Below are 133,973 nucleotides of genomic sequence, written 5' to 3' on the forward strand. Positions count from 1 at the left end.
TCTGTCTTAATGTCGGTAGGTAGGGAGTTGAACAGCTTTGCACCCATATATGAAGGCTTTCTCTTCAAATAATGCTGAATGGTGTTCTGGTAGTGTAAAAATCTCTGCTGCTCGACGAGTGTTGTAAGAATGTAAATCAATGCCTCTGGTCAAGCCATTTTCATGAGCATACATTACTGTTTCTAAGATGTACAATGAAACCACAGTGAGGATTGACAGCTCAACAAAAGATGTTCTACAACTGTCTCTAGGCTGCAGGCCTGCCAGTATCCTGATACATTTTTTCTGTATAGTCAAGGGTAAGTTGGCTACACTTGATTTTCCCCAAACAGTGAGACCATATCGGAGGTGTGCTTCAAAAGAGTGCATAGTATGCAGTAATTGCAACTGTGACATCACTTAATCGATTTTATTCGACGAACAACATAAAGTCCAGAGCTTATTTGCTACAGAGGTTGTCCACATGAGGTGTCCATTTCATTCCATTGTCCATTACGATCCCAGATACTTGGCTTCTTCCACAGTGTCAATGTTTTGGCAATGGTCCCAAAATCGTTCTTTCCTCTTCCAAAGACCAGTTGTTGCGTCTTGGCTTCATTGACTACCAAGTTGTTACTATGGCAATACTGAACAGCCATGTTCGTTGCTGTGTATGAAGAGACTTCCCAGCAATTCATGATGTTTATTACCTAAAAGTAGAACCGTATCATCTGCATACATAATGGTTTTTTTAAAATTCTTCCAAGTAACCCGGGAGATCGTTAGTAAAAAGAACAAATAAGACAGGCCCCAGAACTGAACCTTGGGGTACGCCACTTGGTATTAGTAAAGGGCTAGATCTTATTGAACGGGACGTTCCTCTGTCTGTGCACACCAAGTCAACCACCTGTTTGCCTATCTGTCAGATAACTTTTAAACCATCTTGCTGCTGTTCCAAAAATCCCAAATGCTTCCAGCTTCTTAAGGAGTTGGTTGTGGTCAAGACAATCGAAAGCTTTGGTGAAGTCTAATAGTAACTGCAGTTGTTGAGTTGCCAGCTTCAAGTTGATCCACAATAAACTCCACCAAACTAGTAATAGCAGTTTGTTGTGGATCGGCCCTTTATAAAACCATGTTGATGATTTGTAAGCATTGCCATGTTTCTACAACATGGTTCATGAGGCGAGAGAGTACTGCTTTTTCAAACACCTTAGAAAACGTTGAAATCAGGGAAAATAGGGCGGTAATTGCTTGCCTCTGTGGTAATGCCATGTTTGAAAAGAGGTATTACTTTGGCCAATTTTAGTCTAGTTGGGAACTTTCCTTCTTCAAATGACTTATTAATAAGTTGGGTTAGTGGTCCAGCAAGTCCTCCACTGCACACCCTTTATTAGCTTTGAAGACACTTCATCAATTCCAGATGATGTTTTTGGTTTTAAAAGGAGGAAATTACCATTTTTCACTTCTTCTACTGTGGAATGATTAAGTGTCAGAGGTGGAGCACCGTAGTTGTGTGTAATTTGTAGTGAAGCATTGTCTTGGATTTGTAGCCAAAGCATTTTTAGCTGCAGTGGTGAATGTTAAATTAAAATAATCTGCAATGGTTTTTTGGGTCAGTGATTTTTCTCTCTATCTGGAATTATAAGTTGCTTTGGATTTTGGTGTGTTTTTGCTTTCCTTTCACCATTCACTATTTCCCATAAGGTCTTGGTCTTGTTATCAGAGCGAGGCAATTTGGGAAGATATTTCTTTACGCCTTAATTCTTTAAGCCTTAAATCATAAGCTTTCTTTTTGCAGGCGGTTTGTTGCTTATGCTCTAAATTTCCAGTAGTGTTGTAGAGTGTCTGGGCTCTTTGGAAGTCCTTCCTCAGTCTCTCTGCCTCTTCATCTGTAATTTTTATTCTTCTTTTTTTTCTTCACTCTTGATCGTTTTAGAGGACAGACATGGCTTATTATCATAGTTACTGTGTTACTGAAAAGGTTGTAGGCAGAGTCAATATCTGGGGCTTCAAGTACATCATCCCATGATTCCTGACCTAACCTTGCCTTAATTGCTAACAAATTATTTTCGGAGAAAATTTCGCCTTACAGAAACGGGTGTTCTTGTTTTTCAAATTGTTGGCAAACTACTTTACAGAACTGAGCTGTGTGGTCAGAGATACCTACATCTAGCACTTGAACAGATATCTTCATCTCTTCCAAGTTGGTGCAAACACAGTCGATAGATGTCTGTGATGTTGGTGTTATTCGCGTAGGAGGAAGTGACATTCTGGTCATATTGTGGCTTCTCAACATTTCTTCAAGCTTGATGCCATCCCGTTCAGGAATTAGACAGTTAATATTTATGTCCCCCATAACTACGACTGGGCAACTCCATGTTGGTATCACTTCCAGAGCTTGTGAAATTATTTCAAGGGATTCTTCCAAATTACCTTTGTTTCTGTAAGTGCCAACTATATAGATACGTTGTTTTTGTATTTTTACTACCGTCATGATTATTTCACAGACCATTTCCACACTTATGTCTTCAATAGAAACAGGTTCAACGAATGTTTTTAAAGAATCTTTACAGAAAATCGCAACCCCACCTTTTATGTGATGTAGTCGACTGAATTTTGTAATTAAGGTGTAATTAAGGAGGTTAGTATTGTGTAGACTGGTTTTTCTTTAATCCATGTTCTGTTTAAAATTAGCAAGTCAGGTTCTGTCATTTGCAAGAGATGGTTTACTATGTCTATTTTATTTTTAAGTCTATCAACATTCTGGTGCAGTATAGTCAAGTTTGTCTTTCTGGTAGCAACTTTGCCAGAGGTTACGTTCTCTTCAGTCTGTGGCAGACACGTACTAAAAAGAAGAAGTGTTGTTATTGGTGGTTTCTTGAACATACTATTAGCCTTAAATGTTTCAATGTTTCTGTTGTAAAATTCTTCTATTGTTTCTGATGGTTCTAATTTTGTTTGCAGTGAAGGGTGGCCCTTTCTTCAAGGAGAATGTCCCTTTGTTTAAAGATAATAAGTTGCTCTCGACAGTTTTAGTTTCTAAGTCCCACCTTGTCCAAACCAAGTATGTTTGATGTCTGAGGGTTTTTAAAAGATGAAATGGGCTGGCTATTGATTTGATTGGCAACAAATTTAGCAGTTTGAAGGGATATACTCATATGGTTTGTTTGTTTTTCTTTATTTTTTCTTATAGTATTGGATGAGCTCCTGTTGACAAATAATTTTGAAGTGAACTCTCTGGATCTTGAAGCTGTTTGTGTTGGAATCATCGCACTTTGAGTGCTCTGTTCATGAAGGATTGGTGTGTATGGAAAAGTAGACCTGCTGTTGAGCTGATCATTTAGGCTTTTTAATTGTTATTTCCATGTTGTCTTGTCTAGATTTCATTTCGGCCAACTCTAATATAATGTTTGGCAGACTTTGAAATTTTGTTTCCATTGTGTAAAACTTGTTGTAGTTTGAGTCTCATTTTCTCTATGGTTGTTTTAGTTTTGAGTTGCTCACTTTCTTTTAGGTATAACTCTTTGTTTAACTGGGAATTTTGTGTTTCAAGGTATTTAATTCTGGTGATTTGATCTGCATTGAGTTTTTTCTTGTTGTTTATCGTGGTCTTCAAAGATTTTTTGAATTTCCTTATTCTTGTGCTTTTCTTTTTTGTATAATACTTTGTAAGTCTGATAACTCTTGAGTCAAGGCTTCAATCCTACTAAGATATTTGTCTTCTCTACTGGTAAATTCTTCGATCCTTGCTTCACTGCTTGCCAGATGGCATTGAGCACATGCCAACTTGTTTTCCAGAACAGCTAGATGCTCTTTTAATAGCTTATTCTCTTCAAGCAGTGCCGAACCTATTTTAGCAGCCATCGCCAGCTTATCACCTTCATTTGCATTCTGTTGTAGGAGATTGTTATCCACAAGGCTGTTTTCCAAAGTTTTAATGGAACTATTGAGAATTTCATTTTCCAGACTATTTGAGTTAACAGATGTGCTTAGAGAAAAACTGTCATTACTTACATCACCTAAATGGTCAGCTAGGATGTTTTCTGTGTTAAAAACGAGGGCTGGGTTTGCTCTGTAAGTGGGAAGCATTTTGCATTGATTGCATTTCCATGTAGTATGGCCAGCCTTCAATAGTTTCCTCAGATCACCATTTGAAAGTCCAGCGCATTTTGCATGGAACCAAAGTTTACAGTGTCCTGTGCAAGCTACTGAAGAGTACTTGACTCCTATACTGCATACACCACATGGATTCTTAGACATAATGCAATACAGAAGAAAAAGTTGGCTCAAATTGGGGTTAAGTATGATATAGAATAGGTCAAAGATAAAAATTGGGCAGCTTTGGCAGGTTCCAGTAGTTAATTTAATAAAAAAGGTAAAAAAACTGACAGTTCTTTATATCCTTTATATCCAGTCCTTTATATCCACATAGAGTTCATGTTATGAAATATATTTTATATTTTACTCTATATAATTTTCAATTGTTGCCTATTTATATTTATATGAAAATTAAGAGTAAAAAACAAATACACAAATAGAATGTTTTTGAAAATATTTAAAATTTGTTTACAGATAAAATATGAAAAAGTTTGACAAACAACATACAAACAGATAGACACTGAACAAGAAAGTTTGTTTTAAAAAATACACACAAACATATACAAGAAAGTTTGTTTTAAAAATACACACAAACATATAGACCCTGTAGTATTGTCTTTGAAGGTCAATGCTGATCACTGATTTTATCTACAGTCAATGTATAGCCCAACTTGACAAATGAGGCAGTGTCAATGATGTTTACTTAATAGCTTGTCCATAATTAAGAAAACTTTATATAACTTTGAAGAGTTTGAAGCATAGCCTTGCGTTGAGATTTTAAGTATTGTAAAATAGGGTTCTATTGAATTTGTTTTTGCTGCATTGTTTGTGGTAAGAACATATTAGTCAATACACAATTATATTATAATCCTTAGTCAAAATATATAATTCTTATTTTATTGTAAATGCTTGACACCATTTGTGTACTTTTTATGTAGTACTAACATGGATAATGATATTTTAATTCAGTATTTCAATTAAATTATTTTAGTATGTGACTCATTTCTTATAAAATTTTGTTATTGCCAAAATAAATTACTTCTGATTCTGATTCTGACCCTCTAGAAGCTTGAAATCTTGTGTGAAACTCTGTCTCTGCAACCTCTACATCGCTATTGAAAATTATAAACATTGGTTTATTTGGAGGTTTATATTCTGGTGTTCAAATAGTAATTCTGGTTACTTATGGGTAACCATATTGACAACAAGGAAAACACAGAATACACAAAGTAATAAACATAATTAGTACTTTTATTAATACATGTTATGAAGATACTTTGTTGGATTGGTTGGTTTCTTACAAATCTTAAACATTTCAGCTTGACCAGCTAAGTACAAAAATTCTGTTGTTTTTCAACTTATAGTTCAGAACTGGATAACGACATGATAATACGCAATTTACTCCTTGACATAGTAAAAACTCTTATATACAAGTGCTTACTTCTAGGATAGTGCCTTTAAAACAGAGCGAATACCTTCTAGCATCTGGAAACCAAATTTTTGTCACTGTATAATGCAGTTTTTATTGATGTGACAACGTCTTAAATTAGGTTGCGGCTCGGAGTCACTCATGAAAAAGTGTAACGCCCGGTAACGTTACGATGCCCGTCCAGTGGGTCCGCCGCACGGGATAAAGCAGATAACTGTGGGTCCGCCGCACGGGATAAAGCAGATAACTATGTTTATTTGTGAAAATGTGGAGTGCTTAGATTCGTCATTTACAACTACAACAATAAAGGTAAATAATTGTACACTGATATTTCATTATCGTAAACTATGATTGATTGATTGACACAAAAGTTGAGAAAACTGAGTTTATAGGTTATGTCATACTATTGACAAATGTTGATAGTGTTAAGTAAATTATTAGTTTAAATCACTCTGCAATCAATCGTAATTCAGTCGATTGAGAAGAAACAGCGCGTATTGCTAGTCAAACACGCGCGGAGTTAGAATTTAACTGTGTTTAGCAAGAATTTCAAATTCCAATTTTAGTAAATGTTTTATTCAACTTTACCATTTACAATAACAAATTTTAATTAATTTCAAATTATGTACAATGTTTTAGTAAACAAAATATATTTCTATAGTTAAAATTTGTGCAATTCTTATTTTCATTCAATTCCTTGTTCCTATTGTGCAATTTAATAATATTCATATCAATAAATATTCTACCGAGAAAAAGACGTTGTCACGTAAAATCTTCGCCCATAAAACCGACTTTACAGGCAACCATAATTTTTTTATTTATTTACATAGTTTTGCAGAATTCAGAGTCTACTATAGTGTTCGAGAAAATGTTACTTTCATTTATTCATTGTAAATTTTCGGTTGTGCCCTTAAAACATATTCATATATAAAATTACGGACTACAGAGTTTGATTGGATGACCATATTGTGTAGTATTTTCCATTAGTTGAAGCAGATTTTTATATTTGTGTGTATACATCTTTATACACAATACCTTTCCAATTCGTTAACTTGTGTTGAAAACTAATTTGAAACTCCACTCTAATACCTCTGCATCAAAATTGAAAATGATAAACATCGATCCACAGGGAGTCGGCTAGAATGTTGTCCGCAGTGGAGCCTTCCACACTGATTCAAAGTCTTGCATGCGTTTAATTTTGTTTATTTTTATATTTATTAATAAAGGCAACTTATAATACCAACAGTCAGTATAATGTTATTTTTATTATTGTTAAACTAACTTTAAAAAATATGACAACACTGTGCATTCAATTTTTCTAACAAAATCCTTACAAGTATAATGAAATTACCTCTAAACACATTCTTGAGATACCAAAGTAAGATGTACAAATACAAACAAGACAATCTGAGACTATAATATAAGATAATTCTGCAAAATGGACCTCAAAATCCAGGGAATGGAGTTGTTATAAGGTTAGAGTAGGAAATGCTGAGCCTCAGACATGACCACAAGAAAGCTCTTGAGCATAAATCATTCGGATATTGAACACAACCAATCTGATATCTCAAACCAGAATACAAGCTAATTCTGTTAAATAGATCTCAAAATCTAGAGGAATTATTTTGCTTCTTCTAGAATAAGAATTCTTTCAAGAATAAATGGGTGAAGCTGGTACCTACCTATTTCACTACTTTATTGTACAGTTTATATTCTGAGTGTACTTTAGGTAGTCTATTTATGATTAGACTTCCATCAGAATACAATTTCTGCTTACAATAAATTAATTTTGTTCTTTATATAAAAGCAACATTTTTAATCATCAACTTTGTTACAAGTATTATGTGGTCATTTTTGACCATTTATATTCTTTAAAATAAAACATCTTCAAACTCAAGGACGTAGCCAGCAAGGGGGTTCTAGAGGTCCGGACCTCCCTCAAACATTTTCAATTACTTTTTTAGTAAAAAATGTTTATTTTTTAAATAATTCAGTATTACTGACATGTACTGCTGAAAGATTGTTCTCAACAAAGAAATTTTGTCAATAACTGTTTAAAGACAAAATGGGGCCTTACTCTCTGCCCACTATGGGAAAATATCAGTTGTTTGGGTCCCTCAAAATTTTTTCATGGCTACCTACGTTCTTGTTCAAACTGTATTTTTTATAATGGAAACACATCCATTTTCAACAAACTATTGATTCTTAATGCAAGCACACCAAAAATAAATTATGTAGACACAAATACTTCATCATTTATTATGGATATTAAAAATTAGTACGGTAACAATATAAACTGGTTTAAGTTGAGAATAAACAATGATGTCATTAGGAGGAAGACAAAGGGGTAGCACCCTTCCCCAAAAGCCCTAATATGAATCTCTTTAATCAGATTCACCCACCCAACCAAGTATGAGAGACACCACTGAGAATAACTAATGTGAAATAATAACAAAGATAAATATGTGTGTGTGTGTGTGTGTGTGTGTGTGTGTGTGTGTGTGTGTGTGTGTGTGTGTGTGTGTGTGTGTGTGTGTGTGTGTGTGTGTGTGTGTGTGTGTTACACATACAAAACAAACAAATTAATAGAATAACAACTCAATTGGTAACATACAATAAATTATATAGTAAAATGTTGACATAACCAATAATTAATAACAATTTTAAGCATCAAAATAACAATACTGAACAAATACATAAATAGGTAACAACTACAGTGATAATAATTACTATTATAAGCCAACTAGTAAAGCCTTTAGCGTGTGAGTATGAGTAGACAATAGACAATCAGGTAAAGAGTTTCCAACTCGTGCATCCTTAATATAGCAACATTGGCAGCAAAAGAAGTGGAAACACTCAGTTTAATGAAGAGGACATGGGATTTCGTACCAATTGTGCACCTTAAAGGTAAAATACTTCCCAGAAGCAGTCCTCTTGTATGTTCATCAAACAAAACAGAAACTGCATATACTAAACTGAGCTAAATGTCTAGATCCCAATAATGGAAGGCCCAGAAGAGAAGTCGTCTTCTGAATGGGAACTTCTAGGAATCTGTAGCCCAGTCTCATACCCGCCAATTGTAGAAAATGTCTCTGGACACTCTTGATGTCTTCCTTTGGGCACATCTGATGAGGATATCTCACCACACTGCAATATTCAAAGTAGGGTCTTATGATGGATCAGTAGAGGATCTTTAGAATATGGAGATCTGTGAATGAAACCTTCAGCCTATAAATTAGACCAAGACTTCTAAGGCTTCTTCCGCTGCAGATGTTGTACACATGAGTTTCCCAGCAAAGCTCTATGAATGTCACACCAAAATCTCTCACTTCCTCAACTCTCATCAGGGCAGTGTTTGGATTAAATAAAAGAATATTAAGGGATTGGCTGTGCGATGCAAACTGATACACAAACACTTGTCCACGTTCAAAGACATACAAGTACTAGTTTCAGTGCGGTACACCATCGGTGATTGATTTGATTTTAATACTTAAGAATTTTGTAAGTATTATTAACATTGGCCAAAAATATAATTAGTATATTATATTTTAAGCATTATTTATGATTGGTATAATTGATTTGTAGTATATTAGTATATTTTTAAGTGTATATAGTTATATTATATTTGCATCCATCACTATGTTATATGCATCACAACAAAAATATTCTTATACGTTTGGTTTGGTTTCGTCGAAAAATTAAACAATCTCTATAATAGTTCAACTAAAATGCCACATGCTAAGGAAACAATCAACAACTATAGCTTGTGGTATAATGTTTATTTTTATATATGTATTAAGTAATAAATACAGTCAAGTAACGTTATGAGCTGTAAGTGCTTTCGCAAGCAAAACGAAGAGCAATCATTTTTACAACTGTATTCTTATTAATGCCCAGAACTGCATCAATCCGTTGTACAGAAGTTTTCACGTTTTTTTGTACAGAAGCTCAAGAAGTTTTCACGTGGCAAAAAAAAGTGGTCAGGTGTATAAAAGGTCTGGGGGATAGAGATTCATGTCGAACTATATTTCCTGAGCTTAAAATACTCACATTACCTAGTCTATTTATCTTCTACAGTCTCACCCATGTCAAGGAAAACTTAAATAGTTTTGTTTCAAGAGGTTCAATCCACTGTTACAATACCAGAGGTCAAGATCTATTGGATGTAAGATATGCTAGACTGAGTAAAACCCAAAAGTCTTTTAGCTTTGTTTGTATAAAACTTTTTAATAAATTGCCCTTGAATATTAGAAATCTTCCAATTAACGCTTTTAAAACAAAAATTAAAAATTGGCTGATTAATCAAGCATTTTATAGTGTAGCTGAATTTGAAAATGGGAATTTCTATTCTATAAAATTTTAATCCAATATATTATGTAAATATGTGTTTTTTACTTGAATCTTTGTATTTATTTGTGTGTTTAATTTATTTATAGGTTTTATTCATTTATATGATTTTAACTTATTACACTTATTGTTATACATTTTAAATGTAGATTTACCATGTCTTATTCACTTTTGTTGACTATAGATGTATTCTATTTGACCCGAAAAATTGGCTGATTAGTCAAGCATTTTCTAGTGTAGCTGAATTTGAAAATGGGAATTTCTATTCTATAAAATTTTAATCCAAGATATTATGTAAATATGTGTTTTTTACTTGAATCTTTGTATTTATGTGTGTGTTTAATTTATTTATAGGTTTTATTCATTTATATGTTTTTAACTTATTACACTTATTGTTATACACTTTAAATGTAGATTTACCATGTCTTATTCACTTTTGTTGACTACAAATCTATTCTATTTGACCTATATAATTTGACATGTAACCTTTAATATCTAAGATTAAGGAAGGCTACACTAAGTCTTACAAGTTTGACTATGTCTATTGCAATTATTGTTGATTAATGACAATAAACATATTTCATTTCATTTCATACCGTAATACGGGGTGAATAGGGACAGTTTTTAAAGTTATTTAACAATATTTTAACATCCAAATGACATCTGACATAACTCACATGGTTAATAGTTGGTACCGGTACTAATGTCTAGGCATTTAATCACACCCCTCTCCTTTCTCAATCAGTAATACCGATTTTTATATTTATTTTATTAATACTGTCCCTATTCACCCCAGGGTTGGGGTCAATAGGGACACCTATTTATTTTACATTAAAATGCCTATTGGGTGTTACTACGGAGTGTATAGGGACACTTATTATGTTTTTTTTTATTCCATTTTAGTTATTAAACATGATTAGATATTCTGTTAACCATTATTTTGTAAACATATTGTCATAAATAAGCATAAATGATTTTGAAAATCGTTGCAAAGTACAAAGTTTTTATTTGTAAAGTAACAAAGTTTTACAGTAGGCTACTTACATTTCAATGGTTTTTAAATAGGCCTATATAAAATAATAAAATTTATGAAGTTACACTTTTTACATTTGTTTTGGCCTACTTTACGGGGTCGGATTCAAAAATATACCGTCCCCTCTGTGAGTGTGGCGGTTTTAAAACTGCCAAAACGTCATCCTTGTTAAATGGGAACTCATCAGGCACATTGGGAAAATAAAAAAAATATTGTCACATTTACTGGACTGCCGAAGGAATGTCCCAATAAATTCTGCATCTTCGATTCCTAAAACCTTCCCAATAAAAACCTTTACCCCCTTATCATACGTAAATCTCACTTTCACCCAGTCTCCTTCACTGATGCACTCCGCTAAATCTTCAGAACGCTCTTCATCGCTCTTTTCCATATCAAAACCTTCTTCATTAGAATCATAATTAGAAAATTCTTGATTGTCTGGTACATCTTCGTTTTCAGATCTTTCATTTTCTGTTTCTTCCTCGTCAGGGTCATCAAAATCTGCAAGAGTGACGCTGCGGCCAGCCGGAAAGTTCAGTTTCTTTTTTCGGCCTACTGCCTAAAAGAAGTAGAGCGAAATTATCTCCAAAAGTAATCAATGACTATTTTGATGAGTTGAAGGACACTGTTACAGATGTTCCTCCCGATATGATAATCAATTATGATGAGACTGCGTTGTCCGACGACCCAGGCCGTCGCAAACTAATTTTTAAAAGGGGTTGTAAATACCCTGAGCGAGTTATGAACGAAAGTAAGAGCAATGTGTCTGTGATGTTTGCTGCCACTGCTTCTGGCAAAATGCTGGCTCCTTACATAATTTATAAAGCCACTAACTTGTACGATTTATGGTACCAAGGTGGACCTCCAGGATGCTTTTACAACCGCACCAAGTCAGGTTGGATTGACGGAAACACATTTTTAGATTGGTTTCAGAGAGTTGTCATCCCGTACTGTCGCAGATCAAATGGGAAAAAAGTTGTAATAGGTGACAACCTAAGTTCACATTTGTCACCGGTTGTTATTCGGCTAAGTGAACAAAACAACATACAGTTTGTTTTTCTGCCGGCTAATTCAACCCATTTGACGCAGCCCCTGGATATAGCACTGTTCGGTCCCATGAAAAAATGCTGGCGTAATTTTATGGAAGAAGCAAAATTACATGAAAGGAATAGCAATGCCTTTGATAAGAGATATTTTCCATCTCATGTGAGGAAAGCCCTACAAAAACTAGAGCCTAACTTACAGAAAGACATCATTGCAGGTTTTGACAAGGCAGGAATTTTTCCTCTTAACCGAAAACGTGTGTTGGACCGGCTGCCCCCTGAGCTGTGTGAGGATGAAGATGTTGATGGCAGTCAGGCTAATAGCAGCACTAGTGTAAATGACAGTTTAACAACTTTCTTGAAAGAGATGCGTTATGGTGATGGGAGTGAAAATATTTCATAATTCTGTCCATTCTTTGGGACAGAATGGCCTTGTGTCTTGATAAAAACCCATCAGCCCAGTCTGCACCAGGAAAGTTATTTTTAAATTTAGATACATTCTTCCCTTCTCTATCCAAATGATACTTAACAAAACACCGGACATCAAATGTACTCAGAGGATAACCCCATTCACCACACTTAGATAGGCTAGCACTGATTTCTTGCTCTAACTTTTGAGTCCAACGCGGTCTGTCCCCCTTTCTTTTTAAAAGTCAACTTTCGTCCACTTCTTGCTTTTTTTGCGTATCGGTGCAGCGCTGATTTTGAGATTTTAAACTGCTCTTCAGCTTTTCTAATAGACATGCCTTTTGCCACGGCATCTAGTGCTCGTTTTATGGCTTCTTCATCAACAGGGCGGTGATGTTTGGCCCTCGGATCTCTTTTATAAGTCCTCGGCATCTGAAATCAAACGACACAGATTAGGCTAAGTCTTAAAAATATACTTTAAGACTGCATAAATATCATTATAAAAACATCTAATAAGCAATTTCTTTCATTGAAGGTAACCTACGCAACAAACTATTTTATGTTAGATCACTTGGCTTTGACCACAAACAATGTCCCCATTCACCCCTTTTTTTCTTCGAAGTACGCTTTTTTTTGTTTTAAAATTTGTAACATGATAAATTATTATCCTATTTCTACTTATATTACGTTATTTTACTCACCTTGAGGTATTTAAAAAGGCTAGATTATTCTTGTTTCATAGAAACATCAACTTGGTTCACACCACAACAAACTTTTGAGGTAATGACAAATTCCTAAAAATTCAACAAAACACAGAAGTTATAAACATAGAGTAATAAATGTCAACAAAGTTTTTTTCAGACACGTTTTCGTAGGGTATGTTATGGCTTAACTATTGACACTTTGTTTACCACTATTTGATAAAAAACATGTATGTAACAAAATAAAACAAAACTTTTTCCGTTTTTGTCCCTAATCACCTCGGCGTCCCTATTCACCCCGTAATACGGTACAACCATGGTAACGGCGTAGAGGCAGGCTCGTACTCACACCGGTTTTCGGACAATTTTACAGGGGCTCGGGCCAGCCCAGCCACACTTGAACGGGGGTGGGTGGCGGTTGATGGCGTGACCTGGCCGAATATCTTTTCCGGGGCCCCCCAAAGCTGAGTACAGCCCTGCGTAGAGGTACACCAGGTCCTATCTTCTGATAATATATATATATATATATATATATATATATATATATATATATATATATATATATATATATACGCTTAATAATACAGGGACGATAAATGCATTACATGAATACGGGGCCCGATACAAATGTTATAAACGCACCAATTGTTTATAAACCTACTAAACAGTCACAGCAAGTCATGAAAAGAGCTGTTAAATAATGGTCAACAAGCGGGAACAATAGCACAGAACACTAGAATATACAGTACGGGTGTAGCGTACACGTTAGTGAACAAAGACTGAGCTGGACAGTGACGGGCGGATGTGGTGACGGCAACACTGTACGATTTACCCGAAGCTGGTTGGCTGCTGTCAACCGGTGGTCTCCATCCACTCACCAGTCCCAGTCCTATTTTGAAATCAATTCAATTATATCCACCAACAGTCTAACTCTAGGTTACGACGCACGCTACTACTGTTAGGGGGGGTGGAGGTACCCTGTTTAAAAGTTTCGGTTATCGAATCTGGAGAGGAAACTATTCCTAGCGCTGCAATGCGGCTCGCGGGATTATACCTTTTCTTGGCTGCTGGTTAGGGTGCGTCACAGTCATTTTAGAATGTGAAGTGTGCCCTTGTCTACTCTTAAAGAAACCATCACCGCAGCGTTTTCGTGGCCGTTTATCGGCGACTGGGCTTCCTCCTGGGCTGTGGTATTTATATAAAAACAAAGCAGTAGAAACATAAATAGGCTCTGTTATTAGAACGTGACCATAACGATACTGTTAATCTGTTATTATATCGTCAAATTTATTCTTGTAGTCTCTTTGTATATATAAAATATCGAGCTGTGCAATAATTCCACATATATGTTACGAATTCCTCTATGGAAGTTAAAACTTCAATCAGCTGTAATACTTGACATTAACTGATGTCAGTGTGTATTTTTTGAACATAGCGACCCACAAAATTGCTTCTGCTGTTGTGTTGTTATAATGGAGTGTGACTGGAAAAGTGTATGAAAATAATTTTAAAATGTCAATGTTTGTGAAAGATCCATGTGGTTTTATTTGTATAACACTTACTTACGTTGCTGTATTCTACGCTGATTACGTTATAATAAGATGGGTGATCATGCAGACAATGCAAGACAGGTAAATAAACATCGGCATACATTTTATATTATGCTTTCTGTTTATAGTCTGAAACTTAATTTATGATTGATTGGTTATTTTGATAATCGTTGTTTCTATTTTTGGTGAAGGCATGAATTTGACATTATAAATAGGTATTGTATTGTAGCTATACATAAAAACATTAAAATTCATTAATAATCTCCTATCTAAACCTCATCATAAAATTTCTACAAACAAGTGTTATTTCTGAGTTATGCCTAGTTTTCTACATTTTCCCTAAATAGTGTAATTTTTTAGTATACAAGAAGAATCTCACACATCACAATTTAAAAAACATAAATTTAACAATAAACTTAAAAAACAACAAAACTAACTATGGTGTATATTAGGTAGACTGTATCAAAGAAAACTTACAATATTTATAACTTGCCCAGTTTGATATCAATGAGTAACCGCTTTTGTGAAATGGAAGAAAGAATTCTTCTTATATGGATTACCAGGAGCCAAACCCACATGTTGAAGCCACTTAAACAATTCTTGTCACATATAGTGAGAAATATCTCACATATTTTCCTCATATTCTTTGCCATTTTCAAAGTCTGAAAATATTAGTTATTTCTTGCTGTTTATTGTTTATATTAAAATTACTATAACTAGGCTAATAAGTTAAAATCTTACGCTAAGTTAAATAAATTGTAATATTGAATTATTTCTTCGGATAAAAACAATCGAACCATTCGATAATAGCAATCCAATAACGAGTGTAGGTCGCTTATTTAAGTCTACCCTACCTGCCTACTTTGAACAAACTACCATCATTTATCTACACAAATCTTTAATAACAAACTTAATCTCAACTGCTTTAGGCTGCAGTTCTGTATCGGGCCTCAAAAATATCTAATAAAATATTGAACTAATATGACTGCTACATTGAATGTGCTAAAACATTTTATTTAGTAATAAATGTTACTTAATAAAATAATATTATCACAATAGGCAGACAGAGTACGGTAAGCTGACCCAGTTTTTATATCACTTATTACAATCATCGATACTTTATATATCAAATAACAGAACTATCAATCGATTACAAAATATCTAAAATACTGGTACTTTGGGATTATACCGACCACACCAGTATGAAGAACACAAAAATAGAAATTTATAGAAACAAACATGATAGAACGAAAAAAACAACTCTTCAATTACAAAATTACAAACTTACAAGCATTTCCAGGTATTGTGATCGGTATTGTTGTCGCTGTTATCTTATCTTTCTCGAGAATCCTGATTACGGCAGGCCGCGCGGCATCACGTGATTTGCACGGTACATCATTGCCTTTCCATTACAATTCAATTTATATTTCTGATTAGCCCCTCTAGAATTTGATATTTTACTGATAGGTACTATCTCGAGGGATGTTTTTCTTTCGTCGACATCAGCGCGGGGCAGCACCGAAGGTGCTGTCGAAGCCCACGCTGATGGCCGGAGGCACTCGCATTTTGGGTGGCGGAATGTGATCAAGAATAAAAACAAGTTTTGAGTGTTTTTTTAATAAAAAGTTTAGTTTGGTAAATGTTTGTTTTTGTTGAATTTTTGTGTTTGGAGAAATGTAGAGGTAAAACACGGAAGTACAACAAAGCGATGCACCAGCTGAACGGGCGGCGAGACTCTGCAATCACGTTATCTACTAGACGCTCGACTTTGACCTCTGTCTGAGGATGGGGAGGTGTTTGCGATAAGACAATTCCTGTTTTATATTGACGAAATATTGTTCTACGCTAATCTAGTAATCAGTAGAAACGAAATGTGAAATAACGATTCATGTCTGGGTGTGGTCGGTATAATCCCAAAGTACCAAAATACTAAATTAAAGTCACATGACCTATTAAAATTAAAAACATTTGACCTATAGATATTCATAATTAATAATTGCCAGCTGTTTTTATTTTACCGATTTTTTAAATATATTTGTCTTATGAACAATAAATTAAATCACTATATTAACCCTGGATCTGTAAAATATCTAGTGACTAGTTGCTTAAAAATCTATCTCCAATGTTAATTGTAAAGAAAAACTTTCTTATCACCCGACACAATTAATCAACAGATGTATGGTTGAAGACAACTTTCCCTCCTGTTTAAAGATTGCAAAGTGTATCCATTGCACAAATAAAGTTCCAAAGAGATAGTCCAAAACTATCGGCCCATTTCCTTACTACCGAAGGTTTTTGAAAGGGTAATACTTAATAGATTCATTGGGCACTTAACACGGAATGATTTCCTAGTAAAAAGGCAACATGGCTTCTTATCAGGTAGATCTCTAAATACAGCACTTGCAGACCTTGTAGAGTTCATTGCGAATAATCTAGATATTGGAAGTACTGTTTCTAGTGTATTTTTAGATCTTAGTAAGGCGTTTGACTGTCTTGGACATGATTTAATTTTATCTAAATTAGAAGCCTTGGGGGTGCATGGTGTGGCACAAAATGGTTTTGCAGCTATTTTTCTAACCGAAGCCAACTCATTGAACTAAAGGAAACCACAAATGGAGAAACGAGAACAGTTAAATCTGAGAGGACACCTGTGGAAAGAGGTTTCCCTCAAGGGTCTGTCCTAGGTAGGACCAGTCATGTTTATGCCTTCACCCTTGACCTTCCAAATATGTTCAAGACTATAGTTACACTGTAATGTTTGCTGATGACACAGTTTGCTGATTTATGATAGTGCCACAAAGCAACTAAAAATCAAAAGTTTTATATCTGTTAACATGGCACAAGAATAATGTCATAAAAATGACTTTGTTTTCAACGAAACTAAGATCAAACAACTTATACTGGCAAGAAAGAAAGACGAGGTTTCACTATTGCCAAACTTACAGCAAGTCTATACAACAAAAAATCTGGGTGTAATTATAGATGAATGCTTGTCATGGACCACCCACGTGGAGTTGTTATGTAGCTCAGCTTTGTATGCAATTCGAAGAAATAGTTTCCTGTCAAGACAGTTAAAAAGTTGCATACTATGCAAATTTTGAAAGTCCTGTAAGATGGAATTTTGGTTTCGGGAGGCACATCAGAAGAGAATCTCCAGAGAGTTTTAGTCCTACAAAAGCTTTCTGTAGCCTAAGGATACCAGCTGGGCTGAAGTGATATATATAAAACAAAATGAGAGAAATGCAAAACCTACAAAAATTTTACATCATTATAATACTAGATTTAAAAGAAATGTCCCTCAGCACAAACTAGAATTTTTCAAAAAAAGAACTGATTTTATGGGCCATAAATGTTTAACAAAACTACCAACAAAAATAATAAATGAACAAAATCTTATTAAAATGAAAAAAGAGTTAAAAATATATTTGATAAATCTGGCTCTGTACTCCCTTGATGAGTTTTGGGAGGGAAGGTTTAATGGTTTATTGATTGGGAATGCCTGGTATGTAATTTTAGTATTTCATGTATATAAGCTTCTGGATTGTTTATTTCTTATTACATTGTATAATTTTAATTTTAAATGACATATAGATTAATTAGTATATTGTAGAAAACTTATTGACACTATTCATGTACACGCTGTACTATGTACGAATAAAGAATTTTTGAATCTTGAATCTTGAAGAGAGTCGTGCAAGGATGCATTCAGGGAATGGGAAATACTCAAGTACTCTCCATCTATATAATTGAAGCAATTATGTATGCTGTAGAAGAGAATCTACAGAGATTTATCCACATCCATCAATGTAATACAAGGCACTATCATCAGTTTATCCTATCTACACATCGCCTAGCACATTCTACAGAGATAGCCGTCCTATGCTGGAACAAAGTTTTTCAATACCCTACCAACAACTCTAAAGAGGAATCAGAAAGACTCGTTCCATGACAAATCTTTTTACGCCATTGATGAATTTTTGTACAGAAATTATGAAACTGTTAATATTTAACATTGTATGTTTTTGTTTAAATATTGTTTTAAGTTAATATGATGCACTTTCTAAAATTGATGTTTATGAAACAAAAACTTCTGATTCTGATAAGCGACTAGTCACTAGTCTTGCAGTCATCTTTTTAATCAAAATTTTCCTGTCAAAAATCAGATTTTAGAAGGAGAAATTGTATCTCAGATTAATTGGGATGTTTCACAATTTAATGCAATGTATTTTAATTGAATAATAATGTGTAATAAGTATACAGTGAAATTATAGAGTTGCAATACAAAAGATTGGTTTGCCATTTTACGAGCCCACTTCAACAGAATGCAAAATATAATCCGATTTTGACTTCTATTTTTGATGTGGGAAATTTCGTTTGGGAATAAAGTTGGCATTCAGAATTTCTTCCTCGACAAGAGCATCTGCTTTAAACATCTGTTTATTACTTTCTGGTCCAAAGAAGACATCCATTGCAAATAAATGGTTAGCGAAATTTCTGTAATGTCAAATGACTAGTTCTGACTATTCGCTAGTATTTTTTAATATTTTATTTTATTACAAAGTTGTAATTGTATAAAGGGACATCAAACTTTTCATCATGAAATTTGTCATCAAGTGGTATATAATAGTGAAAGTTTCAAAATGTAATACCATATTGAAAATCTCTACCATATTGAATGTGAATACGTGGTTTCTTGTAAACCTGCAAAATGTTACTATTTCCCTAAAAAATAAAATAAAATAGGTTTTGAAGAGTGGAAATTTTGATGTTTTGCATGAAAAACCTTTTTGAGAACATTTATGTAACAAAACATGTATGTTTAGAAGAACAACAAAAAAACTGTTTCTATTTTTTTATAAGGCTATACTTTGGAATTTTTTGTTTACTTTCCTTTGTTGGTGGCACCTTCTGCACTTCTGACGAAAATGGAAAAAACCCTTGAGTTTGTACCTAAATTAAAGTTCAAATCACTTGAGAGCTTGTTAACTTTTTATATTTATATAAACTATAAAAAAATAGTAGATAGTGACCAAAAATGGTCTCCTTCTCCCTGATATCACATCCTTATGGGAGGCAGAAAAGAAGAACATCATTATGACATATTATTTTCACAGTAAGTCAAATAAAGCCTGTTCTTTCTAATAATGAAGTTTCTTTAAGTCCCTGGTAAGAAAAACTTCCAAAAATAGTGGCCTCTGGTTAATAGCTATACATCTACAAAACTGTTACACAAAACATCTATAGGTCTCTTAATTAAACAGATTAAAATTCGTAAATTGTTTTCTGGGATACAAATACAGTTTTAAAGAAATTAAAAATGGATCTTAACCAGATAACTTTACTTCTATTCTGTATATGATAGACATTCGGTTAAGTATTGTGCTTATATATTTTTTATTGTTCCAATGGACATTAAAATATCGTCTTGGATACCTTTACTTACAAACTTCTGTGTCGCTTCTTAAAATGAATTATTAATCTTATTTCCATTTTGTAGTTGGTTATGTTGTCATTGTTATTTAATTGTGTTTAATATCAAATTGTTAATTATAAGCGTATCATAAAATATAATGGTATAATAAAATGGAGTTACCGTTGGAATGGTAATAAATAAATATCCATTATACAAAGTTTTATAGGTAATTATAAAGCGAAATAAGTACTATGGCAACTATAACAAAAAAAAAACTATATTATATCAACAACAACAAAAAGAGATTCTAGCTTTCTAGTGATCAATAATAAGCTGATAGCATACAATAGGTTAAGAGCATGAGAACAACAATATTTATACAATAAATGAACTATGTTATGCAAAGAACCAAGTTTTAGATGCAACACTATTACCCAGGCTCTGTACATGTAAAATAGCACTGTAATTCATAGCATGATGCCTTCACTCGAAAAGCTCACAGAATTTTGTATGGGTAGAACAGCTGAAGTTTACACAACCCAAAAGAAAGGAGGAGTCGATTAAATAATTGATAAGTTTGAACAGGAACAGGTTATCCTGAATATTCCTTCTCATCTCAAAAAAGTCCAAGCACAAGGCAAACACCTGGTCAGCCGTATGCACATCATGGAACCTGTAACCCTTCTTACACCCACCAATATGAAAAGACTTGTTCTGTACACACTGGAGTTCCTGCTTAAGGTAGCTCTGATTGGGGGACCATGCCACAGAAGAATACTTATAGAGCAGTGGACGAACATGGGCACAGTGGGATCATTGGTGTAACAGGAAAAACAAGTCAGCATCCCAAGAGTCCTAAAAGCCTTAGTAGAGACATCAGGGTATTGACATAAATTACACAGACGTGATGTTAACAAAAACATTGAAAATAAAAGTGTGATTCTTGAGGTAGTCCCAAAGTGACAGCAAACTCATCAGATACATGGCTATGTATGTATATGCTGGCTAGCAAATGTGATCACAAGTGTTCTCTTACCAAAGTATCTTCTCATCCATGCCAGAAGTGACCCTTCGATACCACAGGCGTTCAATTATAAAATTGGAATATTATGGTTGACTTCGTCAAACGTTTTACTAAAATCCCAGTATATAACGTCCAACTGCTTACGCTCAGTGAAAACTTTGATTATGTAATGATATAGGATGACTAGATTCATAGTCATAGATCTGCCAATGTAGAAACCATGCTGCTTTGTAGAAATTAGAATGGAAGAGAAGGTATAATTTTATTGAAAATGATTTTCTTGAACAACTTGGCAAGTGCAGATTGAATTACCACTAGTCTGGATTTGTTGTATCGTTGTTGGCTCCGTACTTAGATACAACATACCCAACCTTAAGAACTCTGGGGAAAATACCAGTCTGCAGGGAAGCATTAACCCATATAGTAGTAATCGCTTGAACCTCCGGCAACTTTTGTGTTTCCGTAATAGCATCGTCCAAAACTTCAGACGAAGTGTTACCCGCTCGAGTTTTCATCTATTCTAGTACACTTACACGATCCATATGCCACTGGTTTGACAAGAATTTGGTAGTTACAGTGACATATTTCTTTTTTTCTACAGCTGATTATGACATCACACACACATATGCATGCACATGCGCACACATGTTTAATGTGTTTTTGCCATGCAAAATTCATTGAATTTTTTTTTTGTTATGCACGATCCCTCAGCTTTGAATTAACTTTAAAAATAATGAGTCAGCAATCAATATAGATTCCATAAAAAAGGTGTTTTTATAACTTTTACATGAAAATCCAATAGTGTGAGCGTAGCGAAGTAGTTGGTGAAGCTACCAAAATGTGGTGAGATCATTAAGCTCTGTTCCAGCCTGATACCTTGGTTATCTCTGTCCAATCAGTGTAACTTTAAGATTAAACAGAAAAGTTGTTCTGCATATAAAACAATCAATACTTGATTGACACAGCACAATCTTTGTACGTCTCAGAGAAAAATCTAAAACCCTGGAGCAAATTAAACAATCAAACTCAATGCCATAGCATTTCTTTTCTGTATGTAAAGTATTGTTATGTAAATTAGAATCCACTAGCTTAAAATAAGTATCTGTTGCAGCCTGTGGGCACCATTTCACGTGGTGCTATTCAACACAGTGATCTTCATGCTGTCTTTGTCACATTTGCGAGCAATGTGCTCAGACCCTGGTGCTGTTCCTCTCCCTCAAAACCGCATGGATTTTTCTGACATACATTCAGGTAAATTTTATTTAGTCTAGTTAAGTAAACAAAAACTTACTAGAATATATATGATGAATGATACATTCTTTAAAATTACTGACTTTAACAAACAACTGCAAAATGTCAATGTTTTCACAGCAATACTATCGATTCAACCTTATGTACCCTCTCATTAGGGATGACTTTAAGCTTACTTATTAATCATTGATGTTAATTTATGTTAAATTATAACATGACTGATTAGCCTGGTTTAATAAAAATACAGACCTTTCAAAACATGTATCCCAAAGACAATTTTTTTTTTTAATATCACAAAATTTCCTGGCCGCTCCTACACTATTTTAACTCAGTACCTCTTGTATCATATGCTCCGATATTAGCCATTAGGCTACATTCTAGATTTAAGATTTTTATTTGTCCTTAAACATTTAACAGTAAATGCAATAGACATCGTCAAAATTGTTAACGTAAATACATGTTTAAAATTACTACTAGTAGTAAAGTAACTAATTTTAGTAACTTAAAATTTAGGTTCGCTGGTGATGTCAAGTTATTTGAATACTGAAATTAAATTAAAACCTATAATTATTTATAAAATAAAAATAATAACATTTTTTATTTAAACGCAACACGTACAGGCTAAACAAACACATAGAGACATACTAATTAAAAACTTTATTTACTAATATCACAGTTTAAATAATCAGCAATGGAATAAAATGCTTCTGCTTTCAACCATTTACTCAAAGTGAGTTTTAATGCTTACTGTTCAAGCTGCTTCTGGCAATTTATTAAACAATTTTATTTTTATATTTAAATTACTACTACTACTTTTATGAGGTCTGATAGACAATACATTTTAGGTCAATGTTTATTCCTCATACAATTGTGTATATCCTGCCTAAAAGTGCAACTCTGCAGCTCATCTTTCACATTTACTAAACATGTATATATATATATATATATGTGTAATGGTAGCACATTCACCCGGCAAGTGAGAGATCCGGGTTCGACTCCCGGCGGAGCAAGTAATTTTTGCGATTCAATGTTTATTGAAATTATATATATATATATATATATGTACAAACAAGGAGGGGTCATTATTTGGAGCTTCTTAAACAGTGGTAAACAGGTCTGTCTTTGAGGTATATTTTCCATTATACGTAGCACTTTTTTCTGTTTTACAAATACTATGCTAGAGCTTCTACTATTACCCCACAGAATAATACCGTAGAGCAAGTGTGAATGAAAAAATACATATTATGCGGATAATAACATATCTTTACATACACAGTGTTTCACATGGGAATGCACCTGACGAGATATAGAGATTAACATCAGTGTTTGGTGCTAGTACTGTCTGCAGTCTGTGATTGCAGAGCTTGCAGACAGACGGCACTCTCTGATATTGAAACGATGTAGCATTGGATATCCTGCTTCTAAAAGATGATTGGTGTGACCTCACCTCTTGTCAGTCATTGTGACCAAAAGTGGACGTACGTAAACAGGAAGACGTACAACAGAATACACTGTTACGTAACGTTTACCATTACGTTTATACCACGTATTCGATTAATAATCAACTTGGGCAGTCTCTGACCATCTGTACAGCCACGCAAGTACAGTTTAGAACGGCTTTTTGCCGACTGCTATGGATGATGGGTTCAAATAATCATCAGTTGGTTTGAACCATTTTTGAACCTGTTGGACGATAGCTTCAAGGATCAAGAATATATCCACAACAAAATGACTACTACTTTCATGTAAAAGATATTTGCTGTTAGTCAGGTAGATGAAGACCTCAAATTTCAGAGGTCAAACATACGACAGCTTCAGATGGAATAACTTTTGTTGTTTCTGAGCTTAAAGTTGAAGATGATGGTTACTCCACTTATATACTACATACAATTATTGCCTTAGTTTTTGAAAATTATTAAAAAGTAAATAATATAGCATAAATAACATTACTATTTATTTTATCATACACTCGAGCATTTATAATTCATATTCACACAAGAGTTGTTTGGGTATTCATTTTTTGCATCAATTTCTGTAATGAATCATTACGGGACTTACTTGTAGACCATTTACCGGAATATCTGATTCCGATTGCAGTTTGTATAGGTTTTAGCTAAGTAATTAGCCCATGTTATCTACGGACAACTTCAACTACTTAATTAATAACAGCACAAGTGGGGAAATAGTTTTGGAGAATCAATTCAACAGTGGATAGGAATGGAAATGTTATGTTGTCATGTCAGTCATTTACTGAGAAAGAAATGGGTCAAACTGGAAGATGATATTCTTTCATTCAGTCTTATTACAATCAGGGCAGATGATCTGATATACCCCTTCTATGAAGTGTATATGAAATAAGGAAATAAGATCCGACTTTGTCTATAACCGCTTCTAAGTGTTCACACTACATGTTAGTGTCAACTCCAAGGGTGTGAAGATTCTCACAAATGTGTTAATATTGTAATCTAGTAACCATCTCAGTTCCCAGAACTGTAATAATGGTTTTATTATCTTAAGAATATTACATTTTTACAATAACAATCTACAATAATAATCTATTGAGAACAGTTGTTTAGACATAATAATATACCTAAATATTGCTTAAATATTATGCATTTAGTGTTAATTCAGATGAACATAGTTTTAAACCATCGTTAAACGTACCGTTATGATTTTTTAACTATGACTTTGAAACCTGTGCAGGAGGGTAAGTTTTCTAATGGGTTGAATATTGTAAAATATTACTTATACAATTGATAGGCATTTAAAAATTATAAACCTTCTAATAGTATTAAATTTGTAAACTCCTTATCAAGTGTTTAGTGCAAAATTATCGCTAAATCAACAATTGCTTAAACTAATGATGTTTTCAATTTTTTTATAAAATAAATGTAATAATATTTAGTCAACACAAGAGATTGCCCATTTCATTTACCCTTACTGATAGTCTAATTATAGTCAAATAATTTTCTACAACATATTCCATTACACAAATATCATATAACTTGTAAGTAATCTAAATAAATAAAAATGAAATGTTTTTCACTTGACACATCTGGTCCAATTTGGATTTTTTAATTTTGTAATGTTTGTAATAATGCAAATCAGGTTTTATGGAAAGAAAAACTAGGAAAGTTAAAAATATTTGTCGGTTCTACAGTTTCCGAACAGAAATTTAAAATAATTAATGTTCTTCGTTTTGAACTTCTTCGTCACCAACTGTTTTGAATCTCTTCGGACAGAAAGTGAATCCAGATTCACATGAGGTGAGTTAAATGGAGCTGAACTCAATATTCACATTGAATCATCCCTTCCCACTACAACTGCGTTATGTGTACTGGTACTTGTTTAGTTTTATGTATGTTTTGTAGACAAAGTGTCTATTGAAATTGTCCTCATGTTAGAACTTGACAGAAAATTTTACAAAATAACTTCTGACCCCCAGAGACCAAAACCACCCTCAGTTCCAGGTTTTGTATACAGGGCATGTAAAATGTCTGGAAACATCTTTCTATTTTTTTAATCTTGGTAGATAAAATTTGCAAATTTTGCAGAATGTTACGTGGCTCTTAACTACTTTTTATGCAATAATCATAGCACACCTACATTGGGTAACTGCTCATAGAATGACATGGAAACCTATATATATATAATTTTATAAATTTTATTTTTTTTTTAATAAAATTGATATATAGAAAAGGAGATTTCCTGACTGATTGATTCATCAACTCATAGTATAATTATATATATTTATATATCAAACGTTTACATCAATATTTTAGAGAACATAGAGTAAGCGTAATAGAAGCAGCACTTTATATTTAAACCTTCTTTGCAATTGTTGTAGAGCTCAGAGTGTATCTAAATAAGAGAATTTGAAATTTTAGTACAAATATACTTTTAACTGTAAATTTGAGCAAATATTAAGTATGCAGTGCTTGATCAGTACTCTGAAGCTTATAGGTATTGATCAAGCAGTACTGTCAAAGACATAACAGCTATCTAACTTTTACCACAGATTTAAAGATTGTTATAAAACCCACCTAAGTTATATTTTTGACAGAGGTAGACTTCTGAAACCTGTGTATTGTTATATACATATTTTCTTGAACGGAGAAACAAGGCAACCTCAACTATAGCACCAGAAATATCTCTGGCTGGAAGTAAAACAAAGCAAACCTAACTATGTCACCAAACACACTTTGGATAAGAGTAAATAACAATGGCTATAAGTATACACTTTTTGACATAGTTTTGATTGGGGCAATAAGACAAACTGACATTAGCGTCATAAATATAATTAATGTGAACCAGAATTGCTCATACACATGCAAAGCATAAAATAATATATATTAGCGATTTCGCTTAACATATGAAGTTGGTATCCATGAACACAGTGTGTATGGGGAGTTATCCTAAACCATGTCTCTAACACAAATGTTTTTTTTTTTTTTAGTATATATCAACAAATAATTTAAATTGGTAAATATTTCAATATTTTCACTTTTAATTCTTTTACATGAATTTTACTTTTTTTATTGTTAAATAGATTTTTTATTTCGTTGCTGACAAATTATGAGTAATTTATTATACCTGCAAAAATTGTAATAAAAGTATATGTTTAAATGGAAAGAATTACTATACAGTTCAATATTAACAAGTTCATTGTAATGTAGTGACATTTATTAAATAAGTTTAAAACATAACCACACCACATTAGGGGACGAGCACATAAATTGATTCGTTCTTCTTAAATTTACTCCCTTTTTTATTTCTGCACGAATCACAAATCTTCATATTCGGTAGAAGGTGTTTACATCGTGAACAGGGACAGAGATAAATGTCAATGTTGTGGTTCTTCCTCATGGAAGACCGGTACTGAACGACTGGTTGCGTCTTCTTACATTCCTGGCACTCACACTCCCCTAGTGTTGGCCACGTGTAGTGACACATCGGACAGTTGTTTATAGCCGATCGTTTGCCACTGCAGTACCTGGACGTCGCCCTTCTCATCGACTTTCTCCTATTAAATTTCTCTATAAAGTCCTGCGTTATGCTCTTATTTCTGAAACAGATTTTTGGCTGTTGGTTATGGTATTTCAAACAAAAATGTATTACCACTGGTCCTTCCCTCTTACAGCTTTGGCACGATTGGTGAGGCAGCTCTTTTTCCAGGGTCAGACACAAAGCGCAGACGTCAACGACAGGGATGTCCTCCTCACACGACGGACAAACCCTCTTCTGCGGAAATCTCATATGTGACAGCGTGCTCGCTAATTTTCTTTCCCCAAAAGGCCTATCTTCAATTTTGAATGCGTGTTCATAATTTTCAGTGTCAAGGAAGTTTTCTTCTATTTCATCGCTGAGAACTATATCATTTACGGAGGATTTATCACTTGCGGCGTTGTGTAAGTGTGTTTCTAACTGTCTTGCTCGTTGCATTGTCAGTATGGATGATTTCTTTTTGAAAATGTGTTTGAAACTGCGAAACACGTATGTGATTGGGGTGAATATTTTGAATAAAATTTCATTTTTGCTCACCATAGCTGGTAGTCTGGGAATTATGTGTAGAAACCCAGGCCTGTTAGGCCTGAGATCCAGTTTTTTACGTGAAATTTTCATTTGTTGGAATAAATTTACTGGAAATTTTCAACATCATCTTGTCAAAAATCTTAGCAACAGAGTTAATTGTTGCACTTTTTGATAAATGGAAAAAGTTATAAGTAAATAAATCAATAAAAATCAGTGTTCATAATATATGTTTTCTTATTATAATTTAGTTCAAGCATTTTATGATCAATCATAAATGCCATCAATAACTAACAGGATATCAAGAGAATAAAATAAATAAATGAAATATTTAGATTATTTATATCATTTTGGAACCGAATCAGAAAAGTAAAGATTGGAACTTCGTTTTAATTTGTCATCAGTTGCAAACATTTGCTTAATTTGTCACACTCAGTGATTTTGGCAAAGGTTTAATAGTGGAATACGTTAAAAAGAATCGTTTTGTGTTTTAATTATATTGTTGTTTTAATGGTTAATTAGTTGTTTACTTATTTAATAGTGAATAAATTAATAACAACATATTTTCAGACATTAACTCACTGTGAGAAAGATTGCATTAAAAATATTACTAGTATGCTTAATATTACAAATAACTATGTATTAAAAATAAATAAAATTAAATTGCATATTAATTATCCAAAGATACTTGCATTAAATTATTAATTGCTGGACGAAAAAGTAACAAATTTTGGCGGAGGGGTATTTACCCCATCCTGCATGAACTAAAGTCACCCGTGTCTTTTTGTAAACGGCTACAGAAGCATTTTGTCAAACCGGCTGATGATGTATCTCTTCACTCCCATGGTCGCTTCAACTGAAACTGTTTCAGAAAATTCTTCACCCCTGCATACAACCTTTACAACACAAATTCATGACTCGAGAAGACAGTCTGTCCACAACTCCTCGTATAATAAACAAAAATGTCGAGTGTGCCACAAAGACAGATATGTCACTCACCATGTGTTAAAATATTGCGCACATGTGCAATTCCATACTTCCTGGCCAGCTTCAAACATTTCTCAAAGACTGTGACTAATTTCAGTTTTATCAAATGGATATTGCCTATATGTCAAAGTTTAGTTTGGACCTCATAATTTGAAGTATATAAGGTTTTATTAACTAATGATCCATTAAAGAAATTGTAATTATTCCCATGGTTCCCATAAGATTAGTCTCAGTGGTCACATTATATATTCTTAAATTTTGGATTATACCTTCTGGGCCCGTATACAGTCTTATCTAAATTCATACAACTAACGTCCAGATTTATTGTAGAGATTGAAATAACGCATTTTTGTCTTATAACGGTTTTTAATGCGCCCTTTCCATGTTTGAGTTCTCCAAAATTTTTAAAAAATGAAGTTTTTTTTACTAATAACCACTTGGTTCAAAAATAGAGCCCATGTATAGACATGCTAAACATTAGAAGTACCAGGTTTGTTTTGAGGCATTTTGCTTAATTTTATACCAATATGATTGTATCTCTGTTATTATGTTTATCGCCAGATTAATAAGTATTTTAAGTTCTTAAGTACAGTGTAAGACATTTATTTCTAAATTTTTTACACAAAATTTATAATAGGAATTTTTGTATTTTAAAAATAATAACATTACTATAAATTATTGTTATCCAAAATTACTCAGTTCAATTCTTAATTTTAAATAAAGATTTATTTTTTTCATAATACGTAAACTTTTTCATTTTACTAATAGAATAAACTGAATAAAGTTGTGTTTTCTTTTTAAAAACACTGGTCATTGTTAATTATAAATTCAGACATTTTGTACAATAATTACACATTTAAAAAAATGTACAATTTACAAATCTATTTGAATGTTGTAATGTATTTTCTTAAATCTCTCTTTGTAATACTGTACAAACATTGGATTAAAATTTAGTAAGTTTGTGCTACCTCATGGCATTAAAGTATGTTCATAACATTTTTAAAATTAGAAAAGTATACCTTTTTTAATTTCCTAAAGATACAAAGTTAATCAGAATTTAATGGGAAAAGCAAACAATGAATTCTTTTGCTAAGTAATCAATTTGAAAAGTAAAACCTATTTCTGTCTATAAAAAGTCTAAGGCAAGTTGTGGAAGACTATTAAAATATTATTTCTCATAACAGGCAGATCAAACTTACTAAAATTATCCAACACAGTTTTAGATTGAAGTTTCAAATCTGTAAGAAACTAGTTTTTTTGCTTTATCAAAATGCTCAGAGATGCCAAAATGTTGGGCTGAGAATGTCTCTCTAAGACCGTAGCTGATGTATCACTGCATACTGGTGTAGATCATATGTTATTTTATTTATGTTGGGGAGGAAGTTCAGCAAAAAATATAAGAAATAAAATTGTGTCTAAATATATAATTTTAATGTTAACATAATATTGTATTAAATTGAGGAAACAAGCTGCAGAAAAACATTAAAATATAAGTAAGTTATTATAGTAAAACGTGTTTAATAGGTTTGACCAGAAACATTGGAATATTATTCTAATCCATTTTTACTTAGCGATAACATTCATTTTTTATATATTTTAGTCACTTGGGCCAGGAAGATAATTTTAATTATATTATCACATTTTTTCAGTACCATGTGCCTATAATTAGGCTCTTGGCTTGGACTAGGTCTGTTTGGAACATTAACAAAATAAGGTAGGAGTACGCCATATCACATGCCCCGTCTTGCTCTTGAGCGGAAGCGTGTCTACGATGGGAATGGCACTGTCAGCCATGCTGCTGCCCGTTTGCTCACAATGGATGAGTGGCAAACTCGATGGGAGACAGAGAGTCGAGGACGTTGGTCTTTTAGGCTCTTAGGTGATCTGAGGGGAAAGAGAGCATGGAGAGGTAGACTTCTACCTTACCCAGTTTCTCACTGGGCACGGTTGTTTCAGCTTCTACCTTAACAGAATGGGGAAGATCCCGAGTCCGGAATGCCAGTACGGGGATTCGGATTTGGATGATGCCCTGCACACCTTCTTGAAATGTAGAAGGTGGGAAACGGAGAGAAGGGAGCTGGAGGCAGCTATCGGGCGTGTTTCGCCGGAGACCCTTATAGAAGAGATGTTGCCCAGTCCCGAATCGTGGAGCGCTGTCACTGCGTTCTGCAAGAGGGTGCTAAGGCAAAAAAGAAGAGAGCAGCTATAAATCACCAGAATAGCTCATGTCGGTGGATTTTAGAATGAAGTAATGCCCATTGGGCGAACGATAGCACCCTCTTGAAGTAGTTGCAAAGATGCGTTCCCGAGAGGGTTTCCAATGCCTGGACCGGTAGGTTTTAAGTGGGTGAGAGTCCCACACACTAGGGCGAACATCTGTCCCTGACGGTGCATAATGCATTTTCCTATTGTAAAAAAAAAAAAAAGGCTGCGCTGCAACATATCAGGTTGCACGCAAAATTCTCATTCTAATTAATTTCTTTCTTGAGATGTACTATAGATAGACAGGCAGTGGTACAGAAAATACATTTTTACATCCTCCCAACAGACTATAGAGAAATTGTGCCAGTTTATTGAGTGATTCATTAACGCTCAGTCCAATCCCACGGAGTGTCACGGGCCACTATTATTGAACTAGGTGTTGCCTATAAAAAATGAAGCTTCCTGAAAAATGTCAAGCCTATACGTCAATTTGCTCTTGAGATATTATGTGGACTGACTGACAAACTGAAATGAAATTTTTCCAGCACCTAGAGTGAGATAGACTTTGCTTATGCTCAGCCAATAATCATGCACCACATTTGCTGCCACATGACCTGTACTGACTAAGCCGACATCTCTGACTTCCACTTTCATTATTAATGAGTTATCAAACTTCCTAAACTCTCTATTAAAAATCTGACCAAAAGGTTTTAGAGACATTATCTGATCGAGACAGATTTGTCGTAACATGATTTATATCTGTCGGATAAGTTACATTATTAAGTTTTCTTTTTCATTTTTTGAGTGCTATATAAAGTTTTCTCTTTAAGGACTAAAACTCACTATTTTATCTCTCTAGCAACCCTTTTTAACAGGATTTGAATTGTTCAGAAAGCACTTTTTAAATCTGTTTGAAATTATAAAATAATATTTTTAAAACTGAAAACGTTATGAATGCTTTATATTCCTAGTGATTATTTTCGAAGCTTTGACAAAACTGTGAAATGGTACTCATATCACAGCTGTGGTGGGGAGAGTTAATTCATTGCTAATGTTGAGTTTAGTTCCACCTTGCACTTAGTACATCGTCTTGAGATCTGACATTGTGACAGACGACTAGGAATCTGGAGTCTACTCAGTTTGAAGGGATTGACCAAGACCGAACAGTACAGTACCTTTGCCATACTACTTAGTAATTTTGTTTTCCTTCTGAGGGGGAAAAATGACTGTCCCCGCACTTAGTCCTGAAAGGACCTTTGCGCCTCCTTTACTTATATTTATGTCCTCAAAATCGGAGACTTTTACACAAGCCAATCAGATTTGAGGGCTCCTGTTCTCTGATATCCCTGGGACTGAGGAGATTTACCCCAAGAAATGTTTCCTAATTGTAGTTATAGCAGGACAACTTAGCTATTGATTCTTCTGCTTCTCCGCAGAGTCTACATTCATCAGTTTGGCTAAGACCCACCTTCATAAGATATTTTCTAATATGGCAATGTCCTGTCAGCATCCCTACAATCATTCTTATATCCTACTTATTATGATCTAGGAGGGATGCCCTATCTCTCCCTTTAGCATAAGGAGAGATAAACATACTTAGTACTTGCCCTGAATTCAATATTCAAAATGCAGCACACAAGTTTTTTTATTCTCTTCATGTTGCTTCGTTTTGACAGCCTTTATATGAGAGCACTAGACTACAAAAGAGCTCTGTCTGGTTTACCAGCAGCCATCCCATGTAATCTAGATAAAGAAATATTCTCATTTTATCATCAGGTGCACAATTGAGTGCACTACGATGTTTTAGACATGATCTGAAAGCAGATCTCATTACCGGAAGGTGAAAAGAAGCTAAACTCTACATTCAAATTGAATCAATTCTTCCAACTATAGAAATGAAATAAAAAATGTCTTTATTAGAAGCGAAGTTAGGATTCCTAACTTCACTTCTAATAAAGACAATTTTATTGGTTCTTCAGAATGACCCATTTTTTTGTGATCACTTTAAAAAATTGACTTGATTATCATTCTGCCCTTAGATATTCATTTTTTGTAATACCATTTTTGCCCAAAAAAAGAGAAAAAAAATTCAAAACATATTTTTGATTTAGCCTATTATTTGAGTTAGAGTACCGGTAATGTAATATATTTTTTCTATAATCAGCATAGTTAACTTGACAATACTGTTTTTTTTTTTCAAGAGAATTAAACCAGAAATGCTTAAGATACGGATTATTTTTGATCAGACAATATTCTCTGTTCTGTCTCAAGAGAGAGCAAAAACGCCCATTTTTTAAAAACTTTAAATTGCTATAAAACAATAACCGTTTGAGATAAAGAGTTGAAACTTTGAATATTTTTATATCTTAGTAGGAAGATTATAATCTCCAACTTTCATCAAAATCAGAGATAGTGGGTGACATGGCCCCTGGATGATGTGATATAGAATGACCCGACTATAAAGTCCTCTTTACCACTTAACCTCAACCATAGCTGTGTTATGTGTAGAAAACTCGGTTACTTCACCGTGCTTTAGGTGATTAGTCACTGTCTTTTAACCACACTCCGTCTGACTTCAACATTTTTAGTCCTATTTATAACTTATTACCCATTCATCAAATTGTAATTTAGGAAAGCTGAATGACTTGACATTGCAGGCTCTGAGTCATTGCTACAGAATGAGGACTGGACAGTGTGCACTCGTTGTGAAACGTACAGGCCACCCCGCGCTCACCACTGCCGCATTTGCAAACGCTGTATCCGTCGCATGGATCACCATTGTCCCTGGTAAGCTACGTTTGTCTAATCTATGTAAACTTAATCTCTACACTACTAGCTAACACTAGAGGTCAAATCAGGATATAAAACTATTTTTTAGCAAACTATTGCTTATAAAAGTATATTATATTATATTTTGCAATAGTATAAGTGTAACTTACAAGTTTTGTATTTTAACAAGCTATGATATATTTCAAATATAATGCAGGCAATTATATACACACATACATATATATTCCTGCAGTATATTTGAAATATATCATAGCTTGTTAAAATACAAAACTTGTATAGACTACACATACCGGGATTTTTTCACTTCCGTTCCACTTGTGTGTCAAGCAGCTTCCAACATTTTTATAGTATCATTTTGAGCCAGTCTGATTTTCTGATTGGTGCTGTAATCATAAACTAATAATGAGAATGTTTGTCATCTGCTGGACTTTGTGTTTTCTAACAATATGAAGTGAAATTGCTGTGTGATCGAACTAATCGAAAACATCATAGACCAGCTGAAAATAAAGTAAAAAGTGACATCATCATAATGTTGGATGCAGTCCAACGTATGAGTTGTAAGGTTTAATAAAGTTAATTCAATTTAGTAAATTTTGTTAGTTATGTAATAATAGTAGTAAAAGCATTTTATTTTTCATAATTATCCTCTAAATTACTATGACATAGTAATGATATAAACAATGCACTTGGGCACAATAGGTGGTAAATAAAATTTTACTGTTTATTTTTTGTTTACACTCATTATTTTTATTTTGATTTGGAAAAATAGTATCTTAAAATCATGCATCAGAAACACTATATCAGTGAGTGGTGTTAATTTAATCAACCAATATATTCTCACGTTGATATGTACTGCTTTAAGGAGGGTAAGATTTTTAGACAGCTGTTTTATTCTCATAACAACAAATGTCAAATCATTAAAAAAAACTGTTTAACTAATTGTTTATTTCAGGATAAATAATTGTGTGGGTGAACGCAATCAGAAGTACTTCATCCAGTTCCTTGTGTACGTGGGACTGCTGTCTCTGTACGCAATCGCACTAGTCATCACCAGCTGGCTGCGGGCCTGTCCGCAGTGTAGCACAGAAGTCAACCTTAAGCAAGCTAGAATGTAAGTTTGTATATCGATAATTTATATCATCAGAGTTTTTTTTATTGGTTACTGTATATGGTCTTGAGTAAGAGCATTCCATTCCTAAGCGAATAACTTCTAAACCCACTCAGAATATGAAATCCCTTATCGACCTGAGACGTTGACTTTTACTAGCTTTGGCAACTGTCAAAAACTAAACCAACCTGAGACAACTCATGTAATGTGGCATGGGAAAAGGCACTAACCACTTTTTTTGGCAACCTCTGCGTGATTCAATGTTCCTGTTACTCCATAGAGTACAAAGTTATAGTGAAGGCAGGGAAGAAAAAAAGAGCACAACATTTGCAAATGCCAAGATCTTGTAAAGAAACCTGACCACCACTGAAGTTATTCTGAAAAATCCCAAGTTTGCTGACAGAACAGAACTGTTTTTGTGACTTGCTTTTTTAGTATTATATGAAATCACAAAAGACTTTTTTAGTATATCTTTAAGTTCGTTTTACTATTTAAACCATTAAATATCTAGGAAGTGTTAAAAGTTAAATTAAAGTGTTAAAATTGAACTAAATCAGTTTTTGCATTGCTGTAAAACTCTGATGGACATAATTCCAGCCTCCATTGTGTGATCCTGGTACTGGAGAGCGCTCTGTTCGGCATGTTCGTCATGGCTATCTTGTACGACCAGCTGGAAGCTATTGCTAACGACGAGACTACAATAGAGCAACTGCAGGTCAGATCCGTCAGAAGATTTGTTAAAATTCAATTAGACTGTGAATGTCTTGGTTAATAGCGTGACGAGCAGGAATGTAGTAGTCTCCTTCATTTAAAAATATTTCGACACTTTCATTGAATTATTATGTGCTTCTTAGTTATTAAAGTACGAGAGCTATCCAGAAGGTAACAGACGTTTTGGCTATTTTTTAACGTAACCCCTGTTCAAATTGAGACATTCATTATAACGTGACACAAGTTTTTCAATTCCAGCTTTGTAGAAATCTGCCGCCTGAGATCTTAACCACTGATGAATACCAGCGTGAAGTTCACTATTGAAGCGCTGCGTTACGAGCTAGGTCTTGATCACTGGAAGGAGGTTGTAGTCGCTTGGTGCCAGATCTGGGCTATCAGGTGAATAGTTAAACACGTCCCAATCAAAATCATTCAAGATTTTGTACAATTGGCTGTATGGGGACGTGTATTGTTGTAGTAAATCTAAATTTCTGAGCTGAATTTTCCCTTACGCTTATTTTGTATCGCTCGCCGTAGCTTCTGCAATTTTTCACAGTACCTGTTACTGAAACTGAACGCACTTAAAAAGTAATGGGATTTTCAATTGCAGCACACATCTTAATTAATCACAGTGAGAAAAGTAAAAAATAAACAGACCACACGCGACTACAACTTGAGGTGTACTGAACGCTAGAGTGTTTTGACACCAAGGTGGCGGCTATAGCCCCACCCACTGCCACACCATTCATAAACGTCTGTTACTTTCTGGATAGCCCTTGTACATTTAAAATTTGATATTTTAGGATTATGGTTATTTAAACAACTAGTCCTGTGAGTTTATTACAATTCCAGGACAGAAATTATTACACGTCCTTGTGGCAAATTGCCGCAAAGATAAACATCAATATTTTTTTGTATAGGGAAAGAAAGGATCTGGTTTTTAGCCATCCTGCACTTATTATACCTGGCCCTAGAGAAACCAGTGATAAACTGTTTACTGTCCGATATAGATTGTTTATTTAGTTGGTGCTTGAGCATTTTGCTAACAATGTTATTAATGTTTACTTGTATTTCTGTTTGCTCTTCAATATGTTTGATTACTGTATCCTGGAATGTTTTGTTAACAGTCTGGAAGCGGAAGGGGACTGAGTATCCACAAGATAATCATGTCACAGTTGTGTCGTCTGCCGTGTTCATCCTCCGGGTCTGTCCGTACGCCTGCTGATGCACATTCCGTCTGAACGACCGGCTGACCTAACCTAACCAGGTTCAGTCTCACCGATGACACCGAGTCCTCCAGTCCCAGGTGTCCAAATGTCGCTTCTTATGCCGCCAGGTCTTTGTAAATTTAAGTCTCGATTGCTTTTCATCATTGTTCAATGATTCCGTTGGATTTTAACGTACATTGACAGAATTTCTTGTATATGTTTTTTTACATATGTGATAGTTTTCACTTACACTAATTTTTAATTATTTTCTAATCACTGTGATGCAGAATTGATTATATTTATATCAAAGAGAGATTTGTGCATCATACTATCTATATAACAAACTTTTTTAGGATTGAAGTCAAATATGATAGTTACATGTGCAAACTAGGACTTATTCTATTGATGATTTTATTTAGTGATAAATGGAACATTTAAAATTTTGTTTGTGTATGTATTTTTGTAAAGTCCTGATTGAAAACTTTTAATCAAATTATGACGATGTGCTTCCTAATTGTTCAAAAATTGAAATGATTCAACATCATTAAAATGTATCATCACTGTACTTAAAGAGAGTTAGTAATTTGTGAAGCTTCTTTAGTACTATATATAGGTGGACTATATTTGAATTTGAACTATTTAAATGTCAGTCTTTTACATCCCCACATCTTACAGTAAATCCATAACTCATAATAATATTGTTATGAAATATCATATCACATTTTACACTAATGACAATATACCATACAGTGAATCTTACGAAGGTATCAACTTTTTGTTATATCAACCATATTATTTTATCATTTCCATTTTATTTTCTAAATGATTTATTTTACATACTAATAAAACACATTTCTTACATATTATAGTAAAATAACAACTTTTAATCAGACATTTTCTAATACATATATGTAAAAAATTGTTTAAATCGAGTAGAAAAAATTAATTCACATTTGTTTTATTAAGAATATTGTTAAAATACAAAATATAATAATGTGGTGAAGCCTAATGATGTCAACTAGCTTAATTTGCAATATTATGAAACTTCCTTAAAATACAAAGGCTATCCAGAAAGTAAATTACGTTTTGATACAAACATAAAACAAAGTACAAGAAAAACATGTTATATAAATTTGAAAGTGACGCTAAAGTACTATTTTTCAACATAGTCCACATACAAATTTAGGCACTTATCACAGCGGTAAACTAGTTTTGAAATTGCATCGTTATAAAATTCTGTTGCTTGAGGCTTTAACCAGGTAGAATTTTGGGAGAGTGTGTGCCCCCACTCCATAGATTGTAATTTGGTTTTGCAATTCATTTGTCTTACGCCTAACAAATGAATTCACACCGAATTGGGTAACTTTTCATTTTACCCAAGCCTCTTCTCCTGTAATGATTCAATCGAGCAGCGAGTCACTATCTTCTTCGCAAGTGTCAAAAAATGTCAACAAAGCAGCCATACACTGATTTTTATGGGTTTCTATTAAGTTTTTCACTACCCATCTTGCACAAATTTATGGTAACCTAACTTCTGTGTAACAATTTCATGTAACAAATTCCTTGAAATTTGAGGAAAACTAAGTGAGAGTTCTGTTATTGTGAATCGGCGGTCTTCTTTAATCTTCTCATCAACTTTAAGGACAATTTCATCGGTCACAATGCTTTGCTGTCCACTTTGTTTGTCATCACGCACATTAGTTCGGCCATTTTTAAACCTAATGCACCACTGACACACTCCACCTTCAGTAACCACATCGTTCCCACATATAGTTGGTGATAAATCTCGATTGGTTTATTGTGCTTAACCAACAAAAACTGTTTTACCAACCGTACTTCACAACCCACGGGATTTTCAATTGCGTCACACATTTAAAACTGTTATTGTAAAACAACAAGGAGCAACAGTAACCTCTCACTAGCACGGCTGGATAGCCACTGAACGGAGAAATGCCAGACATAAAAATGGCCGCAATCAATGGCTACAGAGCGAAACGTAATCTCCTTTCTGGACAGCCCTTGTATATTATAAATTAACATGATCTAGTTAAATCTTTTGAATAAGTAACAATTTATATTATTTGTTGTTTTTATTGTATTTTATTGTTAAATCAGCATGTGTGATATCTGTTTATTAACTGTATACCAGATCATCCATGTTAGTTGCTCAGACAATTCAATTATTAAACTTACAAAGTAAATAATTTTAAATTTCAAGTTTTTAAATTTATGTCTTGGTTTTAATGAAAGGGGATTGAGTGATTTATTGAACACACTGGAACTTTAAGGTTCAGAAATTGAAAAATCCCAATTAACTGTAACAATACCAAATTTTACCAAGCCGAACTTTAATCCCAAATTATTATTGGACAAGATCTAAAAATAGTAATAAAATATTAAAATTTTTGTTATAATGAGTTACAATCGGATTAAAATAAATATAAATACTTGTTTTCTCAGTAATGTTTTGTGGTGGTAGCAAACAAGGAAGATATATTTTCTCATCAGTTACTGATATTCCCCATATATTTTAGGATTTCTTTTATATTTATATCATAGTAGTAAATAAGTTAACAAATTTATTGTAACAATTGTAGCAATGTTGTGGCTTAAAATTTATCTTTCACTTTTCTGTTACAGTTAATCGAATTGCTTGAAAATTAATTTTACAGTATTATTAGTGTGTTATTTGTACAATTGTTGTAAATAAACATTTTACCAAAGATAGGAAGTAATGTTTAAATTATGAAATTAATTTGACTGTTCAGGACTTCATTGAAATAGTGTTTTGCTGTTTACTTTAAGGTACAATTTTGTTAACAGAACTTTTAGTTTTAAAGTAAACACTAGAAAAAGAGAGAGAGTGAGAGAATTAGATAGAGTGAATATTATAAACCTACACAAATGTCTAAGGATAAGTCAATAAGCAAACAAAGTAATACAGTAGACTTTCATTTATCCGTCAGATACGTTTGGGACTTGGTCAGATCGGCATGTGTTATCTTATGCGATTATTGAAATTGCACAATGTTTGAAGAATTTTATTCTGTAACAAAATAATATAATTACATTACCAACATATTTTGGTCTTTATCACAGGAGAGGGTTAAACTACTATCCCTTAAATAGTCACTGAAGTTTTGCCATGTTTTCAAATATCAATAAGTGAGTCTGAATAAATTTTGAAAGCTGAATTGTAGTATAATAATTGTTACTGTTTAAAACGAGACTGGATGGGAAGTAATTGAGGACAAAATGCCGAAGAATTATGACTCCAAACACTGTTATTTTTATATCAAAAATAAGTATCAGCCTATCTTGAAAAAAAAAGACAAAATCGGAACCAAATTCCAGGAACCAGAATTGTTAAAAGGTGAAATCCACCATTTTTTACAAAAAAAAAACATTATTGTACACTTATAGATTACAACATAAAAAGAATTAACGATCTTTTCAAATCATCCATCATCAGTAACAAACTTTAAACAAAGAAAGAGTTTGTTCACTAATGCTTCGGAACATTCCCCGACATAAGTGTTCCCTGACCACCAAGCGTTCCTGCTTCTTACGTGCTGAATTATTGAAAATCTGCTGTATTTAAATTTTTGAACAGTAAAAGAACCCCGATTAATCAAAAAGGATAGTCTGTGCTTGTAATAATATAAAATATTGAAGTCTCATTACTTTATAGATTACTACGTATATAAAATTCCTTCAGTTACGACCACCTTCTTCCTCCTTCCACTAGGATTTCCCAGTCAGCAATGAGACATCTGTCTCATTCCTTTGTTACTCCCATAGCTCAATTAGTTTTACAGCATTCTAACAATACTTAGAAAAGTTTATATGAGTTGATTAAGTAAAACATAAATTTAAACATAGTTAAACAGAAATTTTGATCTATAGAGGCTTTGGTTAATCGAGGTTCTACATACATTTAGGTCAGCCAAGCAGTTTGATAAGTTAGATATAAGTAAATTTGTACTAATACATGTGATTTATCTATATTGTATATATTTTTATTAGTTATACTTTGGATACACAAGAATTATGATTGGTGAATTGAGAGTTCTTATAGCAATACTCATTTAGTTGTTATTTTTTATTTATTATTGTAAATAATTTGTTATTGGTGAATTTTATATTTTAATTTTGTTGACATTATGGATAGGTTTTAGTTGTATTTTTGCATGCATAAATTAATATCACCTGAGACACAAATTTAGAGGAACAGCTCAGAATAAAAGAATATAGCTTGCTAAGTTTTTAGTTTACAGTCGTAGTTTAAAAATATCTTACACATTGTGTTATAAACTGTTGTTATTTTACGTTGTACTGAAGCTATATTTTTTACATGTAATTACAAATTGAAACTCATAAAAGTGAAAAGTATTGGGATGTGTATTTGCAGTGGCTAAAGCCATTTTTAAATGAAAATGTACAGTGGGATTTTTTTATAAATCAGTAACTGTTTTATACACGTTATTAATTTTGACAAAAACCACTTTTTTACGTTAACAGCAACATTTTAAAAATTATGGGTTTGTTTATTATTTTTGTACGATTTGTATTGTAAATATTTTGTCAAACATAAGTAAAATTAATGAAGTTGACAAACTAACGAATATAAAATGCTACAAACTATTAATGTATAGTTTCAGTAAACCCATTTTAGTATTATGTACAAGAACGTAGCCAGGAAAAAGTTTTGGAGGGGGATCAAAACAAGTGAACTGGACAGAAAGTAAGGCCTCATTTTGTTCCTTAAAAAGTTCTTGACCCGTATCTATGTTAAACGATTTTTCAGCAGTATGTGTCATTAATACTGAATTATTTAAATACTAATAATCGTTTTCTAAAAAAGTAATTGAAACAATTGGAAATTTGGGAGGTGGTCCGAACCCCTTGGACCCCTCGCTGGCTACGTCCTTGATTATGTATTGTCCTTTGAAATGTTTACTTATAGTAAACCCTACCAGTATCAGTGATAGACTTTATGTTAGCAGCTAGCTGTGAGATGTATGTCAGGTCTGTGACATCCCATGGCTCCATTATACCAAGAAAGGTATTGTACGAGGGTAATTCGGAAAGTAAGGTCCGATTCACGTTAACCAGACAAACAGTAAGCGAGCAGCGAAATGCGCATGCGCCCTGACTCCCGGCATGCATTGCGCGCAGAACGACGCCATTTGCAGTGAAATCGTTGTAGTCTGCTGTTTTCTGTGCCTTTTAAAAATGTTTAAAACTATTGAACGTCCCGCCGACTGTGAAATACGGTCTGTGATACGGTTTTTGACAGCAAGGAACGTTTCAGCAGCGGATATTCATCGACAGATAAGTGAAGTATACGGTCCAAATGCAATGAGTGACAACAAAGAGCGGAAGTGGGTGAGAGCTTTTAAAGATGGACAGGAAAATGTCCATGACGAACCACGATCTGGTCGGCCGTCAGTGATTACCGAAGATTTGGTGAAAGCCGTCGATGAAAAAATTAAAAAAAAAGATCGGCGATTCACTGTTTCTTCATTAGCAATAGAATTTCCAAACGTGAGTAGAACCACATTGTTTAAAATTGTTTCGGAAACTTTGGATTTTCGCAAATTGTGCTCACGTTGGGTTCCCAGGATGCTTACTGAGAAACAGAAGAATGGGTATTGCTCTTGAATTTTTGATCCAATATCATCAGGAAGGTGATAACCTTTTAGACCACATTGTGACGGGTGACGAGACATGGGTTTCCCACATAACCCCAGAAACGAAACGCCAGTTGATGGAGTGGTGTCACTCGACGACGGCAGCCGACTTCTATGACACCGGTATTCAAAAACTTGTAGATCGTTATGACAAGTGTTTAAAAAAAAGTGGAAATTATGTAGAAAAATAGTGATTGATGTCAGGAATCAAATAAAACAAGTTTTTTGAAAAAACCTGTTGTGGTTTTTTTTAAATAAAAAAACGGGCCTTACTTTCCGAATTACCCTCGTATGTCACACATTTCAGAACAAGGCTGCTCTAGTGTTGAATTATCAAGATCGTCTCTTGGTCGTGAATATATGGATTAACGGATGATCAACGAGCTATGCTAGCATTGGTTGGCTCTTCAGGATTCTTAATACAGAATCCACACAGACATGTGTAAAAATTGTAGGGCATTAAGTCAAACCTACAAAACAAATGGTTAAACTTTAACACTATCACTGCTGGCTGTATTTTTACAGACCACTTATATATAATATAAAATGCCAGTTATTTTTCATTATTAATCAAACCTACATGAAACTTTCTTTGTTGTGAAGCTTGTTTTCTAAAATACTCTAGATGGTAGCTATTGTAACAAAGACAAATTTTATTTAACAAAATTAGGAAATAAACATTTTTTGGCAAAGTTTAAAAGACTGTTGCTTGTACATTTATATTTTGTTAAATTGGTCAACTATCAACTGTTTCAGGAAATGAAATCCATAGAGTAATAAACTAGAAGCGTAGTAATCTTTGACCATATCTTCAATTTTGTTATAGACTTGAGGTCCAATTTAAATAAGGAACAACAGTCTTGTAACTTTTATCAGTGGTTGTAACAATTTTCAAAGGTACCGTTAAGGTTTACTTAGAATGGTCAATGCACTGGATACACAAATTCATCCTACACTTTATTTCATTCTCCTTTCAATATCTATTGCAGGAAGTGAAGAAAAAAATTAATATGAAGGCTGTTTAGTTAGAACTTTCTAAAGCAGAGAAAAACTAAGGACTACCCTGTCTGCCTGCCTTACAGGATAGCCCAATTCACTGTGAATAAAAATACTTTATTGATTAAAGAAGCAAACTTTATTGGTTAATTTTGATCTAAGGTTATAAAAAACACAACAGAAAGTATCAAGTTAAGTTTTAGTTTCGCAAAATGCCTATTTGATTGAAAGTATTACGGAATTAGCCTCTTTAATATATTTTATACAGAGGAGTCTAAAAACACTCAGAATCTTTACGTATATTTAAGGTGGGGTTCGCTAGGGAATATTCATCTTTTTTTTACCAAAATCTTTACCCCTTCTTTTAATTACTTTACTATTTGTTTTCAAGGTGCTAAGTTTATTAATCATATTTTGAAATATTATCTTTTAACCTACGTGATGGTATAGAATTCTGTGATTTACTTAAGAAACCTCTGCTTGAGACCCGTAGAATTTTGGAGAGAGCCTACAGTGAACAAATTCCGTACATAAATGTCTTATTTTGTTGAAAATGACCTAGGGTGTAGGCGTAATTCAGCTTCCACTGCAGTTGACTGACGCTCATATTCCAAGAAATCGTTCATAAGGATAGTGGAGAAACCTTTGACTGTAACCTTATAGACCATAAACTTGGAATTTCACAGTATTCGTTATGATGATTTGGACATTCACTTCATTTGTGTATTGTGTTGTACCAAATATATTAATACTCTAGACAAAAAAAAACTGACGTTAATTGTATGTAGAAACATAACTGACGTGTCTGGTACGATAAGTGCTGCTTGAAAACGGTTGTGAAAAAGTAAATGTTGCTTACTTTATGACCACGATAAAAAACGTCAGTTCCATTACTATAAATTTTAAATTACAAAATGTTATGAATGAACACAATATTGTTAAAAACGATGTAAGAGAAAAAGCAGAAAATGGATTCATGCTTTCACTTAGTGCTGCCAACCACGCAAGTGGAAATTTCCCCTTCAGCAGTGTAGCAATTCTGAGAACTTTTTGTTTTTGTTTTTAGCTCCTATATCATAACCAGTAATAGTATATATTTATTTAGAAACAAATATTTTTATATAATAGCTGTTCTTTACAACATGGTTTAAATTACTATGGAATAATGAAAATAAAATAATATTAATTTTCAGACACCTGTATAACATAGTAAATAGACATTCTACAGTATAAAAGATTGCAAGTTTTTTATTGTACACATGTAAATTAGTCATCGTTCTTTTAAATAGGTTTAAATTATAGGTATATTTCAAATTGTCACGTAAAATAAATCAAATAGTAACATATTACGATACTATTTAAGTAAAAGTTTGTGTATTTTAATCATTTTTTATTCAATTTGAATTTTAATATTAATATTTTTGACTGTTTTTTTAACTCGTATCTATTCTAGGCAACCTTTGTAAAAGGTTACTAGATTTTTAATAAATTCTTCTTACATATTTTAAATATTAAAATGTACATGTTTGTTTGGGTAATGCTATAATTGACACCTGTAGTGGTGGAAAGTTTGTCAGAGGTACATATATGATCAATAATATTGTGATAGTCATTTGCATTTTACATTTTATTTTAATACATAGGTTTATACTGTATACATTGCATAAATGTAACGTTTTATATACATCAGACAATATTCCAAAGGTAATTTTTGTTAGTTTGTTACTCAATTTTTTATAGTACGTTGTATCTACATCACTGTAAACGGTAAGATATCGGTATGAAAATGATGTAATTTATTACTGTCAGCAACAGTACTAATTGATATATAATATTGATTCTGACACATTTTTACGATTAAGTTTTAAAATGTTAAATAATTAGCTTATTGCTCTAAGAAAAATGTGCGTATTCAATAATTGTGCTATTTATTAAGTCCAACACAGTTTTTAGGTTAAAAAAACTGACTTGATTGTAAAATATGAAAAATATCAAAGCTTAGGTAATAAGACAAAGAAACGTCAATATTACTGTGAACTTAAACAATCATTGCATGTTCATGTTAGTTGTACAGAGCTAAGTTATCATTCTACAATGTTTGTTGTGGATACATATCATAAGGGATCAGCCTCTGTCTCATGACTTAATTCATTTTAGTTTCTATACTTTTTTTATAAAGTTTAATAAAACTGTTTTTATGTGATTTTATTGTGTGAGCTTGCATTTGAATCCTTATCAGTCTTCTGTTTCATGTTGAAGATAGTCAATAGTCAAGTATTTATTGCGGAGACAAAAAGTACATTTGTATAGCAAACGTCAAGTATCTAATGATTTTGACACACATGCTACATCGAACTCTCATTCATACATACATTTTGACACTCACTCTGCTCCATTCATCGCCAACTTTTTACCCACCTCAATTCGAGAGCAAGTCTTCTGATTGTGCGGTCTCCCAGTTATTTGCCATAAACTCGTTCACGCTATAAAAAGCGTTGGACACTAAATAGCGTTTCACACGAGTTTTAAATGTTTTATGCGTAGGCGAATTTTTTATTTAATCTGACAAGCTGCTGATGAGATGAACTCCTGCCTGTGAGGGCAAACGTTCATGAACTACCGTCCTGTGTCTCCTGGTTCGGTAGTTTTCTCTGCCTCTTGTCTCGTACGAGTGAACATCCTGTCCGTTGGTCAAGGTACATTTAAGCATATAATATGACGTTGTTTCTAAAATGTAGAGACTTGGCAGAGTCAACAGTTGCAATCTTTTGAAAACTGGCCTGCACGGCCGCCACTAAAGATGGAGCTTATATTGGCTCCTTGTTAACTTATATACATTAAAACACATAAACCAATATTTAAAACTTTTAATTTTGTGAGGCCTTTCGATAGCAGGGCTATCTTTGTCAGACACATCACAAAAGTAAATACTAAAGTAAATTTTCTTTTGTGATGTGTTTGATGAAGATAGCCTTGCTATCGAAAGGCCTCACAAAAATAAAAGTTTTAGTTATTGGTTTATGTGTTCTTCTGTTTCGTGTTTATTTATAATGCAATAAGGTGTGAAAATTTCTTCTTAATATAACATACTTTTCTTTAATTCTTATTTAGTGAAATACAGTAGAGTGTCAAAATCCAAACTAATTGAAACGGGGGGGAGAGCTTTGAATTTCCAATTTGTTCAGATTTTTGAACGCAACTTTAGTAATTCCTAGTTGCACTAAAAATGGTACGATAAATAAAAATAAACACTTTATGTACATACATTTTGTACTTGGATTTATTTATATCTTTAAATCCAGAAAAATCACTCATTTTACAAAAACAATTACCTCATATTCACAAATTATGTATACATACACAAGGAAATAAACACAACCATACAAAATCAATTAAATAATTTACCTGCTGGTTTTGGGTTGTGTGTCCTTTGAGTAATGACAACACAATGATGCCAACAGGGTTAAAAATAGACTCGTTCACTGGTTGGTTCAAAACAAACATTCCTGAGGTCATTGTCCTCTCACAGTGCTTTGCAGAATACAGTTCACATGTTTAGAGCGGCATTCACATTTTTTGACGTTCGGATTATTGACGCTCTACCGTAGTTCTAAGGAGATTTTATAGAAATCTTGTAAGTTGTTATTCCCTCCCATGTTAGAATTTTTACAAGCATTTCGTATCTTTGACTTGGACTTTATAGAATATAACTCACATCCATATGAGGATTGTGTAGCAGACATTTGGACTGCCAACAGTCAGTTCTGTGGATCAATTTGTAGATAGACCTTGCAAAATATTTTACTTCAGTTGTAATTAGTGATGGGAGAATCGAATAGTATTAGAGTACAGCTCGGGTTTTCACATATTCGAACACCTCTAAATGAATTCAAATACTTTCGAAATGAATACAATTTTCTGGAAGAATTGAATTCAAACCCACACTATTCATTTGATCGGACTAATAGCTGCATTCGTATTCACATACATTCAGTATTCATTAGAGGATTTTAAATTAATATATATCTGTACTCTGAACAGAATAATTAGGTAGAGATTTGTAATTTGGAATTAATAATTACAAATTTTTAATCTATTTCTACGATAATTGGTGACGAGACCTGTAGTAGAAAAGTGTCTTTCAGGTAGAACTGAAACAGCAGGTAAACGAAGATATTTTTTCTGAAGTTCATAAATCATGGGTATGACATGATTGTATAAGGCACAAAATGTAAAAGGATTTTACCTCCTTTTTGCCATGGACAATTCCAAATAACCAAGAAACAATAGATTGCAGGAAGGAAGTAAGACAAGTCTAAACTTGTCCGTTAGAAATACTCAGCACAGATAAAGTATTCGAATACAAGGGTATTTTTGAATACACCGTATTCAATATTACATTTTTTTGTTATTTTTTAAGTTTACTCAGGATAACTTGTTACATTAATACTCTTCTAAAATTATTTATAATTAATGTTTCTGTAATTTTCCACGATATACCAGAACTCTTCTTCGGGTGTTAAAAAACACTGGATCAAGTATGCACAAAAACTACATCTTAAAAATTGACTCTTGCAAAGAACTTGCCAAATAATAAATAAATATACCTTTTATTGTTAACATTCCTCAGTTGCATGTGGTTTTCAGAACAACTCTATATAGTCACTTAAATAATAGTAGTATCATTACTTTCTGTGCTAAAGAATATTATTATAATCTTTAATAAGTTCCCTTAGCCTACGCGTAAACGTTTCTTTGGACACTTTGAGGCACCCAGGGAGGCTTTTGTACAGGATTGGCCTAAAGTAAAAGCCCTGAACACAAATCTGAACAAAAAATTGTAAAATCATTTTTTTAAAGCTTATGGACAGATATATTTTCAAAAGAAAGTACTTGTGGCTATTTAAACTTAAGTCCAATTATAAAAATTATATTTTAAATTGTTCTTATCAAAGTAATGGAACCATCGATATAACCAACCGATACTGATTAATTAATCAACTTATATTATCTGTATAAACCGTAAATACTTTTTCAGATAATAGAACAAATATTTTACTTTTTAATAAGTGACTTTGTTGAATTCAAAATGGCATTCAACTTAATCAAATTGCTTTAAAAGATGATAAACATATTTTTCTTGGCTTCAAGATGATGTGGTGCCGAAAACCCCAATATGTGGAAAACCATAGTCGCAGACATGTGGAAGGCATATTTTGGGTTGAGTGAATGTGGTTTTGTGCATTTTTTACCGTCCAACAGTAGTGACAACTTTGAAGACCCAACAAACTCGTGTTAATACTTACAGTCAACAGCTTGTGAAGAGCTGTGAAACGAAGTTTAAAAAGTGGAATACCAACTGCTGGCAGATCATCTCTGTATTTGTACAGAAGAGGGATGCTTTCAACCACTTCTTGAAAATGGGTATTCAATCCGAAGAAAACATATAAATAGTTCCGTAAAATTTCTATTTCCTATTCTAATTGTTCGATTTATTGTTAGTTCCCTTATTACTTAGAATCATACCGCTGCTTACTCTATTGAAGCTTAAAAAGGAATTAATTTTACGGTGTTTTGTTTATTACATTTTATAAATACCTGTAATTTGATAATTTTTTATTTATCATTAAATTATTAACTTTTTTTAGATAGGGTATAAAAACAGTTAAACTATACTGTAATTTAGGTACTTTGGTATTATCCAGAGGCCACTATTTTTTTAACAGCGCTTTTCTTACTGGGGACCAAAAGAAGTACATTATTAGAAAGAACAGACTCTATTTGACATAGTTATTGTAAAAATTACATATATTATGGTCGGTTCTTGTTTTCTATTTCCCAAAATTAAACGATGTTAGCAAGGAGACCACTCTGTCTAGGGAATAACAAATACTAGTTAGGACTAGTATTTGTTATTAGGCTATACGTACACATTATAAATATAAGTTAACGTTGATATTTACAAGCGCTTACTTGATCTGAGCTTGAATTTGGGATCAGTAATCTGATGTAGAATAATTTGGATGATCAGAAACATGATCTGAGATCGGGAAAATACCGATCAGAAATGCTCCTGGCCATTCGTGGGGGTTTGGTTTCAGCGCCACCCCGCACTTCTGGTGAAAAGAGCATCCATAAAAGTTATATTTACCCTTGGCAATACTAGTAACATACATATGATTACCTAATTTACTAGTTTGAAACATTAAATGTCAGACAGCTTATGGCACAATAACACATATCATTGTACATCACTATTGTACGCGGCCTTTACTCCAATTCCTAAAACAATTTTAATTTGTTTTAATTAATTTGGAACTTTTTTATTTTGAATGATTGATTTGGAATTTTTGTTATTCATTATATTAAAAAGTGCTGGAAATAGTTCATTGTAAATATCCATGATTAGAATGGTTTTGCATTCAATAGTAGTTTAGGTAGTCTATTTCTAATCGATAATTTATTACCCTTATTAAATTGTGGTTGTGGCAGCTTAGTATATTTCAGCCATGATTTCTCTTTGTCGTTGTCTGAAAAGTGCCAATGTCCGATTTTACCGAACGTTCTGAAAAAAAAATCACTACAAATCGAAAACTTTATATTTTTAAACTAATATTATATTAAATTGTTTGTGAAGAACTGTTTAATAAAGTTCTTCACAAATAAAGTTTTATAGTACACTTCCGATCAATTGAATTTAAAGAAAATTAATCTAGAACTTACATATAAACATTTTTGGTTGAAATGGTTACTGGAAACAATGTGACATTAGTTTCTTAAATTCTCTATAACTCACTCATTATTGAAGATAATGATATACATTTTTCAAGATTTATAGACAACTGAATACCCTTTCCAGTGATATGGACAAAGAAAAGGATGCGATTTTTTTTGTAATGATAATTAGGTTAAAAAATGAAATTTAAATAAATTGTGGAACTTTTTGAGGTAAGTCCATTTTTGATGTTCCTAAATTTAATTTTATGGTAACTTTGTTATTTTATGGTAATTAGGCAGAGTTTTCAAAGAAAATGTATTAAAAAAGTATGTTGATAGCTTATTAAATAATCAAACTGTGAATTTTTTACTGAAACCTTGCAAAATGCCTTCAAAAGGGCTGGCACTTTTAGGTGCACCCACTAGAAAAAAACCTGGCACTTTTCAGTACACCCACTCAACAAATACTTGGCACTCAAGGGTTAAAAAAAAATATTAGTTCTACTTTAAATATTCTAAAATTCATATTTTGTCATTTTCATATCCTAATATATATTGTTTGTTTGTTGTGATATTGGTTTGTTCAGTAGGACAATATCAATAGTATAATACTGTGAATCTTGTTTCCAGTGTGGATAAAAATAAATTTGAAAACCATCCATACATATAAAGCGCCAGAATTGAATAATACACAACATTGTTATTGAAGAGCAGTGAAGGGTTCTGCATGGGCGGTTGATGTTGGTTAACTAAGCTGTTCTGACCACAGAACACTCACATAAGCTATCGGGGACAGGTAATGCTCAAAATCATACATAACAAGAAGCACAGTACACAGGTATTACCACAATTTAACATTTACATCTCAACTAATAAAATAAAAAGTTACTATGATTTCCACCCCCTAAAACCTAATATATTTTTGTTCATGAGGATGAGCAGTAACATTGAAATGTTGATTGCCACTCCGGCCGTGGCTGCAGTATAATAAGGGGCTACCAACACAATCGGATTATGATTATAAATTATTCGAATCATCGATATTCATGACCATCCAAAAAACTCAAAGCAAAATGTCGGAACAAATAATGTAATAGATATTTCAAAGAACAATATAGTTTTTCTAGTTTTCAATCTTAGAAATTAATGTATAAATATTAATATAATTTACAAATTATAGGAATTTTTTTTTTTTTTTTTTTTTTTTCCTTGGGGCGGCCTACAACAAAACAACATTTACTTACTTTATGTATTTTCAGCATAAATATGACTGCTTGTGAAACAAAGAAGACACGTATGTTACTGTACTGTTCTTGCCGCCATTAATCAATAACAAAGCACATTATTTTAATTTTGAATTTATTTCCAAACACGATATTACTATGAACTAATTTTGAATGATAATGTCGAAGAACTGAATTAAGTTTTAGGTTTTAAAATCGTCTTATAGTGAAGGTATACTTTTATATGTAAAATAAATGTACTTGTTTCAGATTACGTAAAATAACTAAACTTATTTAAACGACATTTGAACAGCGTAGTACTTACGATTATTTGAGCCAATCTGAAATGGTATTTCTGCAGGTACTGATGCCACAAAAGTACATTCATTAATAAAAAAGTAATGTTCGTTTGATTTCAACTAAAATACTACACGATTTTTCATTATATTCATAATACCAAATTCAGAATGTTCAAAACAAGTGTTCTCAAGATCGTTTTTAGATACGTCGTGTTTGTTCTTACTTTTCATTCAACAAAACACTATTTGATTTCCACCTTTAATTGTGGGTGTTGTTGTCATTAGCCTTCTCCTAGATAACGAAATAACAGCTGGTAATGACGTCACAAGTCTAAATAAGGCTGGCAATGATTATTTATGAATATCTATTGGTCAAATGTATTCGATAGTATCGATATTTAAAATCGATAATCATAATCCGATTGTGTCAGTGGCCGCTTATTACACAGTAACCCCGGCCGTTAACTAGTACCCAAGTTACAATATGGATTAGGCAAGTTAACTTAAATATTAGGTAGAGTAGCTAATACTTGTGCAGAACAGTTATAGTTCAGTAACATTTTAATATTCTGAAAAACATACAAAAAAAAGTGTGGTCGCATAACTACCTAGTTTTGATTAACTTAAGTATTAAAACAAATTAATTCAATCAACCTCTAGAACTTATGGTATAAAAGATACAGGTAGGGTACGATAAGCGGACCCGGTTTTTTATATTGAAATTGGCAAACGATATTACTCAATCATAACCATCAATATAATCAATCGATACTAATTAATTACTTTGAACAATTAACTTAAATAATCTATATCTACAGCTGTAAACACTTTCAAGTAATACACGCAAGGTAATATTTCAATTTTACATAAGTAACATTTGATTATTAAGAATGGCAGTCAATTTTAGAAAACTACACAAAATTGCTTTGGAAGATGATAATACATGTTTTTCGTAGCTTCAACATGTAGGACTCGTACCGAAAAACCCATTATGTGAAATTTGTGGGAAAGAAACAAATGTAACTGTGAGAGGAGTAAATATGGTCGTCTTCAGTTTTCCTAATTTTGGTTATAATAATTTGTTTGATCACTGTTAATATTAAATTTACATTTTAAATTAAAACATATGTTTGTTGTTGCGGACTACAAACACTTTTATATCGATTGATAGTCTAGGATTTGAGATGCGAATATTAGGTATCGATGATTACATTCTTCGATATAAAAAAACCGGGTCCGCTTATCGTACCCTACCCAAAGATACAGTTTACTTGAACAAGAAGATAAGGTTATCAAGAATAGATTCTCTAATGCCAATTATAAAACATTTATTCAAACAAATATTTGCGTTAAACTTTTCTACTCACAAACATACTGACGCATGCTTAATGTTTAGTTACCATGGATTTTATATTTTTCTCACACCAGTCTTCAATACTAATATTAGCAAAAGGTTCCTTTTTGTCTGAGGCAAGTACTAAATCAAAGGGGATTGGTTTAGCACGCTCAGTGGTATGAAACAATCGTTTCAAAGCATCCATTGCTGCAACTTCCTTGGCAACAGGTATACTTTCTCCAAATCCCATACCAACCAGTTCCTTGTTACAATAAAGACCAACTTGAAATGCAGAAAGAATTGTGTTCTTTCCAGCTTCTCCTGTTAATCGTGGTTCTACAGAACTTTTACCTTCTCTTTCAAGAATAGATGCCAAAACACTTTCAGGATTCTTGATGCTCCACAGCTCATTGATGTCTTTGCCAGATAGGTATGTGATAATGAAATCACGAACAAATATACTTGCTTTATCCTCACCTGAGCTTAAACTTAAAGCATAAACCACTGCTTTCAAAACATTAGCTAGTGTTTTATCTGATGGTGGGTAATCAGGTGTTAAGATTAGATCAGAAGTTCCAATGTGGATTGAGATGTCTGCCAACACATCATCACTCAGTAAATAATCACTAACAGAACAAATCCCTTCTTCAGGAAACCTAGGATAAACTGTTCTTAGATACCTCTTTGAATATTCTGCAATAATATATTCTCCTTTCTCTGCATACTCTCTATTGTCTTTAAGTAATATTTGTGGTTCCTCAATGCCTACCTTCTTTTGTTTCTCCTCTTCTGAAATTATATAAGACCGTTCAACAAAGGCTTGTTGCAAAAATTCTTTATTGAAATCTTCACCCAATCTCTTACCAAATGCAAACAGTTCAGAGTTGTAATTCCATTCAGCATATGTATTTCTTGGATGAGGAGGTTGTGGATCCATTTTATCTTTTCTTCTCTTCATTTCAGTTTTAACTGCTCTAACATAACGTTTGATACCTCGATTTAAAAGACAATTGCTTCTAAAAACACAAGATTTCGAAGCTGAAACTAAAGTCTTATTAGTTATTAAAGAGGAACAAGCCGACAACAACCTAAGGCTCACTGCCATTATTGAATTATTAATCTATAAAGTTTATCCTTATAACACTACTTTCAATACACAAATCTTCGATACATACGAGTCAAATAACCTACAATATATCTCAGATGTACAATTTTCCACTCCACTACACTACATTACAATACACAATTTCTAGGCTGTGCACCAGCACCACAACGTAGCCTACACATTTATTGAAAGAATACATTACATACATTAATAATTACCAGTCAGAGAGTACCAAACGATGAGATTGAGCAAAGAGAAAAAAATAGAAAATTAGTCGCAGGATTGACCGCCAGAAGTGACTACACTGTACTTATAATAACGGTCTGTGAAGATATATCTTGAACAATTACGTTCAGTATAAAAACAATTTGGTTAGTACCATTTTCACTACAATGTTGTATTTCCGAAACAATTACTTCATTTTCATTGTCATTATATTCTAAAAAGCAATTATGGGTTTATAATAACTAAAATAAGAAATAACGATTCTGGAATAATATCTTGCAAAATGTCTTGTAAACACAGCATCTATTGTTGTTCCATACCTTGTTGTTCTTATATTTTTATCGTTTTTTAAATTTAATCTTTTAAAAAGTCAATTAGTGGTTTTGACGTTTCTTCAGCAAAATGTGGTGGTTGGCAATTTCATTTCAAATTAGTTCGTGTTTTAAGTTATGCGAAACGTTGAAATTAAAATGAGGTTAATGATTAATTATTAACTTGGTACATTTGCTTTAGCTAAGCACGTCCCCTTGCAGTTAGATAAATCACGTAGCACTGGGCGAATGAAGATGTTTTTGACATTGTTAGCAACAAATTAACTGAATAGTTCATAAGATTTGCAATTTTTAATAATTACGCTAATTTTCAAAAGTGTAGCTTTCTTTATATTTGTTTAAAATTTATATTTGAAATAAATACTCTAACAACGAAATGTTCTGTTGTATCTGTAATTATTAAATTCTTGGTGTACTAACCCGCCATGAGAAACATCTGTTTTTGCTGAAGCGCCTTCGTGTGGAAGAGGAAGCCATTAGAGGCAGCAAACAAGTTGTTCGCTTATGGCAACAAAATAGCTTGCACAGGCCTTGGCCTGATCTATCTTACCACACTTGTATCCACCATTATGCCAGCCTACCTGTATTTATACGTACAGCTCTCATAAACGAATGTGCAATGCCGTTCTTCAGCTCTCATATCTAGTATAGTTCGCCGTTCTATGATTGCCGTGTAAGCTTTCGTAAACAATAAAACTGGATACTTTATTCCAACGTCGTTTAGTTCTAGTTAATATGTCCGGGACGTGTAGTGACCTGTGTTTGTAGCTCAAAACTAATTTAAGACTAAAAGCTTTGTCTATCTTATAATTGTACGAATTTACGTAATATGAAAAGAAGGTTTTCCAGCCAATAATCCTTATTGCACGACAATAACTCTAATGAACATATTTTACTAATGTTTATATTATTCTTCTCTCAACAAACAAAAATTAAAGACAAAAGTCATCCTGAGTTGTGTAGTAAGATGTCGCGTTGTTGTTCCATGTCTAATAAGACAACAAACTGTAAAACAAGATTATGACGTTTTTTACATGTAAGGTTTTATAAAAGAAAATTCACAATTATCCTACTTTTTTATTTGGGAATACTGTGTTATCTTATTTTTAATGTTATTTACCATATGTTACTTTTTATATGTAACATTTTCTTCTTTAAGGAGAGACCAAATTCCCTTTTAAGCTTTAATCTGCCTGTCATGATGGACTACTGGCATGTGCGAGGATCTTATTAACCAGAATGAGGGGGAGGTCGATACAGTGCAAGATCAATGGTACTGATAAAAAGTGCTACAGTCACAGACATGGTTTTAGGCTGCGCAACTCAGAAGTCCAACGTCTGACTATTCGGCCATCAACACCCCCACTTATATTTATCATTTGCTTATTATTTGAACTGTATTTTTATATTGTTGAAAAATCATAATTCTAGGACATTGTTTTATACATTTAAATAGTTTAGAATTAAACATATACCAAAAGACGTGTCTTATTAAAAATCACGATTATATATATTAAAGGTCTGGAAATTCAAAATCAAGCACTAACTCCATCTTCGCTACAACAGTTGCCTCCCTGTATATGTAAAAAGATCAATTCCTAAAAGTATGGTTACACGAGCAACAAAATATGCAGCGATAGTGAAGATCTTAAAAATTTACTCTAGTGACATATATGATGGGTTTTTAAAACGAGGATATCCTGAAAAGATGTTGAATGAAAAGCTACAGCTCAATTAAATTAACCTTAATACTAATTATGACGAAAAGAAATGTTATGAAGAACCTAATGTTTTAACAACATTTTATTTATTTATAATCTGTTCAATTTGAGAAGAACAATAAGTACGGTAAGTATTATACACAGAATCAACATTAATAATTAAAATTGAGTTAAATGTTAACATTGTTAACACTGACATAATTAATTTAAGAACCTGAAAGGTAGATCCAGGATAGCAGTTCGGTGGAGTCTGTACACAGTTTTAGAATTATCAAGTATATTTACCGCAAGGTGGTTGGATGATCTTCTAATGATGATCTTCTTGAAAAATAAATGCGACTGAGTTTGGTAATTTCTTCGTTGACTGCGTTGGGATGTTCAAATCGTGATGTAACGTTTTATTGGATACATACCATGGCGCTTTTGCAATTTTTCTTAACAATTTTGATTGATACCGTTGAAGTACCTCCAGATTTGAGTTGCTTGCTGTGCCCCATAACTGCACACCATATATCCATACAAGTTTTAGGTTTTATATAATAGTATCTTGTTCTTCAAACTGAGTTTTGATTTAGTTCCGAGTAGCCAATTCATTATATTTGTCTTTAAATTTAGCTGTTGTATCTTTGTCCATATGTGGGATTTTCATGTAAGCCTTCTGTCTAAGCGCATGCCCATATAATTTACTTCAGTTACTTTGGGTAAATGAACGTCATTCAATGTAACTGGAGGACAAGAATTTTGATTTAACGTGAACGTTATGTGAGCTGAATTTATTCTCGTTAATTTTAATTCTCCATGTCTTAAACCAATTAGTAATTGCATTTAACCTCTGTTGTAAGTAATGAGGTGCTCCAACACAATCTTTATGGACTGATAAAATTGCAGTATCATTAGCGAAAGTCGCAATTTGAGTACGTTCATTTTCTGGGAGGTCAGCGGTATATAGTAAATGTAAAAATGGACCAAGTATACTTCCTTGAGGAACTCCGGATTCTATTGAATGTAGCTGAGTAAGAACATCATGGTATTTTATTTGAAAAGATCGGTTTGAAAGATACGATTTTAGTATTGAAAAAATAGAGTAAGGCAAAAACTTCTTAATTTTGTATAATATACCAGTATGCCACACCTTATCAAACGCTTGACTGACATCTAAAAAAGCAGCCGAATAATAACTTTTATTTTCTAAGCACTCCTGTATCATTTTAACTATTCTATGGACTTGTTGTATTGTGTCATATTTTCGCATAAAACCAAATTGATGAGCAGGTACTACAGCATCTCCAACGATTTGTAGTCTTCTCAGAAGAAGCTTTTCAAACAGTTTTGAAATAATAGTGCCTAAATTAATAACACAATATCATTTTGGTCTCTTCAAAATTAACATTAATCAAGTCACAAGGTTCAAATAAGTCACTAGTTGGAAAATCGATCTTCGACAGTAGGAGAAGATTTGTTGAAAAATAGTTGTAACGTGTGATGCAACATGGATCTACCATTATCAGCCAGAGTCAGGACGATAAAGCCTTGAGTTGAAGCTTACGACTTCTTGAATAGTTGAATACTGCATCTTTGACCAGACTAGCTCGATAGATTGCATCATTTGAGTTAAAATTAATAAATACTAATTAAAATTAAACTCTAGGCAAGATGGCGGTATTATACGTAAATCGAGTTCCTTTCTCCGCCTAAACAGATAAAAAACACTTTAAGAAAGAATTATTTGGAGAGTAACCATAATTTCATTTTGGCTTCAAATGCATTTTCCTCCAAAAATTGAACAGCCTCAGGGAATATTTTAAACATCCTGAGTGCCAGCACTCGGAAAAACACCTGATTTACTAAACCGACAACAGGGCAAATCCCTATTATATGAACTAAGGATATTGTAAGAGTGTGTGTCAGCTCTAGATTGAAAAAAAACTAAGTTTTCTCTCTTTTATAAACCAAGTTTTAAAGAATGTACTGGCAGAAAACAGTCTTGATCCCAAGTCTATGAAAATTAGGAGTACAGTGACCCTGATAACCAGCTCATGATTTTATACGGAATACTTTCTTTTGAAAGAGAAGCACAGCTTCATTCTCCGTAGCCCACCGCGTGACTTCCAATAAAAGCTTTGCCATTGAGATGAGACCTGCCATTTGACCGTAACGCCGCGCCGTGGGCTCTTGACTGAAGGAGCGATTTCCCTTCATGACAACGCTCGTCTACATACGACACAGCTAACGAAAGGAAAACTTTACAACTGGGGTGGGAGATCCTCCCACATCCATTTACAGCCGTGACCTCACCCCATTAGACTTCCTCCAGTTTGGACTCCTTAAAGAGGTCTACGAGGAAAACATTTGCAATCAAACAAAAAGGTCAAAAATTAGGCGCAAATACAGTTTCGAGAATTTTATCCCAAGGATATTTACAAATTAGCAGAAAGATGGTCCATGTGGAGGCTTCTGTAGACATTGGTGACGTACCTAAACATTCTCTGGTACAACCTAAATGAACACAAATCAAATGATGAAGACATTTTAAATAGCTCTACATTACCAACAAAACAAATAATGCCCTGTCATAACTAAACGCTACTGTACTGGAACGCGCAGGGTGTAACAACAAGCTGGACTATACTGAATCATTTAGCATCACTGCACAGTGCTGATGTTATCTGTGTTTCTGAACACTGGGTTCTTAACTCTGACATTGATTTTTTGACACTGCAAAGATTATAAAACTGCAAGCTACTTTGTTAGAATCAAATGCGATTCATGGTGGTACAGTGATCTTTGTGAAGGAGAAAGTGCGTTTCCAAGTATATAATAAGTTATCACTGGTAGTCGAAGAGCAAATTTTTGAACTTACAGCAATACAGTTAATTGATTTTAATACCATCATCGTTTTGCTTTTATAGACCACCTACAGGTAAGACCAGCGCTTTGTTTGACAAGCTGCATGCAGTTTTCTCGTGTGTGCATGGTGTGAACTTTGACTTTATATGCGCAGGAGATTTGAATATCGATCTGTTAGCCGATAATAATGATACCTTAGAGCTGTATAACTTAACTAAAACTTTTGGTTTACACATAACGATTAAGGATGTTACCAGGCCAAATCTATCTTCAAATGCGACAAGTAGGGGCTCCTGTTTGGACAATATTGTTACATCCCTTACATCCTGATAGATGGAATGCTTTCCGTTGTGCACACAGGTGTGTTGATCACAACGCCATCATTTTCAGTACACCAATGAACGTGACTTCAGACAATTTTAAGTTAAAGAAACTTGTTAGGCCTATCAATCCTCAGAACTCTAAGCTATTTCTAACTTACCTTAATAGTATAAATTGGTTAGCTATATATAATAGTAAGGATGACTTAAACAATAAGTTCAATAAGTTCTTTTAATTTGTTGTTATGGGCGGTAAACAGCGCAATGCCTATGAAAACTGTTGGGAATAACCAACAGAAATAGTAAAACTAACAAAAAATGGTACAATGAGGACTTAAGAATATTAAAGGTCCAACTTGACAATGCTTACTATTTATTCTGCAACACAAACTGTAACAGGTCTAAAGAAAATTATATTGCTCTTAAGAGAAACGTACAAGGCAGAATTAAAAAAGCCAAACTTAATCATAATAACAACATAATTGACAGTTCAAAACAATAAATCAAAAGCTGCATGGTCTGTCATAAATCAGCTTAGAAATGTTAACAGTAAGCCTCCCAATATTAACGCTAATTTAACGCCTGATGCATTTAACAAATTTTTTTCTTACCAGTGTAGAACAAATTTGTAATAGCATACCAAACTGATGTAAATAAGCCTAATCATAGTGTTTTTCTTGACAATAGTGAGAACTGTGCAACAGGAAAACAATTCAGTATGGTTTATTCACTCTTAGAAGTTTTACAGTAGAAGAAGGTCTACCTAGCCATAAAACAACTGAATAATAGCACTTGTCTTGATATATATGGCACCCAATGCAGCAATACTGAAGTTATCAGCTAGGTCTATTTGTGAAGTACTAACATATCTTTTCAACTTGTGTATTAAGCAGGGTATTTATCCTGACAAAACTAAAAGTAAGTAAGGTCATTCCAATACACAAAAGAGGGCCTAGGGATGATTGTGCCAACTATAGGCCAATATCCATTGTTCCGACGCTGTCAAAGGTCTTGGGAACGTCTCATTCATGAACAACTTTCCTCCTTCTTGGAATCAAATAAGTTATTGTCCAAGAATCAGTACGGCTTTAGACCTAACCATAGCACTGTTGAAAGCTACTCAGGATTTGATCTTGAATTGTTTTGAAGGACTGGGGAACAACCTGAACGTTCTTTTTTCAGATCATTTGATAATGTCCAAGGCCTTTGACACAGTGTCGCATCATATTTTACTGGATAAGATGTATTTTTATTCTATTGACAACAGTGTAGTGCAGTTCTTAAGATCTTATTTGAACAATTCGATGGCAATCCGTATTCCTAAATGGCTCTTACTCAAAACAGTTAAGTGTAAAAACAAGGTGTTCCACAAGGGTCCATTTTGGGACCTTGCTTTTCATACTCTATTTTAATGACCTGCCGTACAACTAAATGCTCATTTCAGTAAAATCATTTCTATTTGCTGACGATTTGGCAGTGGTGTCCAGGGTAAAAGTGCAGGAAAATTGCAGAAAAATGTGGGTTACATAATCGACGCCAAAACTCAAACTAAAATACCATTCATGACTGGTGTAATGCAAATAAGTTAAGCCCTTAATGGCGGGAAAACTCAGGACCTTGCTTTCAGCCTTAGCAATCGGGGGGAAGTAACCCCCACTCAAAATTCTTGGGGTTCTACAGTCCAGAGCAATCTTAAATGGCATCAGCAAATTGACAGTCTTGCGAACAAAATTTCAAAAGGCATTTTCATGATCAGAGCACTTAAAGGCAGTGTCTCTATTGGTGTTCTGCTCTGTGTTTACTATGGCCACATACATAGCTACCTCTCTTATGGAACTTCAATCTGGGCAAACCATGGATATGTACAGAAGCTTTTTGTGCTGCAAAAAAAGCAATCCGTCTAATTTGTGATGCACACTGGCAGGCCCACTGGAAAGAGCTTCTTCATTAGGTTAGGTGTCCTTTCATTGGCCTTCTATGTATATATTTAGCACACTTGTTTGTTAAGAGGAACTTGGCACTTTTGACCTTGCAATGTCTGAGGTCCATAACTAATGCAACTAGAAACAAAAATAAACTTATAAGTGAACGATGCAGATACTCTGCAACTCAGAAGAGTTTTCTATACCAAGGCATAAAAATGTTTAATGTTTTGCCGGAAGGTATTAAAGAGCTGCCACTCACTAGATTTAGACAAAAAACTAAAGAACTTTCTAGTTGCAACCTGCTTATACGATGTACAGAATTTTACGAAGTTGTTTAACCCTTTAAGTTAGGTTAAGTAACCTTTTAAGTTGACTTTGTTATACATGTGAACATGTTTACAACAAATAAATATATTTGATTTGATTTGATTTGATAAGTGTAGCTGGAGACTATATTGATAAGGAACCAAAGTTTTGTACTGATTGAATAAACCGTTTTTGAACGGTAGTAGTTTGTATCGTTACTCATTAAACGACCCTCGTACAAGGACACTGTTGATACAATCACAAATGCCTTTAGAAAATGAAGGCAGAGGTTTTATGGAGATATACATAGAATGGTCCCGATCATAATCATGAGAATATTTATGATGCAAACACCTATAAAATACGATAAAATAGATAACGGAAGTGGAAGAATATCTCAGACAGTTTAAATTCACAAAGAATTATATAAGACAGGCATAAATTTTGTAACACCATTAAAACACACACACTTGAAAAATTGCTTACAGTAAAGAGAAAAGGGAACCAATTGAACAGGACAACGGAAGAATAAAGTGAACGCATGGAGAGGGTTTTTAAAAAAAGAACGAAAGAAAAGCCAAAGGGCTAGAAATTTATGATAGCATTCATGATTCTGCGCTCTCTTAAATAGGGAGTAATCTCAAATAATAACAATTAGCCACCAAGAATCAACTTTATTAGTTACAGTATTCTTATTGGTCCACGAAAATATATGGGCAAAATATATGCTCTGTATGTATACCTAATATATATCTAAGGCACTCTGAGGCTTATATTATTGGAGATTAGCAATTAGTTTCTTGAAATCCGTAGAGAGTAAGAATGCGTTACTCTCAAAACCTGGCAGTGAATTTTCCACTTTTCATTTCACTCTAAGTGAATTGTTTACACTATTGTTACATAACAACAATTTGTCAACAGAAAAAGACTAAACGAAACCAGAATGAGAAAATTATAGTATTCAGTAATCAAAATCAGTACTGTAGTAGAAGTGAAGTAGTGTAGGGGACTGTACTCTGCAGGCAAAGAAATAAGGGGGAGATAGATAACAGAGAAACAAACAAAAGGAATTTAGTTTTCGTACTGTATAGTGTAAACATAACCTGCACAACAAAGAAAGTAATCAAGGTTCAAGGTTGGGATTGATAATTTGTTACTATACTTTATAAGTTTTATTACATGTTTAACCTAATTAGATTTAATTACCTTTTAAGTTTTACTCTGTTTTTATTTGGTTATCAAAAATAACCATATATTTGATTCTAAACTCTGAATATTTAGGTTATTTTCAGTTTTATCAATAGGTAGGCTACTTGTACTTTGTGAAGTTATGTTGAATATATCACAATTAACTCAGTCTAAGAATAATTGTCAGTCCCATTGTGACATAGCCTACTGCTGATCAGGAGAAATTGGTCACCTTTGATATATGTATAGAATACAAATCCTGTAAAAATATTAAATAAAGTTAACAATTTAACCATATTTTCAAGGCCTACCACTCATATAATTAATGTTAAGACCTTTTTATTAATTATTTAAATCCACATACCTCCATGCCTTGTGGTCTTAAATAATTGGTAGACTACCGAACTATCATAATTCATATTTAATCATGCTAGATAAAGGGAAACTGGAGTAAAAATAACAAAACAAAAAACACACGATTCTTTGTTTGAAATTTATTATTGACAATGAATGATTTGTTAATTATTGATATTCATCCCTTTAAGGTATTTTGTCACTTAAGGGTGGTCAGGTGGTCCTATCTCCCTTGTTAAATTAAAAAAGTGTTGTGTAAACTTACCTTTTCTTACAAAGTATGTTATGTTTTTTTTAAGTTATTAAGTTTTTAACTATATTAGCAATTTTTTTGTCATAGCCCTACAACAAATAAAAAAATTAAAACATTTGTAATTTAATTTTTTATGTAAAAATAAAAAAAAAAGTTACTAACTTTTTATTTTTCTTTATTTTGGGATTTCCTCTGCTTAAATGTTAAGCCTAATTTTCTGAAAAATTACCTTGATATCATGAGTGGTTCTTGAGAAAAAGTATGTTTACTGCAAAAAAAAAAAAAACTTTCACAAATCGAACTTTTTGTAAAATATATAAAATTATAAAAGTAAAAACCTACCTTAGTAGGCCTACATTCCTGGACCATATGATGGGTTCTCTGCTCTTCATAATGATCCTCTCAAGTTTTCTTTAAGCCGATGTTGGTTTATTTTTGCATTTTTTCAATATATTCTACTGCTTTCTCTGCTTTCCGGATTCTAATCTTACCAGCTTTCTTCATATGTTTAATGCAGTTCTTCCCAGAATATATTCCAATTTTCTTCAGAATCTTACATTTTAAAATGCTTCCTTGGTTGTATGAATTTATGGCTTTATAGACACCCAATTCAAGTTTACTTTTTCATACAAACGTTCTTTTTGGCACCCATCATCATATTATGCTATTTAGCGACTCTGCAGCACTTTGATTTCCAACATGTAAACATCTGCGGAGCAGGGCAGGTTTTGCCAAGTCCTTGAATATAGGCTTTAATTGTTCCATCCATATGCAGCCAATGTAACTACATAATATGTCTTTTACTAGAGTAAATGAAATGTTTAAGTTAATGTGTAAAAGTTGTAATTAATAAATAACATCAAATATTTGCGTGAATATCTTTTGTACACACTTACATTTTAGGTCACAACTTTTTAAATTAATAACGAAATAGAATAATCTTTATAAATTTGGCCAGGGTATGTATATTCAGTTAAGCTAAGAAAAAAATATGATTTTTTTTTGCGATTTTCACCATCTGACTCCTTAACCCTTTCGGGACTCATTAAAAAGTGCTAATTTCTCTATCTGGTAGTATTTAAATGTTCAGTTAAAGTATAGTGTTGCATTTTTCAAACTAACAGTTTTTATTTTGAAAAATAGGGTAATGCATAATTTTTATTGATTAGACTTTAAATGTTGAGTAAAACAAGGTATATAAAACTATGATTTTTTTACACCATTATATTTTTACTTTACAATTTAATACTTAAAACAAATATTTTTGGTTTGCTTTTAAATAAAAATCCCAAGTTCAATGTATATTTCAAAGTTGTTGGTGCACCAAACCTTATACATTTTTTGAAAATGTGAAATTAAAAAAAATAGCATTGCATGATAAAATTGAAAGATGGCACCTCACTACAAAATTGTTAGCTAGAAAGAGTACGAAAATAGTCACAAGAATAGGGATTGACAAAAATAATAAAAGTTAGTATACCCTATTTAATACTTTTCCTGGAATGGATTGAGTTGTTTGACTCTAACAAATAATGACATTCATAGTTCTGTCCAGTTTTTAAACAATCATGTTTGATGATTTTTATGTCAAAAATTATTTAAATGAGGAATTCATTTCAAAAGTGTTACATGTTACAATGAATTATTTCAACATTTTATGATTTATGTCCACAAGAGATAATGGTTCACCCTCTATGTTGTGATATTATAAACCAGAAGTAATTTATTATGAATTAAGAGATCGTAGAGAATACTAATTCTAAAGTTTTATGGTGTACATTTCTTTCAGATGGAAGGGAATATTCAAGAAGAGGCTGCTTTGGTTGATGAGCCAATAATAAAGAAACCCAACGGTGTTAAGTGTAAAATGGAACTACTTATGTTTACTTTTTTTGTTGCAAAAACATTGTCAGGTGAGATACACTTTCTAGTTAAAATTTAAAATGTGTAAAATTTTTTTAGTTTTAATACAAATTTTGAATTTTCTAAAAATGGGCTTAGATGAAGACTATGGAGACAAATAAAAATATTGTAGTTATTTGTTATTTAAAAAGTTATTGATAAAGACGACATGAAAAACCCTCACACCAATCAGTTTAAATACAAAAAAGATTTTTGTTCAAAACCGTCTTATTACCCTGTAAATAAATAAAAATTTTAATGTACCACTATTTAGTTATTGTACATAGCACTTGCTGAAAGTACCAAAGCTTTGCTGTATGCCAAATATGTTGTATACTTGGGGAAATTAAATTATAATTTTACTCTTGTGATGGTGAACAGAAAAAAAAAGGGTACTTTGGGATTATACCGACCACACCCAGACATGAATCGTTATTTCACATTTCGTTTCTACTGATTACTAGATTAGCGGTAGAACAATATTTCGTCAATATAAAACAGGAATTGTCTTATCGCAAACCCCTCCCAATCCTCAGACAGAGGTCAAAGTCGAGCGTCTAGTAGATAACGTGATTGCAGAGTCTCGCCGCCCGTTCAGCTGGTGCATCGCTTTGTTGTACTTCCGTGTTTTACCTCTACATTTCTCCAAACACAAAAATTCAACAAAAACAAACATTTACCAAAACTAAAATCTTTATTAAAAAAACACTATAAACTTGTTTTTATTCTTGATCACATTCCGCCGCCCAAAATGCGAGTGCCTCCGGCCATCAGCGCGGGCTTTGGCAGCACCTTCGGTGCTGCCCCGCGCTGATGTCGACGAAAGAAAAAACATCCCTCGAGATAGTACCTATCAGTAAAATATCAAATTCTAGAGGGGCTAATCAGAAATATAAATTGAATTGTAATGGAAAGGCAATTATGTACCGTGCAAATCACGTGATGCCGCGCGGCCTGCCGTAATCAGGATTCTCGAGAAAGATAAGATAACAGCGACAACAATACCGATCACAATACCTGGCAATGCTTGTAAGTTTGTAATTTTGTAATTGAAGAGTTGTTTTTTCGTTCTATCATGTTTGTTTCTATAAATTTCTATTTTTGTGTTCTTCATACTAGTGTGGTCGGTATAATCCCAAAGTACCAAAAAAAAGAAACAATATGTAATTGTTTTGTCTCTCAGGTTGTAATATAACTAGACTGTCAGGAGAGCTTAAACGCATGAATGGGCACATACAATTGGGCACGGAAGAAACACTTATTCCTTAAAGCCACTCCTGTTACTTTCAAAAGCTGACCTTCTGCTTTGTTTATTGTCTTGACAAAGCCTACCTTAACAGGACACTGCAACCATTAAAACTGAAATTGGTAGTTGCTTGTATCAAGAGGATTCTAGGCGGAAAAAAGTGGTTTCTCCCACGCCACATCGTGTGAAGATGGTTTCTTCAATAACGTTTCTTTGTAAAACCCTAACCTGCAGCCACACGCCACTGCAAAGTCTTACAGGAATCAGATTATGCAGAAGCATTATTGAGGCATCTACTTTGAACTGAAGATTGTGAGGTCAAATCCCAGGTGGTTTTAAAACGTGGAAAAACTCTACTGAACTGTACCGTCCAGCTCCACAACGGTGTCCACAGATTGGTATTTCAATATCTGAATAGAAAGTTGACATAATAAAGAATCATTAGTTCTTGCAGCAATGTCATGTGTTGGGGTGAGAATGTCTTGGCTCTTTTCTTGAACCATTCAAGATTATCTGCATATGTAATCTTTGGTGACTGTTACAGTATACAGATTTTGTTGATTGTTTACCATTTTCTTTGCTTGTTCAGCCATATTCAATTTTAAGAAGTCAAAAAACTCCCCTGCCTCAAGTTAACCTTTGAAATGCGCAGACTCTCGTGTAGGCTTATAAGCATCAGACTTGGACTTTGTCACATGTTGAGTGAGTAAAGTATGTAGAGAATAACTATGTTATTTTGACAAACAGCGTAATACATGTATGTACTAAGATTAACGTATTAACGTTTTTGTGTTATTTAAATTTTAAAATTAAAATTTTTAGTGTGATCTGGAAATTAAAAATTGTGAGTTTTAGAATTTGTTTAGGCTTGAATGACTTAAGAAAATACTGAAAATCGAGTAAATAAATGAATCCAAAAAAAGAAGGCTTCGATCTAGGAGAAGAGCGTCAGACTGGGTGCCAACGGACCCCACTATCGCATGAGGTATGTGGTTACCATCAACCGGGATCGCCTAGAACAATCATGCTAATTGGTACACCACTGCCGCTATGACCACTCCTCAGTCTGCACTCAATGTCAGCACTTGTTGTAACAACACTTCCCGCGTCCAGACCATTATTCTGTCTTTATAACGATGGAAGAAAAGGGGGAAGCGTAATACTTATTTTCTATAATATTTCATCGGGTTGACCGGAGGCAAGTTTGTGTATTATGTTTTAAGCAGTCGACTGTTGAGGGTCAGTTATGTTATTAAAAGTTGGCGTAATTATAAATTATACTTTTACAGTGTTTGATACTGTACTTCGATTTCCCCACCTTCTTGCAACTTTCAAGCTCTAGCAACATTGCGTACATCTTCTCAGGCTTGGAGTTTTGCATGTTTATTAAGATATTTTGGGGAATGGAAATTCCAAATCACTTATCTAAACTAGTCTATGCAGGAAATCTTCACGTTCAATATCACATCTTCCTTTCTGCAATGTCCACGCATTTATTAGAATATTCTGGTGACTGGAATTCCAAATTGCTGGTCTAAACTAGTTTATGCAGGAAATCTTCACGTTCAATGTTGTATCTTCGTTTCTGCAATGTCCACGCATTTATTGGAATATTCTAGTGACTGGAATTCCAAATTGCTGGTCTAAACTAGTCTATGCAGGAAATCTTCACGTTCAATGTTGTATCTTCGTTTCTGCAATGTCCACACATTTATTGGAATATTCTGGTGACTGGAATTCCAAATTGCTTGTCTAAACTAGTCTATGCAGGAAATCTTCACGTTCAATGTTGTATCTTCGTTTCTGCAATGTCCACGCATTTATTGGAATATTCTGGTGACTGTAATTCCAAATTGCTGGTCTAAACTAGTCTATGCAGGAAATCTTCACGTTTAATGTCATATCTTCCTTTCTGTAATGTCCAAGCATTTATTGGAATATTCTGGTGACTGTAATTCCAAATTGCTGGTCTAAACTAGTCTATGCAGGAAATCTTCACGTTTAATGTCATATCTTCCTTTCTGTAATGTCCAGGCATTTATTGGAATATTCTGGCTACAGGAAATTCTATATCACTGGTCTAAACTAATGTATGCAGGAAATCTTGATCTTGAAATTTTTGATGTATCCAATTCCTCACATATACACAGTCCTCTTCAAGAACATCTGCCACAATTATCCTCTTCATCTGTTGGTATTTTCTACCTCTCATGTCTTCTATTATCGTTTATTCTTTCACAACCCTGACAAAACAGTTGGTTTAGTGAGAGACTTACTATGGTCCACAGGATATGCACCTTATATTTCACTTAAACTTTGTCAATTTCCATTGCTATTTTGCCACGTAAAGCTTCAATCATTATGTATGTATGATTACGTATAAGCTTACACATTAATAATTAATCCACAGTACCGGAGGCCGGTGCTGGTGCCATCTTAAAATTATATAATTCAGCATCAGTACACATTGTTGACTACAAAACCATCTTAATCCTCAATTTCATACTAAAACTCATGTAACATTCACTTTCATGATTCTCTACACAGTGATGCCAACTTGTTATAAAATATCCCTCACCTAAACAATTTTTTTAAATAAAAAGAGGCAGACAGTGTTTGAACTTATGCTTTTGTAAATAAAGACCTCCCACTTGTGTTCCAAAAGCTTGCGATTAAGAAGTGATGATTCAGTCAAGGAACATTTTACCAACTTAAGAATATTGACAGTGTATAGCCAGTAAATTTGTACTACAATCATTTATGTAAAAAATCACAAACTCAATTCCAAAACTTTTAAAGATGTTCACTTTTACAATATAAGAAACAAAAACACCACTATACTACATTATCACAATAAAAATACACAAATAAAAAATACTACATTATCACAAATAAAAAAAATCACTATACTACACTGCAGCACATATAAGTAACTCTGAAAATAAGCCCAGAGCCCTATGGCAAATAATAAACAAAGAGAAGACAGCCAGACACAAATCGAACAACCAAATATACCTTCAAATCAATGAAAAAATACTTCACAACCCTGCAGAAGTAGCAGACTGCTTTAACAAATTTTTCTCCTCAATAGCACAAAGAACTCTCCAAGACAGCCCACTTAAATGCCACAAATACTACAAGCCAAAATCCCCCGCCACTCACTAACAACACTTTTCAGTTCGAACCAACAACAAAAGAAGAAGTGGAGAAAAAAAATAGACTCCATGAAAACAAAACCTCATTCTGGCCTAGATAACATCTCATCAAAACTAGCAAAAATCTGTAAAGAAGAAATTTCTGATCCCCTAACACACATCATAAACATATCCTTACAACAAGGGATTTACCCTGAAAAACTAAAAAACAGCAAAAGTATACCCGAAATACAAAAAAGGACCAACCACCGACATGACTAGCTACCGACCAATATCACTCATATCCACCTTCTCCAAAATTATTGAGAAAATAGTACTAGAAAGACTTTTACAATATCTTGAGCACAATAACCTACTAACTAAACATCAGCATGGTTTCATGAAAGGACGATCCACAACCACAGCCCTAATTCAACTTATAGAGCATGTCATAGACAAACTGGAAGAGGGCCTCACTGCTACTAGTTTATTCTTAGACTTTACAAAAGCTGCTTAAATCATAAACGCTTTCTTCAAAAACTAAAAAGCATGGGTGTAAAAGATAAAAACTGCAGACTGGTTCTGGAACTACCTAAACAACAGGAAAACAACTGGTGGAAATCCAATACACTAAAAAACAATTTATTAGAAAAAGTTCAGTCAAAAAAACTGCCGACATGCAGATGGGAGTGCCACAAGGATCAGTGCTGGGCCCGGTCCTGTTCCTACTGCTTACAAACAACCTACCCGACTACCTAGAGCGCATCTGTCACACAACCATGTACGCAGATGGACACTGTCATAACAATATCTAACAAAACCACGCAACACCTTGCCAGAAGTCTAAGCAGCGCCCTAATCACAACAAAACAATACTGCATCTCGAACAAACTTAGTGCTAAATGACAATAAAAAACTGTTCAAATAAACTTCTCCACCAGGCAATAAAATACACATCTTCCAATCACTGACCTAGAAACAAAAAAAACCAAACAAATCACCTTGGTATATTAATCAATGAACATATAACCTGGAAAGCACACACTGAACAACTTTGCAAAAAATTAAGCACCAGCATATTTGTAATACGCAGAATTAAAACAGATTAGCAGTAAAGACGCAGCTAAACCGCCTACTCTTCACTATTTGAGACACTTCTCAGATTACGGTATAGCACTATGGGGGAGGAACAGCTAACTGCAAACATGGAGAAGATCCTCAGGCAGCAAAAACTAGCAATAAGAGCTCTAGTAGGACTCCAATACCAAGAAAGTTGCCCGGGAAGCATTTAGAAAATTGAAGATCCTCACAGTAGTAAACTTGTACATCCTAGAAGTAATTCTGCATGCGGTACACTCAAGAAAAACTAGAAACATAGACCTTCACCAGTGTCACACACGCCATGTCCTTGACTTCACACTGCCTGTACACCGCCTGAGCCTCACAGCCAGGAAACCATCATATAAGGGAGCAGCCTACTTCAATAAAACTTCCAGAATCCCTAAAGAATGAACCACCCAAACGTTTAAAAAAAGCACTAACTGCCTGGCTGCAAGAGAGACCCTTTTACTCAGAAAGTGAATTTTTAAACTTGTAATTTAGATTAAGCTATGTAATTTTTATAACAAACCATGAAAATCTGTACCAATGACGCATGTACTGTTCTCAACGAACATGTCAATAAAGTGTATTGTCTATTGTCTATTGTCTATTGTCTATCATAAAACTAGAAAAATTTAAGAAAGGCACCACCTATGCTGGAATAAAATTTTTTAATTATATTCCCTAAACAATAAGGGAAATAAATGAATTAAAAAAAAAATTCAAACTATTATTAACAGATTTTCTTTTTCAGCATGCTTTTTATTCACTAGATAAATTATATTCATTAGGACAGTCAGTATAATAAACAATAGTGTTTTTAAGGTTTTCTTACAATTATTTTTATTATATATCATATGAGGTTTTACAGTATTAAGTAACATTTTTAATAGTAGTTTTAATGTACTTGACAATATTTATTGTATATTTATACATACTAAATAAAAACTTTTTTTATTTGATTTTAAAGTTTCTATTCTATAATACGAGAGTGCTTTGCAAAAATTAAATTCGTCAGTGAGTGGTATATTTAGGTTACTGAATACTGAAAATGCAGAACATTTATGGCTCATAATAATAGTTTACTGAGGTAAAAAAAAATCATCATATAGATATCCCAATTTCAATTGAATAATTAGTATAATTTACTTAGTATTATGTAACTATTTTAAAAGTTAAATAATTTCATTTGAAGTAGTTATTAAATTTGTAATTGTAATAAGACGTTTGCATTAAAATACTTAGGGATGTACTCGAAAGAACTCATATATTTGATTTTTAATTATTTGAGACTTGATAAGATGCCAGTGTTTAACCGTTTTGTATGTTTAGCAGAAAATATAATCTAATCTAACATGTTTGAGGTCAAAGGGCGGTTGGACTTGGTGTCCAGCACATCACGTATGCTGGTAGCTCTGTTTGAATTAGTAATGAGGTTAATTCACATAATGTTGTGGTCATTGTTCCAGAATACAAAAAAAAAAAAACTCTGTACTTTTGATGACTTTGATTAGGTCAACATCACAGTTAATTCTATTAGCTAGAAACAAGTAAATACAATTAAAATTTGACCCCTCAATATTTTAACTATTTATTAACATGTCATCAACAGAAAACCAGTGTTTTGCTTGTTTAAATTATCTTTCAAATTTACATTTTACACCGTAAGATATCTAAACCGGAGTTACCAATATGTCTTTAGTATTATAATTAAACTACAATAAAAGTACAAAAGGACAGTTTTTTACTTCTGTAGAGAATAATGTTCAATTTATTTATTTTTATGTTGTTGGACTTGGGTTATATTCACAACCTTGAGACTTCGAACTAGAATATTTTTGATTACAAATAAATGTTTAAATAGTTTACTTACATAAAATATTATGAATCAAAATAAGCATTTTATAATGGATGTATAGATGACATCTATTTACTTTCCATAAGTGGATTGAAAAATTTACCTATTAAAGTGAAATGCTGCCCAGAGATTTAAGTATAGAAATTTCCTATATTGTTTTTGAAAATTACAAGATGGGAATATATCAGACTTTATTGATTTAAGTGAAGGGAACTCACACTAGTTGTTATACATGTATTCTTGTATAATAAAAAATTCCTACTTAGATTCCAAATAAATATTCAAATAAACATATTATTCCAACAGATACAGTGATAGTAAATCTACTGGAGCACAACACGTGTTTGGTCGTGCTTGACTACAATGTTTCCAACTGCACGGACCCGGTGAGTCCAGATACACAGGGTCTAGTGCAGGAGCACGTGGCAGACGTAGCTATGGCTCGCACCATGATAGAGGCTTTTGTCCCGTCACTCTTTTCACTCTTCATTGGTCCCTGGAGTGACACCAATGGTCGCAGACCGCTGATTCTGCTCTCCGTCGCAGGTAAACACTTTCACACATTATTTTATTCTGGCTCAAATTTTTTAACATTTTCTTTTTGGCTAGAAGAAATTATAAAATCAAATCATAAATGAATTCAAATGATTAAACAATTCGGACATTGTCTAAACACTAATAAGTAATTTGAAAAAAAGTTGGATGCTACTCAATTATATGAAGATCTCCAAATTCATGAAGAAGGCTCCAAATTTATATAGCTTCCGCTTGAAAGTGAGAAGTCCATATTGCTGCACATTTGTTGTAATAAGTTATCAGAATTGTAAAAGGAGCACCTCTGTATAATTGTCAATATTTTTTTAAATTAATTTCTTCTGTTTTTAATAACAAATGAAATTTAGCTCAGTATTGCTAATAGTTCATTATTCTTTAATGTTTTCCTCTATGTGTAAATAGCGTAGCCAGTTTTATGCTGGATTAAATTTTGGATTGCTGCAAGAGAATAGTCAAAAATGTACTGGTAATAAAAATTTCATGATTTAAAAATTTTTAATTCCAATATTAGGCTTTGTGTTTTTAAATGAGTAGTAGTATCACTTGTTCAGCTGTTTGGACACTCTGGTTTAATGACCTCCAATCTTTTTGCCACAAGGCATTGAGTGCTTCTTTGCAATGATTTGCAATTATTGAGTGATTGTCACATTTCAGTGTTAATTTGAGTGTACTCTGTATATACATATATATACACAAGACCTTGGGAGTGTTTTTGAACCCGACAGGATAGGTTAGCAGCGTTTAAACGCCTCCTCCCTTCTGAGGTTAGCATCAAACCCTCTAAGACAGTCTCCCTGAAACGTAAAATTTAGAAACTGATCCAAAAAGGGTTATACCTCAATTACGACATTACCTGGTGCCTTGCACTCTTTACTCAGTTGGCGAGTTCATGGAGCACACTCGTTATACCTCAATTACAACATTACCTGGTGCCTTGCACTCTTTATTTAGTCGGCGAGTTCATGGAGCACACTAGTTATACCTCAATTACAACATTACCTGGTGCCTTGCACTCTTTACTCAGTCAGCGAGTTTATCTAGCACACTCGTTATACATCAATTATAAAATTACCTGGTGCCTTGCACTCTTTACTCAGTCTGCGACTTCATGAAGCACACTCGTTATACCTCAATTACAACATTACCTGGTGCCTTGCACTCTTTACTCAGTCTGCGAGTTCATGAAGCACAACCGTTATACCTCAATTACAACATTACCTGGTGCCTTGCACTCTTTACTCAGTCGGCGAGTTCATGGAGCACAACCGTTATACCTCAATTACAACATTATCTGGTGCCTTGCACTCTTTACTCAGTCGGCGAGTTCATGGAGCACACTTGTTATACCTCAATTACAACATTACATGGTGCCTTGCACTCTTTACTCAGTCTGCGAGTTCATGAAGCACACTTGTTATACCTCAGTTACAACATTACCTGGTGCCTTACACTCTTTACTCAGTCGGCGAGTTCATGGAGCACACTCGTTATACCTCAATTACAACATTACATGGTGCCTTGCACTCTTTACTCAGTCTGCGAGTTCATGAAGCACACTTGTTATACCTCAATTACAACATTATCTGGTGCCTTGCACTCTTTACTCAGTCAGCGAGTTTATCTAGCACACTCGTTATACATCAATTATAAAATTACGTGGTGCCTTGCACTCGGTTGGTGAGTTCATAAAGCACACTCCGAAATTGATATTCTTGGCAGTGTTTCAATCCTAAAACATGATCCCATGAATGTTTGTATGTATGAATGTGTGCCTGCATGTAATTGTATGGAAATTTGAGTGGATTATTTTAGTTTTTAAGATGAATACCGTCAAAAAGTGTTATTAATAATGGCTATTGCAATGGAATACATTGTTAACACAGTAAATATATTGTATCCTATTCCATTACAGGGAATATAAAGAAGTTCATCTTATACTTTATACATGTGAAGAGGTTCTTTATGGTTCTGTACAATATACACTTTCAGGTTACACGTGTTCAGCCATAGTGTGGTGTGTACTGTCGTTGATACCGCAACTACACCCCCTCTACTTCCTCTTGACTTCCATACCTGTCGCCTTCGCCGGGGGCTACGTCACATTCTTCCTTGCCCTCTACTGCTACATCAGTGACACCACCGAGACCAAGAAAAGAGCCTTCCGGTGAGTCGTGTATTAAATGAATTGATAAGTATTTACATTCGATGTTAAGATGGTGCTCAAAAAGACTCTTTTACTACCGCACTTTGACTACTGTGATGTTGTGATGAATGACATGAACGTAGAGCAATTGGACAGACTCCAATGTGCTCAGAACTACTGTATAAGATTTATTTTTAATCTCAGACGTCATGAGCACGTTACACAATATTTTCAGCAATTGTCACTCATGAAATTTCATCAACTATTCCACATTCTTCCTATTTTACATTTAATTATCAAAACCAAATATCCTGTTTACCTGTCAGATCATTTCAACTTTATCTCTGATATTAGTGAACTACCTACAAGAAGGGGAGCCCACATTACTATCAATTTCAATTAATTGTTCATCAATTTTTAATAGGTCCTTTACTGTTCAGCCTTGTTACCTTTGGAAAGCTCTCTCCAATGATATCAGATGTGTTGATGACCGTGCTCGTTTCGGGGCGAGGGTTAGGGGCTTGCTGCTGGGGGGAGGGGGCTGTGGGGGTGACGGGTGGTGCTGCTTTTTTGCGGTCATGTGGTCAGTCGGTGTGTTGGAGTGATTGAATGTTTCTTGCTATTGATTTTGAATTATCTGGTATTTATCATAAAATGTATAAAGTTTTCTTTTGTACTTTAAGTATTTATTTAAATATATAGATTTTTATTTTAAGATCATTTAATTTTGTGTAGGTTAAGCATTTTTGTTTTTTCTATTCAAAGAAAACTTTAATAATTTACCACAATTGTATTAAACTATTGTAAATTTGCTGTATACAATATGAGGTTGAGTGGTAGAGAGGGCTTAACACGTTAGCTGCCCCGCCAACTAGATTTGGCCGGCACAATGATGGTAGTAACAGAACCGTGCCGACCGTATCTGGCCAACAGTGGTGGAATGTAAGGTTATGTTTGACAGACTAGAACTGACTACAGCTGCGATCTATTGGTCCCAAAACTGACAGCGGTCTGTTAGGGATAGGCTATACAGAGAACTATGATGTTTTATTTTAGTGCTTTGTGAATATACAACAGTGCTGGCTTGAAATTCAACAATGTTTGCGTATTTTTCTGCCGACCAGATATAGCCGGCAATTATTTTTTACGCTCAATGTGTATTACAAATATTACAGAAATCTGTTTATGTGGAACTATACATCTGGTATTATAAAATTAAATTGTTTTTATAAGAAATAAGCAATAAATAAATCTATACGTACCATAACCTGTATCCTAAGTAGTAATAAAAATTGTGGGTAAAATTGATTATTATGAAGTTTTAAATTTTGTTTTACAAGTAAATCCAAATAGTACTTAGCTAAATTTACTTATTATTACATTTATTAAAATGAACGAACAATAACGTTATTTTATAGCCATGTGCTTTCAACAGAAAAGTCAGTTACTTCATTTCCTTTGAAACAGATTTTACACAAGTATGGTTTGTCCTCATATCGGTCACAGAAAGTATTCACTTTTTTTAAGTTCTCTTTGCCCCTTGTGCCTAAACTCTGTTAACTGTTTTCTTGTAACATATTTTACAATTTTTCCTCACTGTGTCTGGTTTTTTTCCCTTGCCGACAAAGGTTTCTGAGACGGTCAAGTAATGATGTCCCACAACCCTTACAGGTGGAACAACTTCATCATCTTTTAGAACCATCAAGGCAATTGCTACCTTCTCCTTGAAAGCAGTTATAGAAATACTGTTACTTTTTAAGTTGTCCACTAGCTGTTGGTCTTGTCTTGACTTTGTCTGTAAATCCTAACCAGGAGTTAACCATTGCTGTACCGAGTAGAAAGCTCCTCGGCCACCTTATGGTACCACCCTCATGGATTTTCGTACAGCAGTATTGTACGAAGACATTTGGTCGGATATATCTATCCCCATCTTAGCAATGTTGTAATCATCTACAACGTGTGGTTTCAGAATAGGCCTATGTTGTTTGTCCTTTTTACCTGTATCAATAAAATCAACACCATGCAGAGTAGAAAAGCATGCGTACGTCTCATTTATCTTTCCATCTGGAAACTACTAATGCCAGTTGGGTTTTCAAGGGATGTCATTTCTTTCTCCCTTCTGGAGAGGCTGCAACTTCATAACCTCAACTGGTAGGAGGCCTTTCCTTGATGCTCGAAGAGTTCCAACAAGATGCGTGTCTTTTAATAATAGGGCATTTGTCAACTCAAATGAGATATAATAATTGTCTACATACAGCACACGTGGCCCTTGTACAGGTGGTTTTTTCCATTACCTCCATGACAACAGAAGTTGCCATGAGCTCATTATCATTTACACTGGTGCCATTTTCCCATATAAAGCTTGGTTTTAAAAAAAGTGTACCCATGCTTGTCACAGAGTTTTGAACATTTTTTATCCCATACTTGTAGATTTTATTAGGCAATGTTGCCTGAACAATAGCCTACCTCTAAATGGTATCATACTTTCATCAGCAACTAGTTCCTTATTCTGCAATCTTACAGCTAGCAAAGAGATCATTGATCCTTGTAATAATGGCAAAACCTTAGCAATCACGTGCAATGTAGTCGTTGTTATTAAAATGCCAGAACCTGAGGAGTAGTTGAAAGCGGTTTCGACTCATTACTTTGTTGGTAACGTAGTTTTGTACAATATATTTTTTTGACCAATAGTCTGTGATGCGAGGATTTGGTATTTTAAAGCCCATCTATATTAAAATACCAATGAACTTAGTCATTTCCACTGATTTTGTTGGTCGCCATTTTCTCAACCTGCTACTACAGATTCAAACGTAATTCAGATATAACCTTTTCAGCATTTCTGTTGGTCCTCATCAACCATCAATTGCAATATATCTGCATTTAGGAATATTTTATAATAATCCTCTGGATTCCTGAATGTTAGGCATGATATACTGGGCACTAACTTGAAAAAGGAAATATTTTTTTGCCTACCTTCATAAACTGTCCATTGACTTACTTCATCATTTCCTTCTTCTCCCTCACCTACTTTATTTATGTCTGTGCTTTCTGTCACACACTCATCTCCATTGAAATACTGTACTCATCACCACTGCTTTCAGGTGCACTGTCACTAGGATGAAAGTCCGGATCTTCGTCTGTGTCGTCCATATACTCACTACTTTTATCACATAAATCCCCTTCACTGTCACTCCTGTTCATAAGATGTTCATCTGGTTCACTAGACATTGGTATGTCCAAATATAAATTGATGCGATTATATTATCTAATGGATTACTCATTATGTCAACGTGTCACTTAACCTGCAATGATGTTGCCTGTGTAATGATCAGTAGCAGAAAAGTAAACAGAAAACACGTCAAATTGGCGGGAACGTTAGTCAGAGTAGTGGGGCGGGCCGTCAGTTTAGTGCCAACCTTGCAGAGTAGAAGAATTTTGACAGTCTAACCCTGCAGTCCATATCTGACGGGTAGGAGCATTTTCAGTGGAAAATAAAAAACAAAATAAAATTGGCCGGCCATATCTGACCTTTTTTTGTTTGAATATATAAATATGTTATTAGGGTATATTAGGTGTCAGTGATATGTAATAATAACTAAATGATTAAAACAGTTTAAAAATTGGCAATCACAGAAAACCACCCAAATTCAGCGTGGCAGCTAACATGTTAATAGCCTAACGTGTGTTAGCTCCGCCTCTCTAATAAAGGCATTTTTCAATTTCATTTCATTCATAGTAAAGCATAAATAGTTCTCTTTTGACCTAGTTCACCCACAGAGGTATACATGTAGTGCTTTAGCCAACATGCCTCTAGCCAGAAATAGTTTATTGTATTGCAGTAACTAAAGATTGGTTAGTAAGAGATTTACTATGAGCTGCTACCCAACATTTTATTTCTTTTTGGTACTTCTAAGGTCATTTTGATAAAGTATTAAAAAATAGTTACACAACTATTGAGCTCTTAATGGAATTTGTTCTTAAATAGCTGCTTCACATGCAAATTTCAAAACCGAAGTCTTTATCCTACTTAGTGCAAGCACTTATGATGTAACATGATTGAGCCTTGTAAATTTTTCAAATGCAAGTTGGCATACATCAAGTACATATTAGTTTAGTGTTCATGGTTAAGAATTTTAGAATGTAAAGGATTAAATCTTAATCAGTTTTTGGGTGTATATGAGCATTTCTGGTTTGAATTGAAAATATTTCCAATGCCACAGGTGAGTTTGTCTTGTTGCTCCGTTTAAGACATACATACGAGGGCTGTTATTTTTAACCCCTGATCCCATACTGTGACAGCCAGACAAGTGACAGGTTCGCGGTGTGCGCAGTCGTCGATCACGCATTGTCGACTACAACGTTTGTCACTGCCAAGTTCAAGTAGTCAATTTGCGCTGATCTGCAGTTGCTTAAACATGGCTGCCTCTATTGATTCTTCGGCCAAATGTAAATAGAGGAGTGTTATTAGTTTCCTGTAAGAAAAAGGAATTAATACAACAGAAATCTGTCAGAGAGTGTGACATAATTATGGAGAAAACATTGAGTGACGGTGTTGTGCATGAATGGTATCGAAAGTTTAAAGATGGCTAAATCTAAAAAAATGTATATATTGTAAACAAAATCAGTTTAAATTAACATTTACAAGTGGTTACATGATCTGAGTTTGAATTTTTGTACTATCTCAAGAAATCTTTCGATGTCAGATCACATTGGACGATCTGTTACGATAATTCTGAGGTCCCTCAGTGCAACCCCTTACTTCTGATGAAGAAAGAAAATTCCTCAAAATAGTCCCCAAATTCTAGCTTAGATCAAGTGAGTGTTCATAAAGATTAACATATTGGAGTCTGGCTCGCTATTTGCTGTTTTTATAGCCTGGTCTGCATAAATTAATTGGTTTTCAGATTTTATTTTTAAGAAAACTGTTAAATATTATGTATAAGATATTATATTTTCTTGAAAGTTCTATCTTTCCTCTTTAAATTGATATGTAAAACTATATTCCTATAAAATCTAATTAATTTTTAAAAAAATTTCAAAACTTACATTTTTTGAAGAAAAATAAAAACTCCCACATGTCTTGTGTTACTTGAAAACTAACTTTTGAATAAATAAAACAAGTAATTTCAGTGTTTTTAAAGGCATTTACTATATACATATTTACAAATAATTATTTTAATTGCCAAAAAAATTCAAATGCTAAAAAAATTATTGTTGTTGTAGATAGACTGACGACGCGCCAGGCCACGTCAGTGGATAAACAAAAGCCTCAAGCGGGTATGACGTAGTAGCGCCTAGCGGAATTTTTCTGAACTAACCATTAAAGCTGGCTTTCTAATGCAGCAGACGGCACTCGAATATCACTCGAGCAACTCCGTATATCAATCGGCAAAGCTGTGCTTGAGTCATGCTCGAGCGCCGGCCGGGGGTTTAAACAATGGCGCTCGCGTCTGGCTCGAGCGTAGACTCGAATGCGTTAACTTTAACTTTGATACTACTAGTAACATATTTATGATTACCTAATCTAAACCTTCTTATATCGTGTTATCAAGTAGCAGATAAGGACAGAGTGACCTATATATAATATCAAAGTACAAGAATTTTATGTAAATTAAAAGTGTTATGTTAGCAATATAGGCTTCGATTGTACAGGATGGGTTTGTTGGAGGGAGCCTGTCTGGGTGGTGTGGTGGTGTCATCTCTAGTGACTCCATACCTACAGAGTACATCCAAGCAATATGGTTACACCATAGTGTTTGCCACCAGTGCCTTCTTGTTGCTGCTCACTTTCCTCTTCACGTACTTTTGCGTCCCAGAGTCAACCACAGTTATAGAGGTCAGTAACACTATTAAAGGTAGAATTAAAATACATATTGAAAATATAGCAACAATCTGTATTGTTAAATTTGCACATAAAACATTCTAATTTTATGTTCAGGAGGTGAGATCCTCTTTTTTAATTTGCACTTCATAATTATACGTATTTCTAATATTCTAAGATTTGATTTGTGTTGATTTATGGTACATTTACAATTGTGGTGTGTACTGGAAACCTAAGTTAAACAGTCTATTGTGACTGTTGCCAATAGGGGAATTTTCCCTAAATAAGGAATTTAGCCACACAAATTTTGGTGGTGATTGAAATGACGGAATTAGGAAAAGGTTAAGAATATCACATAAACAATTTCTGCCTACTTGTATTGTTGGCTTATATGCCTGGTGGTTGATTTAAGTCTGTCAAACGAAATATTGTTGATCTGTTCCAGTCGGAGCGTACCAAGCTGCTGAAGTTCGATCATGTGAAGAACGTCTTTTCTACATGTTTCAGACACAGACCCAACCATTTAAGTGTTATTGTCATGTGCATTGTTGTTGATCTGGTCCTCTTCATCATTCTTTTTGATGGTGAGATTTCCTTACTTTTATTTGTGTGTTGACATTATTTATATTTATAATATGCTTAACTGGTTTTTTAAAAAAAACCCTGCATTATTTATAAATCAATTTGAATGATTCAGGTTTAAAACAAATTTTTTCGGCCTGCTGTCGTGCAAGTGCTTTTAAATTTTCTTTATTACAATTCTGAAGCACAAAGCTGTCTGCTAAGTTTGGTTTCCTCCCATCAGAATAACATGGAAATCGGATTCATTTACTGAAAACAGCTGTTTAAACAGTAAAATACAAGTAAGTGACAGTCATTTAAATCAGTGTCACTTCAGTTGCATTTTAGAACAGATGTTTGTTCAGTTATACGCAGGTCAGCAATAACGAAGACATGCTACTACTTGAAACATTGTGATAAATATCATTTCCGTAATTCTAAAAGTGGCGCACAAATTTACTGTAGTGGCACAGTGTTTTACGGTTCCCGTTAATGTAATTTTCATAATGAGTGAAGGAGTGAGGTCAGTAATACATTATATATAAAAATGGATCCATAAATGTTCATGATGAGAAATTACGTGTTAGATCAAGCATTGTAGTTACATATGGACTAGTGACAAGATATAATGGGCATATTTTTATAAACCACAAATTTTACAATCATATTATAATTTCTTTCTACTTTTCATAAGTTTCAAAGAGTATACTCTATGAGAGAGTGGCTCAAACTTTGGCTATAAAAACAATTAAATGCAGACCCTACTTTGCAACTGGTGTGGTTTTGAGTTGCAGTACATTTATTTCAATCAGTAACATTACACAAAGCAGAAGGAAGAATAAACGTCTGACTCCACAGATAGCCTAGGTGTGTAAGTCATAGAACGCTTAGACATCAAAACGGTGACCAGCAAAACACAAATTATTTTTTGGGCTGCCCTAGTAAATAAATAAAAGCACAACTTTATTTCTAATATCTAAAGCAAATGTGACTAGAATATGTAAATTAGTGTAAAAGTAAAAACGATATTGTTGTTGATTTGAAAAAATTTTAGTGTTACCGTACTGATAATTTTAACAATTTTTAGGTTAATCAGTAAGTTTATAGAAGTTTATCTTCAAAAAGGTGTGAAATGCTAAGTTAAATGTACAGATTATAGGTATTCTGAGTAGTATTAATACTATTTTTATAGAACATGTCCTACAGTTGATTTAATTGCTAATCATGATTTTATGCCGATCCACTGATTGTGTTTGGAATGACAGGGGAGTTGTCTATACTGTACATGTTCACGCAGAAGAAGTTTGGTTGGACTTTGGTGGAGTACACAAGATTGACATCATTCTCGCTTCTGATAGCAGGTTAGGCATAACAGAGAATAACTACTTTAGCACAATGTTATTTCTGGTCCATATGGCTGTGTGTTGGCATATTGTAACGTAATATCCATAGAGGTATATGCTGTTTACTGTTATTAGATGTAAGGTATTTATGCAAAATACAAGGCCTTTAGTGAATTTAAACTAATTATATTAATAGCAGGTTTCACATAGACCGTACAGCCAGGGAACAATTCTAAAAGACGCCAGAAGTAAAATATAAAAAAATATATATTAATTCAGAGAATTAAAAAAAAATATTTTTTTTGGTCACTCTTTTAAACCTTACAACTCGTATTCGTAGTCTGACATTGCGATTTGACCGATCCACTTGTATGTCGGGCAGCAACCGACATTGTAGTGACATCACTTTTACTTCATTTTCAGCCAGTCTGCGATGTTTCCGATTGGTGCCGCGATTGCACAGGATTTGATCGTAGGGGAATCTTTCTCACTCATTGTTAATAACTGCGTTAAAGTTCCTAACAATGTGTATTGAAAATTAGGAAAATCAGGTCATTCATAAACAGACCAATTATTGTCAAATCCATCATCACCACCAATTTTTGCTCTTGGCTCTAGACCTAGGATATCATCACTGTCACTGTCTGATACGTTTTCCAGTGTGGGAGGAACGTAATCACCATCACTTTTTATATTTTCATAAATACTAGAATGAATGTCATTCTCTAACTCAGCAGTAACTTTGAAATCAGAAAGAAAACACTTATCCAGTATTTGCCAACATTATTGAGTTACTGACGTGAACGTGCCTAAAAATAGGTTAGGCATCTGCCTTTGACAATAAAAACAAAAAAATCCAGCAAATGAAAACATAAGTCATTATAATGTCGGATGCCGTCTGATATACAAGTTGTAGAAAAAAGTTTGTGTACTACTGGAAAATTTGCTGAAAAAATTGTGGTCTTCAAACTGTAGAATGTTTTGAAAGATATTATACTCTGCCAAAATACAAAATATAAAAATACCCATAGACACTTTATTGCATAACATTTCAATGTGCCTATCCCATTTGATGTTACTCTGAAGAATGACTCCTTACAATTTAACATAGTAAACGTTCTATTGGGTAGAAGGTTTTAAACAAAGTTCTAGAGTCTGGGTTTTATCTTTATTAACCCTCCGACTGACAATAAGAAACTCCCAAAATGATACACTTGTTTTTGTCTTTGGACAGCATATTTTTCAGATATTTTATAATAAGCAATAAGTGTTATACATCAATTTTTTTGTTAGACACCAGTGAAAAATTTAAAATAATACAAATATGCACTTACTAGAGTATTCTTTTTTATTTAGACTTAAATTGAAAAATGTGTATTGTAAATTTTATGTTTTCTAAGTTTCACTTCATGTAACTTTCACATGACTTGAGACGGTAAGATACTCTAAATGTACAAAATGTACACAGTTTTCTAGTGAACAAAAATATTACAACATATTATAGACACTTATTTACAACAACCAAAAAGTTTTTTTGATAAAAATGTAAAGTATTTACTACTTTTTTTGGCAGTACACATCCATATTGGTGTTTGATGAATTCATTGGGTAAGAGGAATATCAGACAGTTATGAATTGTTTTCACTGTCACTATCAATTTTCACAACCCAACTCACATTCCACTGGTTTATAATCATCCAAACTACCTGACAACAAATCCGACAAAGAAATATCATCATGCACTTTATTTGCTGATATCATCAGAACTAATATTTTCATCATCCAAAAGTTCATGTATATAATTTGAACAACGAGGATCACCCATTTTAATCAATTATAAACAATTAGCCTGAATAATAACCTAGCAACAAAGAATGTCAAGGCTGTGCAGCGCGTCTCCAGCTGCATAGTTTGTCAGCTGTTTGCCGTTTGGCATTTGAATCGATATCAGCTGGCGAGTAATATTAGCAATATAAACTATATGAAATGAATTGGTATTTATGAGTAGAGGATTCAACTGGTGGAATTATATCTTTATAAATAAAAAGATTTTCTCGTAACAATAGCGGAAAGTTGACCGACGGCTGTGCCGTCTTAATCACAAAGTTCACAAGCGGTATTGATAATCATCTCAGCAGTGTCGGTCATCAGTCGGAGGGTTAACATAGGTTACTGTAACTTTTAATCACATACACACACACAAAAATTAATTTAGGCAAACTACTCTTTGTAGAAAAACGTCACAAGGAAACAGGCAATTTAGATTTTGGTACAGTAAGTCATGAGTAAGAAAAGTATCCATACATTATAATGTGAAAATGTTACAAACGATAGGATTGATTCCAGGAGCATCAGCTTGTAGCACCTGGTTCTTTGTTGCTGTTCTGAAGTGGCCTGACCTACCTCTGATCTTCGCCGGGACTGTGTGTGGTGTTATCAAATCCGTGATACTGGCTATGGCATCGTCAGGGTACTACATGTACATTGCTTGTGGCTTCACTGTTATTACTGTGCTCATCAATCCACTCTCTCGCTCCCAGCTGTCCAAGCTTGTCCCTGGTGACGAATTAGGTAAGTGTGTGGGGTAAATTGTCAAATCCATGATTCTAGCTATAACCTTGTCAGGGTTCTACATGTACATTGCTTGTGGCTTCACTGTTATTACTGTACTCAATCCACTCTCTCGCTCCCAGCTGTACAAGCTTGTCCCTGGTGATGAATTAGGTAAGTGTGGGGTATTGTCAATCTGTGATTCTAGCTATAGCCTTGTCAGGGTTCTATATGTACATTGCTTGTGGCTTCACTGTTATCACTCTTATCATAAAAGACGATCAATTTTCAATCAATAACTATCGGTCTGTCTCAATTTTGCCAGTATTGAGCAACATTTTTGAAAAGGTTTTTCTCATAAGAATGTTTCACTTTTTGGACAAATACAGTAAGCTCTAAAATGAATAATTTGGATTCCGAAAGGGCGAATCAACGACAGACGCAGTAGTGAGTCTTGTCAATATGATTGTAGAGGGAATAGAATGTCAGAACCACACAGTGAGTGTGTTCTTAGACTTGTCCAAAGCATTTGACTGCGATGACCATATAGCATACTGCTCGACAGACTTGGGTCCCATGGCATCCAAGGTATGCCTCTTAAATGGCTTAGCTCATTTCTGAATCATAGATCCCAAGTTGCCCAAATATCAAATGAATCGTCACAAGCAATAGAACTGAGTTACGGTGTTCCCCAGGGATCCATTCTTAGTCCTGTGCTTTTCCTGCTTTATGTCAACGACTTAGGATCATCACTGCATCTGCATGGAGGACTAGTGCAATATGTTGATGATACGACTCTTTGTTTTAATGCAATATCAAGAGAAGTGTTGGAACAACAGGCCTTGTTGACATTAATAACTGTGTACAATACTTCCAAAGACTTAATTTCACAACAAACACCTCAAAATCCAATGTTTTAAATTTTGCTTTGTGCGATGTAGGCAACCCTTGTGGCCCTCGCAGGCAGATGTTAATTTTATTAACAGACTGCCAAATTCAATAAAAATTCCCTAACGCCCAAGGCATTCAAAATGCGCCTTAAACATCTTTTGGTGTCAAAAGCATTTTATAATGCAGGGGAGCTTTTAGCATTTAAGTGGGAGACCGCCCAATTACACAGCTGATTCTGCTGTTTAAAGTGGGTTATATTCGCAAAGGATGAAAGGTGCATAATTGTAAAATTGTATGTGTAAATGAGAATTTTGTGGTATGAATGTAAGAAATTTTAGATTAAAATCTGTGACGTTTGCTATACAATGTACTGTTGTCGCTGCAATAAAACTGATTTGATTTGATCACTGTGCTCAATAATCCACCCATACATGTTCCTGCCGATTTACACAAAACATGAACCTAACTTTATACTTTTTGAATTCTACAAGCATATCTCCCTGAGATACTATATCTGTATGCAGGGTAGCAGTAGGAAAACACTGACAATACAAGTGACTGCACGATATGATTAATCACTGATGCTTTAACAGTTGTCTGATTGTTTGTTTGCAGGGAAGATATTTGCTTTCTCCTCGTTTCTGGAGGCCATTGCTCCCCTCACTGCCTCCCCACTGTACACATTTGTCTACAAAGCCACCTTGGACACCCTGCCTAATGCCATCTTCTGGTTGTCCACAGGCCTTTGCTGCATCAGTGTCACACTTATTGGGTAAGCAGACATTTGGCATTTGGGATTGTACTTATTTATTGTGGTCACGGGCATTTAAAAGTTGCAGTTTGGGTTGAAAAGCACCAGAAACCACTACCCCTTTTTGTTATCTATATATACAAAAATGAATGTTTGTGTGTTTGTCCTTTGTGGAATCGCAAAATATTAGACAGAACATTATGAAAATTTGTATGTATATATTTTTCCACAGAGAAGGTTTATAAGCTATGCCCATTGATGTAACTCACCACCAAGCGGTGCTGCAAAAGATAAAAGGTTTCAAAGCGCCTGCACACTATAAACTGCAATTACGAGACAGTTACGTATATTACGTAGCCAAACACTATTTGAAGGTGCTAAGTTATTATGTATGCACTGTGTATTATGTTGTTATGTCTTTAAGATACATTTCTGATTGAACTTAAAGTTTGAGTGTTAGACCACTTTATAATAAAATACATGTACGTGCACAATGGCTATAAACATAAACAGATTTTCTTGATCGTGGCAACAAGGCAAACTCTATATCTGCGTTGTAAATATAATTCAATTAAACCAGAAATTCACATACACGGGCAAAGCTTATGAAAAGCGTGCAAAGCCGTGGGAAACAACTAGTTATCCCCATAAAAATTGGAAATTGTTATTTGAAAGTAATTTGTTTTATATTTCTAAATGCTGAAATAAACGAGCTCCGTTTTAGTGTAACTCCCGTTTTTGTAGCTCTACTGGTTAGTTGGATACAGAGGTTTCTCTTGGAACAAAACAGACCCTATTGGTTTTGGGAGTCAAAGGGTTGAAGAGCAGTCTGACCATCTGTCTGCCTGTCTCTATGATAACTCTCGACAGAAAGGTTGTAGAGTTTTGAAACTTAGTCCAAGGGGATCAATAGATCAAAGGGCAGTTCTTCTGCCGTGCTGTAACTTGATACAAAGCTACAAGAGACTTGAAACTGCCCAAGGTAAATTACCATCAATTGTTAGTCGTAAAAGTTGTGATACAATTTTTTCAAGTTCTTTTTTCTGTTGCTTAGTTAAAAAAATAACAAAACTGATTATTTTTCTAGCTTAGAAGCAGATGTTCAATATTTATAGTTTTACTAGCAGTTGCCCGTGGCTTCACACACAATTTTCTGTTGAAAAATCTTTAATCTAAATTTAAAATTAGGTAATAACTTCGTCTTTGTAATCACCATTACACTACTGATCAAGTACTTTACAATAATTTAATATTTTTTTTAATTTAAATGTTTCTGCCTCTGATGAATTTCAGCGGAAAGTATAACAGCTGTTAAGTATCAGTTCACTCTGCATTATGTGTCATAGCGCAGTCTGGCGCATACAATGTAAATCATCCCAAAATCAACAACTACTTGGAAATAAAAAAATTAATAAAAAAAACATTTTCCAGTGGACCAAATTGTGAATCTAAACCATTCTCAAATCCCCTTCAACACACACACACAAAATTTCGTCAAAATCGGTCCAGTCGTTTAGGAGGAGTTCAGTGACATTCACACGCAGACAGGAAATGTATATATATATATATATAAAGATATTTTACAAATCTAGATTAGCCGATTTTGCTATGTTATGTTCTGTTGGTCCTTTGATTTTATGTTGTATCAGTTTATTATTCCTAAGATAATTCTCTGAAATATGTATGAGATCTCAGTAGGTCTTACACAGACTGTTTCGTCCGACAGATTAGCTCTGTTCCTGCAGAGGTTGGCACCACGCACGCAGGGGTTTGTGCCTGTACTCGACGATGCCTCTAGCAGACGCAGCAGTGTGCAGGAGTAGCCATAACAGTGACTGTGATTTTCTTACAACCGAGTCTTTCAGGTAGTTTATGTTCATTCAATTGCATGATTTTTCCTATAATAGTCAATAGTCAATAGTCAAACCTCTTTATTCCATAATACGAGGGGGTACCCAAAAGTAACCGGAATTGTATTGCTGGCAGCCGGCAGCGTGTAGTACACATTCCTGCCGCTAGGCGTGTGTCGCGCAACCCATTGCGAGCTCAGTGACCCCAGTTACGTTGTCCTAGTGCATTCTGTTCGTTTGTAGTGACTGTTTTCGTTTTCGCTAACCCTGTTTTGTTCTTGTTTCGTTTTTTGTCATGGCAAGTTTAAGTGAACAACGTGCAGCTGTGAAATTTTGTTTTTTACTTGGTAAAAATGCTGCAGAAACTATTTTAATGTTGAATACAGCTTACAAAGATGATGCTATGGGGAAAACTCAGGTCTTCGAGTGGTTCGCTCGATTTAAAAATGGCGACATGTCGATTGAAGACAAACCTCGTTCTGGACGTCCATCAACCTCTCGAATGGACGAAAATGTTGAGAAAATTCGTGAACTTGTGCTCACCGACCGTCGACAGACAATTGAGGAACTATCAGAGAGTAGTGGGTTAACTTGGAGCTCGGTTCAGCGAATTTTAACAGGAGATTTAGGACTGAAAAGGGTTGCTGCCAAATTTGTTCCTCGACTTCTGACTGTTCATCAAAAGGCACATCGAGTTGAAACTTGCCACCTTCTGAAAGAACATCTCGAAAATGATCCCGATTTTCTGGAAAAGGTAATTACTGGTGATGAGTCTTGGTGCTATGGTTATGACCCAGAAACGAAGCAACAGTCAAGCCAATGGAAGTCGCCATCTTCACCTCGTCCAAAAAAATGTCGGCAAGTTAAATCAAACATCAAAACCATGTTGATTTGCTTTTTTGATGCTAAAGGCATTGTTCATTCTGAGTTTGTTCCTCCAGGTCAGACTGTCAACCAAACATTTTATTTGGAGATTTTAAGAAGATTGCGCAACAGTGTTCGCCAGAAAAGACCCGATTTGTGGCAGACTGGAGACTAGTTCTTCCACCACGACAACGCACCGGCACACACAGCCATCTCAGTTAGGCAGTTTTTAGCCAAAAACGGCATGGTTCCGCTGCCCCACGCATCTTACTCGCCTGACCTCGCTCCATGCGACTTTTTTTTATTTCCACACATGAAAAGAGGCTTGAAAGGTCAACGATTTTACAGCGTTGAAGAGGTTAAGAAAAAAACGAAGCTTGAGCTTGCAGCCATTTCTAAAGATGACTACAAAAAATGTTTTGATCAATGGAAATACCGTTGGGACAAGTGTATTAGTTGTAATGGAGATTATTTTGAAGGAGATAAGGTCGTATTGTAAAAAATTTGATAATATATAATTTTTATAAAATAATTCCGGTTTTTTTTGGGTACCCCCTCGTATGTACAAGGTGCAAAGAATAGCGTTACTACAATAAAACTAAATACTAATGTTAAAACTTACATCTTATCAATTTATCTTCAATTCTTCTTTAAATGAATTAATCGGTTTTTGGTATTGAAATATTCCTCAAAAGAATATATAGAGACAAATTAGTTAAATAATACTCCACTTTTTAAAATTTTAACAGATCTGTTTCCATTATAAATGTTTTTAGTAAATAATGTAAATATCTCACATCTCTGTAATATGTTTTCTTTTTGTAAAATTCGAGATTGTGCTGATTGATATGTCTATTGAAACGAGTATTATATGTATGTTTATTTGTTTTTAGTATAGAATCAAAAAAATTGTTTTACATAAATGATTGATATATGTGTAAGCCATATACTGTCAGAATTTCAAGTTCAGATATTATTGAATAAATATGCCTGATCCAAAAATAGAAACTGATTAATGTCACTGATGTATCCAGAATAAAAGTCATAGTGATTAAAAAAAATTAAAATTAAATTATCGAACAACTGAATTAACTTGCAAACAAGAATGTGTTTTACTTATAGATTTTCTTATCGTATATTCTTAATACAAGTACTAATATATTATGTGTTATTCATAATACATTCAAATGCACAATTAAACCCTCAGATATCCATAACCGTAAAAATAGTTAACGAGAAATACATTTGATTAAAAAAAATTAGAATAACATTACTGTCTACTATCATTCAATAGCATTCTTTTAATGTATTGTCACCGAGTTTGTTTCAAGTACCCTATCTCTAGTTTTATACCTGTGCTTTATCTTTGAAAAATATGTTCTGTTTATCAATGACCAATAAGAATATTTGGTAAGAACGTATTTAAAAGGGAAAACATTGTATATTCTTTCATTACCACACAGAATCAGTCTTAACATAACACATGTACTTTTACTTTCACACCTACCCTCTACAGCTGATTTTATTTTAGGAGATTAGATAATGTTGATAATAAGATTAAAGAAACAATGGCTTGGACATAGTACTGTAGTTCAGTTTTTATGTAAGTCATTACAGTGCAGTAGCATTAGAGTACAGAGATGAGCCTATTTACGTTTCTACCCAAAGAAACACTCTTACATCCCGCACTTAAAACCGTGGAATATCTATTTCAACAGATATGTTTGATAATTGGTTTTATTTCCAAAGGCGATAAATTCTTACTTGATTCTTTGTAGCCATAATAACCCAGCTTGAAGCGTGGAAAAGAAACTTTTAAGTTTCTAGCTAAGAACAATGTAAAATGCCTTACTTTGGCGGGGGTTGGTATGGTGGGGGCAAGCTGATATGGGGAATGAGACAAGTATGATAATGTTCGACAGATTCTTTTTTGATTCGGTTAATTAAAACATTATTTTCTAGGGTTTTTTGTGAACTTCTCAATCAAACTTCAAAGACCAGTCAAGTCAAAGACTTAGGACTTTGGTTGCTTTACATTTTGTAACTTTTTTGGAATCTCCAGGGAGGGGCAACTGCCCCTCCCTGCCCCCTCCTTCCCCCCACCCATGATGACACTCTTGCAACCCTCATTGTTTTATCAGCCAACTCATATATGTACTTATAGGATTTAAACTAATTTAAAATTTTTATAATTAGTTTTACCCATTTTTAATTGTTAAACATGCGTTTCTTTCCAGTGATTTGTCTTCTTTGCAGTTTGAAGATTGTGTTCATTACGTGATCTTACACACCAAAACTTTAATAAAGCTAACCAGGGATTCCGAAATATAATATAGGTAGGTTATTTTACAGGCCTTAGATAGTTTATTAACGAATTTAGCTAGATTTTTGTAAATCAATAGGAATACAGAGAATTACTTTTTAAGTGTTTATGTGTATACAAGTGGAGACAGTACAAATGCTAAGCATTAATTTGGGTGAAGAAATTTGACATAAGTATCATTAATAATTTTTAGATACTTTGACTTGTCAGACATAGATCCGCGTGGCAGAATGTAAAAAAAACTAAGAAGTACCTGTTTTGCAGTAGCTTGATTTGCTTGGAGTGATTAAATTAGTTATGCTATTGTACAAAAATTGGTAGTTGCAGGAAAAGAGTTTAGTAGCTATTTTGTTTTAGATTGATTATGCATTAACAAAAAATATTTCAAATTTATCTGATTGACTGTGTTAATTGTATTTTCCGTATCTTTAGTATATTGACTGTATAGTACTATATTGAATTGTTTTGTATTCTTTTTACTTCAAGTTTTGTTAAAAATAACTAGTTTGTTACATAATCAGAATCACCAAACTTAGTGAACTAAGATAACTTGCTAATCTGGGTTCGATTTTTTCCTAAGAGTTGTCACGACCTTGTCTTAACGGTTTTGTTATAAATGTATATAAACATATAACAATGTTTAATCTGTTCTACCCTGGGAGGGCTCTGTATCTTAGTTGAACTTTGTTTTAGTTACCTTGAATAGTACAGTTACTACAATAATTTGCATATTTTGCTTATTTTCATATGCTGTGTGTAAATTATAAGCATTTATAGTTTGCTTTGCTCTAATTGGAAATATAATTTATTGAATATTTCAGGATGTAATTAAAAATACGTATCCAGTAATTAATTTCTAAAATGAGGCTCAAATATGTTCGTTCAGATATGAAAACTTTATTAGAAATGTAGTTTCAAAAAGTGTTTAATATAAATATACAATAATAAACCTATTAACACTTTTTATAGAATTTATTTGTACAATGTACATTTCGAGTTCAACGAATACATCATCAGGTACTTGTAGGTTAAGGTAAATGAAGTAAATAAATAATTGAAACCAAATTGTCATATGTTTTTAACTATTATCAACTTGGTTTCAATCGTTTATTTACTTCATTTACCTTAATCTACAATTACCTGATGATGATTTCGTTACGTTTGAAATGTACATTTTACAAATAAATTCTATAAAAAGTGTTACAAGGTTTATTATTGTATATTTGTATTTATGAAAACTTGTGTTAAATTGATTTTAAAATTGAGACTTCAGTTTCTATTTAAAATTTGCACAATTAATTTATAAGTAATTAAACAAATAACAATTTTAATATTATTGAAATATTAAGAACGTTATCTTTAATGAAACTATTCAAATAACAATTGGAAGTTTGTACGAAAGTTGTTTCGAAAATATAAGAGACTGCACCCATTTCTGGGAACACGGGAAGTTCATGTGAAGGCAAGCACACACTTTCTTTTCACAATGTGCATAGAGTTTTTAAACAGGAAATCTTTAAAAAATGTATATTTAATATCTTACTTCTTTCAGTATGCATAGTTTAAGTAGTCGGTAAACAAAAACTCTTTCAATAACGAAAAATAAATTTAAATCACTATAATGTAAAATGGACGTACTGCAGTAGTTTGTGTGTAATGACTTATGTTCACGTTTAGGAATAGAAATAACTATTTTTTTTGTAAATTAAGAATTTTACTCTGAAGTTATGTAGAGGCAAGTTTTGAAAGAACACTTATATAACATAAACCTTACACTTTCAATGCAAAAAACAAACATGAAATTTATCTGAATATTTAGAGTAATTTCTATTTCAAAGCCACATCATTACAGTACTTGAAAAATGTAAATGTGAGTGATTATTAACATATATTTACGTGATATTTTAAAGCTTCGTTTATATAAATGTAATAAATATACTGTTAAACATCACAAAATATGGTAAAATACGTATTTTGTACATTAACGATATGATATTATAATTAATTTTATTATTATTATTTTTAAACTGTTATATTTTTATATCAATATATTCTATTTTAGGTAATATGGTATATATTTTAAGAAGTAATTTAGCTACAGTAGAAGGGGTTAGCTCTGTGCAATTTAATATTACAAATTATTTCTTGAAATGTGTGTCTTTTCTTATAGCAGCAAGTGCATAATCTGACTGAATATTTTGTTTGTTAGGTACTGTATCTTAATTGTAGAATTTTTAGTTATGGGAAATGAATCCTTTTTGGCAGTTTTAAGATAAAAAAGGTTGCAAATAAAAAACTAAAAAAATAAACAGAAATAAACACATTTATATTGCTCAAATAAATGTTTATATTTATAATGATCTGTTATATTGATTAATATATTGAAAAATCATTTGTATGATATTTATTTATGTTTAATTTAATTATATGAATTAAACTGTGATTTGTCCATTTTGTACCTTGCTAGACCAAATATATTATTTTAAGTAGTGGGTTCTGTATAATTTATTGTCCATTCACCAATATATAGATGCTCCACATGATTTTTAATTGATTCTCTGTTCTTAATGTTAATATTAAATAAAGAAAATATTTTGTATAAATTTAATTTCAAATTACCTATAGAATTTTGTACGTAATCCTTTAATAATGTACTGTTTTTATTTAGTGTGTTAATTTTATTTAAAGCTACTAATTATACCAGTTGGAATAGGCCAGTAAGAAAAGATTAGAAAAGATTAACTAAAAACATGATTTGAATAAAAAAAGCAATATTTTTAATCCTTTAAAAAATGAATAGTGTAATAGAAATATTGGAAGTGCACTATTTGTAAGCTACGAGTCCAAATAATTTTGCTATTTAAGGGCATTAATGTTAAGTTATCAGCTATTATGATTAGTGTACCACAGTTCCAAGGGTGGGGAAGGGTGGAGAGGGTTCATATGTTAATGTCGGCACTTCTCCTAATGAAGTCGAGTTTTGCACCTTTTTGTTGCCACAAAAGAGCTTGAGCCCGCAGTAATCCTAATCCTTGGCAACGGAGCCGTTAGTGGATTACGGCAAAGAAAGGTGATGATATTTCCAGATAAGGCTGAAGCGTTGTGGCTACCCTTACCTCACACTGTGTTGTGATTTATGTGCTTAGGTAAAATTTTACGTTTTATCAATGCTTTAATTAACCAATCACCTATACATTTTTTGTGAAAGAATACATTGTAAATAACAAGAAATGTCCAAAACATTTAGTACTTTTTCAAAAAGTGATTTTGGTTGAATTTGGAATATGAGAACCTAAGACACCCAGGAGGATCTGCTTCTGGCTGGTTTATACCAGTCAATGGAGTCTATACTCGGTATAAACCGATGTCTTTTAAATCAGGGTTACTCAATGGGTGTCCAGGAGTGGCACATCACTATCCATAATTATCGAGATATTGGGGTGGAAGGGTGGATTGATAGGTCTTGCTTACTCTGGAGGATGACTGTTAGAGTGGATGTTGCTGGCTTAATTTTAAAGGGTTTTTTAAAGCAAAATGTCAGGAAACAGATTTTTTAAATATTTTCCTTTGTTGTTCATTTCCAGGTTACTATTAATAACATTATGCCCTAGATGCCTATCTGTAGTAACATTTTCAACCATGTGATGTATTCTTCAGAACTTATAACAACTTTATGACATATTATGTCCTTCTCAATAGTACAGAAAACTCGGTCATGGGATAGAAAGTTATGTTCAGTCATGGGGAACATTAATCTGGACCTCTTTTTTATGTTGGGGGGAGGGGGGACAATTGAAGAACCAGTAAGCTACAATTATTATCAAAATAGAATTTTTATTCTGCCCCCCCACCCATATCCACTGTTTTATCACCGCTCAAAACTCACTTTTCTCCATCATTATGAACAAACAAAAGTTGTTCATTTTAATACACAATGGATGGAACTGAAATTGTGACAGCTGTCCAACCAAAAATGATGCTTTGGAACCAATCTTTTTCTCAATCCTACGAGCGCCATCTTTAGGATTTTCTAAGATTATTGAACGACTCTTGTATTCAATTTATTAAAAAGTCATGATGTTTCACTAGAACCTTTACCTAATTCATTCTCAGACCAAACATATGTAGCTATGTTATTTTTATTAAGTGAAGGAAGTCAGGAAGTTATGGCAAGTGTTGGTTTCTTGATAATCAGAAGAGAGATTTAATAAGCTTTCTTTATCATCTGTAATGAGATCATAAAATGCTGCTGATTTCTATTTGTGTAACACGATTTTCTGTAATTAACGTAGCCTTCAACTGTTGAACTTTACAGGATTTCAATTTTCATGTAAGATCTTAACAAGTAAAACGAACATCCACTCTAGGTCTGCTGAATCTTAAGTTATAACACCTGTTTTAAACATAGCTAAAATAAAGCTCCTTAACTCTTGTGTTCTTCATCTTCAGTTTTGGATCTGCTGGTAAGTATTTTCTACCAGTTCTGTATGCAGGGCTGTACTCAGCTTTGGTGGGCTTGCAAAAGACATTCGTCGAGCCCTGTCATGTTGATAACTCTCCTTGGTTGTAGAATCGTTGGTCTATGTTATTAAACCTGAATGTATGATACATTTAATGCCTTTAAAAGGTGTTTAGGCAAACAGGAATCATATCCTTTTTTAAATTTTGAATGAAATTTTTTCACGAGTTCATTTTACTTTGTTTTTATTACTCATAGGTCGCATTCTTTTGTTGATAGTTTAAATTGTATTATTTGTTTAAAATTCTAAGACGTTCAGCATTATTTATGAAATCATTCAAAATGAAATATCGTTCATATTTATATCATACAACTAATTACTGAAAAGGACGATTTTATAAATAATTTATAATTAGAATTACATGTTCTCAGTTAGCAATACAGTTCTGGGTTCTAGGAAATCTTTTAACTAAAAATTAAACAAAATTAGATAAAATTGCAAAGAAAACGTTGTGGAACATTATAGTATAGTATAGGAATAAAATATTAAAGACAAAACTATTAATAGATTATTAATAGACACAATTTACCTAAATTAAAAGATTTAAAAAGACACTAATTTATGTGTAACATTTGTTATGATTTCAACTGCTGGACAATTGTAAAAAGTGGCAAGTTTTGTATTTTTCATAATACATGGAGACAATTCTGTGACTGAGGTTGTAATGAGAATTTAAACAAATTTGATTATAAGAAGAGAATTTGTGTAAGTATTCAGTATGGAAGAATTAATTTACGTTGGGAGCAAAGAGAACTTTTAGCAAACATATTTTGATAAACTCAAAAATAATAATGACAGAATCAGCCTCAATGTTTTTTGCATAATCAGTTATAAGATCTTAAAGGTAAAATATAAGTAAAATATGTAATGCAGTTTTTGAAAAACAGTCCATTTATAAAAAAGATGCTCCTGGTGTTTAAATTGAACTAAAAATAATTGATTTATATTGTGGAAGTATTGTAAATAGACTAGATATATTAGGTGATGTAGAATGTATGAAATAATATCAGTCCCAGTTATTAAAAAAAAGTTATATAATAATTTTCCAATTGTGCTCCTCAACCATGCATACTTTAGTGAACATTCTTTGTAAATTTCACTGAAATAATAAAAAATATCAAAATTCTAGATACATGTATAAACCACATGTTTGAGATTATCCCAAGAACACAGAAAATTGATTGAAGAAGTAGGTGCAGCAGTACGAAAAGTGCTTACAAGTGAACAGCGATTGTCTAGAGAAGTGAAGTAACTAACCGAATGTGCCAATAAAATGTGTTTCTTATCAGTTCATATTATTCCTGTGATCAAACGACCCTTACTTTATGGATATGCCTCGTACAGTATATATATTTTTATTACAGTATAATTAAAATTTGAATTTTACAATTCATTTAAATTAATGTATGTACTGTAATACTTTTAAAGTTTTTTTACAGGGAACCTAAAAAATTGAATAAAGAAAGTACATAGTTTATGTGACTTACTGTTAAAATTATATGTCAATATGACGAACGGTCCTTGTTTCCTGCCTCACAATAGGAAATAATGTCAGTGAGAAGGAAAACACACTGTCCCTATCTACTACTTGTCATTAGGTAGGCTATGTAAGTAGATTTAGATTAGGTTATCATACATATTTGACTAGTAGTACCAAAGTTAAAGATAACCTTTACGAGCGGTCACGTGATCTGAGTTTGAATTTTAGTACTATCACGAGGGATGTTGTTTTTTTCGGCAAAGGTGCGGGGCATCGAAGTCCGCACTGATGACCAAGGGCTTTTCTGATCGCTACTTTCCCGACCTCAGTTCACGTTCTAGATTGTCCAACTATCCCGACCTCAGATTACGTTCCAGATTGTCCAACTTTCCCCACCTCAGATCACGTTCCAGATTGTTAAACTTTCCCGACCTCGGTCACGTTCCAGATTGTCTAACTATCCCGACCTCAGATCACGTTCCAAATAGTTTAACTATCCCGACCTCAGATCACGTTCCAGATTGTCCAACTTTCCCGACCTCAGATCACGTTCCAGATTGTCCACCTAACCCGACCTCAGATCACATTCCAGATTGTACAACTTTCCCGACCTCAGGTCACGTTCCAGATAGTCTAACTATCCCGACCTCAGATCACATTCCAGATTGTCCCAACTTTCCCGACCTCAGGTCACGTTCCAGATTGTCCATCTATCCCGACCTCAGATCACATTCCAGATTGTCCACCTATCCCGGCCTCAGGTCACGTTCCAGATTGTCCACCTATCCCGATCTCAGATCACGTGCCAGATTGTCCACCTATCCCGACCTCAGATTACGTTCCAGATTGTCCAACTTTCGCCACCTCAGATCACGTTCCAGATTGTCCAACCTACCCGACCTCAGATCACGTTCCAGATGTCCAAATTTTTTCGACGTCAGATCACGTTTTACGATCTGTCACGTAATGTGAGGTCGGGAAAGTTCCGATCGGAAATGACCTTGGTCATCAGTGTGGGCTTCGTTGCCCCCACACTATTGGCGAAAAAGTCCCTCAAGCTCAGATTACGTGAGTGCTCGAAAATGTCAACTTTACGTGTTTCTATTTACAATATGTTCGTATGTATTTACCTACTAATACAGCTTAATAACAAATAGTAGATGGGGACAGAGTGGCCTCCGGATAATACAACAGTACGTATAACTTTAATTGCAAGTATTTGGCAGGACGCAGAACAAGCGTGAGCAAACACCCAGAAAGAAGTTTCCTCCATGGCGGGCCCCGCTACGATGCAAGTGTGCCTCGCGGCGGTAGACATATCAATTACATTACACGCTTCTTGTGCTCATTATTTTCACCTCTTTGAAGTATTGTACGCGCTTTGCGTGGTTTATTTTGGCTTTGGCTCAGGAAGAGTAGGACCCACTTTGAAACCCGCATTAAAACGTTGAAGGATTATCCCCCGGCGCCCCGACTTTCATTTCTCTTTGCGGCGCGGCATAGAGTAAGTCGTGCTTTTGTAGGATTACTTCCGACGCCCGATACGAGTACATGGAGTAAGCAAAGATAACGCATACGGCGATATACTCGTATTACATTTAGATTTAACCTTGTATTAAATCCTATAACAGCTTAACTCTTATTAGGATTTGGTAGTACCGAACCCAATGGAGTATTTTTGGAAGGGTGTTTTCCTCTTTCGGCATGAAACTGCCCATTGATGATTCATTATTTTGGGCCATTTTCCCTCCATAAAAAACCTAGTTAAAATTTAGTACACACCAGGTTATATAAAATCTTTGTTTTAAAATTAATTTATACTCAAAAAGGGTGATATTTGCAAATAAACATCAATCAATCAATCAATCAATCAGATTTTTATTACCGGAACATTCTATAATGCATGGCAAAAGTCAACTTTTTACTTGCTAGAATTTTGTCATACACCCCACAATAGATCTCATTCAGACATACAATTTACTAATTTACATACATCCATTCATTCGCCAATGATTCCCACTTCCAGCGACGGGTTCAGTCAGTCTTTTTAATTGGTGGTCTCCCAATCATATGCCAAAAACTCGTCTACATTATAAAGTGCTTGTGACACTAAAAAGCGTTTCAAACGAGTTTTTAACACCTTGGGCGTTGGAGCGTTTTTTATTGAATTTGGTAATTTGTTGACGAAATGAACACCCGCCTGTGAAGGCAAGCGTTCATAAACTACCGTTCTGTGTCTACCAGTTCGGTAGTTATCTCTGCCTCTAGTCTCATACGCATGTATGTCTCGGCCATTCGTCATGGTACATTTAGACATACAAAACATAGTTGCTTCCAAGATGTAGAGACTGGGCAGCGTCAACAGTTGTAAATTTTTGAAGGCTTCCTTACACGACTCTCTAAATTTCAACAGAGCGATAATGCGGATCGCTTGTTTTTGCAGCTTGAACACTCTCATAAATTGATTGTTTGCACAAGCTCCCCACAACACCAACCCGTAAGTGAGATGGGGGTAAATCAAGCCATAATACGCCATCATTAGAACCTGAATAGGGCAGTATTTGGCTAGAGACCTCAAAACATAAATGCCTGAGGCCAATTTGGAGCAAACGTGATCGATATGATTATTCCAAGTCAACCCTCGATCTAGGTATATTCCCAGGAATTTCGAGCAGTAGACTTCTTCCAGCATTGTGTCAGCCAACATAACAGCTGGCTCGTCATGCCTGTTTACTGATCGCAAAGCAAAATTTAGAAAATTAGACTTTGCAGAATTTGTCTTAAGATTGAGGCTGTTGAAATGTTGGACGCAGTTGTTGATCTCAATAAAGCTCTGCTGTTCCAGAATCAATTCTTTCTTTGAAGTTTTTTTGGCGATGAAAGGATTGTGAAGGAAAAAGGATTTTCCGGACATTTGCTATCGTTCAGTGATACAAGAAATCAGTAACACTAACTTTCCAAATCTGAAATCTGATCTCTTCTTCAGGTAAGTAACTAACCATAATTACACTAATCTGGCTTATATATCCTGTTTCCTTCACATACATTAATTCATGTTATTTATTGCGTTTTTAAGAATTTACAAGCACCTGAGATAAAAATGCTAAAAAGCTACAATATTAAACAATGAACACTTTTAAAGTCAAGTAATTTTTTGGGTTGATAAGTTTTTTTCACATAATTACACTAACCTGACATTAGTAGTTTACACAATGTGTGTCAATGTGTTATTTTTTAATAAAATAATTATTTATATCTCAGCTATTCAGTAAAGAAGAGATCATATTGCAGATCTCGAAACGTAGCGTTACTGATTTCTTGTATCACTGAACGATGGCAAATGTCCGGAAATATCCTGTTTCCTTCACGTACATCAATTCATGTTATTTATTGCATTTTTTAAGAATCTACAAGCATCTGAGATAAAAATGCTAAAAAGGCTACACAAAGAAAACATTTAAAGTCAAGCAATGTTTTGAACTGCTAAGTTTTTCATCCTGTAAAATAACTAAATTGGTTTAAAAGCTGGTTTGCAAAATAACTCTTCTTTAAGTGAGTATCGCGCACTATACCAGGCTGCAAAGTCTGCTTTACAGGAGTGTTTGCAAAGTGCTTCGCTCGATTACAGGCGCAAAAACTATTTCAAATAGTCTGTTGTTTCTATCCTGTACCGTTCTATCCTCGTGCCATTTTTAGGAGAATGTATTTGCAATATGTTTCTATGAACTCTATTGTGTATATTTTCGCTCAATCCAGTATAAAATACTAAAAAATCTTTGCAATAAAACTCTATAGGCTTTATTAGTCCTCGGAAGGTTTAACTGTTCTGCTTATTTATGAAAGTATTACAAGATTGTGGACGTTAATTAACGTCGATAAATGCTTTATCCTTTATGGAAATAATCTTGTTGATAGACTTTGGAAATATATCAACAAGATTATTTCCATAATGGATAAAGCATTTATCGATGTTAATTAACGTCCACAATCCTGAAATACTTTCATAAATAAGCAGAACAGTTAAACCTTCCGAGGAATAGTAAAGCCTATATGTCGTACATGCTTTACATTTTATAATATGTTCTTAAAATGGGAAGAAGAGAACACTGTGTTAATTCTGTTAACGCTGTGTTTCAATTTATGTAACATAACGGTGGCACATGTTTATAATCATGTTATGATTTGTCAACAATTAACTGTCAATTAAGGATTCCTAATTATCATAAAATATTACCCTCGTATATTGCTACTGTTTTTTGCTACTTTAGATTACATTAATGCTTACATAATGTCTTGGATTGACATAAATACCTTCAACCAAACCGCATACGTCTACAAATAAAATTACTATTAATATGAAAAGTTTCGAGTGATTTTATTTAACTGAGTAAACATTTCTACATAACGGATGTTTTAAAATTTCTTTACTAAAAGAGCATAGGGACAGGTTTAATTGATATCCCCATCATTTTTTTGTTTGATCAGTTTAATATCATGTTAACCCATCCTTCTACAAAACTCTTCAGTACAACGGGAAACCTGGTCATCTTTTTTTTAACTTGAAACACACTTAAGCTGATTGAGGTCTAGTATCCTCATTTTGTCACTTAAAACTCCCTATCCAATAATGAACAAATCCAATAATATACTTTTTATTTCTGTGAGGTCTTTCGTGTTCAAGGAACACGCCATCAGACCCACAGAACTGAATAAAAGTAGTTACAATAATAATATAAACAATTTTGTACTAAATAAAAACGTATGTAATTAAAATTACAAGGACATAGTCTATCATAGGACAGTATGTATAAAAAATAGAGTTGATGTTTAGTTAGATCAAATAAAGTAACGGTGAATTTTGAAAAGGCCCAGATTCGTTATTTACTAGATTATTCTGGTTCTTCTTTAAAAAAATTGTTTCATATGCATCGAGGATATGTTTAAATTTTGGATTTCTTTTAATAATTTTGCATTTGAAAAAGAGTGTCCAGTTTGAAGTGCATGTTTCGCCATGTCCGATCTTTCTTCTTGTTGGCACTTTAAACATGCTCTATGTTCCTTAGCTCTCCTATTTCAGTCTCTTTTTGTTTGGACAATGTATTTTAAATCACAAGTGTTACAATAAATTTGATAAATTCCAGATTTTCCTTCTTCATTTACTTTATTCCTGGGATTTCTTAATATTTACATTAGGATATCTACTTTGGGATCATAGATCAGTTACTAAATAGTAACTGAAATATAAAGTGTTATATACCATTTTTTTCAAAGCACTGTGCTTTCAGACTAAGTTATATAAAAAAAACAAAATGTACAAAGAGGTCGTATGAACGCGTATTAAAAATATTACATATATTCAAAATTCAAAATAACCAAAATTTGTAGGAAATTTTGCTTGAGTACAGAAATGTATAATGTTGAGCTGTTTATATTAATAATAAAAAAATTATGAGTAAGTGCCATTTGACATTTTTTGGTATTCGCAGTAGTTATATAATATATTGATATAACAATTTTCTTACTTTTATATTGTAATAAATATAGTAGCAATACATTTAGAATAGCCCACTTGTAGAAAATTTTGCCATGAACATAGAAATATACATTGCTGTAAGTTTTTTAGCAATTCATAATATTTACGTATATAGAGGAAGGTGAAGATGATGATTATCTTTTACGAAAAAAAATATTTACATGCAATAATATAATTTATAACAATTAGTAAGTACATAAAAACGAATTGAAAGGAAAAAATGGAAAAATAGACTGTAAACAGGGAAATTCATACGTTCGCATCTGAGCAACAACAAACAATGCAAACACACTTCGCTGGAAGCAACTGATGAGAATGATGTAGACTGTTTGGTACAGAGTATGAGAAATCGAAAAATCACTAAACGTAAAGAAAACCCCATGGGCTTTCGAACGGTATCGGTTATAATGAGAATTGATTGGTATTGAGTTTTAAGACATGAATTTCTTAAAAATTCATCAGCATTTTTGATGATGACGTTTAGTGAAAGTCCGAGTCAAAAATATTGATGATGGACGCTTGGGGGGGGGGGGGTTTAAACTATCCTCTAACATTAGTAGTTTCTCAGTGTAGTTTTAAAACAGTGCAGACATATATTTTGGAACCTGTGACCTATACTGCAAATAATCCTTTGGACTAGGCGTATTTCCTTTTCATTTAAAACTGAAAAAAAGATCCACGCGCGGTTCAAGAACAAGCTATTTACATTACGCATGCAAATTAATAATTAGCGTTTCTTTATGTGAGAATATTTGCTGTGCGTGTTTTGTTACTCTAAACATTAATATTTTTGTATAGTTTCATAATTATATAAGACAGCAATATAAAAGTATTCGTTAAAATATAACCTTTATCATTTTCAACTAAAAATTCATGTTCATGGAGTAGAGAGTGAAATGCATTGAACTTTTTTATTTTCGAACATTTTTTGACATTAAAGTCAGAGCATGACATTTAAATTATATTTCAAGATTATACAAATTAACTAAGTGAACACAATGCTATACTAGATTTGATAAAACATCCTTCAAATTAATTATTAGTGTTTTTTGCAATTGTGTCGTTCCACCACTGCAATTTAAATCGGAATTAATCTTCGGAGTCAATTTTCGTAGGGGTATTAATAGTAATATGGTAAAGATCGCAAACTTGGGCTAATACTGTTGTTTTGTAAAGTAATAATAATAGGTTATTTTACACAAAGAATCGTGTGAATGTTTTATCATTATTGTATGCGAATGTTATATTCGGTTACTATATGTGTTCAGTACGAATAATGTACGCGTTTTCCAGTACTGGTTGGTCTAGTGATAAGACTGGAGAGATTTACCAAATTTGACGTGGATTTGGAACTATTTAAAAGCTTAGCTTCCAGTATCCACCGTTCTTTAGTCATAACAGTTTGTAATGACTCTCCTCAGGACTTTCACCTGTCTTCGCTGGAAGGATCTGTAGTTGGTCGGGACGAGCTAGGCAACATTAAAGAAACTTTGGAATTAAAAAGAACTTTACGTCACCTCGATTCTCGGATGCATAAAACATTCAGACACTACAAGATCGTAACTGTTCGTAAATAATGACTCAACGTTCTCTACGGAGCCGGTACGGGGCGGCGTTTAGTTATCGATTCTGCAATGCTTTCAAAATATTATAAACCTCTCTATGGATCCCCTGTGACTTAACAGAGCTATCGGTTCTGAGAACGCAACAATCACGACTCAGCGTCAGCTCTGGTAACGACGTGGGAGGGCGGCGCGGCTCGGGTTATGGGATTAGCGGCAGCAGGTGGGATAATTGGGGCTCCATTGTTGGCCAGCCTGCCGTGTGATCAGCTGATTGTCAATATACTGCCACTGCCACTTGTATCGCGTATGAGACTCGCCTTTCGGACCGCCGGTTATACAGTGTGTGATTCGCTGACAATGGGATTTTGACACGACACCCAAAACGCTCAAAACACCTTTGAACACCCGGGAGATTCTGTAGAGCGGCGCTATTTGACGTGGCGCACAATCTAGAACTTATAACTGTACCTTTTGAATCGATACTTATGCTCTTTGTATAACAAATAATACTACTGTAAGAGAGAATATGATATTAATACAATATGAATAATGTCATCAACAATACAACTTTAACCACTTTTAAAACATGAATTACTGCGGTTTTTAAATTGTAAAAGATTTACATCAATTACTACGCTCATGAATCTTTATTTCACTGGTAAATTATTATTAGTATTCCCAGTAAATATTAATTATTAAATGTTACTATAAATTTACCTCTCATTCTATTTTAATACATAAACCGTTTTAAAAGTGTTAATTTATTTTCAATAACTACGACCTAGTTGAGATTTTCCGTTGTCCCTGACTATTTGATGAGATTTTCCGTTGTCCCTGACTATTTGATTAAGTGATTACAGTGCATTTCTTGACATGTGTTTTTGCCATTTACATAATTTAATAAAATCAAATAAAAAATTAATCAATTCATACAATGTACAATTTTCGAGTCTTGTAGTAATACTACTTTTTAGGTGTATTATTATTTTATATGTAACCTCTCGTGGGGATCAGAGTTAACATTGTGTACTTTAGCTAGTCCAGCGTTGTTATACATTACTTTCAACCCAGGTGTATTACTCAAACAGTACATTTAAATATGATTAGCGTGTATCTTATCGTGGGTCTGAGAGTGTTACTCACCAGTAAATGCAAATATGATTATCTTGTATATTCTCGAGCCTATGTATTACTCAACAGTAAATGCAAATATGATTATCTTGTATATTCTCGTGCCTATGTTACCCAACAGTAAATGTAAATATGATTAGCGTGTATATTCTCGAGCCTATGTTACTCAACAGTAAATGCAAATATGATTATCTTGTATATTCTCGAGCCTATGTTACTCAACAGTAAATGCAAATATGATTATCTTGTATATTCTCGTGCCTATGTTACCCAACAGTAAATGTAAATATGATTATCTTGTATATTCTCGTGCCTATGTTACTCAACAGTAAATGTAAATATGATTAGCGTGTATATTCTCGAGCCTATGTTACCCAACAGTAAATGTAAATATGATTATCTTGTATATTCTCGTGCCTATGTTACTCAACAGTAAATGTAAATATGATTAGCGTGTATATTCTCGTGCCTATGTTACTCAACAGTAAATGTAAATATGATTAGCGTGTATATTCTCGAGCCTATGTTACCCAACAGTAAATGTAAATATGATTATCTTGTATATTCTCGTGCCTATGTTACTCAACAGTAAATGTAAATATGATTAGCGTGTATATTCTCGAGCCTATGTTACCCAACAGTAAATGTAAATATGATTATCTTGTATATTCTCGTGCCTATGTTACTCAACAGTAAATGTAAATATGATTAGCGTGTATCTTATCGTGGGTCTGAGAGTGTTAACATTGTGTACTTTAGCTAGTCCAGCGTTGTTATACAATACTTTCAGCCCAGGTGTATTACTCAACAGTAAATGTAAATATGATTAGCGTGTATCTTATCGTGGGTCTGAGAGTGTTAACATTGTGTACTTTAGCTAGTCCAGCGTTGTTATACATTAATTTCAGCCTAGGTGTATTACTCAACAGTAAATGTAAATATGATTAGCGTGTATATTCTCGTGGGTCTGAGAGTGTTAACATTGTGTACTTTAGCTAGTCCAGCGTTGTTATACATTACTTTCAGCCTATGTATTACTCAACAGTAAATGTAAATATGATTAGCGTGTATATTCTCGTGGGTCTATGTTACTCAACATTGTGTAAATATAGCTATGTCCAGCGTGTTATATTACTCGAGCCTATGTATTACTCAACAGTAAATGTAAATATGATTATCTTGTATATTCTCGTGCCTATGTTACTCAACATTATGTACTTTAGCTAGTCCAGCGTGTTATATACTTTCGTGCCTATGTATTACTCAACAGTAAATGTAAATATGATTAGCGTGTATATTCTCGTGCCTATGTTACTCAACAGTAAATGTAAATATGATTAGCGTGTATATTCTCGAGCCTATGTTACCCAACAGTAAATGTAAATATGATTATCTTGTATATTCTCGTGCCTATGTTACTCAACAGTAAATGCAAATATGATTAGCGTGTATCTTCTCGTGGGTCTCAGAGTGTTAACATTGTGCATCTGAGTTGGTCTAATATTGCCATGCAACACTCTTTCTGTGCCATTTGTCTATGTTACGGTACATTTAATGTAAACATTTCTATATATGTACCGTAACATAGACAAATGGCACAGAAAGAGTGTTATAGCAATATTAGTACTTTAGCTAGTCCAATGTTATATATATATATATATATATATATATATATATATATATATATATATATATATATATATATATATATATATATATATATATATATATAAAACAATAAGGATATTAAGCCTCCCCTGCGTAACAAAAAACTTGTAAAAATCTCTAATTGTCCTAAGATAAAAAGGACACAATATACACAGTTAAATGGTGGTGTCCGTTTAATTCACAAATTGAATGCAATCTCTACGAAGCGAAGGCTGGTGAACAATTATGCGGGAAACCGCGCGGATGATTACAAAACCAGCTGATTATTCGAATATGTCGGCGGTACTGACACTGCCCATTGTCGCCAACATAACAGCCACTGATAATTATTTAACACTATTTGTCCGCTAAACAAACCAGAGGCGAATGTTTAGTTAGAACGGTGGGTTTTGTTCGCAAATGTGGTTTGATATAACTTCTCGATTGGGTCGTAAACAAAAAATGTGGTAGTTTATTATGGGAATACAACCAAGTAACACCGTAAATGTCAATTTCAAAGTAAAATAACAAATATTTTATCTACAAACAGTACATACAAGAGTGGGAATTTTGAAGGATCGTGCAGAATTTCATATTCTGAGGTTCCACAATTCGCTGGGATTTCAACAACTAGGATAGACATGTTTTGACGTGACAACGTCTTAAATTAGGTTGCGGCTCGGAGTCACTCATGAAAAAGTGTAACGCCCGGTAACGTTACGATGCCCGTCCAGTGGGTCCGCCGCACGGGATCCGCACGGGATAAAGCAGATAACTGTGGGTCCGCCGCACGGGATAAAGCAGATAACTATGTTTATTCGTGAAAATGTGGAGTGCTTAGATTCGTCATTTACAACAACTACAACAATAAAGGTAAATAATTGTACACTGATATTTCATTATCGTAAACTATGATTGATTGATTAATTGTTAGATTGACACAAAAGTTGAGAAACTGAGTTTATAGGTTATGTCATACTATTGACAAATGTTGATAGTGTTAAGTAAATTATTAGTTTAAATCACTCTGCAATCAATCGTAATTCAGTCGATTGAGAAGAAACAGCGCGTATTGCTAGTCAAACATTTAAAATAACAAATTATAACCTCTAACCTGTCATAACAGTGCGACCAAACAAACGAACTAAACCGACCAATCACCACGCGCGGAGTTAGAATTTAACTGTGTTTAGCAAGAATTTCAAATTCCAATTTTAGTAAATGTTTTATTCAACTTTACCATTTACAATAACAAATTTTAATTAATTTCAAATTATGTACAATGTTTTAGTAAACAAAATATATTTCTATAGTTAAAATTTGTGCAATTCTTATTTTCATTCAATTCCTTGTTCCTATTGTGCAATTTAATAATATTCATATCAATAAATATTCTACCGAGAAAAAGACGTTGTCACGTAAAATCTTCGCCCGTAAAACCGACTTTACAGGCAACCATAATTTTTTACTGACAATTAATTGGAAAGAGCTTAATTATAGTACAAAGTAGGAATAACACTACACCTTTGGTGCAAAGCAGGCTTTTCTGGCGTTACTCGCTAGTCCAAGTCTGTAGCTCATTTCGTTCTCGAGATGACTTGTTTACAGATATACATACTTATATCGCAGAATACTTTTTCAATATTTAAAGAGAGGTTAGGTGCAAAACGGCTTAAATATTCACAGAAAAAGGTTATTCTCTTCAACAAATAATCCGCGGTATAGTGGTTCAAAACATTGTTTTTCTCATTTAAGCCTCAGCGTCAGCTATGATGGCTACGAAGTGCACTGGATTTTATTATTATTATTACATGATTGGACCTCCCCGGGATTTGAACCCGTGATCTCTCGGTTATAGAGCGAGATTATAACCATTAGTCTACGGAGGAGGACTGGTTCAAAACATTTATGAGTTTTCGTGTATATAAGTACACGTCCTCAGATAAATATACATTGTATAAATATTTACAACAAATATGACAGAAGAGGAAAGTAAGGAATCAAAAAAGAAAAAGAAACATTATAAATAAATACAGTAGATCAGCAGCTGATGGTCCATGACATGTCGTGTGGGAATAAGTAGAAGAAAGAATTTATATTAAATTAAGACCCCTTGGATGTCTTGTCTAAAGTACCAATTGGTGTGCAGTTTAACTTTTTTCAATTTCAATCTATTAAGGGTTTTCGTTTAAATTTTCATGGATTTTATTTACACCTTTAATGGTGTAACACTTTTCTAAATGATTTTGTTTGTGTACATTGATAGCGTGACGTGTATTTTTCTTCTACTCATTCACAGACGTCATGTTTATGGACTGCTGATACTTGTTGTAATTATTTATACAATTTATATTTATCTGAAGAAGTGTACTTAGATACACGAAAATTCATAAATGTTTTCAACCATTATACCGTGGTTTATTTGCTGAAGGGAATAACCCTTTTCTGTGAATATACTGCAGAATAGAAATTTTTACATCCCCTGGCACACAAAAAAGAAATTGTGTCAGCCTACTGAGTGATAGGCTTCAATGACGCTCAGCCAAATTACATGGTTGGACATGCACCAGCCATCCTTTCCTGTATATGTGTAATTAATGAAGTTTCATGCAAAATCCAGTCTGCAGATGAATTCCTTGAGTCATCTTATCACAAGTAATACTCAGATTTTGTTCGTTGAGTTAGGTTCCGGTCAAGTTGGTGGGTACACAACATAAGATTACATTTACCCTTAAATCAAATCTTTTACAGGCTTTTAACGTTGACTTCTCAATCTATTATTTTTATTTTACTCAATGTGTAAGCTAAATGTGTCAAATATGTGTTCTCTGCTTCTTTAAAAGTGTATTATTTATTCTACTATTTTTTTCGTTGCCGTCACATAGGACCAATGTAGAAGTATTTTCTTACACCATCCAAATCCCATAAAGTGACACGCGCCATCATCGAACTCAGTGTTGCTTATATAAGAAATATAACTTAATGCAATATTTCAAGTCTATATATGTCAGTTGGTTTTCGAAATATCTTTTGGACAGACGGACAGAAAGGCAGAAATTAATGTTTTCCAGCCTCAAGAGTAATGGTATTTGCTAATGCTCAGCCAATTATATAAGGAGGATTCAGTTCGATACAGGAAATAAGGTAGGAAAATGAGGAAACAAATGAGTAGATGAAGAAAAACTTTAGTGATAAAGCTCCTAGTGGGTAACAATAATAATAAGTTATGGGATGAAAAACAAACAATGAGTATAAAAAGTCAAGAACTCTAATTTATTTACTTATTTATTTATTCATCAACGGTATCCACCATTTTTATAATAATAATTAATAATATTTGAATAACACATTACTATATAGGCCTACTAATACTATATAACTACACAATAATACACGCATTAAATATGTGGACAACAACTAAGACAAAAAAAGTGAGGAGCTGGTGAGCAAAACAACAAGTGTAACAAGACTAGTGTCCAGACAAGAAAAGAGGGCAACAATTAAAAATAAAATTTGAACGACTATAACAGTAAAATTTTAAAACAATAACAAGAGATAAACTTGAAACAAACTATAAAAATATGATAAAAACTTTAAAAATAACAAAATTAAATTTCCTAAAGAAATAACAAAAGATAAACCTAGAACAAACTTCAACAATCAAGACAATAACAAACAAACAATAAGTTAGGCAAACAGAAAGTAACATAAGAGTGTAAAATTTTTACCCTAATCAGAAATTGCCATACCTATGATACTGCCACAACAAAAGCCTAACTAGGGTTTCTTATAAATAATTTGAAACAGTTCATTTCTAAATCCAGTTGGCCTCATGAAGAAGTCAATCAGTGGGGCCACGCCACTGCCGCAGCGGAGGAGTCTTGGGACTGACGAGTTGTACGCATAGTATGAGGGCATGGATCTTCTCTGGAAGATTGTCTTCGATCTAGTACCTCTTGGGATAAATAAAGGGATGAGAGAAAGTAAAAATAATAATTGACGAATGAGGAATTCGGAAATGTTTACGTAAACTAAGTAGGAAAGTTAAAGCGAAATATACTAAAGTACAGAACACTAACCTATAACCAAGAAGTAGTATTGTATTTCTGTTCTTCTTATTGTACTTTGTACTTTGAAACTAGGCAGAATACATTTAGGTCGTAGGCTTACGTAAATAAATAAAAGGTTGGCTATTCCTAGGCAATATTCATCCATACTATTACAATATAACATGTCGTAAAAATAAAAAAATGAAACGAATGATTGTTACCGCATGTACTTTCATTAATTAGTTATTAATTTACCGCCATTTTACCATCATCAGGAGTTAAGACTCCATTAGTAGAACAACCTACAATGAAACGCAACTTTACAACGAGCGTTTTGTAAATAATTTCATCGACGAACGAACACCAATTGAATCCACCGGCAGAATAAACACGCGTAAAACACGACAACACTATTAAACACGGTAATGAATTGGTTTTGACGGGAATATTCAGAATAGTGATGCTTTCACGGGAATTTTCTGCAGTCGTTATTACCGTAATGAGTAACAGAGCTGTAGGCCTTCGATAAACAAGTGCGGAGTCGGTGAAATAGTTGACAAATACAAAACTCGTTGTTTCATTCCATTAGCCAACGAGCGCTGATATTTCTAGTGCCATTAACGGCTGCACTGCCTCTGCGATATGTATAATTAATTCGCTAAAGCAGGCCGATGACAAAGGCAGGTGGCAGTGGCAGTCGCGACAATAGCGATGATACAGGCCGTGGATTACTGCGACCCGCGTTGTCACGATCACCAATAATAATATCACTGCATCGCTTCGCCCGCGTTTGTGGGATTATAATGTTCATTATCGTACCGTTAATTAAACAATCTACAAGCTTTAATTAAATAATGTGATTTTCTAATTAAATTTATGACTCCGGCGTCGGCCGGGCTAATTAACTAAGAGAGTTGGTCACAATTAAAAATGTACCACGGTATGGTCAAATTAGCGCGCGTGTTGGGCAAAATTAAATTATTCTTTTCCAATTAAAGTTAAATGCATTCGGGTTTCATAAATGGGTGTATGTAGAGTATAGCAAGTGTGCAGATAGACCGAGTCGAAAATAACGACAGGAACAGGTGTTTATTCGTTAAAAGCAGAATATATACTTACTGTTTTTTCCTTTGTAATTTACGTAATTGATTCTAAAGCAAAAGAGGTATCCAAAGATCGCATTCTACCTTAACACTATGAACCTAAATCTTGGGCACCACGACGGGACAATAAGTAATTTCTATTGGTTCATTGAATACAATGAGTTTTGCTAACATTTCACATTTATTTTGTATGCAGTTTTTTATTCTAGGAACCAGCGAGCATGTAAGGTTTAAAGTAAAAGTAAAGTAAAGTAAAGATGTCTTATTTTACCAGGCGAAGTTAGGGCTAAGAAGCCCTCTCTGACACTTAACCTGGGGACCAACAGCTTAAAGGTGACTTCCGAACCACCACCAACGGCCGGGCAGGCGGGCTGCTCGCAAGGACATGATCGCTAGCGGTCACCCATCCAAGCAGAAGCCAGCAGCCACGCCCGACGTTGCTCGGGGTTTATTAGTTGTAGTTTTATTAAAAAATAATAATGTGAAGTTTTACAAACAATTGAATGTATAAATTAAATTCATGGTGTAAGTATCGTAGCGTTTGTGTATTAATGCAGTCAATTGAAAGCTTCTAAGAAGTTTTCTCACAGTGACCTCGCCAAACTCTAAGGCCACTATGAGATTGATTCATTCTCTGCAGCAACATTGACTTTGAAACGCGATATACCGGGTGAATCAGAAGTGTGGATACCACACGTTACTGAATGAAGGGTTGCACCCAGACATAAAAAACAAAGTATAGAGTATAACACTGCTTTTTAAAAGTATTTTATCATATTTATCCCCTCTGTTCTAACATTTTTGAGGCAACTTTAAATTTTTGAAAATGAAAAATGATCCTTGTGTTTGTGTACTTCTTAAACGTCTTCGTGAAAGAAAATGAACAGGGAAGCCTAGAGGTATCTATCTAATGCCAGGAAAAATGGCGGCTGCTTCACGTTTTATAAAAGCACTATTCGAAAAAATAATGGTTACCTCATATTCATCAATGATTTGTTTTCTTTATTTTTATCCACAAAATACCTTTATGAAGAGGTGTAGTTGGCCTGTGGTTTACAATTTATAATTTCAAGTTGCCCTCAAATAGGGGGTTTGTGGGCAAAATTGTGCTGTTTTATATGTTATAAGTGTAGGCCTATACAGAGTTTGGATTTTCTGTGCACAGTCTTTAACAAGTTGCATTATAGTAAATCATGTCTTAATTTCATCACTAACGACGTAATAGTGTCAGTTCTTTATAGGGTGGCTGGAAAGATTTAAGACGTCGAGAAGCGGATTGCAAAATTATACTGTAGCCATAGAGTGCTACAGTTTATTAACACAGTATTAAAAATAAATTACTTTGTGTTCTACTGGAATTATTACCATAATAAAAAATGTCACTATGTGGAAAAAATGTTTCCAAATTAAATGGCGTGTGGATCATATTTAGCCACGTTCAAATTAAATCTTCGGTACTTTGTTCTTCTGTTAAACTCTTATTTAGCTTAATATTTACAACCCTCCTTCCCTTCTACACTCAATATTGTGTCTTTTAAACTTGGCCGATATTACTTTAGTGATTGTATGAATTGTAATAAGGAACACCATTGGGAGATATAATTTATGATAAATTGTATATGTGTAGAATGAAAATAATGGTCTATATCAGGGGGATTTATCTAACATTTTAAGTTTTATTTCTCTATGTAGTAAGTCAATTAGGGAATAAAACAATCATAGACATCTATGACTATTTCGTTAAAAACTATTCGTTAGAAATAATACATTTGTGAAGGAAACAAGATTTTTTAGGACATTTTCCATCGTTCAGTGATACAAAAAATCTTCAAACAAAAAAAGAATACATTTGTTAGCAATGTGTTGAGTGCATCCAAAGTTTCAATGCCACCGAAACTTGCACCTGAAAATAAATGCCCGCTTTGACAATGTCCGCAAGGAAAAGATATTCGGATTCCTGAGAGTTCCCAAAAACTAATTACCGATTTGACGAGGATACGGTCAGAGCAAGGTTCGCCAATCCGGATTGAGCGTGATGTAGGGGGGGGGAGGGGGGGAGAGGTGACGGGTAAGCCCCGAAGGTCGGAGGGGGAGGGGGGGCAGTTGGAGCCGACGTATCGCTCAGCTACATAATACAAGTTTAATTATTCGAAAACCCTCTCCGAGTCTGGCATCCACACAATTGACGGATTATCCTGGCCGGATGATCCGTAGTAAGCGACCATTGTGCGCGGACAGTCGCCGCCGGTAAAAATGGATCACGGCGACCCACGGTAAGCCGGGCGCTAGTTACTGCCTTGTCTGGATTATCTCCGATACCTTTAGTGGCACACAACAGATCGTAAAAACCCTTTTATGTAATTGGAAACTCGTGATGTTCTTTTATCAATCAGATAACTCAGGGCTACGCAGAAATACTACAACGCTGTCAGTTCCATGACTATAATCTAAGATTTCCTACTCACGTCAAGGTTACGTTAAGTGAAAGAGTCTTAACTTAACCTCCAATAATGCCATATTTAATTGCGAAAGTAATAAAAAGATACACTAGTCGCCTTGCATTTTAGTCTTGTTTGGTGTTCATAACTAAATTAAAAGCACTTTTTGAGAATAAGGACATGAAATTTGTGTTTTATAAAAGGAAGTATTGACTTATATTTTGAGATTGTCCTCGGTGAATATGGGGTTTGTTATAAAAATCAAGTAGCAAATTCAATAAAATGTGTGGTATTATAAACAAGAATCATTAAACATATAAAATAAGAAATTCAATGACACTCATAACAGGATATTGAGTGTTCCTTTTCCAGTCTGCGATCTGTACACAGGTGTTATAGCAACTGAATGTCCAATTTTTAACTTAGGTCGTTGAATATAAAAGTCATATACTTGTAAAATAACGAAAATAGACCCTAAATTACACAAAACATTCAGATGGATGAATAAACTCTTGTTAATGTTATCGAGAAAATAAATAGACCAATCAAATACATAGCTTATAAAACGCAAATCATGCCATTACAAATGGACATTTTAAAGGTATAACATTCTTGAACTTTGTCAGAACTTTCGCAATGTTAAATTTTAGCACACATATTTCGCCATTTGATAAAGAATTCAATTGTAAGTAATAAAAACTAAACTGGAAACTAGACGCCGTTAACATATTTATTATGACAGTCTCTGTAATAAATTTGGCTCTTAAATAATACTGGACGTGGTGAATTCATCTAAATGCCAAATTTAGAAATAGTTGTTAGAACACACTAAAAAAACTAATCCTATGCTACAAAATTGATATCTACACAAGTCTTGCAAACAATGGGAACATCTGTATTCATGATGACTATACGAATACATGGTATGCCATGAATTGCTTAGTACTTTTTTAATGTGCGAAATAAGTTGGGAGATTCTCCTAAGAGCGTTTTTTGTTTTTAGTTTTAACATCCTGGAACTGTTTTATATCACAATATTCATCTGTGTGGTAATAATTCTGATACGCTTGGCCATATTCCAAACGGATTGAGATACCGATGAACAATCTTCACCGTACTTATTAAAATACTTTTTTATTTTTTGGAGGATACACCTTTAAAATGACATGTCACAAGATAGAGGTTGCAATTTGAAATTTTAAAGTTGCCTTTTTCTACCCCCCTTTAAAAAAGGGGGACATTTTTGTGTCCTCCAAAAAATCCCAAAAGTATTTTAATAAGTATGGTGAAGGTTGCACATCAATATCTCAATTCGTTTTGAATATATTCAGGAGTATCAGGACTTATTTTACACCATAAAATGTAAGGGGTTATTTGCCCATAGCTTTTGCTAGGAACGTCGTCACGTCGTAGATATGTTTTACTTGTGTCATTGTGTTTCTATTGAATAGATCTTTAAAATGACATGTCACAAGATAGGGGTTGCAATTTGGCAATTAAAAGTTACCCCCTTCTAACCCCCTTCGAAAAGGGGGAGGATTTTTGTATCCTTAAAAATTCCCATATAATGGATTTTAATAAGTATGGTGAAGGTTTAACATCGATATATCAATTCCTTTGGAATATATCCAGGCGTGGCAGTACATAATTTACACCTTTTATATAAATACTAGCGGTTACCCGTGGCTTCACACGCAGTTATACTACTCAGTAAACGTGCTCATGATATATAATGGAGTCCTTGACATTTTTAAAACGTAAGTAGGTTTACATAAGTTGCATATTCTTTCAGTGTTCATGGTTAAAAGTATCAGAGTTTAACCTGACACGTATATTTTGTTTTTCGCTTTTATGAGCATTTCTGGTTTGAATCGCATATTATCTTAAAAAATATCCATTTATCGTAAATCCTGGTCTGCAATCAATCGTAAATTAATTTTTTCTTAAAACCTAGTTTTTTGGGAAACCTTTTAGGTGCTGGCGGTCCCGCGGTTGAGCGACGAGATCATGTACTCTCTCTATGTTGTTTTTCAAAAGACGTTTGGCAATCTTTCCATTTTATTTTTCATTCCCTGGATCTAATTTAAATTTAGTAAAATACACTTAGAGTACGATTAAGTAGAGTGTATTATGAAAGTTCCGTTGTCGATTCAATGGCCTCTCAGGATATAATACGAGACTTTATATTTTGTCCATAGATGACATAGAATGTATCCCGAGACCATTCAACTATGCAAGCTACCATTGATATTGCTTTCAAGTGGATTGAAATGATACCCTTGAGCCTTAGCTAAGCGATAGCACTTGCTTTCACCCTTAAAACTAATTCTTATTTCTTCATTAGGAGCTGTAGGATTAAGAGAATACATATCGTGCAATATCTTGCTTGGTGTCCTTCTCTCAATGAAGGTTCAAATGAGCAGTTCGAAAATTGGTTACTTTAGATATTGGAAGAGGATTTCAACAACAAAAGTTTCTATCTGATGTTTTAAAATCCATCGTTCATAGACATATTGAGTATGTCACCGTTATTTTAAATACACTCGGATGTCATACAAATGTATAGTCAAATAGTCAACAAACCAATGATGTGCTAAGGATTTTTTGTGTGGAGCAGAGTAAAGTATATCAGCCATGAAGTTTCCGTTAGTTTATAACTTTTTTAAGTATTTGGTCCGTAATTAGATGTAATGCCACTGAAAACACCTTTAATAAAATAGTTTTTGAGTATGATAAAAGTAAAGTTTTTTTCTAGTGGCAGTCCAATGCTGTGCGTTGTAGGTTGTAGGGAAATCTATTCATTTAATATGGAGTTATCGATAGTGATTTTGTCGTTATTTCCTTGTACCGATTGTATTAAATAATAATTCTGGGGTAACTGGATTACCGGTGGAAGGAGTAGGCCCAGATGAATGATAAGGACTGGACTAAACAAACGCTGCTATCGGGGAGGCGCGCATCGCAGATGGCAGTGTTTGATAACGAAATTGAGAGGTGGGGTGAGGTAGACATGCCGTACCTCCATCTCAGTTCATCGGAAGTGATTGTAACGAGTAGAGTAAATAGTGCTTAGAGTAGATCTTTTTGCTAATCGTCATCGAACCTGCGGATGCTTTCAGCAATTTTTTGATTTATTAAATCTCTAACACTGAAGAATTTTTTGATTCATTAAATCTCTAACACTGAAGAAATATTTTTAAAGTAAAGTAAAGAAAATTAGTAACAAAATAAAAATTGAATTTTGAAGATAAATTAAAGTGAAGAATTGCCAGATCGGATTAGAGTGTGAAAGTTTTGAATTTTGAAAATTGAATAAAAAGATGTAAGAACTTTGTACATTTTTGGGAGTGAAGAATATATTACAAGTTTGAAATTTAAAATTCATCAAGAAGTTTTTATTTTAATTTTAATTCCAGTTATTATTTTTAAGAAGAAGTTTTATTTTAGTTTGAACTTTATTTATTTTAGAAGATTTACTTTTATTTTTAAACCTTCACAAAAGTTTTAAATTTAAATTTCAAAGCTAACCCCTCATGTGCTAGTAAAACGGTACATCCTAATATATATATATATATATATATATATATATATATATATATGTATATATATAAAAGAACAAAAAGTTTAAGGGAAATCTTTTAAATCGTATAAAACCGGATATATAATTATTTACATACAGAAGTTTGTGGGAGAACTGGTGTTATTTTTGTTTTCTATCTCTTCAGAATTGGTTTATCTTGATTTATAAATAGCATAACCGATTATTACGTCTAGATAAAACTATTCTTAATATTAAACCTCTGATTGATATCCTATTGTTAGTTTAAATTGTGTTCAGGTTATTTCTATGCGCAAATCATATGTTAATACTCATGATTAATGAATAATCAAAAATCATGAATGAAACCATACGTAGCAATACATAAATAATCTCAAAGTTGAGATGGTAAATAATCAGCAACCGTCATTATACATGGGTATCAAGTTTATAACACCATATCAACCCAGATATCATGTTTTTATTACTGAAACTTCCCTTGACTATAAACCGTTTAGTGCACAAATTATGCAAATTAGGTACATTTAATATTGCTATAGCTGTAGTAGCTGTTGGTAGTTAATCTAGAAACTAATAACTGAGAACACAAACTATTACACTTACCCTATCAACATAATTGTGACAATTTACACCCATTATTGTAAATCCATCATCTTTGTTTAATATATGCTTCGTTCACACATGTTCAGGAACTTGACGTAGATTAATATATTCGTTTATTAAAATAGTTTAAGTAGCCATAGTAATAATTAATACTATATACAAAAATACTAATTCTCCATTCAATGACGGGTAATGTTTGTGATATCAATACATATATCATCTCAATGTGGGATCAATATATCGTAATAAGCACGTTTAAAGCACGAATTTAAACACAATTTCTTGAATTAGTGCTAAAAGTATGTTTACTGTTAGAGTGTCCCACTTTAGACAAAATATTTTTTAGCGATTGTTTATGTCACAGAAAAATGTTAAAAAATGTAAAATGTGAAAAACCAACTTTTCCGTCATTAATATGGATTTACTAACGTTGAATAAAAAAATTCTTGAATCAGTAGAATAAGAAAAGAACGATAAAAATTGCTTTCGCCTACAGATAGGGTTGCTTTCATATTTATAGCAATATTTTATCCCTTTGCTAAGCGTTTTTATCAGTATGGAGTTATTTTACGTATACATTTGATATTGGTATACACCCAGGTGGAAAAAAGTCTGTCCATCTGGGATAGGCTTAAACTTGTATTGACAAGCATTTACAACTTCCGGTTCACGCCCTCCGTAAAATTGCTAACATATTTAAAATCAAAATTGTAACTGAGTTTGCAGTGTTTTGAAGTAGTGTGAGTAAGAAAAGTCTATTAATAATCATGCGTAAGCCTAAGAACATTAAAAAAAACTTGCCATGATTCTTTTTGTGTTCATCCCTATGATTGTTTATATTACGAAAAGTCTAGTAGTTCAGTGTAAAACTGATATTTTTTGTAGTATTGACTTTGTTGACCTTTTTGTTGCTATATGGCCTTTAGCAAATGCCATTCACATGGTCTTGTTTTGTTGGAAGACGGTTTGAAACAGATGATCTTAAAATTTTAAAATGTACCCTTATCAGGAGGGCTAGATTAACACTGTATTAACGGGAGAGTTTTTTTTTGTTTCGGTCCAGCAAGGCTTCAATACCTCAAAAAACTTGGGCATCCTTATATGACCAAGCATTGCCATCATTAAGCTCAGGCATTTCTGATGTCAGATATGAATATTAAAAAGATACCCATCTCTGCACCTTACCTCGCCTAGTATGAAATTCCTCGGAGTATAGAGGCCTTAGACGTTTCAGAATATATTTTGTTGATCGGGGCAACGGGAATAGCTTAGATTGTTGAAGGTTACAGGAATCGAATTAACTTAACTTGCACACAAAGCTTGAAGACCAAACAGGAGTAATACCGCATTCTTGCAACCAAAAACACTAAACAATTAAAGAAAACTCTACTTTTTGAGGCTTTTTTACATTTAAAATATACATTGTGAGCCTAATATTCCATGTAACTTGTCATGCAATACAGTTTTCTGAAATAGTTCTGCTTACGGCATGTTTGTTTCATAGAGAAAGTTTGCTCTGTAAATAGAAAAACAAATGAGTATTTTCATACTTACATGTATTCAATATACTGCTTCAGTATGTCCTTAATACTGTTTACTTATCGGTGTTAAAAATTAGATCGTTGTCTTTTTATATTCTCTAAGATCAATTTACAGAAGTTAATTTCCTTTTATTTTTACTTTTCCATCAGTTTTATGTCACCAGTATCGTACTAGTATGTTATAGATATATTGTAATTTGGACTTTATAGTAAGTAGATGAGAGTAACACATACAACGTTAGGCAATTTCGCCGAATGTTTGCGTTGATACAATTTATAATGCATTTATAATTCTCAATTTTAAATATTTAGATTAATTGATTTTGACTTGCAGAGACCAATTTACGTGGTCAAAATCTGTAATGCGCCCCCAATTCTCAATGAGACAATGAGACCACCACTTCACCTTTTTATAAGTGTTTCTGATGTCAAACGATGTAAATGTTTCGTTTTGAGCTTCGTCGTCGTCGACTTTCTTTGGATCTTATCAGACGAACATGACTCCAGATTCTAGGAGTCAAGTTTGAGACAGCGTCAGATACCAGACGCTGTAATGAAAGGAAGGTGAACTGGAGCTAAACTCAAAATTCAAATACAATTTTGTCTCTGATCTTGGCAATTTTCAATATGTTTATAACTGTCCACATTGTCATTTAGTTGAGAGCACAAGATTCTGTTTATTTAATAAAAAACTACGTTCGCTTTTTACTGTTTCAAAATACATTTTTAAAGCAATGACGCGTACAACTAGTATGTGTTACAAAGATATTAATGGCTAAAATTACGTATTCAGGTCTATTATTTTCTAATTGTACTTGTTGGCATTGGTATAAGCATTACATTGTATTAAACATTAACATTGTTAGATCTCAATGTTTATTAATGATCTTGTCCAACAGTAGTAATGGTAGACTAACTGTGCGAAATATAATACACAAACACTCATATATTTAAACAATATTATTGATAAAATAAAAACATACGAAAAATTGCATCTTTTTACCTTGTAACAAAATATTTACGCATTAAAATTCATTGTAATAAATTTACTATTATAAGCTAAACCATGGTTTATGATAAATTTAATTAGCTTTTTCATCTCCATACATTTTTGTTCCTATTTGTGCATTCTTACTTTCTATTTGAAAATTAAAATACTTGGATATTGGTTTAGGTTTTTTTAACCTCCTTCATAGAAACGAACACATAACACATATTTGCTTACAATGTTTTAAAGATCAAAGAATTAAGTAAATATTATACTAAGCTTTAATTTGCCTACTGTTTATTAAAAAAATATACTAAATAGTATGGCAATATTGGCCTAACAATTACAAATTGAAAAGCTGAAAAAGCATAGAGAAACAGTAAATTTATAAAAATAGATAGTTTTTGAATATTTTAGACGTAGGATGTTTGAACATAAGTTCCAAGGAGAAATTACTTGTTAAAAACTGGTTGGTTTTAGGAATCGAAGTCCATTAAGATCTATGATTCAAGTGTATTGTTTATACATGAAATTAATGTATGGACTGATAATTAATTCTTGGATTAAAATGTATGAATTTATTTAGTTAACCGAGTTTTAAGGTTCTTTAACTGTCAATAAGTGTTAAAACTTTCAAAATCTGAACTTTTTCATAAATTATCAATTTTTGGGAATGTTCCGGAGCTAAAGAAATATTCCAGGCAATATTCCCATTTCATAAGTTCCCTCCCACTAGGACTATTTTTAGCCCACACCACCAATAGTAAACATATGCGGCAATGGTATAGGAATTGGCAACGTTTTAATTTTGCAAAAGAACGCTGCCAGAATATTGACTAACTCCTTATTACAAGAGCATTGTTTATGGAAATGGGAATTCTGAAAGTTGCCAATTTGTATATTTATGAAATAATTAAGTTTGTGATAAAAGATATTGCTAGTTTTACGTCCGGGTCTGATGTCCATGTCCACAATACTAGGTTTAGAAATAAAATTGATATAACAAGATGTAGATTGACAAGGGCACAAAAATATCACAATACACTTGCTGCAAAATTGTACAATAAGCTACCAATGTGCCTGGTAGAAGTTCCATGTGATAAGATATTCTCTGACAGACTGTTTAATTGGCTTAAAGTACATCCTATTCTGTTGAAGGATTTCTTGAATGTGAAATTCGTTTTTTTTAATTGAATAGGCCTATTTCTAGTCTTAATATTTGGGTTTAGTTATTTGCTATCTGTTCTTTGTTACCCAACTTGTTTTTATCTAAAGCCTTTATTCTTGTTAATTTAAATTGATATTTTGTTATGACTTTCAAAATTTTATATTTGCTATTGTCGTATTGGTTATTCTTATTTGAGATTTTGTTTTAATTTTATATTGTAGTTTAACATGTTAGAGTATTACTTGAATAATAAGGATCTGACAGGGGCCAATACACTGACATTTGTTGTTGTCTGCTTCCTTTTTTGGATTTTATGAACTGTGTACCACTTCTGTTTGTAGGATTAGTATTTTTATAATTGTTGACGAGACCTACTGTAATTTTGGTAATTTCTTAACCCTTTGAGTGCCAACGTCCTATTTTACCGGACGACAAAAGTTGGCCGAAAAGTGCCGACGTCCGATTTTACCGGACGTTCGGGAAAAAGTCACTAAAAATTGTAACCTTTAATATTTTTAAATAATATCATATTGAAATGTTTGTGAAGAATCGTTCTTTTCAAAATAAATTGTCATAGTATACTTCCGATCAAACTTTAAATTATGAAACTCACATATAAACATTTTTGGTTGCCGTAGCTACCAGAAACAATGTGACAATAGTTTCTTAAAAGTTATATAACTTACTCACTATTGAAGATAATAATATACATTTTCCAGATAATAATAATAAAGATTTACAGACAATTGCATACACTTTCCAGTGATAGGGACTAAGAAAAGGATATGAATTTTTTTGATCATAATAATTTGGTTGAAAAATGAAATTAGAAGATATTTTTGAATTCCATTTTGAAAGTCCATTTTTGGTTTCCCTAAATTTAGTGTTATGGTAACTTTGTTATTTTGTGTTATTTAAACAGAGTTTTCAGAGAAAAATAAAAAAGAATCATGTTGATAGCTTATTAAATAATCGAACTGCGAATTTTGTACTAAAACCTTGCAAAATGCCTGTAAAAGGGCTGGCACTTTTAGGTACACCCACTAGAAAAATACTTGGCACTTTTCAGTATATCCACTCAAAAAAATACTTGGCACTCAAAGGGTTTTAATGGTCAATAAATAACTCATTTTATCTTATCATAGTATCCTATGCAGTATACTAGCTCCTGGAATACGGTCTGTTACCTTGGGTGGGGGAGGGGGGGGTTGTTTGCGCCATATTCGTGTACCCCGAGTGTACAAGGCCGTTGAGACCCTGTGACAGAGTGAGTAGGGAGAAACTCGTTCTGGTAAATGGCGACTTGTAAGTCTTTCATGATCCACAGCCTTCCACTACCCCTGGATTAAAGAATTATTGAAATACAAGTGGCTCATTACAAACCAACAAGGGTCAGCTGGGGAAGGGAGGGCTGGAATTTGTTGGCCGAGATCTTCGGGGAGTTTTTTTGGATTAAAGCTTGAGTCTCTGTGTCAGCGTTCCCACAATCCTCTGCCAGTCAACTGCTCAACCTGCCCCCGCTGTTACAAAACTCAAATGCCAAATGCTTCGTTACACAACTAAATGATAGTTACGACTTTGGCAGGCCAGTATTTATTACGCAGTAGAATAGCCACGGCCGGATATTACCAAACGTACAAAACGGCCGAATGAAATAAACTTTTTTATTGTTCATTAACAGTACAACATTGCATGGAACATCACTATAATCATATAAATATATAATATTCATCCAAACTATATAACATATAGTAGTGTTTATACATGCCGATTCAAATTTAATAAGATCCCAAAAAACCACTTAACATGTCTGTCCAAAAATACAATTTATAAACTTACACCGTCAGAGACAAGCCTCCCAAGAATTCCTCCAAGATATAACATAAATAAATAAATAAATAAATATTTATTTCCAAACATTTACATTCATGTTTACAAATAAATGAAAAACTTAGGAAGTCACTGACCAAGAACAAGTAGCTGGTCAGTGTAACAGATACACAATACACAAATAAACAGTTTGTAGCTTGCTCTCAAATAAAAAACTAAAAGTTCAACAGACTGCTTTCCGCGGGTATATGTCTTATAACATATTCTGTTTATAAGATAATTATTTAGTCTTTTTTTAATATTGAAAGGTTTTCACTTGTTTTTTATAGTTTCCAAGTGGATTGTTTTGAAATTGTTCATTGAATCACGTGAAACATTTGTTACCTTAAAAAAAAGTTGTAGCTATTATTTACTCTAAATGTAAACAAAGTAAGATGTCGAGTATAGATAAATCATACACTCTCTTTCGTGATAAACAAGTTTTGACAAATTAAATAAAAAAGAATTGAAAAAAAGAAATGAAAATGCCTTTTAATAAAGAGGTGGAGTTATGGTTGTCTTTCCCTCTTTACCACTCGCCCTCATTGGTTAGTTTTAACGGAATTTGAGAATTAAATATAAATTTTACATAGATGAAGTAGAAGGAGATAAACCAAGGATAAACGAAGGGAACCGTATTAGAAAACCATTGGAAGCTGAGTGGTAGCAGTTCAGCGTCTTATACCAGGGGCATGTGGCAATTCACACACTATAAAATCAGAGCCTTCATTGAAGTAATGTGATAAATCTTCAAATAATCAAACACACAAAGACCAAATACGAAGAGAAAACAACGAACAGCCTTACTTTACTTTCTATAGGCAAAATTTCAAAAATATAGCTCACTTCATTCTTGAGATGTTCTACGGGCAGATAGACTTACAAAATATTCATACAAAGAAAAATTGTTATACCCTCTTGGCTGAAAAAATTGTAACATTTAAGTGACAGGCTTCAATGAAACTGAACCAAATTTCATTATTGGGCATGCAACATCACATAACTCATTCTTTTCCATGTATAGAGGGATTAAATTAAGTCCTGATACGCATGGATATATTCCAAACGGATTGAGATATCGATGTAACATTTTCACGATACCCATTAAAATACTTTTTTGGACTTTTTGGAGGGTAAAAATATTTCGCCTTCCTTTTTCAAAGGGCCGTAGAGGGGGCACTTTAAATTTTCAAATGGCAACCCTCTATCTTGTGACATGTCATTTGGAAGGTAAATTTAAAAGAAACACAATTAAATGGGCAAAACATCTTTACGAAAACCTTAGCAAAAGTTATAGGCAAACAACCACTTCCATTGATTAGACCTTTAAAATGACATGTCAAAAGATAGGGGTTGGCAATTGAAAATTTAAAGTTATCCCTTTCTACTCCCTTTGAAAAGGGGGGTGAAATATGTTTTACCCATAAAAAAATCCAAAAAAGTAATTTAATAAGTATAGTGAAGGTTGTACATTGACATCTCAATCCGTTTGGAATATATCCAGGCGTATCAGGACTTAATATACACCCTTAGATGTAAGGGGTTGTTTGCCTATAACATCCTGCTAGGATCGCTGTAGAGATTTTTTTTGTTCATGCCATTGTGTTTCTTTTGAATTTACCTTTCAAATGACATGTCACAAGATAAGGGTTGAAATTTGAAAATTTAAAGTGCCCCCCCCTTTTGGAAAAAGGCGGTAATATAAATATCCTTCAAGAAGTCCAAAAAAGTATTTTAATAGGTATGGTGAAGATTGTAAATCGATATATCAATCCGTTTGGAATATATCCAGGCGTATCAGGACTTAATTTACACCCTTTGTGTACTGAAACGCACGAATGCGCTGAAATCTATTCTTGTCACCAACTTTTAAGATTGCCTTTCCTTCTATTATTTTGTCTCTTTTTATTCCAAGTATAGACATGTCACATGCTTAAAATCTCATATGGGTGTACTCAGATTGTTAACAAATACTTAATCTGCTAATTTTACGTTACCATTATTGCTACCTATAAGACAAATGTAAAAACAGCCTAACCTCACGGGGTAACATGCCCAAACTGTTGCCTACCTAGAAATGAAGCCTCATGCAAATTTTAAATTCTATATGCCAATTTGTTTTTGAGATATGGTGCGGATAGACAGATAGGTAGATATACCGACAGACATACAGACAGACAGATATGCAGAAAGACGTAATAAAATTCATACATAAATAAAGACATTAATAGTTATATTAATTTTTTATTAGAAATATAACCTCGAAAAGTGTTTAATATAACTAACATGAATACAACTTTGAACACTTTTGTATTTCTTTATTGCTACAATGAACATTTCAGATTCGAAGAATCCATCTTAAGGTAGGGTACTTCTCAAAAAAATACAAAAAATATTCAAAGGTGTATTTTTCTTAGTTAAGATTTTTTAGTCCCACCAGTAATAGTATTCGCTAATGCTCAGCCAATAAATTTCAGTGTTATGTTTGTCCATTTAATGCGAATATTATTGAATTACCTTTATCAAGTACGATAAACCTATGACTTTAGAAAAGTGCATTTTTCAAGACAGCACTTTTGTTGTAAAAATTCGGGTCTAGGTGATCTCTTATTTTGATACGAGTGATTCCCAATTTTACGCTTGCATACGATACACATTGGCCAAAATTAGCTCACAAGCTTACTTTTGTATTGTACATTGGGACAGATTGTTCCAGTAGCTTCCAGCCTTTGCAGCATTGTTCATGCAAACTACACGCATTCTTCCTTAATTATAGTTGGTGTTGTAGATTTAAGTAGTCTCCTGCAAAAGGATTTCCTCCGCAATCTTTTTCTCGTTATTACCTCGTAAAAACATGAATTGATTAAACATAATCAATTATATTAACCAAAGAAACTTCCCCTTTTTAGCCTCAGGTGAAAAACCACCAAATAACGCGTGTTTAATTAATTAATTTAGTTTTAGTTTGTGGGCGGAGGGGTTCGTGTTGACAAAATGCGCTAGGGCAAAGCCTCGGGCGGTGATTACAGGGGTGTGTCGCGGCAGGGGTGCAGGGGGGAGTGGGTGAGTGCGGGGGGATAAACTAACTCCCAATTAATCCAAATGGTGGCAACTTGAAAGTGTTGGAGAGATTATAGGAGAGATCCACGCGTGTTAACACCCCTCTTAGTCCCTCATGTACTTACACATGTCAAAAGGCAGGGTGATGTCTTTCAAATGTTATTTAAATAATTGAAAACTCACGGATTGTCATTCATGAACCGCAAATGCGCAGTGTAACGTAATACGTCCTACTTGTGTGTTCATTTTAATATACAGAGTGTCCCACGAAGAGGTTTAAACGTTTGATTTTATATTACTTGCCCATTGATGCACCGAACATTTTCAAACTCTACACAATTAATAAAGTAGGTTTTAAAAATATTCTGTGTAAATTAAAGCTCCCTAACTATTTTAGAAACAATATGGTGGCATTTAGAAAAATTCTACTTTAAAAACAGTATTTTTGGTTTTATTTTTTGTATTTTTGGTATTTTTTTTGTTTTTTGGTATTATTCATTGTCGTAATCTAGAGAAATATAGCTTTCAAGTCAGAAAATTAGAACATACCCTATTAAAAAACCTACAGTTACAGTCCACAATTATTCAAACTGTAATCCATCCACAGCAACACACTGATAACAGCGCTTAACAAATGAATCGTAAAGCTCTCCGGATACCGCAGAATTTCTTTGTAAGAGCTTATGATTTGTTAAGCGCTGTTATCAGTGTTGCGCTGTGGATGGATTACAGTTCGAATAATTGTGGACTGTAATTTTAAGTTTTTAATAGGCTACGCTTTAATTTTCTGATTGAAATACTTTATTTCTCTAGAAAATAACAATAAATAATTTTAAAAAACCAAAATTATTGTTTTTTTTTTACTGTTTTTTGAGTATATTCTTTTTCAAAATGCTACCATTTTGTTTCAACAACTGCTAGAGAGCTGAAATTTTCACAGAACATTTTAAAACCTTATTTAATGAATTGTGTACAGTTTGAAAATGTTCGGTGCATATATGGGCAAGTAATATAAAAACAAACGTTTAAACCTCTTCGTGGGACACCCGGTACATAAAATAAAAACTATAAAACATCTCCTGTCATGGGTCCCGCAACATTTCTCATACGTTTAGTTAACTTTCTTAAAATGGATCCTATTCCATATTATGTTTTTATTAAAATGATAGATAAATAAGTAAAAATTCTATTGCCACAACTGTATATAAAATGACTTAAATTGTGTCAACATTAAAAACAACTAGAAGGTCGGTAACTCATATTTTATTACCTTAAGAGCCGGTTATCCTGGCGACCATCTTGGTGTTGGCCTCATAATACCAATGTTAAATCCCAAAAAACCGTTCGACCTTATTTTTCTCTTAAATTTAAGTGATATGTCTTATTTTAAGGATATAAGTAATTACGCTCCAAACCTTTTTTGGTGTTTTCTATATACATAAAAAACGATTCTGAAACATGTTTGTACCTAATACTAAAAACTAAACTTAAAAAACTACTATGCACTTTTAGATATGTATTAATCGAATTTAAAAATTGAAATATCTGCCATAATTCTACAAACAAAAAAGGGCGTAAAAGTTGTTAAAACTAAACACCATAAGAACACACTGCTATATAATAATAACAACGAACAATAGGAAAGATTTTGTTTTACGTTCAAGTTTTATGAGTATGAGGTAAAGCCCAAGGTCGTTTCAGTGAAAGCGGATCTTAACTCAATGTTTTAGTTCTATGTTTATTGTGACTGTAATTAATAGGAAATTCCTTCGGTTTTTTAGATTCCTCGAAATTCTACACTATATATTGTTGTACAATACTATACATCCTTGAAAACATACACCTGTACAGTTGTTGTAAAGTAGTTTAAACGTGAGCAACTTTATTTTTAATACAGAAAACTTTCTTTTGAACTTTATAAGTGGAACGACGTTTTAATATCATATCAGTTTGATTTCGTCCACACGAATAAACTGATATGAAATGAATACAAAATGAAATGTACATTAAGAGTTAAAAAAAACTAAACGTCGATAAAATTTTGTTTTTAATTCGATCCTGTTTCTAAGAGGTGCAGTATTTGATTAAATATACTTTCAAGCCAAATACCCAGTTAACAAAAAATTATAATTTCTGGACAACGATAGTTTTTAGTTTCTATCAATATTTATTTTGTTGTAAAGTTCACAATATCTGTTCAGAATTACAGTTTGTATTTTTGTTTAGTTTCTAACCATTAAAGTTCCCGAGTGGGCAGGTTTTTTATTAGATATTGCTTAGAAACAAGGGATTCGAAATCAGCTACAATTATCGCTTTAATCGCAGTCTATAATATCAAAAAACGTTTAACGATTTCGAAGATAGTGGGTATAAATTATATTTACAGATCTATTTACAATCATATAAGGAATGTAGCCTCGAAAAGGGTTTGATATAATTAGACAATAAAAATCTTTTAACAATTTTGCAGATTTTATTTGCACAATGTACATTTCGGATTAACCAAAAAATGGCCGCATTCAAATCAATGATCGCTAGATTACAAATTCCAATGAAAGCTAAAGATTTTTATAACGAATTAAATATCATTAAATACATCGCCGAGCATGATTGATGTATTGCCGAAGAACCACATAAAGAAAGAAAATAAGAAGAAGGAGATATGAAATAGATTCAATCAGTACATAAACAACTAACCAATAAACAAAACAATAGGCGGTAGGTTTAACAATATACCCCCTATACCAGTTATAACCTTGGTAAAAACTGCCACAAAATTAAGAAATCTATATATATATATATATATATATATATATATATATATATATATATATACAGGGTGTATATTATGTCTGGAAACACCCAAAATATATCCTTTAATAATTTAAATATAAATTTGAAACCTCTTACAATCGTGATAGAGATTGGCATCTACTTTTTGGAACAATGTTTTGTTATGTCACACCAACGGGGGACGTCCTGCCGAGGGTATCGTGAATATTCTTAATGGAAGCCTATACCTTGTGATACATAATTTTAAAGGTAATAGCTTACTGAATTGAATGCCACAAACCGCATCTCAAAGGAAATTATTCTATCAGAAAATAGAGCATTTTTAGTATTGAAAAATTTACTGATGTTCAACAATTTAATTTTAACATTGTTCTTGCCACAAAATGTGTTTACACTTATTTTTTAGCATTTTTTAAATGTTCAATTAAAATAAAATAAACAATTTATTTTTAAGCTGGTTTCATTAATACAAATTTACCAGTTTTTATTACAATGAATAAAAATTATGAGTCACTTTCTCTGATTTACTTATGAATCTGTACTTGGTGTTTTCCAGTCAGCAGGAAGGTTTAAAGAGACAAAAGGTCACTAGCCTATGAGAAACATTATTGTGTTATTAATCATCTGGTCTACAGGTTTCAGTTTGTTGAGCATGGAGCTTTCACTAGACAGGTCTAAGCTTGGGAATTACAAATGGACAAAGGTCATATCATTCCTGTCGAGTTAATCAGTGTCTCTGAAGCATTGCTGTCAACAAGTTATCTAATTACAGTAGTTCAGTTTTTATTTGGCATTTTTAATGGAATTGTCTGAAAGAGAACGAATTACTCTGTTGATGATGCGAGGATATGGCGATCGTCAAAGATCTTATCGGGAAGTTTGTAATTTGTTTAATGACACTTTCCCAGAAAGGAATCCCATAAGTGTTTCAACAATATCAAAAAACTATTGAGCGTTTTTGAAATGACAGGGAGTGTACGTAATCGGCCAAAGTCGGGTAGGATACACATACAATCTGCAACAGATGAAGAACATGCACTAGATGTTTTGCAAAACATTTATTGAAGACCCACATACATCGCTCAGAAAAGCTGCACAGCAACATGATATGCACCCTATGTCTGTAAGTAAGATTTTTGAAAATTAATAAATACAAACCATTTAAAGTTCATTTTAGTCCAACAGTTAAGTGAGGATGATTACGACAGAAGAGTTGAGTTTTGTGAACTTGTGATGCGCAAATGTGATGACAATAGAGATTTTCTGACCAACATACTATTTTCTGATGAGGCAACTTTTTTCCTAAATGGCAATGTTAACAGGCACAATTGCCGTTACTGGGCTAGTGAAAACCCACATTGGATTACTGAGTCCCATTCACAGCAACCACAAAAACTGAACGTATGGTGTGGAATTTTAGGTAACAAAATTGTTGGACCCTTTTTCATCAATGGAAATTTAAATGCCGAACTTTACTACAATATGCTACAAAATGAATAATCCCAGCTATTCAAATTGCATCAGGAGAATACTTTGATAATGTATGGTTTCAGCAGGATGGTGCTCCACCTCATTATGGGAGACAGGTAAGAGAGTATTTGGATTTAAGGTTTCCTCATAAATGGATTGGCCGAAGAGGAGAAAATCGAATGGCCTCCAAGATCTCCGGATTTGTCACCAATCGATTATTTCCTATGGGGTCATTTTAAAATCCAATGTTTATAGAAGAAAGCCTCATAATTTGGAAGACCTAAGAAACAGGATTATAGAGGAGATTGCTTTGATAACTGAAGAAATGTTAGGCAACTCTGTCGAATCATTTTACACAAGATTGGCTCATTGTCAAACCGTAGAAGGAACACAGTTCGAACAATTGCTTTGACACCAAATGCAGGTAAAACGTTTGTTGTAAGACTTTTTCTAACAGCATACATTATTTTTTATTTGTAATAAGAAAATCAATAACATAAGTATTTCCATAATTGTACTGTAATAAAAACTGGCAAATTTGAGCTAATAGAACCAGCTCTTAAAATGAAATTTTTGTTTTATTTAATTGAACATTTAAAAAAATGCTAAAAAATTAGTGTAACACATTTTGTGGCAAGAACCATGTTAAAAATTACATTGTTGAACATCAGTAAATTTTTCAATACTAAAAATGCTCTATTTTCTGATAGGAATAATTCCTTTTGAGATGCGGTTTGTGGCATTCAATTCAGTAAGCTATTACCTTTAAAATTATGTATCACAAGGTATAGGCTTCCATTAAGAATATTCACGATACCCTCGGCAGGACGTCCCCCGTTGGTGTGACATAACAAAACATTGTTCCAAAAAGTAGATGCCCAATCTCTATCACGATTGTAATAGGTTTCAAAT

General features: G+C 33.5%; 4 protein-coding genes and 1 long non-coding RNA gene across 5 annotated transcripts; 3 read left to right on the forward strand and 2 right to left on the reverse strand.

Annotated features, from left to right (window-relative positions):
• The first annotated feature begins 11,534 nt into the window (after positions 1–11,534).
• Positions 11,535–12,332, forward strand: LOC124358087 (MFS-type transporter clz9-like). The gene has a single exon (XM_046810381.1). The coding sequence runs from the start codon at positions 11,535–11,537 to the stop codon at positions 12,330–12,332; it is 798 nt and encodes a 265-aa protein (XP_046666337.1).
• Positions 12,333–12,622: 290 nt separating this feature from the next.
• LOC124356612 lies at positions 12,623–13,117 on the reverse strand. Its single transcript, XR_006921879.1, has 2 exons — positions 13,039–13,117; positions 12,623–12,769 (listed from the first exon to the last, which is right to left on the reverse strand). It is a non-coding gene; the product is annotated as an uncharacterized LOC124356612 (long non-coding RNA).
• A 1,360-nt stretch (positions 13,118–14,477) lies between these two features.
• On the forward strand, positions 14,478–37,697 carry LOC124356613 (palmitoyltransferase ZDHHC3-A-like). Its single transcript, XM_046807717.1, has 6 exons — positions 14,478–14,669; positions 22,137–22,276; positions 33,652–33,781; positions 34,737–34,895; positions 35,490–35,607; positions 36,731–37,697. The coding sequence occupies exons 1-6, from the start codon at positions 14,551–14,553 to the stop codon at positions 36,842–36,844; spliced, it is 780 nt and encodes a 259-aa protein (XP_046663673.1). The 5' UTR covers positions 14,478–14,550; the 3' UTR covers positions 36,845–37,697.
• A 15,353-nt stretch (positions 37,698–53,050) lies between these two features.
• LOC124356614 (39S ribosomal protein L44, mitochondrial) lies at positions 53,051–54,369 on the reverse strand. The gene has a single exon (XM_046807718.1). It carries the CDS (start codon positions 54,178–54,180, stop codon positions 53,125–53,127), a length of 1,056 nt encoding a protein of 351 aa, XP_046663674.1. The 5' UTR covers positions 54,181–54,369; the 3' UTR covers positions 53,051–53,124.
• Positions 54,370–62,836: 8,467 nt separating this feature from the next.
• Positions 62,837–95,037, forward strand: LOC124356615 (proton-coupled folate transporter-like). Its single transcript, XM_046807719.1, has 11 exons — positions 62,837–62,991; positions 65,441–65,564; positions 73,199–73,438; positions 75,437–75,611; positions 81,243–81,426; positions 81,857–81,995; positions 83,238–83,333; positions 85,662–85,886; positions 87,372–87,528; positions 89,234–89,372; positions 92,459–95,037. Exons 2-10 carry the CDS (start codon positions 65,441–65,443, stop codon positions 89,328–89,330), a joined length of 1,437 nt encoding a protein of 478 aa, XP_046663675.1. The 5' UTR covers positions 62,837–62,991; the 3' UTR covers positions 89,331–89,372; positions 92,459–95,037.
• Positions 95,038–133,973: the final 38,936 nt, after the last annotated feature.

The sequence above is a fragment of the Homalodisca vitripennis genome, chromosome 3 (assembly GCF_021130785.1).
Source record: "Homalodisca vitripennis isolate AUS2020 chromosome 3, UT_GWSS_2.1, whole genome shotgun sequence".
NCBI classification, from domain to species: domain Eukaryota; kingdom Metazoa; phylum Arthropoda; class Insecta; order Hemiptera; family Cicadellidae; genus Homalodisca; species Homalodisca vitripennis.

Bases quoted from the DNA above. Each gene is read 5' to 3' on its own strand.
- LOC124358087 (XM_046810381.1), top strand. From the start codon at position 11,535: ATGATAATCAATTATGATGAGACTGCGTTGTCCGACGACCCAGGCCGT.
- LOC124356613 (XM_046807717.1), top strand. From the start codon at position 14,551: ATGTCAATGTTTGTGAAAGATCCATGTGGTTTTATTTGTATAACACTT. The intron at 34,896-35,489 runs GTAAGTTTGTAT...ACATAATTCCAG, and splicing joins AACCTTAAGCAAGCTAGAAT to CCTCCATTGTGTGATCCTGG. The intron at 35,608-36,730 runs GTCAGATCCGTC...TTTTGTTAACAG, and splicing joins CTACAATAGAGCAACTGCAG to TCTGGAAGCGGAAGGGGACT.
- LOC124356614 (XM_046807718.1), bottom strand. From the start codon at position 54,180: ATGGCAGTGAGCCTTAGGTTGTTGTCGGCTTGTTCCTCTTTAATAACT.
- LOC124356615 (XM_046807719.1), top strand. From the start codon at position 65,441: ATGGAAGGGAATATTCAAGAAGAGGCTGCTTTGGTTGATGAGCCAATA. The intron at 65,565-73,198 runs GTGAGATACACT...TTATTCCAACAG, and splicing joins TGTTGCAAAAACATTGTCAG to ATACAGTGATAGTAAATCTA. The intron at 83,334-85,661 runs GTTAGGCATAAC...GATTGATTCCAG, and splicing joins ATTCTCGCTTCTGATAGCAG to GAGCATCAGCTTGTAGCACC.